The sequence below is a fragment of the Oryctolagus cuniculus genome, chromosome 16 (genome assembly GCF_051225735.1).
Source record: "Oryctolagus cuniculus isolate XC-2025 breed Fujian yellow rabbit chromosome 16, ASM5122573v1, whole genome shotgun sequence".
NCBI classification, from domain to species: Eukaryota; Metazoa; Chordata; class Mammalia; order Lagomorpha; family Leporidae; genus Oryctolagus; species Oryctolagus cuniculus.
Genome location: NC_142882.1, coordinates 72,417,129 through 72,556,614, shown reverse-complemented (window position 1 = coordinate 72,556,614; position 139,486 = coordinate 72,417,129). Strand labels below are relative to the sequence as shown.

The 139,486-nt window shown below is 38.3% G+C and overlaps 1 protein-coding gene and 2 pseudogenes across 1 annotated transcript; 1 reads left to right on the top strand and 2 right to left on the bottom strand.

Annotated features, from left to right (window-relative positions):
• The first annotated feature begins 34,368 nt into the window (after positions 1 to 34,368).
• Positions 34,369 to 117,030, top strand: LOC127492697 (ribonuclease MRP subunit p24 pseudogene; annotated as a pseudogene).
• Positions 59,182 to 59,318, bottom strand: LOC127492699 (U2 spliceosomal RNA; annotated as a pseudogene).
• Positions 117,031 to 136,380: 19,350 nt separating the features above from the next.
• On the bottom strand, positions 136,381 to 137,477 carry LOC149121813 (transducin-like enhancer protein 6). Its single transcript, XM_089315624.1, has one exon. It carries the CDS (start codon positions 137,475 to 137,477, stop codon positions 136,518 to 136,520), a length of 960 nt encoding a protein of 319 aa, XP_089171750.1. The 3' UTR covers positions 136,381 to 136,517.
• Positions 137,478 to 139,486: the final 2,009 nt, after the last annotated feature.

Below are 139,486 nucleotides of genomic sequence, written 5' to 3'. Positions count from 1 at the left end.
GAGTATATAATTTGACTAAAATATGACTAAAATTTTGTACTCTAAAAGTTCCCCATGAAACATCTTTACTCCCTAGAGACACAGTAGGCAATTCTGAATGAACTCTCTTCATCAGATCAAATGGGATAATGGTGTCGTTTGCCTTCTTCAGGTTCAGAGAATCCAGAGTAAACTTCCTGCTTTTCTTCAGCTTTTCTAACCCTGCATTCTTCCAATTATTGGAGTATCTTGTGCCATCTTTTCTTGTTCTATTCTTACTCAATGTCTTTCACAAATATAGTATAGGCAGTGGGACACCATTGGATTTTAAATCAGTCAAATGAATTGATAATAACGCTGAATTCAGATGGATCATTGTAGAATTATGCTATGTGGAAAGAATGGGAGAAAGACAGAGGTGGAGAAATGAGAGTTGGAGACCAGAGGGAGAACTAGCCAGGGTATCCATATATCAGAGCTACTTTGATGGCAGTGAGAATAGATAGGAACATTAAGAACACAGAAGAAAAAGTCTTGAGTGGTAAATTAAATACAGAAGTACAAGCACGAGGGAAAGTTAATTCAGAGAAGCAGAATGTCAGAAATCACCTCTCACACATTGATGTACCTCCAGAACAGGAGTTCCATATCCACCCTGGAACTGGCCTTCAATGTTTTAACAACTTGACTGCCAGAGAATTGTCTCAGAGTGTTCACCTTAATCACTCCAGTTATATTTCACCACTTTTATGATGATATTTCAGAAATTGTCAAGAAGATCAGGACCCTTCAGCAGCTTTTGTTAGCCTAATTTTTCATGCAAAATACAAGATGACTTAAACCATACTGAAAATAACTGGAACAAAAGCCTTAATTAATATTAGTAGGAGTGATGGCTAGCCTACATTTAGCAAATAAGGCTTTCAAGTGATTCTAGACTTAATAAACTAGGATCAAAGAGAATATATTGAGATTCACATGTATAAGACTTACTTTAAAATGCTTTCAACAGCTTTGAAAATATTTTATCTGATTCTGATAAATTAATATGACCTAGAGATGTGTGACTATATTTTATATTGATAGCAAGATATGATACAGAGGGAGTGGTTTAAAAGTCATTTGATGGCACAGGATTTCGATATTGTCTCTACTGCTCATTAGACATGTGGATTTAGACAAATTATTTCAAGGATCTGTATCCTTTTATAAAAAAAGCAATAATAATCATTTCAGTGATTATAGAAAGCAAGTACAGTGGCTGGGAGATAGCAGGCATACAGTCTATCAGAATACTCAAATCCCCAGCCTCTTTATTTCTCAATCTTTGAACAGCTGTGTTAACTGCAGTTTTAAACAGCCTCTAAAGTCTTTGTCATTAATTTTTACTTAAATCATTTTGTCACCTTTCATCTCTGTCCATTTTATGATAGTGATTCTTTTTGTAGCAATTTTCCCCCTACACATTAATACCAGGGTTTATAGATTTATCATTCTCATTCTCTTTATCAATGTCACCCTCGCCAAGGTACAGAAGCATGATTATTTCCAAAAGAGCTGATTCAGTGTGTAAGAAAATTTAGGATCAGATCTTTCCAAAAAAGTCTATTTGAAGTGTACTGTGTGGTTTTAGATGTAAATTTAGTACAATAGTCCTATAGACAAAATGAACATGCTCATTTTTTAACATATTTCCTGGAAGCATCAATCGCAAATTATAACTGGTTACAAGATAGCAATAGTGCTTTAGATCACCTTCTTCTTTAGCTCCACGTAAAAGTATTTTCTTATAACTAAGAAACTTCAATGATTACTTATTGAGTAAAATAATGATATAATATGACGGGTAGCAATTATAAGGAAAAATAAAGAGATTTAGGAACTAGGAGGTAAGTTATACAAGTTGTTGCTTTAGGCTTTTTTTCTACTTCTTGTAAGTGTTCTGCTTAAGTGTGTAGGCCATCCTGCTTTTGCACCCAGCCGGGACAATGATTGACAATATTCCGTGTCCCAACCCTTTTGCAAAAAACTCTTTTTGTCTTGGTTTCTTCCTCTATAAACCAGTCTGTGTCTGCATTTAAGCCAATTAGCTCCTTCCAGAGATAAAAAGACATTTTTATTAAGCTTTTCTTATGAAGTATTTGCTGTACTTTTAACTGACTCATAACACTTTTAACTTAAATATACTTTAAGAGATAAACACAGTGGTCTACTTCATTCCTTACTGTCTTTGCAAGACAACTACATTGCAAAAGTATTCCATGAAAAGTTTTAACTGTCCCCATTGAAGAGCTTCTAGGAAGCTTTTTTGAAGACTAAATGTATTATTGATGAGACTCTATAGGGAATTATGGCATTTTTGTCATTTTTGGTTTCAGAATGTCTTCTGTTATAAACTATTGTCACCCCAAAAACTAGCAATGCTTTCTAAGTTCTATATCTGGCAAACATAATGGTTAATAGTCCTAAATAACAACCTTGATTTGAGGAGGATGATAATCCTATATTCTAAAATTAAAATCACAGACAATCCTGTGTAAAAAAAAAGATTGCATGTCCACACACACACACTTACTTGTTAGTGATCTTTTTGGAATTGGAATAGAGGTGAACTATCTCTGTCCCCATAGGTGCGTGTGATATTATATATATATAATATATTATATATTATGTAATATAGTATTACATATAATATATTATATAATTATATTCATTATATACAATACTATATATCATATATTATTCTATTATATTGTGTATATAATTTATATGTATTATATATAATATATACAGTCTATCATATTTAATTATTATATTACAATACATTATACACATTATAATAAATATATAATATTAAAATATAATCATATATGATATATTAGTAATATAATAGTATTATGTATAATATTTAATATTATATGTATTATATAATATATAGTATATATATATATTATCACACACACATATGGGGAGAGAGATAGTTCACCTCTATTCCAATCTGTGTGATATATTGTCAGACAAAGAGAGATACAGTACCCTTTGCTAGGCTGCGTTTGTGGCCCCAAATACCCACACCCAACAGGTCTTTACCAGGCTGAAGCCAGGAACCATGAACTCAATCCAGGATTTCCATGTGGTGTCAGGAACCTAGACTCTTGAGCCATAACCTACTGCCTTCCAAGGTCTACTTTAGAAGCAAGACTGAATTAGGAACCAGAGCCAGTAGTCAAATCAAGGTGCTCTGACATGGAATGAGAGCATCTTAATTTCTAGGCCCAATGCCTCTCAAACTCTGTTTTTTACATATGAATTCCAAGTACTCAATAAATGAGCCTAGTATATACTTAAGAAAAGTTTATTTAATGAAAAACAAGTTCAGGTTATGACTTACAAAAAATATAAAAAAGGAATATGGACTAAGATTACATGCAGTGGATCTAAAAAATTCCTAGATTCCATAAGAGTGATGACCTGAACCTATGGGAGAGTAAACAAATATTAAAAACTTCAAAAAATAGATCTTTGAGTATGCATTACCAATAATGGATAAGGGAGAAGAAATAATGTATCCCTTAGTTTATTTCTCCTCTTCCAATGCCCATTCTCTGAACTAGGTGCAAGAGTAACTATACAGATTTTCTAAAACCTGATTTTAACATTGGAAATATTGCCCTGCATGGAAATAACAAATTAAGAACTTACATACTTTAGAAAATTTTATAATTCCAAATTGGAATATTGAAAATTATTTAATTGTACTCACCCTATCTTTGGCTTGATCACTCATTAACAATCATAGAGCTTATGTTGTATTTATTCTTTGGTTTTGTATGCTGTGGGTATTCCTCTTTACTTCTGCCATGGTTTAGACATAGTTGTTCCTCCAGCATTTATATGTTAGAAGGTCCCCAACGTAAGATAGGAAAAGATAGTGGGGCCATTAAGATGTAGTTAGGTCATAGGGCCCCATCCATTAATGAAGATATTAATATAGTTTCCAAGAGACTGAGTTTGTAATCAACAGAGGGGGATGTTATAAAATGAGCTTAGGCTTCTTTTGTTTTGTCTCTTGATATGTGATCTGTTCTTCTGTGCCTCTTTTCCTTCTGCTTTCTCACTATGACTGCAACAGCACGCAGTCTCTCCAAGAAGCTAAGCAGATGCAAACTCAGGCTGGTGGACTTCCAGAATCGTAAGCAGATAAATACCTTTTCTTTCAAAAATTACCCAGCTTCAGATGTTTTGTTATAGCAACTACAAATGGGCTAAGGCAATATCCTTGGTTCTTGGGACCATGCCCTATCCAATCATTGTTTCCATGGTTAGAGCCTTAATGTTGAATTTTAAGAAACATGGAAATGTTAATGAATATTCTCTGGTAGAATTTTAAACTGGAGGGAGGGAAGAAGGGAGAAGGCAGGAATAAAGAACTTAGTATGCTTGTATGCTTACATCTCTTAAAAGTAAATTTTTAAATCATCTGTCATTGAGGTTACCCCTATGTATCTGTCAGCTTCTCTTTGCATCAGCCACTTCAACACAAGGAAGTTGAAAAATAGAATCAAAGAAGCTGAAGACAGAAATAAGCTGAACAGGCACTAGTGTGTGCAAAATTAAGACAGGAAAAAAATCACCCTAACTTAAAAGCATCCCAAATGGTTTAGAGTGCAACTGAGATAATGATATGCCATTTCCCATAAATATCTAATGATGCCAACAGAAGAAACTAACTATAATGCACAGTCTTATTAAAATATAAAAATCTCTGTAGAAGCAATACAGTCTCAGCAGCACCACTCTATGGGCAGTTCTGGGTTTGAAGATCAGCGACGGTGCCACTGCTTCCAATTTACGTTAAGCCTGGTAATTTGTGATTCTCTGCATCTTTTCTCTCTAAGAGAGCAGAGATATCGAAATGAAATCAAAGCAACACAGTATTATTTCAAGGTGTTCCTATTGAAATTTAATTAAAACAAATCTCATAAACACTAAAAATAAGTTAAATATGAAGCTTCTAGACACACATAAATTAGATTTAAGTAGCAGACAGTGGTTCCAAACTTCACATGTGACTTGAAACATTGTAATTTGTTAAAGGTAAATCAGACAAAACATTTGATATTTACTTTTTCCACAACTCATATTGCTATCCCCGAATATACATACCTTACAATACTACTTCTACTACTACTACTACTACTAATTACTAATATTATTATTATTACTAAAAATTTCAGGCCAGAATTGCCAGACTTATCAAATTAAAGCACAAGATACCCAGTAAAAGGTGATTCAGGTAATCAGTGCTTTCTTTTTCATGTAAGTTGAGCATATGCAATGTTGGAAAATATTTATACTAAAAATATTTATTATTTACTTGAAATTCAAATGTAACTATGGATTATGTATTTTATCTGTTAAATCTAGGCTCAGGCAAATTCCAATGAATATACATTGTATGAATGCTTGCTTTAATGAGTTAAGTAAACAAAATAGGACTATTTTATATTATTTTTTCTTAACAGGAACAACCATTTAAATATATGTTAATTGAAAGGTACAATGCTATAGCTAATGAATATTTGCATTTCATTTATTCTTCCAGGAAACACCAATGAACATCACTGCAAACCCCTTGAAATTAAGTAAAACCCATCACTGTGTTCTAGACAAAGGAATGTGAGTAGAAGAGATGATTAGCTTCTCTCTCCTACTCCTTGACTTAGAATTTGTTTTGAGTCCTTGACAACACTAGTGGCATAACAGGAAGAGGGCCAACTCCCTATTTGCTCCTAACACTAAAAATGCCCATTTGGTAATATGGGTGAGAAAGACACAAGCTCCTGACCTTCTGAAGTTTTGATTAAAGAGTAAGTGTGACTTAGTTTACCTATTAAGGATATTAATAGTTTGACATAGGCTGTTTTTGCACCTGTAACTTTAAACGTGATTACTGGCTTACAAGGCAGGAGATAGGTGGTAAGGGACTAGATCTAATAGAAAAGAGGCCTTGTATCTACTCTGATGTATCTTTAGGGAATGAAATTTGTTTCAAAAAATGTTACTTGTTTCTGTAGAATATAGTTATTTACAATGCTGAGCAAAAAGATGCACATGGGGAAAAAATTGCCAAATTGACAGCATTAAATGAAAAGAAATAGAAACAAACACCCAGAAATTTTGGTCTAATAAGAGTGGAAAGTCCACTTGTGTATATGCTAAAGAATTTTTAAATCAGTTTTAAAAGCCTGTGACTTATAAAGACCCAGTGACTACTTCAACAAGGTAACTCAGATCTGGAATAGGTTTACATTAAGAAGGTGGCTATTATATCTAATATTATAGACAACCACTAGGTAGGCCATTAAGTTGAGAAAGAGGGACTTAGAATGTGAAAGCAAAAAATAAATGTCCACAAGAGTATCTTGGCTGTGGATACTTCAGGTCACATGGAGACGACATAGATTAAAAGCCTAATAATTCTTCAGAAATTTTATTGCCTTTTATCATTCAGTCTGTAACAGACTTTGACCCTACAAGCTTTCCTCTGCAGAAACCCAATTACAAAAGATATACAGCATCAAAATCTATGCCAATAAAATAGACAAGGAGTTAGAGACACAAAAGTCAAACTCCCAAGAACTAAGAACAGTGGACACTATGTTATATTGCCCAAATTCTTGGAGTTTGACGCAGTAACTAGATGTGACTTTGTGTTGTCTCCCTTGGAGAGAGTCTTGGTTATTTCATGGGTAGAGCAAATGGAACAAAAGGATGTCTGTGTATGAAAAGGACAGAAATATGCATTTCTCTTCTGATTTTAAATAGCTAGCCTAATTTCCAGTCTCTTTGAAGCAAAATCATGTGACCGATTCCAACCAATAGAGTTGGCAGATGAATCCATGACTGCCTGCCATAGCTGCTCAGGTTGCTATCCATGATTACTATGGGTCTTGTGACTTAACCAACAGAAACTTATAGTTCTGAAGGCTGGGAAGTCTAAGATCCGGAAACCAGCCAATAGCACCTGAGAAATGATGGCATTCTTTCCCACCATGCACACATTCTCCCCTTATCTCAGAGCTGGTAGCAGAGAGAAAGCTGCTGATGGGTCAGAGGAGTAACAGGATGTAAAGAAATGGGTCCAACTGACAGCACAGGACAACATGATGCTCCTCCCCCATCGACACACAACAAATAGGCACCGGTAAATAAACCTATATTTTGGTAAACCAGTGAGACTTTTTGCATTAGCATTTAATCTGGCTTGGTGAACACAATGATTCTAGATATACAGCCCTAAAATACTGTATAGTGAGGGTCACATAAGGTTTAAAAATTTATTTCAATACCTTGAGAGACATTTTAGGTTTGGTGACTTAGGAACATATCAGCTGAGTGAGTCCCTCATTTCTCAAAGTACAAAAAGAATTTAAGCTTTATCCTTGATTTTGGACTACATATTTTATGTTCCCTGGTATCCCAATCAGATCATTTTTATTCTCTCTTTATGAAGAATACTTTTGAAATGCTATGTTCTGAAAACTAGATTTTTATATAATATTCTAGCTGGAAACATGATGAAATCATCAAGTTGGTAATTTTAAGATTTCAAAGTTTCATAATTTTTTAAGCTTGGTGTTAGGTTCACTATATATTAAACAGACATATTTGCAGCAGAATGATCCAGTGGTTCCTATACTTTACTCCAAATCTCCCCCACCTGGGGATCTTTAAAATCATCAATGATACACTCCCAAGTTAATTGGTATTAAGTGTAACATTTACACCAGGAATTTCAAAATTCCTTATATGTATCCAATATTAATCCCCTGTCCATGTGCACCAGATTTATCATCAAGGAAATTATGAGTCTACTGTCAAAGTCTTTTGTAAAGACGTCTGAGGCATGCCTGACATAGGACTATAGCTTCAGGTCATCTTCAATATTTTATGTAAGTCAGATTTTTGATGAAAACACTTATGACTTTTTTAGTTACATGGCAACATAGAAAAAGATAGGGTCAAGATTGGTCAGAGTTAACTCATGCTCTGTGCTGGTCATCTCCCCCGGGTTTTTAATCTATGTGAGTCTTAATTTCAATTGGACCAGCTAAAGTATAATTTAAAATGCTATTTATTTAAATGATGGAGCATAATAATTCCTTATGGCACATGCAACAAACTTGGTTATTACTTCCTACTGGAGAAGACTAAAAGCACTTTAAATGCCAATTCAAATTTTTAGTGTAGGAAACTTCCTTAAAATAAAACTCAATGATTAGGATGGAAGAGGTTATTCTCTTCCTTTTAGAGCAGTAATGTGTAATATTTGGTTTTCCTTTTAATTTTAAAAATATTGGAACGCTTTCTTCAAATCTTAACATCTAGCACCAAAAGTTTAAACAAATACCTTTGGCAACAAAATTAAATTTAAAATTGGTATGCATTTTCTAATTTGCTCAGGCAAACTGCTAATTTGTAGATGAAACATCTAAAGAAATGTTGCTAGCATTTTGTCTTTTTGCTATAGTTTTCTCCTTTTCTAACAACTTTGTATTTATTTCTCTATCTGACCTTTCTTCACAAGAGGCAGTAACAATATATCAATCAAATTTTCTTGCTGTGCTTGAGTGATGATCTTGTTTTGTTTCAGGAATAACTTCCCAATGCTGTATTTAAGCAGCACACTTTATGTCAACAGGCAAAGAAATGTGACAGAAGGGGAACAGGACTGAATTAAAAGAAAACAAAATGATCTGGTATGTGACTCATAAATACGTTATCTTTCTGATATCCATCTAGGAGAGGTCACATTACTCCCTCCATGCTTCTGTTTATTTTGAATATTTCTTCATATGATAACCAAAAATACCAGACATTAAGTCATTCAACTCAAAACTTTTATTTTCATATATCATTTTTAAATACTTATTTGAAAGGCAGAATATCAGAGAATGAGAGAGAAAGAAAGAATCTTGCATCTGTTGGTTTACTCCCCAAATTACCACAAGAGCCAGGGCTGGGCCAGGCTGAAGCCAAGAACTCTATCCTGGTCTCCCAGATGGGTGACTTAGGACATTCCGTTGCCTTTCCAGGAACATTAGCAGGAAGCAGGATGGGACTCTGCTGGGCCACAATGCTGATCCCTACTCTCACATATTTTTTTAATTGGCTTTATTTTTTTATAAGTAACATTTTTAATTTCTGAGATAACAGGTTTTTAATTTGTATTATAGTCAAAGGTTTAATACCCCACTAAATAGTTCAACAAGTGAAAGCAAAAAGACTACAATTAAGCAGGAATATATATTTCCCAGTCACCAAATGAAAAGATGTCAATTTCACACTCATGATAAGTGGAAAAGGGACTCATATTGTCATCACAAAGATTACATCATAAGTGAGCTACTGAACTGAAATTATAGAAGAATTAAATATTATAGAAGTAGAAAATCATCCCTGATAATTTATGCCAACAATAATCCTGCACAGTTTTCTACTCAAATTTCTCTTGCTTTGAGATTAGAAAATTTTCTGTGCTTTATTGTTAGGAAGACAATTACAAAAGTTAAGGTGTTTAGTGAGGACAGCATTGTGGTACAGTATGGTACACTTAGGATGCCTGGTTCAAGTTCTAGCTGCTCTGCTTCTGATCCAGTTTCCTGCTATTGTGCCTGGGAAACAGCAGATGATGGTTCAGGTTCTTGAACCCTGGCCCTCATGAAGACCCAGATGGATATCCTGGCTCCTGGCTTCCAGACCCACTTGTTGCAGCATTTTGGGAGAGAAACAGCAAATGGAAGTTCTCCGTCTCTTCCACTCTGCCTTTCAAATGAATCTTAAAAAAAAAAAAAAAAAAAAAAAAAAAAAAAAAACTGTTCACTATTTTATGTTGCTTCAGAACAATGCCAAGATTATTTTGCAGTATAATGTGTGCTAATCTTGGAAAAAATGAATGGGAAACACAGGGAGGGAGAGGGGGCCTCTAGCTGGATATGCACAGGTTTTCTGGTTACTATTTTGCCTAATTATTCACTCAGAAACAGAAATTAATTCGTTAGATTAATGATTTTCATTTCCAAAAATGGCACACTCACTTTGTGATTGTCAAAAAATTACAGTTTCTGTTCAAAGATTTTAAGTTAACTGGATGATTGCTGATTCTTGTAACAGGTAAGAAATTTACTGTTTCAATTTGTTATCAAAAACTCGAATCTTACTGTAAGTTAAAGGCATTCATGAAGCATTGACAGCTGACCAAGAAACCCTTAACATTCCCCTCAGTTTGACTAAAATTTAAGTGGGTTCTTTCAATGTCTCTAGGCCCCTGACTTTCCTTTTCTTAGAACATTTACTGTAGACAATTAGCATTTATTTATTGTTTCCCTAGCTTTTGAGATGTAAATCATCCTGCCAGTTCTACAACCTAGGAACCCCTTTCTCAAAGACCTGGGGAACTTCCTAGTAGAAGGGTATCCACAGGGCTTCTGTCTTCCCCTGAAAAATAGACACAGGAGCCTATGTCATTTAGAGGACACTGGTAAGCATCCTGACCAGCCTTCCTCCAGTCCCTGTCCACTAGCTCACTCCCGGTTTCCAGGGAGCTCCACCTCATGCCACTGTTGGAAATTCTTCCTTGGACTTTAATCTGTTCTGTGTAATTTTGATGGAGGCAGTGTGATCTCCAGCAGCCTCACAGACTTTGCATGGGCTTATATAAGCTTATGTGACTTCTGTTTGTCATTGCTAAAAAATATTCATTTTAAGAAATTGCATATTTGAAAGAACTTCACGGGCTGGAGCTGTGGCGCAGTGGATAAAGCTGCGGCTTGCGACGCCGGCATGCCATATGTGTAGCAATTCGAGTCCTGGCTGCTCCAGAGGACCCAGCTCCTCTGCCTTTCAAATAAATCAATATTCTTTTTCTGAAACTTTGTTTTAAACATTTATTTATTTATTTGAAAGGTGGAGTTACAGAGAGGGATAGACAGAGACAGAATGAGAAAGATCTTCCATGGGCTGGTTCACTCCCCAAATGGCTACGACGGCTGAAGCTAGGTTGGTCTGAGGCCAGGAGTCAGGAGCTTCTTCCAGGTCTCCCACATGGGTGCAGGGACCCAAGCACTTGGGCCATCTTCTACTGCTTTCCCATGTACATTAGCAGGGAGCTGGATTGGAAGTGGAGCAGCCAGGACTGGTGCCCATATGGGAGGCCGGGGTTGCAGGTGATGGCTAAACCAGCTAAGCCACAGCACAGGCCCCATAGATAAGTCTTAAAAAAAAAAAAATAGAAAAGAAAAACTTCATGCACATGACATAGAAGCTAGTGCGGCCCTGGGGATGGCTGGAAATACAGGCAGGTAAAAAGTAAATGTAAGTATGACCTTGATGAATAAACAGATACGTGGATTTAAATGACTCAACAAATAAAAGTTTGCATTTATATATAGAAAATGAACTTCAGAATTTGTTAAGTGTGCCTATTTTGAAAACTTTCCTAAATATCTGAATAGCTCAGAGTTAAGAACAAGGGCAGTAAATGATCCAGATACCTGCTTCATTTCTCCACTTTCCACCTGCAAACACAAGTGAAACACCTTTCCACAAGATGATTTTTAATCCTTTCAGACTGGTAGTGGGGAGTAGCGTGAGCTAATTTATGTAAAACGCTCCAATTGCTGAGATAACTGGCTCTTTTAACATTTTGTCATTAATTATAATAGATTTTTAATTACCATTGGAAGGTTTTGTAATTAGTAACATCTAGTTATATAATCAGTGACCCTAAGCTTTCTAATTGACATAACACCTAAAAATTACCCAAAGCATGTTGTAGTCTTGCTTCATGTCAAGAAACTCAGTTGAATTATACGTGCTTTAGGAGGGTTGGACTTGTGAGATCTATCAAGGATGTGCTGTGGCTCAGTGCTTTTGGGCACACCTACAATTGTCCTTGAAGAGGCTAGAAAACAGGAAATTCACCAAGTGGTTGGAAAATGTGGATTTATAAATATTATAGGACCTGTCATTAGCTGTAGTGGACCATATATTTTTGTTTATCAAACCGTATCCATTAGAAATTATTAGCCATCTAAATTATAACAGTATGCTGTTTCAAACAAACAAAAAAAAAAGCTGAAGATTGTATTTAAGAATTTTAAATAGAAGAGTAATTTGTTAACAAGATAGATTATTTTCCCAATCCTTGTAGCCCTCATAATGATGCTAAATAACATGCTAAGGAACAAAAGTTAGTGAAAATGTAGAAATATTTTAAAGAGCACTGTTACTGTATGCAATGGTGGCTTATATCCTGTTTACATTTAAGCACAGCCCATCACACTTGCTTTTGAACTCCAAGATAAACAACATATTTTAAGCATAGCAAAGAAGGGCTACTTTAATAAAGTCATTTATTTGGAAAATTATTTCTCACAACACGTCACACTGAAATCATTAAAGGAAATGGTTTCATACCTTAAGTGGTGCTTATATTTTACTTTTCATTTTTATAAGGCAGTTTCTAGGATAATGTTTCAATATCGCTAATGACTATGAATAGGTAGGTTTTTGTAAGGATCTCTGTATACTTGGAATATATTCTTAATTCCATGGAGCTGACTTGATACTTAAAACATTGTTTTTTTCAAAGTATATGAAATAAAACTGACAAAACATTGCCTTTAATGAGAATGACAAATGACATTGTCTGAAAATATTCTTGAGGTAATTTTTTGATGAAATGCATTACAGATATTTTGCAAAAAAATACATATTGATTTATATACAGTTTTGTAAACAATGAGCTGCACCACTCCATTCCTGGCATGTTAAATTGGGAAATATTAATTAATAATGTAATTTACTTTTTAAATATTCTTTTATAGTTTCAGGAGCTTGCCAAAAAGCAAGGTGTCTGATTTACCAGACTAATGACTGTATTCTCAGCTCTAGGTTACTTTAACTACAAAACTAATTTCCAGCATCCAAAAGTATGTTAAACAGTTCACAGTATAAAAATTCTCCTTTATCCACCTGCTCCGGATAACCAGTGGGTTCTCATTGTTTGACTTGCTTTTCTCAGTTTCTCTTCTGGAGACAAATTCTCCAAATATATACTGTTCATTGCCAATTTGGCTTCTGTACATTTTTTAAAAAAATCAACTGTAAAAAATAATTTAGCACACTGAGTTTATATTTTCATAGTAACTCTTCTAGGAGATGTTTAAAGGGAAGAGATAGTAAGAGTAATTTTAATAACCTATATATCATATCTAAAATCCACAATAATAGAGAATTTAGGAATTTAATAATATGCTAGGGCACAATTGGTTGTTATGAATATAAACAGTTTCACAAGTTTTTGTTTCTTTAGAATGACTGGATTAATCAGGCTGCTATATAGTGTATTTATGCATAGCTATTATTCTTTATTAGCCAAAGTATATCATGTAATAAATGTAGGTTTCTGTTAGTGTGGGTCTGAGGGTAGGAGGTTCTCTTAGATTTTGTATGTTGTAAAATGTCTTTACTTGCCCTAATTCTTCATGAGTAATTTGTTGCATATAAAATTCTAGGATTTCAGACAATTTCCCTCAGCATCTTGACAGTATTGCTGTATAGCTTTCATTTGTTGCAGATGACAAACCTGGCCTTGCAGTTCCTTTGTTCCTTTTACAGTTTTTGTGTCATTTTTGTCTCTAAGATCTTTTTAGAGTTTTCTCTCTCATCGTCATAGTCTTTAGTTACTTTGGGGTTGGATCCACTATTGCTAACGTATTTTCAATCTAAGAATGGCAAAAAGTTTAGCCGTAGCTTGCTCAAATATTTCTTCTACACAATGCTTTTCATTGTTTTCTTAAGGAAATTGGAAATTCATTTTTTGTCTATTATTTAAACAAGAGTGCTGTTCAAAACAACTTTATATAATAAAACATATGTCCTCTATATGAATTGTTAAACATGATAGACAAGGTTTCTAAGTCACTGCTGAACATTAAAAAGTCCTAATATAACTAAGAAACTGAAATTTTATTTGTTTAATAAACTTGCATTTAAATAATCACATGTTGATAGCATTGTGTACTATGGAATACTTGTTCATCTTTTATTAATACTTATATATCTTTGTCTACTTATACAAAGTCGTTGGTGAGTCCCTATGTACATTCTGAGAGATTTCTTATTTGCATTTTTCCTCATAAGTGGTTCTCCCTTTCTGTCCAGTATGGGGTAAATCTCATTAGTCTCATGTTTTTGACTCCATTCTTACTCATGCTTTAATTGATTTACATGTTAGTTTTCTGCTTTCCTTTTATTGCCTTTACTAGAGGGAAATCTAGCACTTGATTTCTTTAAGCCATGGTAGATATAAGTTCTGATCACTATTTTTGGGAATACATTCACTCTCTGATAGTTGATTTTATTGACTTTGTGAACCTATTTATCTTGAGATTTTTGAAAAAGATATATTTACAGGATTATTTCCCTCTTCTATTCCTTTCGTTTGTTTTCATCCCTACTTTTTGTGTTTCTCTAACCAGTCCCCAAAATCCTGAACCAGAAACAAGTTTTAAAGCTGAATTTTGGGGCTCCTTTGTCAAGGTAAGTAAAGGATATCTCAGATCCAGATACTATATCTCCAGGCTATTTCATGTAGTTTGAGGCTGAATAGCTTTATCAATGTTTTGCTTCTTTTTTGAGTCCACATGGTTAAGGGTAGATGGAAGCAGTACTTTTTGTTTGTTTATTGATTGGATTACTTATTACCATCCTTTTTTATTTTTTATTTAGTAAACATAAATTTTCAAAGTACAGTTAATGGATTACAATGGCTTCCCCCCCATAATTTCCCTCCCACTCACACCCCTCCCATCTCCAGCTCCCTCTCCCATTCCATTCACATCAAGATTCATTTTCAATTATCTTTATATACAGAAGATCAATTCAGTATATATTAAGTAAAGATTTCATCAGTTCGCACCCACACAGAAACACAAAGTGTAAAATACTGTTTCAGTACTAGTTATAGCATTAATTCACATTGGACAACACACTAAGGACAGATCCCACATGAGAAGTAAGTGCACAGTGACTCCTGTTGTTGACTTAACAATTTGACACTCTTGTTTATGGCGTCAGTAATCTCCCTAGGCTCTAGTCATGAGTGCCAAGGCTATGGAAGCCTTTTGAGTTCGCCGACTTCGATCTTATTCCGACAGGGTCATAGTCAAAGTGGAAGTTTTCTCCTCCCTTCAGAGAAAGGTACCACCTTCTTTGATGGCCCCGTTCTTTCCACTGGGATCTCATTCGCAGAGATTTTCTCTCTTTTTTTTTTTTTTTTTTCCCCCAGGGTGTCGTGGCTATCCATGCCCAAAATACTCTCATGGGCTCTTCAGCCAGATCTGAATGCCTTAAGGGCTGATTCTGAGGCCAGAGTGGTGTTTAGGACATCTGCCATTCTATGAGTCTATTGTGTATCCCGCTACCCATGATGGATTGTTCTCTCCCTTTTTGATTCTATCAGCTAGTATTTGCAGACACTAGTCTTGTTTATGTGATCCCTTTGGTTCTTAGTCCAATCAGTGTGATCAATTGTGAACTGAAATTGATCACTTGGACTAGTGAGATGGCATTGGTACATGCCACCTTGATGGGATTGTATTGGGATCCCCTGGCATGATTCTAACTCCACCATTTGGGGCAAGTCCGATTGAGCATGTCCCAAATTGTACATCTCCTCCCTCTCTTATTCCCACTGTTATATTTAACAGGGATCACTTTTCAGTTAAAATTTAAACACCTAAGAATAATTGTGTGTTAATCACAGAGTTCAACCAATAGTACTAGAACAAAACAAAGAGAAAATACTAAAATGGATAAAGTATTACATTGTAGATCAACAGTCAGGACAAGAGCTTATCAGATCACTGTTTCTCTTAGTGTCCATTTCACTTCAACAGGTTTCCCCTTTGGTGCTCAGTTAGTTGTTGCCAATCAGGGAGAATATATGATATTTGTCCCTTTGGGACTGGCTTAATTCACTCAGCATAATGTTTTCCAGATTCCTCCATCTTGTTGCAAATGACCGGATTTCGTTGTTTTTGACTGCTGTATAGTATTCTATAGAGTATATGTCCCATAATTTCTTTATCCAGTCTACTGTTGATGGGCATTTGGGTTGGTTCCAGGTCTTAGCTATTGTGAATTGAGCTGCAATAAGCATTAATGTGCAGACAGCTTGTTTGTTTGCCAATTTCATTTCCTTTGGGTAAATTCCAAGGAGTGGGATGGCTGGGTTGAATGGTAGGGTTATCTTCAGGTTTCTGAGGAATCTCCAGACTGACTTCCATAGTGGCTTAACCAGTTTGCATTCCCACCAACAGTGGGTTAGTGTCCCTTTTTCCCCACATCCTCGCCAGCATCTGTTGTTGGTAGATTTCTGCATGTGAGCCATTCTAACCGGGGTGAGGTGAAACCTCATTGTGGTTTTGATTTGCATTTCTCTGATTGCTAATGACCTTGAACATTTTTTCATGTTTGTTGGCCATTTGGATTTCCTCTTTTGAAAAATGTCTGTTGAGGTCCTTGGCCCATCTCTTAAGTGGGTTGTTTGTTTTGATGTTGTGGAGTTTCTTGATTTCTTTGTAGATTCTGGTTATCAACCCTTTATCTGTTGCATAGTTTGTGAATATTTTTTTTCCATTCTGTTGGTTGCCTCTTCACTTTCCTGACTGTTTCTTTTGCAGTACAGAAACTTCTCAATTTGAAGCAATCCCAAATGTTAATTTGGGCTTTGACTGCCTGTGCTTCTGGGGTATTTTCCAAGAAGTCTTTGCCAGTACCTATATCTTGCAGCGTTTCTCCAACGCTCTCTAATAATTTAATAGTGTCGGGTCGTAGATTTAAGTCTTTAATCTTTGTTGAGTGAATTTTTGTGCAAGGTGAAAGGTACGTGTCTTGCTTCATGATTCTGCATGTGGAAATCCAGTTTTCCCAGCACCATTTATTGAATAGACTGTCCTTACTCCAGGGATTGGTTTTGGATCCTTGATAAAATATGAGTTGGCTGTAGATGTTTGGGTTGATTTCTGGTGTTTCTATTCTGTTCCATTGGTCTATCCATCTGTTTCTGTACCAGTACCATGCTGTTTTGATTACAACTGCCCTGTAGTATGTCCTGAAGTCTGGTATTGTGATGCCTCCGGCTTTGTTTTTTGTACAAGATTGCTTTAGCTATTCGAGGTCTCCTGTGTCTCCATATGAATTTCAGCATCATTTTTTCCAGGTATGAGAAGAATATCTTTGGTATTTTGATTGGTGTTGCACTGAATCTGTAAATTACTTTTGGGAGAATGGACATTTTGATGATATTGATTCTTCCAATCCATGAGCATGGAAGATTTTTCCATTTTTTGGTATCCTCTTCTATTTCTTTCTTTATGTTTGTAATTTTCATTGTAAAGATCTTTAACGTCCTTGGTTAAGTTTATTCCAAGGTATTTGATTGTTTTTGTAGCTACTGTGAATGGGATTGATCTTAGCAGTTCTTTCTCAGCCATGGCATTGCCTGTGTATACAAAGGCTGTTGATTTTTGTGCATTGATTCTATATCCTGCTACTTTGCCAAAATCTTCTATGAGTTCCAATAGTCTCTTAGTAGAGTTCTTTGGGTCCCTTAAATAAAGAATCATATCATCTGCAAAGAGGGATAGTTTGAGTTCTTACTTCCCAATTTGTATCCCTTTGATTTCTTTTTCTTGCCTAATAGCTCTGGCTAGAACTTCCAGAACTATATTGAATAGCAGTGGTGAGAGTGGGCATCCCTGTCTGGTACCAGATCTCAGTGGAAATGCTTCCAACTTTTCCCCATTCAATAGGATGTTGGCCGTGAGTTTTTCATAAATTGCTTTGATTGTATTGAGGAATGTTCCTTCCAAACCCAGTTTGCTTAGAGTTTTCATCATGAAAGGCTGTTGTATTTTATCAAATGCTTTCTCTGCGTCTATTGAGATAAGCATATGGTCTTTCTTCTGCAGTCTGTTAAGGTGGTGTATCACGTTGATTGTTTTGCACACATTGAACCATCCCTGCATACCAGGGATAAATCCCACTTGGTCTGGGTGGATGATCTTTCTGATGTATTGTTGCATTCTATTGGTGAGAATTTTATTGAGGATTTTTGCATCTATGTTCATCAGGGATATTGGTCTGTAATTCTCTTTCAATGCTGCATCTTTTTCCGGCTTAGGAATTAAGGTGATGCTGGCTTCATAGAAAGAATTTGGGAGGACTCCCTTTTTTTATTGTTCTGAATAGTTTGAGAAGAATTGGAGTCAGTTCTTCTTTACATGTCTGGTAGAATTCAGCAGTGAATCCATCTGGTCCTGGGCTTTTCTTTGTTGGGAGGGCCTTTATTACTGTTTCAATTTCTGTCTCAGTTATGGGTCTGTTTAGGTTTTCGATGTCTTCCTGGTTCAATTTAGGTAGGTTGCATGTGTCCAGGAATCTATCCATTTCTGATAGGTTTCCCTGTTTGCTGGCATACAAGTCCTTGTAGTAATTTCTGATGATTCTTTTATTTCTGTGGTGTCGTTACATTTCCTTTTTCATCTCTGATTTTATTGATTTGGGTCTTTTCTCTTCTTTTTTTAGTTAGTTGGGCCAATGGGGTTTCAATTTTGTTTATTTTTTCAAAAAACCAGCTCCTCGTTTGGCTGATTTTTTAAAAATTTTTTTTTGGATTCAATCCTGTTGATATCTTCTCTGGTTTTAATTATTTCTCTTCTCCTACTAGATTTGGGTCTGGTTTGCTGCAGATTTTCTAGATCCTTGAGATGCACTAAAAGCTCCTCTATTTGATGCCTTTCCAATTTCTTGATGTAGGCACCTATTGATATAAACTTTCCTCTTAACACTGCTTTTGCTGCGTCCCATAAGTTTTGGTATGTTGTGCTGTTATCCTCATTTACTTCCAGAAAATTTTTGATTTCTCTTTTAATTTCTTCTATGACCCATTGTTCATTCAGGAGCATGTTGTTCAATCTCCATGTGTTTGTGTATGCTCTAGGGATTCCTGAGTTGCTAATTTCCAACTTCATTCCTTTATGGTCTGAGAAGCTGCATGGTATGATTCTAATTCTTTTGAATTTGCTGAGACTTGCTTTATGGCCTAGTATGTGGTCAATCCTAGAGAAGGTTCCATGTACTGCTGAGAAGAATGTAAATGCTTTATGTGTAGGATGAAAAGTTCTGAAGATATCTGTTAGATCCATTTGGGCTATAGTGTGATTTAAATCTACTCTCTCCTTGTTCTGTCCTGTTGATGTGTCTATTTCTGAGAGTGGAGTATTGAAGTCCCCCAGTACTATTGAATTGGGGTCTAAGTCTCCCTTTAAGTCCCTTAACAAATCTTTTAAATAAACCAGTGCCCTGTAATTAGGTGCATATACATTGATAATTGTTATATCTTCCTGTTGAATTGATCCCTTAATCATTATATAGTGCCCCTCTTTGTCTCTCTTAACAGTTTTTGTGTTAAAGTTTATGATATCCAATTTTGTATGTTGTAAAATGCCTTTTTGCTCTAATTCTCAATCTACTTTTTTCCCCAGTTTTTCCTCATACGAGTACTTCCAAAACTTCATGGGAAGTGGAATTTAAAAATCAGTTTGTTTTGATGCAAAAAAATTTTTTGAAATCTGTGCATCTACTTGTCACATGATGCATATTTCAAGCACTTTGTGAAGAGTCTATGCATTATCTATCAGTGGAGCTAAAGGATGCCTCAGACATGTTCGTATGTTGTCATGAGAATGGAAATCTGAAATGCATGTTCATAGAACAAATTCCTTTATAATCTGTTACTAGAGAACTGATAATCACCAATTTTAACTCCTGTTGTACCTCATCATATCAAGAATGCAACTTTAAAAATTAGGAAATAATTTCCTCATCATTTGAAACATAACCTATAAGGTGACTTCCTTGACTTCAGTGTTTTTGTTTGTTTGCTTTTGTGAGGTTTATTTTATTTATTTGAATATCAGAGATACAGAGAGAGATCTTCCATCAACGAGTTTATTCCGCAAATGACTGCAATGGTCCAAGGACTTAGGCCATCTTCTGCTGCTTTCCTAATCTCATTAGCAGGGAGCTGGATCAGAAGTGGAGCAGCTGGGACTCAAACCTGTACCTGTATAGGATGCTGGCATTGCAGGCAGCAGGTTAAAACATTATGCAACAATGCAGGCCCCAACTCCAGTGTTTTAATATTATTTTTGATAGACTGCTTTTAGCCTCAATTCACATTTCCATGCCATTGTAATGACTAATATAAGAGATAATGTGATACTAAAATATGCTAATCTCAGAAGAGTGTCTGGCTTACATTAAACCCTTCTAGAAATGAAATATGTATTTAATAAGAATTCCACGGAGTAAATAGGATCATTTTAAATTACTAATGTCCCCAGTAGTATTCTAGGTAATGTGAACATGCTATGTTAATATTTGGCTAAATTTACATGAAAACTTTATTTGTATAACTTAACATCTTTTTATTAATTGTGACTTTCCATTTATAATGATCTTCTATAAATGATGAATATATTTTGCTTTGAAAAATAGCAAAACATCTGTGTATGTGTGTACCTGGAAGGTGGTAATAATACATTATTGTTAAAATTACCCATCTCTAATACTTCCTTGACCACTGGATTTTATATAAAGGATGATGAGTACTCTAGATTTAAAAATTATTGCTTTTAACGCACAAGAAGGAAGCTGTAAAAGTTGGCTTCCAGGTGGGAGAACTGCAACTCAAGTGTTTACCAACCTCCGCTTCCTAACCTCTGAAATTTTAAAGGACATTTGTGCTATTTAATGCATTTTTATCCTCCTCAGTGGGATATTGCAATTTGCTATTACCAAGCCCAAGATTTCCTGAAAAATTAATCTTTGTTCCCTCATAGGCCTGAAATATATACCTTTACAAAAGGATATATGAGGCAATAGACTGACCTGTGAATAAAGAATTGCTCCTTGTTTTGAAAAAGTATTTTTGAAAAATACACTACCAGACGTATACTATTATGCTGAATTCTTTTTTCATCATAGATGTTTTCCCTTTCATTCTTTAATAAAGACGACAGACATTAATCACTTCTAGACTGCCAACTCTATGTGAAGAACCTCCTTACACATTTGAGATGTGTTTGTTATGGATTACACAGAACTTGGCTCCCATACAGATGGCTGCACGCTGAAGGTAATGGTGGGAGTAGGCCAGAGACTTCATCTCACTATGGCTTGTGGTGGGAGCTCTCTAGGTTATTGAGAGCTTGCTCTCAGAAGTAGTTCTGGTGATGGAGTTGGCTCTATAAAGGCAGCACACTTCTGTCTCTCACTGTTTCCTGACTCCCTATGTGCTCATTCCTCCATCCATGCCCCGCCATTGCCATTCTCCACCAGACACTAAAATAATGGGGCAGCCCAACCTTGAACTATGAAGTTCCAAAGTTAAAGGCCAAGAAAAATGGTTTCTTCCTGATTATTTTAGTTAAAGAAACGAGAAGCTAATCCAGTCTTCTTTCACTAAACCTTTTGATGGGGCATCAGATGTCAGCTGCCATCGCCATGTTTAGGTGAGCAGAAATAAACGTAGCTATATCAGTTTGCTTTTCATCACTAAAATGAAATTTCCAAGGCAAGTAACTTGACAGAGAGAAAAGGATTATTTACTGTACAGTTCAGACATTAGAGTCCAGGATTTGGTGTCCCCACTGGATTGGCATCTGATGAGACCAGTGGAGGATATGTGGAGAAAGGATCACGTGGTGAACCAGGAAGCAGAGAGGTTGGGCCAAAGTTCAGCCTTTTAAAACAAGGCACTCATAGGAGAACTGCCTCTCAAGGGAGCGCTTCCAATGACCTAAGCCCCTCCTACTAGGCCCCACTTCTAATTGCCAACATCGTACATTTTCCATATGTTTGATATGCTATTTCCAACGGGTCTATTACACTCCTGATTCTCAATGTTTTTTCCTTGAGTGTTTTTAGCTCTCTGGAATATTTTTAAAAAGAAGAATTCCAGGCCTTAGCATAAACATGCAAATTAAATTTCTTTTTAATACATCTTTTAGGATGTATTATATTTATTTCATATCCTACCACTTTCTTCCTCCATGGAATGGACATTAATATTCATTGAAATTTGATAGGGTACATGCATGTGGAAAACTGATTAAATTTTGTGTTTCTTAACTTTTTAAATAAATATTTCATTTATTTATTTGAAAGACAGTGTTATAGGGAGACAGAGAGAGATCTTCCATCTGCTGGTTCATGCCCCACATGGCTGTAATGGCAGCCAGGACCTGAACTGGCACCCATACAGGAAGCTGGCGATGTAGATGGAAGCTTAATCCACTGCACCATAACTCCAGCCCCAATTTCTTAAATTTATTTAAGAATGAAAGTGACAATTCTTTTACCATAAGGAATTTAAACCTCTTATTAACTTATGACTTTGCAGCCTAACATCCTATGTGGTGTGTTCAGGAGACAAATCATAGAAATATCCAAACTTCAATCTTAGACTTTTGCCATGATAATGAACTTTCTGTCATAGCAACACATACATGTATTTGACTAAATATATTGATTGTTAATTAACCCTTTTTTAAAAAATCATAAAACTATCATCTTTAAAATAATTAAAGAGCATACAATCATTTTTTCAAGTTAATAATTGTAATGTGGTTGTAACACCTACTTTTGTCCAAAAAGATACTTAATAAAGAGAATATAATTCAACAAATTACAAAATTTGGGAAACATGGCAGCCATCCACATAGGGAATACAAAAATGAGCCAGGGCGACTAGAGGTTAGAAAAAGCATAATATATTACCATTGAAGTTTAAAAGAAAAATAAGCCATTATTTCTTTCTTATCTGAGACATTTTATAACATAAAACAGAGAAGGAAATATGTAAGCTAGTGATCTATGTTTTAATTAAAATATTTTATTGATAATATATTAATAAGAGAATTCGAGAAGGCCTTTGGTTATGAATTTGTTTCCTTTATAAAGGTTCTTCAGTTCACAAAATATATGAACTTCATTTTGGGCTTCATATCCTTATCTGTGAACCACTCTTGTTTCTATCTATTTACTACCACTATTTCCAGAATTTATAGTTTCACATTTATCACCACCTGCACAATGTGGCCGCTGTTCTGTTGAGACCTATATATCGCTGTAGCTATGAGTGAACAAGCTTCCACCGTCACTTTGGGTTGTTGTATCCCTTGCATGCAGACGGTGGCCATTTATCTCTGTGTTCATATGCAGAAACTGAATGTATTAAAGTAGAAATTACTAAATAAGCCCCAAACAGGATACCTACCCTACTTGAATGAAGACCCATTCAGGATGCCAGTTCAGCTACAGCATCTCAAATCCACCTAACAGTGAAGCCAGAATCACTAAATAAAAGGTAAGAAGGGGCAATTAGGGGGTGGCATAGTGACATAGCAGGTAAAGCTGTCACCCATATAGCCACTGGTTCAAGTCCCAGCTGCTCCACTTCCAACCGAGCTCTCTGCTAATGGCCTGGGAAAGCAGCAGAAGATGGTCCAAGGGCTTAGGCTGATGCAGCCACATGGGAGACTAGGAAGAAGCTCTTGGCTTCTTCCTGGCCCAGACATGGCCATTTGGATCATGAACCAGCAAATGGAAGATTTCTCTCTCTGTAGCTTTGCCTTTCAAACAAATAGATCTTAAAAACGGAAAGGCCAAAGACATGTGTTCTGATGGGAGTGGGAAATGGTGAGTGTCATCCTCAAATATATAGTTAGTTAAAACCATTATAATTTGCATGCTTTAAGTAAGGCCTAGGATTTTGCATTTTTTATTATCTCCAAAGAGCTAACAATACTCACAGAAGAAGCATTGAATATCAAGTGTCTGGTGGATGAGTTTGCAACATCATACCATGTTTTTCTTGGTTCACTTACAAGAGTGACAATGAAGGCCATGAGATTAAATTACATTCTCCTGACCTCTGGCCTGAAACCTTCTGTTATTACAATTGAATTTATCAAATTAATACTCAGGCTCAGCTTTCACTGAGTCAGAAACCACTACAGACTAAGCTATCATGCTGCTCTAAAGATGAGTGTCCTTTTCTTGACGTATACAGTAAAAAGTGGCAGAGATCACAAATGACAAGGAATTCAAGAAGCAGCTAGTAATAGAAAGCAAAGCATGTTATAAAATAATTCACTGTAAATATTTAAGCTATATATTGGATAGTTCATATTTTTATTACTCTACCATTAATATTTCCAAAAGTTAAACTATGGTTACCTTAACAATTTTAACATTTTAAAATTTACTTCATGACTCTAGAGAATAGACAAGTACAGGAACAGGTCGTGATAAGCAAGGCACTTCTGTGAATTTGAAATACATTATATTTTTCTGTGTGTTTTCTGGATAATACAAATATCCACAACTTCTTCAATTAAATAAGGAATGTGAGCTGTGAATTTGCACAGCTCTGTTTCAGGTCCTGATACTTCATCCATGGAATGAACATCAGTATTCACTGAAATATTGTAAGATACTTGTATGTGCAAAACTGATGTAACTTTGTTTCTGCTAAGTTGTTATCTTTATTAAATTTATTAGGAACAAAAGTCCCAATTCTTTTAACATAAAGACTTTAAACCCTCCCCCCTTCTATTTTCCAAGCTGTGAAGAGAAAATTGAAATCAATAGAAAAGTTAATGATATCTGTACAGTATTTAAGGAAGTGGAGGGATCCTGATGACAGAAAAAAGCCCAAGAAAATCTTAGTACCATGGGAAATCAGTGGAAACTTCTAAAGAGGAATAAAGATTAATAACTAAAGGACTAAAATGCCTTGGTTCAAGTTCTTACTCACCAGCCCCACTTGCTAAATCTGCAGCTGTGCATAAGCACTCCAAATTGGAGTTTCCTTACTAAACCACAATGAAGGTGAGGTCTTCCCTCTCTGGTGGAATTGTTCTTGAAGTTACAAGAGATGATACCTGTGAAAATGTTAATATATTGCCTCCCCTATGGAAATAACTCAATACATGTTTGGAAAAATCAACAATATTTCATGCTAGCAAAAAGGCATTGAGTAGGTGGAAACCAGGGATGCTGTGAAATATCCTACAATGCACAAGACCACCCCTGTACAACCCCTCTGCCACCAGAGAGGTTTCTGGTGTCAAATGTCAAAAGTGCTACCGTTGAGAAAGTCTGCCTTTATCTTGTGTTTCTACTATATATACATAAGCAAACTACAATGTCCTTTGTTCAGGAAAGGATTCATAATTTCATTATTCAATTTAAAAACTACCCATGTAAGTAAATTCTTCTATTAATGTATATAATAGTCAAAAGAATTTCAGCACTTTATTTCAAAATGTTTTCCCCCTTGTTCTTTTTCTGTGACAATCTTAATGCATTAGTATAAAACAATTATTTAACAAAGTGAGTTGAGATCGATTAGGGAAATATAAAATACCCATTTTCAGATGCCATCTATTCACTTGTCAATGAATCTCTCTGGGCACTGTTTAGTAATCAGAGGTATTTTTTAAAAATGTACCCAGGTAATTTTTATATGCTGCTTAGGTGAGACATACAGAGTGAGTTGCTCCTGTTATCCACTTTATACAGCAACCAACATTAAGTGTGAAAATAATATTTCTATTGGCTAAACACCCATTTTTAGAGTTATCAAAGGAAAAAAATGTGTTAGACAAAGTTAAACAGGGACTTTCTTCAATGCTACTCTAATAGGGAGATAGAGAAAAAAAAAAATCAAAACAGAGCCAGAACACAATTCCACTGAAACAAAAAGGGCAGATTTTAAGAGTTGGGATGTTCAAGTTTACTTTCCCCATGGGTAAGGTCTAAGATTCTATCTTATTTCCACAACCGGAGATAATTTTACAGCTTGGAACAAGGGATCTAACTTGGACTTCCAATGTGGCACTGAGAAGGAAAGATTGGGATGCTATCTCCTTCAGGGTTTCCATTTCAATGTGGCAAAGATGGGTGCGCTCCTGGGTCCTTGAAAAGGATAGGACTGGGCTATAAAACTGTTAAGAGGCTTTTAAAAAATTTATATCTCAACGGGGCAGAGAGAATTTATAAAGACACGTTTCTTAAAATAAATACTCTAAGGAACGTGAGGTCAGAGCACTGGGAAAAAAAGAAGCTTCAGCCAGGAGAATGCTTAAGCTGTGTTGGACAAAGATAATGAATTTTCCCAACATGGAACAGTTGTTCTTAAGTTTGGTTGTATCTTGAATTCTTTGGGGAGTTTTAGAAAATATTCATTCCTGGTCCATGCGTTGGTGCTTGTGTTCATATTCCTGATTTCTCCTTCTCCCAAGACTTATTTATTTACTTGGGAGACAGATCTTCTATCTGCTGCTTCACTCCCCAATGCCCTCAATGGCCACAGCTGGGCCAATATGTAGCCAGGAGCTTCTTCAGGGTCTCCTACATGGGTGCAGGGGCCCAAACACTTGGGCCGTCTTCCACTGCTTTCCCAGGCAGTTAGCTGGGAGATGGATTGGAAATATAGCAGCCAGGACTCAAACTGGCGCCACAGGCAGAGGCTTGACCTGCTTACGATGCAGGTCCCAATTTATTAATAATTAAGTCTCCCTTCTTTCTTATTCAGGTTATAATTGCCATCTATTTACCCAATATCTCTTCATTTTGATGTCATGAACATTAACTGTCTGAGCTGGGAAGCTAATCTGTGATAACGTGCTAATAAAATTAGGATAATACTTTTTCTATGGGAGATGTTCTTGCATCTTCACTTTGATTTCCTAGTATAAGCCTTTTCTGTCCAAATCAGTAGGATGACTCCATTTCAGCTATCAGCCTTGGCAAAAGCAGAAACAATATCGGTGAGGTCAGTGGATGATACTGATGTGGTTGGTGTGTTTGTGCTCATTTATTCTGTTAATTCCATTGTTATATGATGAAAATTCCAGTATTGGTCCCTAACTTATGAAGGTAACATGGTCCTTTCAGAAACTGATGAGTACTCGAAAATGTCTCAAATAAATGCAGAAATACTTATATCTACAATATTTGGCACATATTTTAACACCTTATTCATTGAAGCCCATTGACATACATGAGGGTTATAAGGTCCTATTATTCAATAATTATAATATTAAAAGGAAACCTATATGTAAGGAGCAGAAATTAAGCAGCTTCACCATAATATTAGCAAGAAATAAGCAAGAGCTAAGCTGACTGCAGCAGATCTGCATGAACTTGATAGGAACAACCCATAGCCCACACACCCTTCTCGGGACCTTATCAGCCCCACACTGACCACCAAAGTATATCTAAACTGCAGACTGAAGAGGCCTAGGGAGAGACTCTGCACAGATGCTCCTGAGAGCCACAGGGCAAAAGTCCCGGGTTGACTCACCATACTCAGACCTTCCCACCAGAGAGTCCTCCCAGCCAACGATGAGACATGCCTGCCAATGCCGAGGCCAGGCTCTGAGCTCACCTGATGTTGAACCCCTGCTCGCCTGAATCTAAAACTCTACTCGCCATTCAAGACCTGCATCCTTCAGCTCAGAGGCACGACCCATGCGGATGTTTTGAGAATCCACCCTCTCTGGCTAAGATCCATCATGAGGAGCCTCAGAGGTATTTTGGGAACCTTGGGTGGTTGGTTTGCCCAGTGTGTTTTGTGAGTTAAAATATGTGACTTCCTCACTGCGTAATCAAATCATTATTAAAACTAACACAGCCTCAGTTCCATTACTGTGCTTGCAATAATTGGCGTAGTTGGCAGAATTTTAAAATCCGCACACAAAATCTCTTCTGGGCGATTTCAGGCTTTGTGTGAGTATCTGGCAGGAGTCACCTCCAAAAGACACCCACAGCCTAGTGCTGTGATAAGATTGGCTCCGGTAGGGGCTCACTGATGCTTACCCAATTCAGTATTTGGACTTCATGTGTTATTTGGCAAGAGTCACCTACAAAAGTCACCTTTGGCTAAGGATGTAATAAGGCAGGCTGTGGTAGGGAGTTACCAATACCCACCTAAATTGGGACTTTGATGAAAGGAACCCAAAGTAGCAATATATAAATATTTATATAAGTAAAAATATATTATTTATAAATAGAATTATAGTCAAAATGAGTAATATATGATAAAAAATTAAAAATTGGAAGAAAAGAGGAAAAAGAATTCTTGGTTAAAAGCTTTTGGCATAAAGTAAAATTATTTACTCAGGAAAAACTTCCTAAAAGTAATAAAGTGACCAATGTTACAATCCATTTACAATCTCCAGGGACCAATCCTAACAAGGGACCAAAAGAGGTCCCTGCAATATTTTGTAAAACTATTGCAGATATTGATGTGGATCGGACAAAAGGAAAAGAGCTAGCTAGATAAATAATAGAGAAAAACAGAAACCCATTCATAGAGGCTGAGGAACCTAAATATAGTTTCCTGGTAATGACTAACAAGGAAATTAGGACAAGAATAAGGGATTCCCCAAGTTAGTTTAAAAACTAGAGAATTTACGCACACTGAACCTCAAAAATTGAGGCAAGATTTTGCACAAAAAGAAACTAGAGATGATGAATTCTTGTATAAGCTCTGGATTGAAGGAGCTAATGGTATTATAGTTAATGGTTGAGAAATGAATATTCTAGCAGAAATGGTAGAAAATCCAATACTAAACAACAAGCTTTGTCAAATGACAGATGAACAGTCAGTTTTTGACTGGGTAGCGGAAGCTTGGCAGCAAGCTTTCCCAGTGTTAGATTTAGCATCTTTCAATACCCAGATTAAATGCAATAACATTGAGCAAGCCACAAAGCTATGTAGAAAAACTGGGGTGTTATTGGTGGTATAGTCCCAAGAGGCAACTGCTCCCATGATGGTGTCCATAGAACAAGGGATTAAAAATTTAATTATAATAGGAAGAGCACAGCATTTATATATTACAATGACATCCTCCCCAACAGGAGCAAAAAAAAAAAAAAAAAGCAAGAAATTGTTGATTATTTCCACCAAGCCAGAGACCTAAAACAAAGATGAAACTTATCATTTACTGCAAAACTAACCCAGAAATCCACAGCCTTCTTTGCTAGGACCAGAGGAAAGAAATTTAAAAATATACAATGGAGACCAAAACCTAAAATGAAAATAACTATCGAAAGGGAAACATATCAAAAAACTCCACCAGGGGCCCATGGACTTACATGTGTTACAACAGAAATCCGTCAGGCTCCAAATTCCCCCCAAAATTCTAAGAGGCCACCAACTTTTCCCCTGTACTGCTAAAACTGGTGGGGATCAGGGGATGCTCCAAACAATCGGCTCGACAGCAGCACCCAATGGGGAAACAGGAACCTCAAGTTCCCAAAATGGAAACTGAAATCCAAAAGATGATGAAAATGCAACTATATAGATAACAGGCCATTTATAAATTTAGTAATTAACTTTAAAATATAGATTATAACTGAAAATTCCCAATAGATACAGGAAGCTAAGTAACCATAATTAGAGAGATAGATGCTAAAGGTAAAAATAAGGTAACTATTTAAGGTATTAGTGGAAGATTATAGAGGGGTATGAAATCCTGATTAAAATAAAAAATTATGATAGGGAAGATATTTTAGGTGAAGCAATTTTATCACAGGCACCATATAATATTTCAGTCAAATGAATTGGATTCCAATAATTTTAAAGACCGCATTCCCCTTAAAAAATCAGGAAAACGAGCCGGCGCCGTGGCTCAATAGGCTAATCCTCCACCTTGCGGCGCCGGCACACCGGGTTCTAGTCCCGGATGGGGCGCCAGATTCTGTCCCGGTTGCCCCTCTTCCAGGCCAGCTCTCTGCTATGGCCAGGGAGTGCAGTGGAGGATGGCCCAGGTGCTTGGGCCCTGCACCCCATGGGAGACCAGGAAAAGCACCTGGCTCCTGGCTCCTGCCATCGGATCAGCGCGGTGCGCCAGCTGCAGCGGCGGCCATTGGAGGGTGAACCAACGGCAAAGGAAGACCTTTCTCTCTGTCTCTCTCTCTCACTGTCCACTCTGCCTGTCAAAAAAAAAATAAATAAATAAAAAATAAAAAAAATTAAAAAAAAAATCAGGAAAACAATTTTTACTAGTAACTATTAATTACCAATACCAAAACCAAGCTTTACCAAACAATACCCCCTAAAAGGAAGACATAAGGAAATAATATCAAAAGTACAAGAACTTTTATAAGAAGGAATAATAGAACAAACTCAATCCTTTTCTTTAATAGCTTAGTATGGACAATTAAAAAGCCCAAGGGTGAATATAGATTCACAGATTTTAGAAATTTAAATAAAAACACACAAATGATGCCAGGAAATTATTAAAATCACTATGGACAACCCTAAATATTTTGCCACAATAGAGCTAATGAATATGTTCTTTAGCATTCCATTACTAAAAAGTTGAGAGTGTGCTGCCACCGCGGCTCAACAGACTAATCCTCCGCCTAGCGGCGCTGGCATTCTGGGTTCTGTGGGGAGCAACTTGGACTAGACTAAGTTACTGGAATTAAGACTTATTCTATGCATCTGCTCTCCCACAATATGGCGCTGAGAAGGGAGAAACAGCTTCTACACAGCTGCCTCCAGTTCAACCAATAAACTGTAGGACTGCTCCTGATTGGAGGAGGGCAGCGTACTCGGCGTGTGGGCAGCCGAGTTGGGATTGGTGGAAGAGGACTATAAAGGAGGAGAGAGACAACATGCACCGGGAACATCTATCCAAATAACACCTGTGCAGCCCCCGAGAGAGCCGGCCGGCCATATGCCGCTCCCCTGAGGAAGTGGGGAAAGTGGCCAGGGGGAACCGCCCTTCCACGGAGGTGGAAGGGACGGTAGCCAACCCAGGAAGAACCAGCAGCAAACCCGGGGAGGGCCAAGCAGACAAAAGAACAGCTCAGGGTCCTGTGTCGTTCCTCCACGAAGAGGGGGAGCGACATAATGGTGCCGTGACTCGGATAGGAAACTTAGGAGGGAAGAAACGGGAAGAAGTGGGAAAATACTGGAGAGAGAGATTAGCAAAGAGCCTAGGGGAAAGCCGGACGGAAAAGGTGCCGGAAGAAGCTATCAAAAGCCTAGGCATAGACTCAGATACGGACTACGGGGGGAAGCTGGGAGAAATCTCTAAGGTCAAAAGCGAAAGTGAAAGCTAGAACAAATAGACTCGGATACGGACTGTGGGGAGAAGCCAGGAGAAATGAGGGAGGAATATTGTTGGAAGAAAACTTAGGGAAACATACCAGGTAGAGAAAAATGTTAGGGAAATTAAAGCCGCGGGGGGCAGGCCAAGGCAGAGACGTAAGCCAGCTTGGAATTCTTTAAGTCAGCCCGGGGAGCAAAAGGTGAAAAGTTAAACCAGAGGCGGAAACGTGGGCCAGGTTGGAATCCGTCAGATTAGCCCGGGGAGCAAAAGACGGGAAGCCAAACCATAAGGCGGAGACGCGTAAGCTAGGTTGAATTTGCCAGGTTAGCCCGGGGAACTTAGATTGAATACCGGTGGTGGCGGAAACGTAAGCTACGCTGTGTGACTCGCGGAAGCTGCCGCGTGCAGAGAGAGCGCGCGGGGCGTGAATAGATAGGGAACGTGGGGCTAGTGCAAGGCTGTGGTGCGGGCGCAAAGAGGCGCGGAGACCGCGGAGTACGCGCGCGAAGCCGGGAAGCCGCGCAAATGAGAGAAGCGTGGGCTGAAGCGGCTCAGAGCCGGGAAGCCGCCGAGAAGCAGCCTCGGGGGGGGGGGGGGCGCCAGGAAGCCGCAGGGATAAGAGAAACAGAAGTTTTAGAAGTAAAATGAGAGAAATAGGAATGCTGGTAGATAGAAGTAAAATGGGAGAGATAGGAATGCCCGGAGATAGAGAAATAGAGAAAAACAAGGCCTCCCCTCAATATGGCAATGAGAGAGCTTGGATTCGGTCTGCCTGATTAGGGAGGTGGTGAGCACCTGCGGGTGGCTAGCAGCTTATGCACCGCAGGTCACCGAATTAACATCAATAAGTCTCCCCACAATACCGCAATGAGAAGGCTTGGATTCGGTCTGCCTGATTAGTAAGGCGATAAGCACCAGCAGGCACCTCGACCAGAGTATGAGCTGCAGGTCACCGAAGATAGGCACGAATCAACACCAATAAGTCTCCCCACAATACGGCAATGAGAAGGCTTGGGTTCGGTTTGCCTGATTGATAGGGCTTGTAAGCACCTGCAGGCAGTTCTAGCAGAGCAGAGCATGCGCTGCAGGGCACCGAACTCAGGCACACATCAGTGCCTAAAAACCTCCTCACAACATGGCGAAGAGAGGACCCGGATTCGGTTTGCCTGGTTGATAGGGCTTGTAAGCACCTGTGGGCAACTCTAGCAAGCAGAGCAGAGTGTGCGCCGCGGGGCACCGAAGACAGGCGCGTATCAACGCCAAAAATAAAAAGAAAGGGGGATCTGTGGGGAGCAACTTGGACTAGACTAAGTTACTGGAATTAAGACTTATTCTATGCATCTGCTCTCCCACAATATGGCGCTGAGAAGGGAGAAACAGCTTCTACACAGCTGCCTCCAGTTCAACCAATAAACTGTAGGACTGCTCCTGATTGGAGGAGAGCAGCGTACTCGGCGTGTGGGCAGCCGAGTTGGGATTGGTGGAAGAGGACTATAAAGGAGGAGAGAGACAACATGCACCGGGAACACCTATCCAAATAACACCTGTGCAGCCCCCGAGAGAGCCGGCCGGCCATATGCCGCTCCCCTGAGGAAGTGGGGAAAGTGGCCAGGGGGAACCGCCCTTCCACGGAGGTGGAAGGGACGGTAGCCAACCCAGGAAGAACCAGCAGCAAACCCGGGGAGGGCCAAGCAGACAAAAGAACAGCTCAGGGTCCTGTGTCGTTCCTCCACGAAGAGGGGGAGCGACAGGTTCTAGTCCCGGTCGGGGCGCCGGATTCTGAACCAGTTGCCCCTCTTCCAGGCCAGCTCTCTGCTATGGCCCGGGAGTGCAGTGGAGGATGGCCCAAGTGCTTGGGCCCTGCACCCCATGGGAGACCAGGAGAAGCACCTGGCTCCTGCCTTTGGATCAGTGCAGTGCGCCGGCCGCAGCGCTGGCCGCAGCAGCCATTGGAGGGTGAACTAACGGCAAAGGAAGACCTTTCTCTCTGTCTCTCTCTCCCTCACTGTCCACTCCGCCTATAAAAAAAAATAAAAATAAAAAAAAGTCGAGAGAACAAATCACATACACATAGAATAATACCCAGCATCAGTTTACCAGACTACCCCAAGGATATAAAAGCAGCCCAATAATAGCACATACCATGATAATGAGTTACCTTAAAGAAATCAAGGACAAGCATCCAATGTCCAAATCTTATGATATGTCAATGATATAATCATTTATGCAGAGGAAAAGGAAACAGTTTCTAAATCTTTAAGTTTATTGAACAATTTAGGGACAATGGGAAGACAATCAAACAATACAAAATACAAAGCCCAGCAGTGGTGTTGGTGATATAGTGGTTAGCATAGCTGCCTTCCAAAATATACAACCCAAGCCATCAGGTAAAATTCTCGGGCATAGAATGGAACAATGAGGGTAAAATAATCCCTAATACTATAATAGGGAAAACAGAAAGTTTACCCACACCATCAGATAAAAATGGAGGACAAAAATATTGGATTGTTTGGGTATTGGAGGAACCATATCCCACATTTACAAATTATACTTAAACCAATACATCCAATAACCAGAAAAGCCTCCAATTTCACATGAGGCCAGCAATAACAATAAGCCCTACAAACCTTAAATCAATATGTTAAAACATATCAAACATTACATAAATAATGGGAGGCAATATTAATATAGTTGTTATATTTCTGGAAGGGTATGGTATTGGGCACTTTATAAAACCACTGAAGAATGCAGTACACCAACTGGATTCTACTGCAAGTACTTTCCATACTCAGATTTCAAATATTCCCAATTCAAAAAGACAGTATGGACTCTATATGAAGTGTTAAGAAATGTCAGCCCTCTATGTTAGGACCAACCCATAAAAATTTGAACAACTCTACCTATGGTACCATGGGTCAATATGACTAGAGAGGCAATCCATGGGGGTACATCTGGAACCAAAGATATTAACTTGGAAATGATATATCCAAGAATTTCTGAAGGACCATGAGGCAAAGATGGGTAAAAACACCTCAAAAGTTACCAAACAGGTGGCTGAGATGACAGTGGCTCCACTTCCACAAAGAGACAAAAATCCACTGCCTAAACCCTTTGGCACATGAGGACCAAAGCAGAGCAACTCAGGAATGCCTGGTTTACAGATGCCTCAGCCTTGGTTGACAATGGGAAGCTGCACTGCAAAACTGCAGCCTACCGACCCTCAGATGGAATGATCCTGACAAACTCGGTGCAACATGCAGAGATCCTTGCAATTTGTCTATTATTAGCAAGAACAATCCAAGGACACAAGCTCATTTACATTTTCAGTGTTTCATGGTGCGCATGCGATGGAGTGGCAATTTGGTCTAGTAAATGGAAACAAAATAATTGGCAAATTCATGGTAGAGACATGTGGTCTGAAGAGACAAGGATTAAGATAACCGAGTCAACACTTAAAATAATGATTACTCATGTAGATGCTTATACTAATAAAACTAATCATGAAGCACAATATAATGAGATGGTAAATAAGCTTGGTAAAATAGCTCAAGGACCAACTATTAAAATTATCAAACACCCCAATAATTGCAAAATTGACATAATTGCAAGATTAACATACCTAAATTAAAAATCACTAAAGAAAATAGAAAATACAAAGTAAAAAGTACACTAAAATTAAAAAGAAAATCCAAGTGGAAAATAGTTAATACCAACTCATTAAAGATAACAGGAGAAATTATTCAATTACATCAATAGTTAGGACACAGAGGAACACATGGAATGTATAAATGGGTTATGGACAGAAACCTATCCATCAGGTAGCAACAGTGTAAAAATGCTATTAAAAATGTAAAGGCTGTCCAAATATAAAACTGAGATTTAGACGTAGAAAACCACCATCAAGTTATAAAATTAGAACATTTAACTATTTATACAAACAGGTTTAATAGGACCATTACCCAAGTTCAAAAATAATTATGCATGTATAATAGTCGACACTGGAATAGGAATTGCTAGAGAATACAAACACCCAATCCAGGTCACCACCATTAGTACGTTATGGACATGGATTTTACACTTTGGTGTCCCAATAGTGATCAATAGTGATCAAGATACTCACTTTACAGGATCTAAAGTTAAAAGATGGGCAGAAAATTTTGACATAATATGGAATTATCATATGTCGTATAATCCACAATCCAATAGCAACATAGAAAAGTTTAAGGGACTAATTATAAATAAAATAATCCAAGATGATAATAGTAAAAAATTACAAAATGCCCTAGACATTGCAGTTTATGATTTAAACTCCACACCAAGAATAAACAAGGAAAGTCCACATAGAGAAAGTATAATACAAAATGTCAATGACTTATTAGAATTATCACAACAAAATTCAAAACCCCAAATAAAACTATATAAAATAATTAACAAAGCTTTTAAGGATTAAACATTATCATCACAGTGAATTATAGCCAGTGGGCCAAGAAATACATGCTGGACCAAAAGCAGAAAAGGACAACTAGAAGTCTCAAGAAGGGGTCAATTAACATTTTTGTAAACTCAGATCAAAATTCACGTACTGGAGCAAGATCACCACTACATTGCAACCTGGATCCCTCAACAACAGGAACCATCATTAGCTCATAAAAACCATTACTATCCTCAGATGGATTACTGAGAACCAACTACTGGACACCCTTGTGAGTATCCTGGATGACAGTCCAAACTCAGATATTGATTATGACTAAATAATGCCTACCTTGATGACGGGATACCAATTTTCCTGTATAACCCTGTGAAACCAAACTCAATATTCATCAAAATAGTACTCCTTATGATATACATAACTTGCCTAATTTTTACCATCACTGTCCTGTTTGTTCACAAAAAGCATAATGTCCAGCATCTAAACACCAGTGATTGGCAGACAAAGCTCATCACTAACTACACCTTCTGTTTCATTGAAACCTGAGAATAACAATCAATGGATATTATTACCTGTACTATAATCTCAATCAACCCATATGCATATACAATAGACCTGCAGAGCCTAGATGGCATTATACAAAGATTCCATCCATCACCCTTTACACCAGATCAATTCCTGATCAGATACAGAATCCAAGAATGTAAAGACAAAACCCGAGTGTATGGAAACAGATGAAACAGATACAGATATAACCCTGAGTGATGACAAAACAGATATCAATGATATGAACAGATGGAATTGACTCTATAATCAATGATGAAATTGGCACTGAAGACTTAATCCAGAAAATTTCCATCTACTAATAACTTGCCTTGAGGACCCCCACAATTAAATATTCACCAACTCACTGATTTATACCAACTTCTGGCACAGTTAATGAAAAAAATATTTGGATGAAATCCACAATGTTCTCCAAGATAATGAAGAAACAGAGTAATGGAAGCCTAGTTAATCCCTTCACCCTTGTCCTTGCCCTTCACCTCATCTTTCAATTTAAATTTCTAAATTATGCTCAGACTGGTGCATCTCCAACCATAATACCTCAACCCACAGAAAAAGTAACAGAATGGACCTATTTAGACAACAACATTACTTAAGTAGCCAGATACTTTGTTTATAAACAGCTTGCCAAAAATATCTCCTACAACATAAATAACTTCTATGCCAAATATGCCTTCTGCTTTTATGTAAGCAAGAATGTTTATACAGGCCAGTGCAAAGAATACTACAAACAAATAAAAGATACAGTGTCTGGCACTATACACATTTGGATACAACAAAAGACCCACCAGCGATAACTACAACCAACCCACATAGATGTGAAGAATTAGAAATATGGAGACAAGTTACGGCATCCAAAGCAATATACCCATACTACTGGAAGATATTAGGATATGATACAATACAAATATTACAAGTAAATGAAACCCATGGAAACGCAACACAAATAGTTAAGCTATAACAACATCATGGAAACAGATCAAAAGGAAACATTGACACAACATGACCAGTTTAATTGCCAAAACACCATGAACTTTAAATTTTTCTCAGCCTGAAACTAATTCTGGTACCAGTTGGATATGGAGGATGATGAGGCCTATGAGGACTATGAAATAAAAAAACATAACCAAGAAGAGGAAGAAAAAGAAGAGGAAGAAGCAGAAAAAGAGAATACTACTTCTTCCACTTCAACTAAGAAAAAAAAAAAAAAAGAGATAAAGGTCCAAGGATGCCCATGATATACCCTAGATTCTCATCCCTGACCGAACCAATACTGTTCCTATATGGACTTCCATGTCCACAAGATATCAGAAGAACATACAACAATATAAATACCACAATATTATGTGTGATAGATTTTCCTAACCTACCAAATAATGGAACACTTAACACAAAAATTATAATAACCACTGGGGCCCAACAGTAAGAAACATCTCACAACCAAGTGTTGAAGACTCATGGAAAATTACTACAGTAGTGGGCCGGCGCTGTGGCTCACTTGGTTAACCCTCCGCCTGTGGTGCTGGCATCCCCTATGGGTGCTGGGTTCTAATCCCAGTCCCTCCTCTTCCATCCAGCTCTCTGCTGTAGCCCGGGAGGGCAGTGGAGGATGGCCCAAGTGTTTGGGCCCCTGCACCTGCATGGGAGATCAGGAAGAAGCACCTGGCTCCTGGCTTCAGATTGGCACAGCACCGGCCATCTGGGGAGTGAACCAAAAGAAGGAAGACCTTTCTCTCTGTCTCTCTCACTGTCTTTAACTCTATCTGTCAAATAAAAAAAAATGAAGACTTTAAAAAAAAAAGAAAATTACCACACTAGGAACTGATTGTCAGAAATACCCATAGAAGCTAAAATAAACCATCCCACAAATCTTCAAAAAAAGATCTATTATGGACTAGATGCTGAACAAATATCTCAATGTACACAGATCAGTAATGCCTACTTTTTTGGATCGAATATACCAGGAATCATTAATAATAATCAAAATGCCACAGATTGGACACCATCAATTGCTATTATTTGTTTCCCACAAACTAATATCCAATTAACAAAGATTCAAAGCTATAACATTCAATATGTTAAATGGACAAACTACTTTGGACAAAACGTAACAACAAAATGGATTAACAAAACACTGAACTTCAAGCAAACAACAATAACATAGCTATAAGTTACAAAATTGAACAAAACAACCTTAATTCAACTTTGGAGAGCCAACTCCTCTCACATAGAATGACTAGAAGTTAATAATAATAGTTTCACAGTCTTCTGGTTTCATAAAACAAAGGATCAATTAATCAATTCCAAGTTCTAAAATAGATGAGTTAAGTAGACTAGATATGTTTGGAAGAACATTCCCAATTATAGATTTACTGAGGGCCGGTGCTGTGGCTTAGTGGGTAATTCCACTGCCTGCAGTGCCGGCATCCCATGTGGTCACCTGTTTGAATCCTGGCTGCTCCATTTCAATCCAGCTCTCTGCTATGCCTGAGAAAGCAGTAGAAGACGGCCCAGATCCTTGGGCCCCTGCACCTGTGTGGGAGATCTGGAAGAAGCTCCTGGTTTCGGATCAGTGCAGCTCGGCAATTGCGGCCATCTGGGGAGTGAACCAGTGGATGGAAGACCTCTCTTTCTCTCTGCCTCTCCTTCTCTGTCTGTGTAACTCTTACTTTCAAAATAAATCTTTTTTTTTTCTTTTGACAGGCAGAGTGGACAGTGAGAGAGAGAGAAAGACAGAGAGAAAGGTCTTCCTTTGCCGTTGGTTCACCCTCCAATGGCCGCTGCGGCCGGTGCACCGCGCTGATCCGATGGCAGGAGCCAGGAGCCAGGTGCTTTTCCTGGTCTCCCATGTGGTGCAGGGCCCAAGCACTTGGGCCATCCTCCACTGCACTCCCTGGCCACAGCAGAGAGCTGGCCTGGAAGAGGGGCAACCGGGACAGAATCCGGCGCCCCGACTGGGACTAGAACCCAGTGTGCCGGTGCTGCAAGGCGGAGGATTAGCCTAGTGAGCCGCAGCGCCAGCCCAAAAGAAATCTTAAAAAAAAATTTACTGGCCTTCCATGGAGCAAGATCAAGTTACACATCAGACACAGAATGCATACTACAATATAACTCATTCTTACATTGAGACGATACACAAAATCAGAATTTACCTATCCTGGACCTTCACATACCAATAAAATATAAAGCTACGACCAGACAATACTACTGAGTGCAAAAGCAGATCATTTGTTGCAACACGTGAATCTAACATCATAGATTATAAAACCCTAAAAGTTCAGATGAAATACTTACAACTAACAAAATGTTCAACAGAAAACATACCTATATTCACAAATGTACAGTATCACTTAAAACAAGTGGGTAACAACGACTTGGACTTTTGGATAACATATGGACAGTGATTCCAAATTTCTTAAAAAATATTCAACACTACCATATTCCTTCCAACTCTTACTACCCCATTATGGAAAATGGACATTGATGGATGTGATGATTAAAGAACATCTTCTTAACTACTCATTATCAGTAGGACATTGGCAAAAACTTCATAATCAAAAGACATATCTTCCCAATCTCCTTTAAGAATTATGATATTAAAAAGGGATGAGAAACACCATGCATTATCAATCGAGGAAAGTCTAATTCAACATATAAATTAATATTAGCACATTTAAAGCAGGATTTGCCTGCAAAGGCCATATGAGTGAACTGATCATCAGAAAATCACCAGTGATATCCCCAACTTAAGGATTCCACTCCCACATTCATCGTAAATCCATAAATAACCAAAATAAAAATAACATTTTCACCAAAGACATTGATACTATAAGAAAATGTAAATTACTGTAAACACAAGGATTCATAACTATCCCAATTCTAAAAATTTAACAATCAACAAAGACAATTACTGGGAATCTTTCAATGGATCACCATAGCAGGCCTAGCTGTTGGAGAAATAGCAAACTCAGCAAAAACTTAAAAAAAAATCAAAACAGAAATAACAAAACTCACAATGGTATGGAACTACCAAATAGTAGTGATCAATGCATTATCTACTTCACTGAGAACAACATGAATCAGCAATTTGGAAATACAACATGAAATGCTCAAAGATACTGTTAAGACAATGCACTGGGCCAGCGCCGCGGCTCACTAGGCTAATCCTCCGCCTTGTGGCGCCGGCACACCAGGTTCTAGTCCCGGTCGGGGCACCGGATTCTGTCCCAGTTGCCCCTCTTCCAGGCCAGCTCTCTGCTGTGGCCCGGGAGTGCAGTGGAGGATGGCCCAAGTGCTTGGGCCCTGCACCCCATGGGAGACCAGGATAAGTACCTGGCTCCTGCCATCGAATCAGCGCGGTGTGCCGGCCGCAGCGCACTGGCGGCAGCGGCCATTGGAGGGTGAACCAATGGCAAAGGAAGTCCTTTCTCTCTGTCTTTCTCTCTTTCTCACTATCCACTCTGCCTGTCAAAAAAAAAAAAAAAAAAAAAGGACAATGTACAAAAACTAAGAAAAGATTAAGAAAATCAATCGACGACAATTAACCATTATGCACAAACAGCCTACATGCCTACAATTACAACACCTCATGGACCAAGCAACTGATGAAATGAGACAAATTTTCAGAACTGGAATAGCACGGCATACTCTAGTCTCACTAGCCTTCCTGGATCCCACAGAAGAATCAAAATGTCTACAAGAGACATGCAAGATGGATTTACTACAAATTTCTACAGAAAACAAAGTTACTGCACATAGGCTATGGTAATCCCCAGGAAAATCAGCAACATAGCAGTAATACCAGCTGAGGATACCATATGGTTAGATGAACAAATATTCAAAACAGATGACCTCAACCAAATATCCCCATTTGTATACATCATAATAGGAGACCCAGTACCAGAAACTGCATTGATCAAAACAGCACCAACAGGCATCCCAAGCAGAATAACAGATCAAGGAAACTTCAGATTCATTATATGCTCTCAGAAAAAGGCCAACATCACAATTTTTGGCAAAAATAATACCAATCAAATATTCAGCATTGACAACAAATTTATACAAGCCCTAACTGCATGAAAGTTACCATGAGTAATGAATCTGAAATTTCTACTATCATCAGGTAAAGAAAAATAAAAATACCAGCAGGCAGTCTAGGAGCGAAAGAACAACTATGGAAATCCATTCAAGAAGGACAAATAAAGTTAAATGAACATATTAAACATAACCTAAAAGCAGTAGAGACATTACAAGAAGATACCATCAAAGACATAAAAACAGCTCAACAAAATGATGTTTGACTACAGTAAGTAGTTCACATCCTTAATACAGAATAAATTGCCTAGGGCCATATGGTCCAGATTATCAACAAAAAATGGACCTTAGATGGCAAAATATGGAGAACAATTACCCTTTGACACATGTGCTTGGGCACATGGACCTTCTCAGGGATACTACAATGAGTTATCCAAGTTTCTTTCATTGATCTAGGTATTATAATTACTATATATGTTATACTCAATTGTTTAAGTGCTTGATTAATTCATTGTTCAATACAGTTGAAAACCAAGTCAAACAAACAATGTATGTTATGCTGCCTCATTTCAAGACCTGTGTATACAACACTTCCTAGAATGTGCAATGAACAATATATATATGAAGACATGCATCTGTATGTTTGATTTTATCAAATACAAAAACTGTAAGGAAGTAGGGTCAACACAGTTGAATTTACCAAACATAATATAAGGATATAAGTTCAACCCCTTTTTGTAATCAAAATCATTTGTTTGATTTACTCAGACAAAATCAGGATGAATTGTTAAATTAAGCTAAGTTAGATAATTATGTTAAGGAGGCCCAGAGTGAATTAATGGCTAGGCTAGCGTATATAAGACATGTGTACAAGGTGTAAGACTGTTAAAATAATTACAAGTGTGCTATAAAATGTGTTGTCATTCTAGACCATATATCCAAAAATAACTTGTGAAGTAGGTAATTTGCTAAATGGTTAAAATATTAATTGATGAGCCTAGCAAAAACAACTGTAAGGCAATATACTCATCAATATTTGCTGTATGTATCTTCTGAGTCTAGCGACTACAGAAACTGTAAGGCAATACGCTCAGACAAGATGGTACAATATTGTTATACTCTTCCTTCATATGCTAAAATGGGCATCCAGTTTCAGGGGGTGGACAGCTTCACCATAATATTAGCAAGAAATAAGCAAGAGCTAAGCTGACTGCAGCAGATCTGCGTGGACTTGATAAGAACTATCCATGACCCACACACCCTCCTTGGGACCCTACCAGTCCTACGCTGACCATCAAAGAGTATCTAAACTGCAGACTGAAGAGGCCAAGGGAGACTTTCTGAACAGACTCTCCCAAAAGCCCTGGGTTGAGCCACCACACTCAGACCTTCCCACCAGAGAGTTCTCCCAGCCAGCCCTGCACCTGCACAACGCAGAGGCTCTGGGCTCCCCCAATGATGAGGAGGAGGCCCGCCTGCCCAATGCCAAGGCCAGGCTATGAGCTCACCTGACGTTGAACCCCTGCTCACCTGAAGCCAGAACTCTACTTGCCCTTCAAGACCTGTGTTCCTTAGCTCAGAGGCACAACCCATGCAGATGTTGTGAGAATACACCCTCTGTGGCTAAGAGGCACTGTGAGGAGCACTGGAGGTACTTTGGGAACCTTGGGTGGTTGGTTTGTCCAGCATGCTGTGTGAATTACAATGTGTGACTTCCCCACTGCATAATAAAATCCTTATTGAAACTAACACAGCCTCCTTGTGTTACACAGCTCACAACACTATATCAAAGTCACTTAAAGAAAGTAATTTAAATCACAGAATACCCTCTATTGTGAATGATCTAAACAATAACTTTAGTTAACCAAATGTCATTATTTTTACTTTACTGTAGATACAGATGAACTTTTGTTAACTAATGTATCTCTTCAAAAGTCATGAATATAAGGAATTCAATGATCGCAAACATTCTGAAACGTTTTGAAGTATTAGTGATTGTAAATAAAACGGTAGTTATGAAATTGCTGTTGTACCTCTCAATTCACTTTGCTACTTCACTTCACATAAGAGGATATTACTTTTTGTAGTTTTTCTCTTCTTTTGGATATTTGATTTTAGCTACAGGCTTGAGAGGGCTGGAATTTTAGTCACCACACTGCACCGATTCTCTGGCTCTTGGAGAGGCAGGCGCAGCGTAGTGGATCATGACACACTGAAATGGAATTCCAGCCTTGTGACGGTAAATTTCCCAGCTGCACGAGCACAGATTGAAATAACTCACTCTTGACTGCTGCTGCAGAAAGTGTCAGTCTATATCTTAGACGGCAGCTATCAAACACTGGGCACTACTGCTCGCAGCAGACAGACTCCAAGTGAAAAGGGAAGGTAATGCACTTTGGTATAGTAACTTACAGTATTAACAGTTTCAGAGTCTATTTTCTCCACTAAATATCCAAATCCAAGAATATCTCTCCTTCTTAAGTGGGGCAGTGTATACTTGTTGCAGTGTAATAATTTATTCTTGTTTTATTCTGATGAAAATTAGATGAGTTTTTGCGGGTTCTCAGTATTTGAACACAGACCAATAAAATAGGGAAACTTCACAGAAAAATTAGGAACGCTTGTCAAATCTCATGATGAAAGTTCTAACAGTGAAAATATTTTGCAGGTTTTTTTTCAGTTTTAATTAAATTGCAGCAAAACTTTGTCTTTAGAACATAGTCAAGTTACTGACTTATCTCAAATAATAAGGAATTATTCTCCAAAAATGAAAAGTTTCACTCTTTATAATTGGCTTCTGAGAAAAAAAATTACAACATTAAACTGTGGTGTGCTGGAGCAACCTCTTATTGGAACTGGCATTTCCTGGCCCTTAAAAGCCAATTATACACAAATCTTCCCAACTTCTTGATCAGTGGTGTCATTTTATTAACTTGAAATAGGCCATAGTGGGAGTACTTACAGGACAGAAATTGTCAAGACACCAAATGCCCTTCCATCTTGCAGGCCAGGCGTTAATCATTCCCATCCTCCCCCTGAGATTATGAACTGATCTAAACCAGTGCAGCCACACATGTCAGTAGGCTCAGGTGCTCAGAGGTGGATGGTAACGTGCCCATCTCCTCTATCACTTTGCAGTCAACGGTCTGTTGTAATGAAAGCAAATGTTAGCCGTATCCTGGCAAATGTGATGCATTAAATAATAATATGAAGCATTCATCAGACAGCAAGTCTTCTAGGGTGAGTGAAGTCCCCACTCTGAATACAGACACGCAGCAGCAGCCTTGCTCCCAGAGGGACACAGAGATGGAAGACTTCATCAGAGGCCCTGTAAACCCTTTGAGTGGATAGAGTGAGGCCTCCTTGATAAAGTGATAGAAAGGCACAATCAGAAATTACTCACCTTGATGGGCCAATGCTGGGGTTCAACAGGATAAGCTGCAGCTTATGAGACAGCATTTCCCTATCAGCTGCTCACCCAGCTTCCTGCCATTGTGCCTGGCAAGGCAGCAGAAAACAGGCCGAGCGCTTGACCCTGACACCACTGTGAGAGGCCCGGAGGAGCTCCCGGCTGGGCTACCTGTGGCCAACTGGGGAGTGAAATATGGATGGGGTGTTCTGTCTCTCCTCTCTCTCTGCTGCTCTGCCTTTCAAATAAATGCATAAATGTTTAAGAAAATGCTCAAAGTCCTGTTCTGAAAATGTTAGTTTTTAGAATACATTAGATTCTTATAACTTCTTCAAGCAGGGAGAATGATGGTACTGTCTTTCTAGTCAATCAAATAGTTTAAATACATTAAAAAATTTCATTCCAATATATTCCTTATGCCAATAACTCTGTAATATAGATTTTAATATTGATATTTGAATTATTCAGGTAACTTCCTCTGGAGTATGGGTAACTGATTAGAGTACAACAAATGTGAACTATAAAGTTGTGCTATATATATAATTTTTCATAGTAAAATAATATTATAGTAAATTACCAAATGGACAATATGGCATGATGCAGAAACCAAATCCATAAAAAATGCAGTTCTGTGCTTGGAGACAATACTGTATGATGTTCTGTACACCACATCAGCATTTGTTGTTGTTAGATTGTGTTAAGGATGTCTGCACTACAGCTGTCTTGGGAGATAGAGATGGTATCTCCCTGCAGGGCAGATGATAGGGTTCCTTCCTAGCTAGGATAAAAAAGACAGAACTCCGTAGGGGCAAATATTTGCCCGCAGTTTCTTCTTAAGATTGAGCATCTGCTAAGATCAAGGGTTTTGGCCAGCGCCGCGGCTCACTAGGCTAATCCTCTGCCTTGCAGCGCCGGCACATTGGGTTCTAGTCCCGGTCAGGGCACCGGATTTTGTCCCGGTTGCCCCTCTTCCAGGCCAGCTCTCTGCTATGGCCCGGGAGTGCAGTGGAGGATGGCCCAAGTCCTTGGGCCCTGCACCCCATGGGAGACCAGGAGAAGCACCTGGCTCCTGCCTTCAGATAGGCGCGGTGCGCCGGCCGCAGCGCGCCGGCCGCAGCGGCCATTGGAGGGTGAACCAACGGCAAAGGAAGACCTTTCTCTCTGTCTCTCTCTCTCACTGTCCATTCTGCCTGTCAAAAAAAAAAAAAAAATCAAGGGTTTTTAGCTAAAATACAGACCTATTTAATATAAGATATCAACTGGTCTGGCCTCCTCATCACACCTCATGGGACTTGAAGGCCAAGAGAACAGGTGGGTACTTGAAGCTTATTCTACCAGTTATATTATGAGTTAAAAAGTCCTGTGTCTCTGGCGGTGGATTCTGGTGCCTCCTAGTAGTATTCATGAAACTACAGCAAGCTAAGTGATTAACTTGCAAGTAGTATAAAATCTCAGAGCTTTGGCAGATATTGATACAGTAAACATGCAGAAAGCCTGTTATTTCATCAGAAACCATGATAATAATAATAAAGCTTTAAAAATATCATGTTTAGAGTATGTCCAAGAGACAACCACCCTTGTGTTACTGAAACACTATTGACAATAAGCAAGATAAGAAATCACTATGAATGAATCAATAAATGAATGAATAAATTATAGCATATATACACAATGGAATTACTCATGGATGGAATATTATGAAATTCTGCCCTTTGCAGACATAAAAGATGTAACTGGAGGACACCACATTGAATGAAATAAATAATGGATACAAAGACAAGTGTCACATATTGTCACCTGGAAGAAGATACTAAAACATAGATCTCACAGAAATAGAAATAGAAGGCCAGCAGGGTAAGCCACTGCCTGTGATCCCAAATACTGTATAAGTTCAAATCCTGGCTGCTCCATTTCTGATCCAGCTCCCTGCTTATGTGCCTGGGAAGGCAGTAAAAGATGACCCAATGCTTGGGTGCTTGGCACTCTCATGGGAGTTCCAGGCTTCTGACTTCTGCCAGACCCAGCCCTGGCCATTGCAGCCATTTGGGAAATTAACCAGTAGATGGAAGATCTCTGTGTCTTGCTCTCTTTGTAACTCTACCTTTCAAATAATAATAAATCTTAAAAAAAAAGAAATAGAAACATTGAATAGTGCTTACCAGAATCTGAGAAGGGTGTGTGAGAGGGAGACATGGAGAAAGTTTTTAACAGGTGCAATGCAGTAGGATAGGAGGTATAACTTCCAAGTTCTAGCACAACAGAATAACTATGGCTGATAACAATTAACTTTATATTTCAAAACAGCTGTAGAGAGGATTTTTGATGTTCCCCAACACACAGAGTCATAACTGTTTTCAATAATGAACATGCCAGTTACCATAAGCTAATATTACACACTTTATACAGGTATTGAAATGTCATCCTGTACCCCATAATTATATATGATTACTATTATGTGTCAATTGAAAATAATAGTACATTAAAATATCACATTTACAAACAGCATACAAATAAATTCATCTTCTATGTCAATAATTTTATATATGGAGCTTTTATAAAAGTGCTAATTAATTACTTCTTTTAATCATATATATTAGAATAAAAATAATTTTAGAAAATGCTAACAGGTGGCTTCAATATTATTCATAGATTCTGTATTAGAAAATTCAAAGCTATTATAAAAATACAAGCAGATATTTTGATATTGAAATATTAATTTGAAAATATTCAGATATTTGAGGAGATATTTTCTAAGTAAATGAATTTCATACTTTGGTATTTGTAATTATTAGAACTGACCAAGATGGTGTTAGTATTACTCTAACTTGGTCAAACTTTGGATAGGCCTCTTCCTGACTGTAGTCTCCTGGCTTCTCTTTTCTTAAAACTTTTACTTTAGAAAATTCTAAATTCTTTCTCAGTCTATTTGAGTTGTAAATATTTTCCTAGTCTCTTGACAATTTTACAACTCAGGGATATCTCTCTCAAGGGATGGAGCATCATCCCTTGGAAATGAAAGCCAGGGCCCACATCTCTCAGTCTCTGTTAAGAGGGAAGGAGCCTAACTTCAGTTAAGTGTCAATTAACATAGTTGGCCTACTCACCTTGACCAGTCTTCCACCAATGTTCTCCAGTACTATTTTCTGATAGTTGCCCTGGTGCTTAAAATCACATTTTGTTTCAAGAGAGTTAAGGTCAATCTTTGTCACCTGTTGCAAATCTTTGTCACCTTGGACAGTCTTCCTTGTCAAATTTGTGCAGAATAATTTTTCTCTGATAGAACCCACTGAAAATTAATGTTTTGTAATAAAAATAATAAGAAATCATATTTTAAAGGATACAAAAATACTTTCTTAGATATAGAAAACTAATATTAATGTGGATAAATAAGTGAATTGTCACATCTATTATCTGAGTCTTTAAAAATCTAATGTGAGTTACTTTTTTGACAAGCTCATCATACAAAGAGAAAATGGTATAAAAGATGTTATTTGTCAAGAAAAAACAGGTTTAATTTGTTTAACTTGCAAAGGAAGATTTTGATTAAGTTTTTTATTCTATTCCATTACTGAAACCAAGAAAATCATAGGGAGAGAAGTTAAAGTCTGATTAAAAGATAGGAAACAAAGAAAAAGAATAATGAGGCAATTCTCAGGACACAAAGCATTTGCCAGCAGGGTGCCCAAGGGATCAGCACTACACACTCTGTTCAATATATCTCTAAAATGTCTGTAACTAGGAGGGAAATTTATGCTTTGGTTACTTGGGACTTTGTGAGATCTCTGGAAAGACTTAAAAAAAAACCTAAATAATTGGTTTCAGGGCGGCAAATGAAATTCAGCCCATGAGTAAAGTATGTCATATTAAAACGATCAGCTTAAGCTATTTATACTCACTTGTAAGTTTTAAATTAGTTGTAACCTCTCAGAAAATTGACCTGAGTCATCTCAAGCATTCTCAATCAAGACATCTCAAAGTGAAATAGAGCTCATTTATATTAACAGTCCAAGTACAAGAGAGTTCATCTTTCACCATGACAGCCATGGCCACATAGCAAGGGACAGGCTGAGTCTGATAGATGAAGGCACTTGACAGTCTCCCTTCCACTGCCAACCTGTGGGCTAACTTTGGGAAACCACTGGAACACTGAAAATTCTGTGAAATGAACCTCACCTACAAAACATTTCCTCGTTAGGAAAACAATAATATCACTACTGAAAGGGCTGTTAAGATATGCAAGACAATTTTTAAATATTATTTAAAATTGAATGCCTTAGCCTTAACAGACATAAAACACATAGCCTCTTATCTCGTCTTCTTCTTCAACATTTTCTGTTCACTAGAACACATTGTTTATACTGTAATGCAAATCTAAAATACTTAACAATTTCAAAAGTTCTGATAAAAATGCAAAGTCACATATTTTGTAGGAAAAGTACTGGAATGTTATGCGTATGTGAAAGAAGACTAGTACTGAGATGTAAGATGGCAGAATAGAAAGGGAGCTTACTGCTGTTGACTAAGGGAAGATAGTTAAAATGCGGAGAGAGTGCAGTCTCAGGTAAGAGTTAGGCAGAGGAAACTCCATGCAAATTAGAGGGACACTGTGCGTCTGTCTATGTGGAGAGTGTGGACACGCACAGCTCAGGACCCCAGCACCTGAGAGCCTCAGCACCAGCTTTGGAAAGTGAGGTGAGACCAGACTGAAGCAGTCCAAGCTACTGGTCTTAAAGCTGTGGGAAGAGCCTGGCATGAGTCTGGCTTGGAGCCCTGTAGGGGACAATGTACTTGCAAACCTAGAGGGGAAAACTGGGAGCATATTTCTCTCTCTCCGACCACCCAGCACCAGAATCCTGTAACCAGCTGAGAGGGAGCAGGTGCCACTTTGGACATATGCAACAGCTGTGCCAGCTGGTGTCCAAGTGCCCAGCAATCAGCCCAGCCAAGATGTCTGAGTCTGGGAGAATTGACAGGGGGCTGGGTGCTTGTGACTGTGGGAGGCTTGTGTGCCAGGACTGTGAACACAGTGGCTGTGTAGGAGGTTGCAAAATGTGGCTGGGACTTTGGGGAGTCACTGTGGGGGGCTCCACACACTCAGGGCTCCCTAATTCCCTGGTGAGGTACATTGCTGTGGGATCTGTGCTGACACTGAGGACTGCACGGATCCTTTTGTAGGGTTCTTGTGGCAGCACAGATGAATATTGTAACTAGTGCCAGGCCATTGGTCTCCTTGGAGGAAAGGAAGTAAGCCTGAGTTTGAGCTATGCCAAGAGAACAGATTAAATTTCCCCACTGATTAAAAAAAAAGAGATTTATCACACCCAATTTGGGTGTCACCTTGGACACTCCCCTCACCTTAGAGCATTAAGTAGAGCTCCCTAGACACACCCAGCACATTCCTCATTCCTCTTGGGTATTCACTGAAAGAGAAGACACTCCACTAATCCACAGAGGCATAGTCCAAAGATAAAAGCCATCATAGGAGAAAAACCAACAATAACAAGTATCTTCACAAATGCCTAAAACTAAATGCAGCAATTCAAGAAACAAGAATAAGGAAAATAGCATGACACCCCCAAAGGAACACAACAACACTAAAATACTATAATCTGAAAAGAGATTGAAGAAATGCTGGACACAGAATTCACAGAATTAAAGAAAATTGATGGTAGGGTTAATTCAAAGCAATCAGAAGCAAAACCACAAATTAAAGAAATCCATACATGACATGAATGAAAATTTTCCCATGAAATTGAGATTTTAAAAAGAAATCAAAATGAAATATTGGAAATTAAGAATTCAATTGATCACATAAAAATGCAGGGGAAAGCCTTAACATTCACTGTGGCAGAAGAAAGAATATCTGAGTTCGTTCGAAGAATATACATTCTTCTCACCAGTACGTGGAACTTTCTCTAGGATAGACCACAGGCCAGGCCATAAAGCAAGTCTCAGCAAATTCAAAAAAATCAAAGCCATACCATTCATCTTCTCTGGTCACAATGGAATAAAGCTGGGAATCAACAACTCAAGCATCTCTAGAAAAAATGCAAACAAATAGATAATGAACAACATGCTCCTGAAAGAACAGTGGGTCATAGGAAAAAGAAGAAATCAAAACACTGTTGAGCAAGTTTTTTTTTATACTATCTGTTGACCTCTTTACTTAGTTACTGAGTTAATTTTATGTGTATAAAATGAATTGAAAATAGATTTTAGTAAAAAAATAAGAATGGGAATAGGAGAGGGAGTAGGAAGGGAGGGAGTGTGGATACTATGAGAATAATCACTATGTTCCTGAAGTTGTATATATAAAATGTATGAAGTTTGTATACCTTAAATAAAAAATTCTAGGGAGAAAAAAGAAAAAAGAAGTGGACTAGCTGGGACTTGAACCAGCATTACAATATAGGCTACTGGCATTGAAAGTGGTAGCTTAGCCTGCTGTGCCACAATTATGGTGCCTGTATATGTATTTTATGTATGTGGTTATTGGATCCATATAATCAATTGTTCCATGACCATTTATTGACAGCCTTCTGTTTCTCCTGTCATCTGCATTTTCATTTCCATCATCGTTTTTGGTAATAAGAATTCATAAATCTGTTTATATTGATATGTTATCTTTCATAATTATTTTGTCACTAATGTATTTAAAAAGTCAAATTTAAAGTTTAAATATGCTTCTATTAAATTTTATTTATTGGATTGCTCAGAATAATCTTTTTTTAAAATATTTATTTATTTGAAAGTCAGAGTTACACAGAGAGAAAAGAGGCAGAGAGAGAGAGACAGAGAGACAGAGAGAGAGAGAAGTCTTCCATCTGATGATTCACTCCTCAGTTGGCCGCAACGGCCAGAGCTGCGCCAATCTGAAGCCAGGAGCCAGGTGCTTCTTCTAGGTTTCCCGCGCGGGTGCAGGAGCCCAAGGACTTGGGCCATCCTGTACTGCTTTCCCAGGCCATCAGAGAGCTGAATCAGAAGTAGAGCAGCTGGGTCTCGAACTGGCATCCATATGGGATACCAGCACTTCAGGCCAAGGTTTTAACCTGCTGCGCCATAGCATCAGCCCCAGAATAATCTTTCTTTAAAACATTATTTATGTGTATTTGTTTAAATTACATAATGTTACACCTCTACAGTCAGAAATATTGTGAATCTTTTCGTTGACTTTTTTCTGATAGGGCTATATTTTAAAGCAAGTAAATTTCCTTTCCTTTTTTTTTTTTTTTTTAAGAAGACTAGTAGCCTTCTAAACTCTATGATGATTGAACAGAGCACATGTAATATGTTACATACAAGTTTTTCTATTGGTGAAAGTTATCTGAGTTCTGTCCTGAGACCTTAACTTTTTTTGTCAACACAGTAACAGTATTTTTGTCAAAGTGGCATGTTGCCTTGTGATATGTTACTTAGCCATGATGAAACTGTTTTCACATAAAACAGAAGGTCTTAAGTAAAGGGAATGATTACATGCCACCCTAATGGGAAAATAACCCTAACTATATAGGCTTTGGAGCCGTCTTCTTCTTACCCCACATAAATAACATCTTGTCTGAGGGAAAAGAAAAGAAATCAAAAGAAGCCGCTTGACTGGCAAGAGAGCATCAGCAGCTCTAGTGATGGCCTTGAACATTGCAGGCACTGACTGAGGATACCAGTTAGCTATGGTCTAAGTTTGTGTTGGCCCAAATTCACACTGTGAAATTTCAGCCATAAAGGTGATAGTTTTAGGAGATAAGGATATTGGAAAGTGATGGCCAGAGGGTAAGGGTCACCTTAATTGTTCTGCTACTCTTGTATGTGAGGCCCAAGAGAGTTTCATTGCCTCCATTGCCATTTAAGGACACAATGAGCAGGTGCACTGTGTGATCCTGAGTCCTGAAAGTGATATTAGAATTCCCGGCCGGTGCCGTGGCTCACTAGGCTAATCCTCCGCCTTGCGGCGCTGGCACACCAGGTTCTAGTCCTGGTCGGGCGCCGGATTCAGTCCCGGTTGCCCCTCTTCCAGGCCAGCTCTCTGCTGTGGCCAGGGAGTGCAGTGGAGGATGGCCCAAGTCCTTGGGCCCTGCACCCCATGGGAGACCAGGAGAAGTACCTGGCTCCTGCCATTGGATCAGCGCGGTGTGCCGGCCACAGCGCGCCGTCCGCAGCGGCCATTGGAGGGTGAACCAACGGCAAAGGAAGACCTTTCTCTCTGTCTCTCTCTCACTGTCCACTCTGCCTGTCAAAAAAAAAAAAAAAAAAAAAAAAAAAAAAAAAGAATTCCCACCACCAGAACTGTGGGAAATAAATGTCTGTTGCTTATCATTCATCCAGGTGATGGCAGGTTGTTCCAGCAAAATAGTACACATAATAGCATAGAAAATAGTAAGAGACGAAATGATATAAACGTTCTGGGATCTTGCCCAGAGAAAGAAAACTTGCGACATTCCCAAGGATGGCAGGGTGGGAATCCAGACTAAATGCGAAATTCCTTGATTCCAGCCCCAAAATTCTATATAGAGTTAAATACTTCTTGTTGAAAGCAGATTGCTTAAAAATAATTTTCCCCTAAAATGTTGTTTCTATTACAAAAAAGCTGGGTGACTAGAAATGTTCTTGATCAAATGTTTGAGTGTAAATTTCCATTTGGACACTCTGGATATTAAGTTTTCAACAACTCAAATTTTGGTTGTTTGGTATCCCTTCTATACCAACAGAAATAAATGCTTCCTCATAGTTTGATTTGTTGGCTCCATGTGGCCCTCAGCTCTCATGGTAATTGCTGATCCTGTGTTCCCAGGCATCTTGATGAACTCTCAAGAAATCAAGTTGTTATCCTAATATCTGGTATTAAACAGAATTTTTTATCTGGAAAAACCTGCCATTGAGAAAAATGAAAGTGGACAGGACATTTTGTTACTGAAGTTCGAATAAAAATGAAATGTGAACTAATCCATTTCATTTTTATTTCTTTCTACCAAAGGAAAGTGTCAATAGTGAGATAACCATGCTGATAATATGGATAAAAATTCTCCTCCTAAAAGGTTCACAAACTAAAGCTTTATTTTCTTTAAAATATCTGGACAATTTTTTGCTAACAAAATATATGTAGAAGGGTCACTCCTGGGATAATTAGCCTGATCATTGGAATAACTATATTTTCTCCTGAAATACCTTTAAAGAGAGGATTCATTAATTTTGCTTGAATGTAGTGAGTTTTTTACTTACCAAGATTAGACTGCCTGTGTAAATCAGATATAGTATAAACAAAAACTGCATAAAACTAATGGCATTGGAACTTGGCTTTTAAAAGGTACAAAGAAATGACAAGTAAATATCTCTTCTATCAACTGAGATTAGAATAAAAAGGAAGCACCATGAGAAAAGTGGATTGAGGACGTAGAAAACCAGAGCCAGGAGGCCCAGGGCATTCTGGGCCAATAGTAGGGAGAAAATGAAGTAAAACTGGAAAGGATTGGTTCTTGAATCCATGTGCGGCTGTTTCTTCAAATAATGAATATTTGATATAATTTAATCTATGCATAATTAGCCTTAATACTATAAACAAGCAGAAGGACCAAACTGAAAGGCAATTATATTTCAGATGTTTGCCATTATTTAAAATGCTAAATAATTCTATAATCTTTTAAAACTTTCCTATTTTCAGTTTTATAGTTTTCTATCTTCCCCCTCACCAGCAAGTTGTCATATGTCAGTTCTTTTGGCTGCTAATGTCCTTGCCTAAAACCATGTTCTTTCTCAAATGTAACATAAGCTGAGCCATCAGATAAGTTTTAACTACATTAGCTCTGTATTTCCTTGCAGTATATATAAAAGTTTTATACTTTTACACATACGCTATTACTTTATTTTTATCCCATCTAATTGGTTTGGGGTTGACTTAGTGAATAATAAATATTCAGAAGTTATTATGACATGCATAATCATGTAGAAAAAAGATTAAATAAAGAATAAAATATGTTTTCTTTGAGTTATATGCATGGAGTTTAGTACATGAGTTTTATAACATCCTTTGGCTAATGTATGACTTTTTTTGTATTGATTTTTCAAGTTCTTAGTCACATCTGTTTGTTGAAGTTATTTCACTATTTATTACTGGAGCTAAGGATTTAAAACGTATGTAGAATAAAGAGACGGAATATTGTGTGCTGTTCAACCACAATAATAAGAGGAAAATGCAGTAGGATTAAAAACCAGCATGACTACCGGCACCACGGCTCACTGGGCTAATCCTCCGCCTTGCGGCGCCGGCACACCAGGTTCTAGTCCCGGTCGGGTCACCGGATTCTGTCCCGGTTGCCCCTCTTCCAGGCCAGCTCTCTGCTGTGGTCAGGGAGTGCAGTGGAGGATGGCCCAGATGCTTGGGCCCTGCACCCCATGGGAGACCAGGATAAGTACCTGGCTCCTGCCATCGGATCAGTGTGGTGCGCCGGCCACAGCGCACTAGCCGCGGTGGCCATTGGAGGGTGAACCAACAGCAAAGGAAGACCTTTCTCTCTGTCTCTCTCTCTCACTGTCCACTCTGCCTGTAAAAAAAAAAAAAGGCATCATTTGCTTTAAAATGTTCTATTTCCTGTTTTTGAAAGATTGATTTAGGGACTGGGGCATAGCAGGTTAATCCTCCACCTGTGTTGCAAGCATCCCATAAGGATTCTAGTTCAAGATCTGGCTGCTCCGCTCCAGACCAGGCTCTACACTGGTGCACCTGGGAGGGTGATGGAGGACGGCCCTAGTGCTTGGGTCCCTGTATCCACATGGGAGGCCTGGAGGAAGTTTCAGGCTTCAATCTGGCCCAGCCTTGGCTGTTGCAGCCATTTGTGGGGGGTGAATCAGCAGATCTAAGATTCTCTCTCTCTCTCTCTCTCTCTCACTCTCCCTCTCCCTCCCCCTCCCCCTCCCCCTTCTGTCTCTCCTCCTCTCTCTGTAACTCTTTCGAATACATTTTAAAAATAAATTAAAAATAAAGATTTATTTATTTATTTATTTATTTGAAAAGCAGGTGACAGAGGAAGAGAGAGAGAGAGGGAGAACACGAGCCCTGCCATTGGCTGGTCCACTCCTAAATTGGCCACAACAGCCACTCTGGGCCAGGTTAAAGTTGGGATCTGGAAACTCCATTCTGGCCTTTTGTGTGAGAGGTAGGTGTCTTTTGCTTCCTTCCCAAGTGCACGAAATTTCTGGGCTCAGTGTCAAAAGTTTGGCATTCTCTAAGAACTGCACTAGGAATGGCACTTCTTAGAAGTCTGACAGAGGGCCATGTGACTTTCAGTGTTCTAGGAAAGCAGATGCACACCTGGCAGCAGCTCTGAGAGGACAGCAGAGGGTGAGTCACCAGCAGGCTCAGCACCAGAGAGGGGGCAGCCACCAAGTATCACACGTCCTGGTATCATCCCAGCACTTGGTTTTCCTGCAGTATCGAAGTAAATGTGCACTTTTCACTTTCCATTTTGTCCTGATGGCAAAGGATTCAGATACTTAAATCTTTAGCTTCAAAAACCCTGCCAGAATAAATCCAAAAATATTAAAGTGATTCTTCCATTTTTCTAAAAGACTATGTGGAAGGGGGTTATTGGACTTCATTGTCTCATGGACTGTTAAACATGTCTATATTTAGGACTGAATTTTGATTTTTAACATTACATCTACTTGCTAGAGTAATGGAACCCCATCAGGAGAATATTACTGGCCCTGATTCTTACAATAATATCAGTACATCATGAACTTAGTATTTTCCATCCAAAGTTTACTTATAGGTGGGAATGAGGGTTAGAATTAGCAAATGTTCAGACTAGGGGTCCAGGGCTATGTGTTGCAGATGCCCTGGCACATTGAGTCCCCATTTTATACAGTATGTATGCAGGAGTGGGAGGGACTGGGGTTGTGGGGGATACTGAAGACCTGCTGTTGCTAGTTGGGGGTGAGGGGCGGTGGGGGAAGGGTAAGATTACACTCACTTATCTCAAACCTTTCCTTGACACTTCATTGTCTCAAACATTCCTGAAATCTCAATTCTTCACTCTTGTTAATGGTGCCAATGATTTTACATCCCCAGCACTAGAATTGGAGCATTTTTAAATTCTTTCTTTATTCCCTTTATCTAAACAGCTTTTTTTCCCCACCATGAATAATCCTTTGAATTGACCTTGGGATCATAGTAACTTCTTAGGTGGCATCTGATGTTAGCTCTTCAGTTGAAATATCTGTACCTATGACCATAAACAGGAAGGAGAGAGAGAAGGAGAGGAGACACAGGAGAACAGAAGAAGACAAGATTATTAGCAACACAGAACAGAGGAGGAAGAGAGGGGAACATTTTTTTCTGCATTGGTCTTACCTCTTCATCCCTTCTTTTAGGAATATAAGGATGTTAAGATACTATTGATGTTTAATTTTAATGCTCAAGTAGGTGAGTGAGCTTGAAAACACCTCACCAAAGAATCAAGTTCTGTGAAAATTATTAATCAAATTCTATTTTTAATTAGAGTAATTTTTATAGGTTTCTGTTCCTTTGACCAATTGGTAAGTTTATTTAGGCAGAAGTTCTCTTCTGTTAGTTTTATGTACTACCCCTCCTCCAGAGAAGGCACCTGAAATAATCACCCAATCACAAATGCCATTCGTGGGAGGGAATTCTCCCAAACACCATCTAAGAAGCCAGCATCACTTTAATTCCTAAACCAGAAAAAGATACAACAGAGAAGGAGAAATACAGACCAATGAACACAGATGAACATAGATGCAAAAATACCCAACGTAATACTAGCTAGCTGAATCTAACAACACATCAGAAAGATCATTCACCCAGACCAAATGGGATTTCTCCCTAGTATGTAGGGATGTCTCAGCATTCACAAATCAATAGATAAAATACATCAGATTAACAAACTGAAGAACAAAATCCACATGATTGTTTCAATAGATACAGAGACAGCATTTGATAAAATGCTTAAGGATGAAAACCTTAAGCAAACTGGGTACAGACCAAACATTCCTCAACATAATCAAGGAAATGTATGAGAAACCTACAACCAGCATCTTATTGAATGGAGAAAAGTTGGAAGCATTTCCACCAAGATCTGTAACTACACAGGATGCCCACTTGCAGCACTGCTATTTAATACAGTCTTGGAAGTTTTAGCTAGAGCCATTGGATGAGAAAAATAAATCAAATGGATACAAATAAAAAAGGAGGAATTCAAACTATCCTTATTTGCAGATGACATGAGTGTATGTATAGGGGAAACAAAAGATTCCACTATGAGATTATTGGAACTCACAAAAGAGTTTGATAAAGTGGCAGGATATAAAATTCACACACAAAAATCAATAGCATTTGTATGCAAAGACAATTCCATGGATGAGGAATAATTTCTAAGTTTAATCCCATTCACAATAGCTACAAAAAATTAAAGACCTTGGAATAAATTTAATCAATGATGTCAAAGATCTCTATAATGAAAATAACAAAACATTAAAGAAAGAAATAGAAGACACAAAGATGTGAAAAAATGCTCCATGTTTGTGGATTGGAAGAATTGATATCATCAAAATGCCCATGCTACCAAAAGTAGTTTATGGATTCAATGCAATTTCAATAAAAATACCCATGTCATTCTTCTAAGATCTAGAAAAAATGATGCTAAAATTTATATGGAAACACAAAAGACCTCAAATTGCTAAAGCAAACTTATACAAGAAAAACAAAGCCAGAGGCATCACAATATCAGATTTTGAGACATACTACAAGGCAGTTATAATCAAAACAGCCTAGTACTGGCCAAAAAAAGTATAGACCAATGGAACAGAATAAACACCCCAGAAATCAATCCAGGCAACTAAAACCAAGTTATCTTCGACTAAGGAGCTAAAACCATTCCCTGGAGTAAGAACATTATCTTCAACGAATGGTTCTGGGAAAATTGGTTGTCTACATGAAACAAGACCCCTACCATACACCTTACACAATAATCTACTCAAAATTCACTATGGACCTAAATCTATGACCCAATACCAACAAATTAATACAGAACATTGTGGAAAATTTGCAAGACATTGGCATAGGCAAAGATGTCTTGGAAAAAACTCCAGAAGCACAGGAAATCAAAGCCAAAATTTTCAAATGGAATTACATCAAGCTAAGAAGCTTCTGCACTACAAAAGAAACACTCAGCAAAGTGTAAAGGCACTGACAGAACAGAAAAAACTTACAAACTAGGCAACTGATAAAGAATTAAAATCCAGAATCTATAAAGAGCTCAAGAAACTCATCTATAATGAAACAAACAACCCAGTTAGGAAACGGACCAAAGACTTGAAGAGGCATTTTTCAAAAGATGAATTCAAATGGCCTACAGACATGAAAAAGTACTCGGGGTCACTGGACATCAGGGAAATGCAAATCAAAACTACAATGAATATTCATCTCACTCCAGTTAGAATGGCTTTCACACAGAAACCAACAAACAGCAATGCTGTTGAGGATGTGGGTGAAAAGGTACTCTAATCCACTGTTGGTGGTAATGTAAACTGGTGTAGCCATTGCAGAATACACTAAGAGATACCTCAGATATTAAACTGATAAGAACAGATAACAAACTTGATCTTAGCCAGAAGGCCAAGAAGCGATAAGAGATACTTCAGAAAGCTGAAAATATACCTACCATATGACCCAGCATTCCCACTCTGGGGAAATTACCCAAACAAAATGAAATCAGAAGAAAGAGTTATCTGTACACTCATGTTCATTGCACCTCAATTCACAATAGCTGAGATATGGAATCAACCCAAACGTCCACTGAGTGATTACTGCATAAAGAAATTGTGGTAAATATACACTATGGAATACTACTCAGAGGTTAAAAAAATGAAATCCTGTCTTTTACAACAAAATGGATATAACTGGAAACCGTTATAATTAGTGAAGTAAGCCAGTCTCAACAAGACAAATACCATATGTTTTTCCCCAACTGTGGTAACTAATAGAGTACCTAATAGATAATGTATAAGAGTGAAAGTGACATTCTGAGATTCAATGGTTGTTTATATCCCTTGTCTTGACTTTTGAGGAAGTATAGAGTTAATCCTATGAGTAGAAAGTAAACCGAAAATAAATCTTTATAGAAATTAAGAGTGGGGATAGGAGAGAGAAGAGGAAGAAGGGTAGGATCATGGGTGGGAGGGAGGATAGAGTGGGAAGAATCACTATGCTCCTAAATCTGTATATATGAAATGCATTAAATTTGAATACCTTTAATTAAAATTTAAAAAATAATAATAAAATATTAAGTTAAATAACAGAAAAACAATGCCTTTCTTTTTGCACTGTCAAGGTCAGGTGACATAAAGCAGTAAACTCCAAGAAGTGATATTTGGAGATTGTGCATTCATTTCATTAACATACTCTCCACAAACCATTAAACTTTCTCCACAGGAATTTTTTAATCTATGAAGTAAAAAAAATCATTCTACTAATTTTGATTTCCTCTTGGTGATATTGTGTATGGCGAAAGAGACTGTTTAGGGGAAGAATATTTTGGGACTCTTTAGGGAAGAATATGTTCCTATTGTCTTCAATGTTGTCATTTGTGTACTGGACTACTGGACAACTTACTTCATTACATGTATTCTAAGTGCTGTATATCACATTTTGTTTGATTCTATGTAAGTGAAACTGCAAACATGACTGAAAATGTTTTTTTTTAATTTTCTACAACAAAACCATTTGTTGGAATATTTTACAGTTACCAAATAATATGTCACAAAGGATCTTTGTTCCTTTACTTAATTAATACACTAAGAAATATTTCCAGAGCTGATTTTTAGTCTACTGTTCTAAAGAAATAAAAAAAGGAAAGCTCAACGTTCTTTACAACTGTCCACACAACAAATGGATCTGACCCGTCCTGTAGCCTTTTCCATTTGTTGTTCATTTATCTTGGATGTCAGGATTCTGTATTTCTAGGCAATGCTGTTAAATGTAGAATCACATCTAGTGCTTTCTGTTTAAAAAAAATTAAAGACAGATTAGGCATAGTGAAAAAAGATAAATTTCTTGAAATTTTCTGTGGAATTTTCTATTATGAATTATTTTTGGCTGCTATAAAGTAAAATGTTAGCCTAATAACAGAATTAACAATAACCCAGATGAAGCTTCTGGCTCCTGTTCTCAGCCTGGCCCTGTTCTGTTTGTTACAGCCATCTAGAGAGTAAACCAGCAGATTTAGAATCTCTCCTCTCCCCCTCCGTAACCCTTTAAAATAAATAAATCTTTTAAAAAATAAAATTGATAGTGTTTATATAGTAATTTTTAAAAAAATTGATTTGCTCTCAAAAATCTAAATGATATTAAGATAGGTTAAGTCCTCAGACTAATAATATCAACAGCCATCTGCATGTACTGTTCTGCACTGGCAGTAGGTAAGCATCAGTCTCTTAGTGTAGATCCAACTGAACGATATGACTTCCCTTTCTTTTATGTCCAGGGAATTCCTTGCGGACCACAGAAGATACTCTGCTGTCAAGGACAGATGCACAGTATCCACTCGAAGGATGAGTGCATTACTTTTTTTTAAATTTATTCGACAGGTAGAGTTATAGATAGTGAGAGAGAGAGACAGAGAGAAAGGTCTTCCTTCTGTTGGTTCAACCCCCAAATGGCCACTACGGTGGGCGTTGCGCCAATCCGAAGCCAGGAGCCAGGTTCTTCTTCCTGGTCTCCCATGCAGGTGCACGTGGGCCATCCTCCACAGCAGAGAGCTGGCCTGGAAGAGGAGCAACTGGAACTAGAACCTGGAGCCCACATGGGATGCCGGCACCACGGGTGGAGGATTAACCAAGTGAGCCACGGCACCAGCTCAAGAGCATTACTGATAAAGGGACAAAATCACTGCTGACCAAGTGACGTGGACACTTGCTGATCAAGGATGGATGAACTGCTGACCAGAAGATAGGTGCTTTATTGACTATGGGGGATGGGCACATTGCTGATCAGGGGTGAGTGTGTGCTGACATTCTAGAAAGTCTGTGAGAACCACCTGGAGTGGAAAGCAGCACCCATAGAGTACCTACAACAATGCAACTCACATGGGCTTCACATAGCCACACACTGTTGGTGGTAGATCTGTGATTAGAAGCTAGCTCTTCTATGTCTTCATGCACTCCAGTTAAAGAACCAAGCTATAAAAGCAAAATAAAAGCTACATTATCAAGCAAGGATGGAAACCATTTTTTATGATTGACTACCAAAGTAAATGCATTATATGGTGATAGCAAGGAAAATGGAGGCAATGTTCCAAGAGACTCACCCGGGTATTATTTATGGAAATAGTCATATAGCAAAAGCCTTTATTTACTTCATTTAATGACCACTAATTGCTCTAATGGCCTCTGGTTGTGTGAAATTCATTCCCTCCAAAAACACTAGTGGAATTCCTAATTTATGTCAGACATTAGGGTATAATATGGAAAGAAACTGCTTCTGAGCTGGCGCTGGGGCTCACTAGGCTAATCCTCTGCCTTGCGGCACCGGCACACCGGGTTCTGGTCCCGGTCGGGGCGCTGGATTCTGTGCCATTTGCCCCTCTTCCAGGCCAGCTCTCTGCTGTGGCCAGGGAATGCAATGGGGGATGGCCCAGGTGCTTGGGACCTGCACCACATGGGAGACCAGGAAAAGCACCTGGCTCCTGGCTCCTGCCATCGGATCAGCGCGGTGCACAGGTTGCAGCACGCCGGCCGCGGCGGCCATTGGAGGGTGAACCAACGGCAAAGGAAGACCTTTCTCTCTGTCTGTCTCTCTCTCTCACTGTCCACTCTGCCTGTCAAAAAAAAAAAAAAAAAAAAAAAAAAAAAAAAAAAAACTGCTTCTGAGCACTTGAATCACCTGTAGTCTCGTCTACACTCCTCTATTTAGAGGAAAAAGATTTAAAAATGTCCAATGTTAATTCAGCTTGTGTATCAGAATTCTGTCTGCTGGAAACTATCTTCTATGATGGAAAATGTAATTTCCTAAGAATGTTCACATAGATATGCAATGTAAAGTATATGATGCATGATATTTGGATTTTCCAACTTTAATCTTGCACATGTAACATTCAGAGACTAGGTACTGAGTAAACATGCTAAAAACAGTGCACTCATTACTTCATGTTCTGTGAACTACTTTCTATTCTCTTGGTTTGCCTCCCGTCTCAGCCGGGACTGGAGAGTGGTTCCACAAGAGCTGTGATGCTCTTTTCCCTGACAGCACCCCAAAGCAATGACTGGCCATGTCTGTCATTTCCATGATGAAGTGCCATGGTGTGCCAGTGGAAGCCGGTTCAGCACAGGGATATGCAATCTAAATTCTGTGTCTGTGTGTGGGCAAGGGTGTGGCACGGAAAGCCGTATCCAACAATGGAGGATATGAGTCAGCAGAGAATGCTTCTACTCTTCCTCCTTTGGACAGAAATTTACAGTGCAATCTGTTTGCTCCATAGAAGGGTGCCAAGTTGGCATCAGTTAACCAAATAGGTAACGGACTTTTCTTAAGCTGGCATCAGTTAACCAACTAGATAACAAACTTTTATTAGCTCTTTGTCTTTCCCTATTTCACCCTCTAGGTCCCTGAGTATTACACTCCGGTATCATTTCCCCACATATACTACCTGCATACAGGTCCTTGTCTCAGGCTCTGCCTTTAAGGAGAGCCAAGAGTAAAATGTGTATGTAATAAATACTGAAAAAATAAAACTCTGGAAGTTAGAAATGCTTTTACTAAAAGTCTGTATTCACTAAGTAAATGTAGTTTGAAATTGTGACACAGTTTAACAAAATGAAGCAAATATCCACTTCTAGTAATTGGAAAAATACTTAATGAAATATAAATTTAAATATGAATACATTATTAAGTATGCCATGAAAGTTTGGAAAATAAATACTAGTTTGATGATTTTTTTTTTGACAGGCAGAGTTAGACAGTGAGAGAGAGACAGAGACAGAGAGAAAGGTCTTTCTTCCGTTAGTTCACTCTGCTAATGGCTGCTACGGCCAATGCGCTGTGCCGATCCGAAGCCAGGAGCCAGGTGCCTCCCCCTGGTCTCCCATGTGGGTGTAGGTCCCAAGGACTTGGGCCATCCTCCACTGCATTCCTGGGCCACAGCAGAGAGCTGGACTGGAAGAGGAGCAACCGCGACAGAACCGGCGCCCCAGCTGGGACTAGAACCCAGGGTACCAGTGCCGCAGGTGGAGGATTAGCCTAGTCAGCCGCAGCGCCAGCCTAGTTTGACAATTTAAAAAATATATACTTGCTGATATTTATCTGTATTTCCCTACTTCAAAATATAATTTTGGAGAATTAGCAATATTTAAATGAGGTAAATATTCTAAATTAAAACTAAGAACCATCCAATTTTTTTCTTAAAGATGGAGGGGGAAAACATAAATAAACTGTTCAGGTAAGAAGACACAGATTATTAATCAGCATGTGAAAACTATAAAAAAACAATGAAAGACATGTAAATTAAAGGAATGAGAGAGTTTCTATCTACGAATTAACAGAATTTTGGAAGCATACTGTGTGTTAGTGCTGTTTAGGTTAGAATGAAACTACCTTCTATGGCTGATATGAGGTTTATATATTTTGCCTCAACTATTACACTTCTAAAATATGTCATAGTAAAATAATACAAAATATAAAAGAGTTAGCTTTCCTTGCAAAAACATTTTCTCCAACTTTATAAATAGTGGTAGAAAAAGTAGAAACAATCTGAGCACACATCAGTAGGCCATCCATTTACCTCTTGCTACTCCGACTATCAAAAAAACTTAGGGGGTGGGCATCTCTTCAGTGGTTAAGTATCTACTGCGTCTCATGTTGGAGTGCCTTAGTTTGAGTCCTAGCTGCACTCCTGATTATAGCTCTCTGCTATAGTGTACCCTGGAACACAGCATGTGTGGTCTCAGGCACTTGAGTTCCAGCCACCCCCATGGAAGAACTTGATGGAGGCCCTGGGTCCTGGCTTTAGTGTAGTCCAGCCCCAGCTGTTGCAGGTATTTGGGTAGTGAATCAGTGCATGGGTTATCTGTTGTCTGTGGGCCTGTCTCCTTACCTTTTACGTAACTAAATTAGTAACAAAAATAAATGTTAAAATGAAGTATTTTAGTAATACAAATACATAACCTCATACTTTTGTAAGCCATTGCAAATTCTGGCAGGCCCAGAAGATTACAACACATACATGTTATAATGGTTCTCCAGCATTTCCCCAAAGGCACTGAGAGCCATTTACTCAGCTGAGTGTACTGAGGAAAGGAAACCGCTTAAAGAACAACTGGACATAAGTCTGAATTGGCACTGATATGTGGTGAGCCAGAACATAACTGGGCTCTCCAAATTCTACAAATAGAGAAGGAAGCACCTGGCTCCTGGCTTCAGATCGGCGTAGCTCCGGCCGTGGCAGCCATTTAGGGGCGTGAACCAACGGAAGGAAGACTTTTCTCTCTGTCTCTCCTCTCACTGTCTGTAACTCTACCTGTCAAATAAATAAAATAAAAAACCTTTAAAAAAATAGAGAGGGAGAGTTCAAGTAATCATCAAAGTTAAGTAAAACAAAACTACTTGCAGTATGCATATTTTCATATCGATAGGATTATTTCCCCAGAAAAGCAAGCCTTTTCAGAGAAATCTAGGGTATTAGACAAAGCACTACAACTATGAAATCCTTTCTGATGCTTCTACTTACAAACTGTTTGATTTGGGTCAATTTACTTGCTATCTGAACCTAAGCTTCCAAAATTTAAAAATAAGGATCAGTGTAGTTAACAGAATGAATATTTATTGGGAACACTTGTAGGGTATAACAGTAATTTAAGGTCAACATCAATGATAAAATACATTAAGTTTTTACAACAGCCCCTATATAAGACTGGTGAGAGAATATGATAAGATAAAGATACAACTTTTTAAGCATAATAACTACTAAGAACAACCACTGAGTAGTGAAGTCAATTTTCCCTTCCCATGTAACCTGGCTAGCTTGAGACAGCTTTGGTGAATAGCGCTTGGCAGAAATAACAATCTTCTAGTTCAGAACCTAACTTCAAGACTATAGTCAGCTTATACCTCAGGCTTTTTGAGGCCACTTTGTATGAAGTTTGAAGTCATCAAGGTCATTACTTTTGAGGATCCACCACGCAGGATGCTGGGAAAGAAGCACTGAGGTTCCGGGTATGAGAGAGAAGTCATTTGAAAGTGCATCCTGCAGCTCTGAACGTTCTAGCAGCCATCCCATGGGGCAGGCAGTAACCCTTCCTGAACACAAAATCATGAGAAAAAAAGGTTTTAGATCATTCGAGTGTGTGGTGGTTTGTTTTCCTGCGTTAGGTAACTGTAACAGTTAAAACTTCTCAAAACTGAGTATGTCCAGGGAGGTTAAAGAGCTGTGGATTGGAATTAAAACCAATAAGACTATTGGAGGATGATTCCTTGAACTTTAATTTGATATCAAAGAAAATAGCATACTTTTCCACAACACCTGTTACCAAATAAGCCAGACTGAAACGAGTTTAAACCTCAGCTCTGTCAATAGCTGAATGACTGATTATATTAAGTAAATCTCTGAGGCACAGCTTATTTATTGTAAAATAGAAAGTGATGACTTGTTAGGCTATCATGAATTTTGGATTGTAATTGTGTGCATTTTGAGGTACATTTTCTGGTATACAGCTTATTGGATGGTCTCTATTAGCACCTGTAGATTATGTAGCAATTTACTTCCCCTATATTAGAGTTTTTTATTGGAGCTCAGACTCACAATTCCTACTTTATACAATTCTCAATTTCTATTTATAGAGATTCCAAATCCTTCCTGAGATATTAATTTGGTAAGGTAAATACTCCAAAGACATTATGTATCCAAAGAACATTGTCAAATTCAAAGGCAAAAATTGTAGGTGCTCTGATGTTCCTTAATAATAATTCAAATTTGGATACCATGGACATATAGCATATAATGTTGATTTTTAAAGCCTTGAGAAACAATGGCTTCATTTTGGAAAGATATGTTGTTGTTTTCTTTGAAATCAGTCACAAAGTAGCTCCATCAATGATAAGTGTGAAGAAGAAATACATTCCTTTTCAGATTTAGGCCCTCATCACAAATACAATTCTACCAAATGTGTTTCAGGAAATATGTCCTGACTGCCTATGTCAAGTAGAGTCCAGCAGGAAATTGATGGAACTTAGAGTAGTGTTTAGATAAAACTTAATGGAAGGATGGCTTACAGAGTTTGAGGCAGGTTTCAGTGGTCCACCAAGGCTGGTAAAATGCACAGATAACTTAGCAACTACAAATTGTTACCATTGCTAGGGCTGAAGGGGTACAAGGAATAGACTTTGTTTCTAGTCCCCTGGGAATTTCTTTGACAAAACTAAATAGAACCAAAGAAGGATCAGTTGAAGTGAAACATTATTGTTCACATGATAGACATAGAGAAAAGCAAAAAAGAGAAAATGACAGACTTCAAGATCCAAGCAGACAATAACCAGTGCACTGCCTAACTGTTGTTTGCAATAGCACTATTGACTTGGCTGAGCTGAGTTATACAGATCTTGGCCTGATGTTGAATAGCTGTCAAAAACATGTGCCTCAATTATATTTCCTTTGCATGTCAGCATTCACCAGAAAAAGGGTGAAGGAAAGTTGAAATACGCAGATTTTAGAGAAAACAATTCAAAAAGAAACTCTCCAGTAATGAGAAAAATGCAAATTGTTTTATGTATATATATACACATATATACATATATGTTATATGTTTTATATATATATATATAAAACTCTAATGATACATGATTCATATCAGATCAGCCAAATTATCAAATTTCCTATTACCATGGGTTTTTGTGGGTGTGATCCCCAGGCAGTCTTCTACAGTGTAATTGGGAGTGCAAATACATTTATATTAAAAGAAGTAGGAGAAATCTCATTAAGCATAGCAACCCATCCCAGTTCTACTAGAATCAGCGAATTGGACAGCCTGTCTAAACCTAGAGCATCAGTCATTCATGACAGGCTCCAGCAGGCTTTGCTTTCTCAGGGAACTCTGACCTATGAGCTCTGCCCTTGACTTCCAGGAGAAGCAAGCCCTCCCTTCTATGGTGATTTCATAGTTGTGATCTCCCTACAGCAGAGCAAAGGAAGCTCCAACATGGGAATAAATCATACCCTCAAACACCTCTGCAGGCTTACCAGGCAACTGTCTTTGCAACTGTCATTTCTGAGAGAAGATTTAGAGAGAGAGAGATCAACATGGGTCATGTCTGCCCACAACACACTTTTCTATTCACAAATCTTATTTTAGGGTAAAAAGACTTTCAGGGACTTCTCATTTTACTCTTTGTAGTTTTCTGTACTGCTTATCTGATTTAGAATGAACAGGAGGTATCATTCTCAAGCCTACAAACCAACCATGATTAAAAGTAATAAACACAGTCTTGTCTTGTGGCACAGCAGGTTGAACTGCTTCCTGTGATGCTGTCATCCCACATTACAGCATTAGTTCTAGTCCCTGTGCCAGGGAAAACAGAGGAAAACGAATCAAGTACTTGGATCCCTGCAAGCCACGTAGGAGACCAGATGGAGCTCTTGGACCCTGGCTTTGGCCTAATCCATCCCTAGCCAATAAAGCCGTCCTGTAGAGAGCGAACCAGCAGTATGGAAGCACCACCCCACCCCGTCTCTACCACAGCCTGTCACTCTGCCTTTCAAATCAATACAATAGATCTTTAATAAGAGTTTTACAAATAAACCAGTTTTCTCTCAAACATGGGAGGTAAGTGACAACAAAGAATTTTAAAATATTATTAATTTGAAAATAAATTGTCTTTATTTACAGATATAGGGATGATTTATGAACAATTTCTTTTTTTACTTCTTAGGAGAACATGGAGATTCCGAGTTGGAATACAGATCATCCTACTCATGACAATCAAAATGTTAAAATCTCAGCTTTTAATTTGATGTTGTAATAAGACAGACAAAGCTCATTTGTATAATTTAGCTCATGGAAGAAAAAACAAGAAAAGGATCTCTCAAAATAACATATTGAGTCTCAGAAGACATATGTATTTTTTAAAGATTTTTTTGAAAGAATTACAGGGAGAGAGGGAGAAACAGAACTATTTTCCATCCACTGGTTCACTGCCCAGATGGCTTCAGTGGTCACCACTGGGCCAGGATGAAGCCAAGACTCAGGAGCTTCATCAGGTTCACTCATGCAGGTGGTAGGGACCAAAACAATTGGGCCATTTTCCCCTGCTTTTCCCATGCCAATAGCAGGAAACTGAATTGACATGGATAAGCGGAGACACCAATGGCATCCGTATGAGATGCCAGTGTTGCAGGCAGCATTAACTGCTATGTCACTCTCTACCCCCACAATGCCAGGAACTAAATATTCGCCCTGCTGATCTTTATCTCTCGAGCAACCTGAATGACATTTTGTATTGCTGAATACTGATTATTTCTTAATGTGGGGAGCAACTCGGACTAGACTAAGTTACTGGAATTAAGACTTATTCTATGCATCTGCTCTCCCACAATATGGCGCTGGGAGAGGAGTAAACAGCTTCTACGCAGCTGCCTCCAGTTCGGCCAATAAACTGCAGGAACTGCTCCTGATTGGAGGAGAGCAGCGTGCTCGGCGTGTGGGTAGCAGAGTTGGGATTGGTGGAAGAGGACTATAAAGGAGGAGAGAGACAACATGCACCAGGAACATCCGGATAACATTTGAGCAGCCCCCGAGAGAGCCTGCCGGCGGTGTGCCGTTCCTCCGCGGAAGTGGGGAAAGTGGCAGGGGGAGCCGCCCTTCCACAGAGGTGGAAGCGACACTTAAGCCTAAAATAATGACATGGATACTTTTCTCACAAAAAATTTAAACAATATTCCTTTCAAACATCAAGCAAATAAAGCTTCAAACACCTTAGGTATGAATGAGTGAGTGGCCAACAATGATTTAATCCCTTAAAATGAGTTTGGAGCAAAATTTTGGTTCAAAGGTCTCTATGTACTTATCTAAAAGCAAATAATTATCAGAGAATATGAAAGTATTATAACATAATTTCATAATTTCTTTTAAAAATATGACATAATTGCTCATTGATTCTATATGGCTTTCAGGGAAATTAATATTGTCTGCTCAATAGAACAGTGGTACTCAGATATGAGTGATAATAATTAAGTGAAGTACCTATTTAAAAAGGATATTCTTATACTTCACAGCCAAAGAACGTAAAACCCAGGTAGGCTGTTGGAAAACTGTATTTCAAGGAATGAATGGACTATAAGCAACTCTAATACATGGTCCCCAAGAAGGTATGCTATATAAAATACAATATAGTTGTATTTTATTCTCTTGTTATCTCAGAAAAAGAAGCAAGTTCTAAAAAGCTTTTCTATCATGGTCATTTTTCAATTCATTTCATGAAATAAAAAATATTGTACATGCACTATGGAGTACTAGTAGCCTTATAAATACGTTCTACATTTATGTTCATACAGAATTCAAGAGAAGGTAAGTAGGTTTTCTACTCTGTGGTTTTAGAGCTTCATTGGAATACTTTGTACTAAAGTACACATGAGGAAGCTTGAGGGGAAGAAATATGAGTTTAATACTGAAAAGTCATCATATACACATCAGGAGGTTCAATGGATGCTCTAAAATGGTCATGTTAATAAATCACCAGTGGCTGCCTCCGCTTTGGATCTTGATAAGGTTAAACTCTGCTGTTAGGCCTTCAGGATAAATTAGTGTTTGTTAATCTCCAGGAATCATATTGGAAACATTTTAAAACATACAGATTATCAGTTTCCAGCCATTTTTCTAATTAGATGTGTCAAAGATAGAACCTGATGCTACCTAGTTTTTGAAAATGCCCCTGATTCTTTCTACATATAAAAGCCAGCACCCTGGGCTTTTTTTGCTCCTCTTCCAGTCTAGCTCTCTGCTGTGGTCCGGGAAGGCAGTGGAGGGTGGCCCAAGTGCTTGGGTCCTGTACCCGCATGGGAGAGCAGGAGGAAGCACCTGGCTCCTGGCTTCGTATTGGCACAGGATGCCGGCCATAGCAGCCATTGGAGGGTGAAACAATGGAAGGAAGACCTTTCTCTCTGTCTCTCTCTCTCTCTAACTCTGCCTGTCCCCCCCACCAAAAAAAAAAAAAAAAAAAAACCACAACACTGTAGGTCTTTAAACTTAGTACTCAGCAGACCATATTTTATTTACAATTTATTCTATTAACTGAACCATGGATGAATAATACTGAAAAGATTCCCCATCAGAGATTTGGGAATTGTTACCATGAAAATAACGTGACATCTTTCTAGATTAAAATCTGATGGAAGCTATACACATTATCCTACAAGTAGTTCAGGTTTGTCACGTTTGCTTCCCAGTAGTGTATGAACCATAATCAAGAATTCTGAGGGCCATCTGAAGCTCACTCACATTCATCCTAATGGCTATTGGTTCCTGGGAAGGATAATTGGCATTGCTGAATACCAGAAGACCATGCCTTTTAGATAATCTTCCATAATTTTTTAAAAAAAATTTTGTTTATTTTGAAAGAGTTACAGAGATAGAGAGAGATAGAGATCTTCCATCCACAGGTTCACTCCCCAGATGACCGCAACAGCCAGGGTTGGGCCAGGCCAAAGCCAGGAGCCAGGAACTCCATCTGAGTCTCCCAAGTGGGTGCATGGGTGGGGCTGTTGCTGTGGCGTAGGTTAAGCCTCTGCCTGCAGTGCTGGCATCCTATGTGTGCATTGCTCTGAGTGCTGGCTGCTCTGCTTCCAATGAAGCTCCCTGATACTGCACCTGGGAAATCAGCAGAAGATATCCCAATTGCTTGGGCCCTGGGAGACCCAGAAAAAGCTCTTGGCTGTGGCCCGGCCCAGCCCTGGCCATTGTGGCAGGAGCCGAAGTACTTGAGCCATCTTCTGCTGCTTTCCCAGGCACATCAGCAGGGAACTGGATTGGAAGTGGAGCAGCTGGGATTCAACCACCCATATGGGATGCTAGTGCTGTAGGCTATAGCTGTACCCACTACACCACACAAGGCCAGCCCCTTTCCATAAATCTTAATTTTCACCCTCAGGTTTTATGATGCCTAGATGAAGAGTGTAAGATGGCAAATCTCAACAAGTAACTCAAGAATAGATATTCTGTACTTCTTGAATCATAAAAATATTCATATACTTTTTAAAAAGTAGCTGGACAAAGAGATCAAGAGACTCCACAACAATAAAGCAAACTTAAGAGATAGGCTAAGGACTTAAATAGATATTTTTCAAAAGAGAAAATCCAAATGGCCAACAGACACATGAACAAATGTTCAGGATCACTAGCCATCAGGGGAATACTAATCAAAACCACAATGAGGTTTCACCTGAGATTAGAATGGCTTTTGTACATAAATCAATAAACAACAGATGCTGATGAGGATGTGCAGAAAAAGGCACACTAATCCACTGCTGGTGGGAATGTATACTGGTAAAGCCACTATGGAAGATATTTGGAGATACCTTAGAAATCCGAATATAGTCCTACCATATGACCAAGCCATCTCACTTCTAGGAATTTAGTCAAGGGAAATTCAATCAGCAAATAAAAGAGCTATCTGCACCTCAATGTTTATTGCAGCTCAATTCACAATAGCTAAGACATGGAATCAGCCTAAATGCCCGTCAACAGAAGACTGGATAAAGAATTATGGGATATGTACTCTATGGAATACTACACAGCAGCAAAAAAAAAAAAAAATGAAATCCAGTCATTTGCAACAAAATGGAGGAATCTGGAAAACATGATGCTGAGTGTAATAATCCAGTCCCAAAGGGACAAGTCTCACATGTTCTCCCTGATCTGTGACAACTAACTGAGCACCTAAAAGGAAACCTGTAGAAGTGAAACTGACACTATGAGAAGCAATGACTTGATCAGCCCTATTGAGGAACAATTCCTATTGAGGAACAGCTTGCTATCTTATTCTTTTTAGTATTTTCTTTTTCTGTTTAATATCATTGGTTGAACTCTTTAATTAACACACAATTATTCTTAGGTGTTTAAATTTAACTGGAAAGTGATCCCTGTTAAAAATAAGAGTGGGAATAAGAGAGAGTGTGAATAAGAGAGGGAGGAGATGTACAGTCTGATACACATTCCCTCAGACTTACCCCTAAGAGTAAGCTAAAAACTTGCCATGGGACTCCAAATCCCATTAAGTTGGCAGATACCAATGCCATCTTACTAGTTAAAGTGAACAGTTTAAGTTCATAACTGATAATAAAGATAGGAATAAGTGTCAAAGGCATCACATAAATAAGACAAAGTGTCTGATAATAATAGAGAGAATTAAAAAGGAGAGAATGAGCCAACATGGAAAGCAGGCCACGTAGCAGACTCATGGAATGACAAATGCCCTAAACAGCATTCTGGCCTCAGAATCAGCCCTTAAGACATTTGGATCCTGCTAAAAAGCCCATGAGAGCATTTCAGGCATGGAAAGCCAAGACACTGTGCCAAAAAATGGCTACATTAATGATCTCTGTGAGTGAGATCCCAATGGAAAGAATGGGCCATCAAAGAAGGAAGTACCTTTCTCTGAAAGGAGGAGAGAACCTCCACTTTGTTTATGGCCCTGTCTAAATAATGTCAGTGATTTGATTCAAAAGGCTTCCAAAGCCTTGGCAGCTCATCACAAGAGCCTCAGGTGATCACTGACATCATAAATAAGCATGTCAATTGTTAAATCAACAACAGGAGTAACTGTATACCTGCTCCCCATGGAAGACCTTTGTCCTTAATGAATTGTACTATGAGAATTAACAGTAAAACTATTGTCTCAAACAGCACTTTATACTTTGTGTGACTGTGTGGGTGCAAACTGTTGTTAGTTTAGAGTTGACCTTCTGTATACAAAGATAGTTAAAAATGAATCTTAATGAAGAATAGGATAGGAGAGGAAGTAGGAGGTGGGATGTTTTGGGGGTGGGAGGGCAGGTATGAACGGAAGAACTGCTATAATCCAAAGGTATACTTATGAAATTTATATTTATTAAATAAAAGCTTTATATAAAAGAAGTAGCTGGGTAGAGGGTAGCTTAAAACTAAGCCACATAGTTAACTTCATGTTTAGGAAGTTGGCAATCCAACTTCTGCTCCCAGTTCTCAGGAAGGGTTTAGTCAGGCAGAGACCAAACTTCTATAAGATAGTTCTGGCACTAATCCAACTCTTACAGAAAATGACACATATAAAATTTATTTTTTAATTTACAGACCAAAGTACATGCATTTACTCTGTATAATATGATGTTTTGAAGTATATGTACACTGCAGAATGGCTAAATGGCAAATTAATTACCTCAGTTATTTTTCTTTTGAGAACACTTTGCATCCACTCAACATTTTTCAAGAATATATTATTAACTGTCATCATAATTTTGTAGTATAGACCTCCTGAAATTATTTCTCCTATTCTGTTTATTTTTTACATTAAAAGTTAGTTTTTAACAGATTCAATGTAGTTTATAGATAAAATTCTAAGAATATAATGATATTTCCTTCCTCCCTGGCTCCCTCTCCCCTTTTTTATTTTTGAGATAGTATATTTTTAATTTCTGTTATAGTCAAAGGCTTAATGTTTAACCTATTTTAAATTTTGTATTCTCGGAATAACATGTCCACAACCCTTTATCAGCCCTCTTACCCCCACCCCCGTCCCCAGTACCTATTCATTTATTCTGTATTTCTATCAACATTTTAGATCTCACATATAATGAGATCATGCAGTATTTGTCTTTCTGTGCCTGTTTTATTTTACATGCAGTCTTCCAGGTTCCTGTATTTTGTTGCAAATGATAAGAGTTTCTTTCATGTGTGAAAGCCCCACTTCTCAAAATAGCTACTACTAATTGCCAAATGATCAACATAGAAACAGCTAAATAGTCATAGAAAAGTAATTGCTATTAATTTTAAATGTCATAAAATATTGTACATTGTGGGAATACTGTTGTGTCTAACAACTAAAGTGAATTAAAATAATAGGCATGTGATGTAACAATGACCTTTTCAAACTGCACAAGTACTAAAATATTCTCTTCTGCCAAATGTGGTCAGTTAAGAGGCTGTAAGCAACATTTGCAGGTGTTAGGTATGAGATGTAAAGATAATGATATTTTAGTAACCACTAAGAAGATTCTGTGTCCCTTTATTGTAATTATGAATCCCATATGTAATATTTATCTTTTGCTAAGACACACAGTTAAATGGGGAGCTTGCTTTTACTAAAAGCTCAATTATTGTTTAATATATCCATATGAATGTGTTTACAAGCCACAATGTAAAGTATAGGAAGTATATTCAGTATGATCTAGTAAGCATTTACTGAGATTAGAAAGGGCTGATACAATTAATGTTCCTTGGAGAATGGAGGAAAGCTTTGTTTTCCACCTTCAATAAATATAAAATCCCTTGTTCTCAGATATGCCTGAATAAAAGCAAATCTACCAAAAATTTTTGGTCATTACTTGGTATTATTACATAAGATCATTAATAGGATACTAAACATAAAACTGAATAGCAAACAATGCAATTCTAATGATTTTGATTTCCAGCCAGGAAAAGTGAAAGCTATTTTACAATAACTAGAAATTAGTCCCTTTAGTATTATATCATTGCTATCATTTGCAAGAGACATAGCCATTTAATGAATATACATTATTCTAAATATTAATTTCCTATTATTATAAAATGTCAGGCCAGTACAATGGTTGGCCTAATCTTCCTGCAAAGTTCCATGATATGACAGAAATTTGTCTCTAAAAACAATTATTGAAGAACTAAAACTACTTCAACATGCTTCTTAAAAAAGTTCTGTCCATACAGAACAAATTCATACAAATTATTATGAGAACTTTTCAGATTTATGCCTTATTTCCAAAATGATGTAACCAAAATAACACTGACGTGGGGAAAATGTGTTTATATTTTCCATCCTAATTAAACAAAATTGATTAGTACTGAGATTTATCACAGTATAATTAAAATAATGGCATAAAATGTATGAAAGATATCATTCTAATAGCATTTTAAAAGTTACTTAATCATTGAAAACTTTCCATCCTCACATTGAAATACGCATGGGACACTCAAAATATTATACTGCTCAAAATTGGAAATTAAAGATTCACAAACATCCCAAGATCTTGAGATAAATTTCCACTTATAACAATACACGTTTCTCAAATAAGCCAGGATAGCATAGTTAAGAAGGGAAAATCTTGAGCCATCTCTTGCACACAACTCTGGCTTGGTGACACAACACCACTCACCTGAAATGGAAATAGCTCTTGCTTAGAGTATCATTTTCTGAGGTGGATGAAGCTAACTGTGACTCTCTCCTACAAATATGTTATTTCCTATTTTACTTTATCCATATTGATACACCAGATTTCAGTGTGAAGCTGCCTTAGTGTATATTATGTGAATTCCAAGTTTGCTACAAAATCAGATACAGGTTATATGCATTTTAGAAAATTCTCAGGTGCAGTAACAAATATTAATGAAAACGACAAGGAACAGACAAGAAATCAAAAAGGAAGAAAAGTGGAAAAATTCCTGAATAATAAAATCCAATGGCATAATTAAAAATTATATAGTTTAATGTCAACACAACTATTAATATTTGACATTACTATTTCTGTGTTGAATTTATTACAAATATTTCTTACATGCTTATTCCATACAGAAACTAGGAATTCCATGTTGTAGGAATACTCTTATATGAAAAAATTTCACAAAATTTCTCTCATGAAGCTGACAATATATAGTTAGAAGAATTGAGAAAAATCAAATTATAATCTTGTATTGTCAGCTTAATAGTTGCTGGAAAATTATTAAATAAACCACAAAGCTGTACATATATGTTTATGTTGGAGGGATAGAAACAGAGAAAGATTAAGTATGGAGAGCTACTACCACCATTATCATTTAATATTGTTTTGTAAATTCTAAATTTTTTTTAAGAATTAAGAATTGAAACTGAATAAGGTAAAACTGAAAAAGTGATAAATTTATGATTATAGTATTCTGTACAATTACATATACTACTGTTATTGTGTAACTACAATAAACTCTTCATATCAGGAATGAATGTTTGTACACTAAATATATACAAGATAAATATTTATCAGGGAAATGTCTAAACATTTATTAAGGAAATAAAATTGAAACAAATAGAAACAAAACAAATGAAAGGAAAATATTAAAGAAATTTAAAAATCATAATGTCTCTACGAAGAAAAATGAAAATTTCTACAATAATGCATGGGGTTGTATAGTATTCCTCCAAAATTTTTGTCTATCTGGAATCTTGGATTTTCAGCTCAGAATCTGATCTTTGGAAATAGCATCTTTGCAGATGTAGTAAACTAAGTTGAAGTCATACTGGGTTTGGGCAGACTGAATTCGATGACTAGTATATTTATAAGAAGGCCATATTCTTATGAAGACATCCTGGGAGAAGAATGTCATGCAATGACAAAGGTAGGGATTGGAATGATGAAGTTAGAAGACAAGGAATGCTAAGGAGTTCCTGGAAGTGCCAGAAGGTAACAAAAACAGGAAATATTACTCCCTAAAATTTTTGTAAGCAACATAATCCCACTGATACCTTGATATCAGGTTTCTAGCCTCCACAATATGAGAGAATAAATTTCTGTTGTTCTAAGCCACTCAGTTACTAATTCTTTGTTATAGCATCCCTATAGACTAATACAATGAAAATACAGGAAAATATTTTATAATTTCCAAGAGTTAGCTTTCTTGGAGTAGACATGATGTAGGTATATTTCTGAGATGATATGAACCTTGATTATGAAATTTTGAGGAAACAACATCCAGTCTAGAGTTTAAAGCAATTACTATCAATACATTTTTTCATATTTTGTTATTAATACTTGGCTTTGAATACACTGCACAACCAAGGTCACAGAGCAAGTGTTTTGGCTGTGAGATGTGGGTTCTGCGTTCTGCCCTCTATTACAGCTTCTACATGTGATCAGAAAACATTTTGACTGATAGAATTATTTTAAATTGGAGAGCTTTAGAAGAAAGGGAATAATAATTGCTCCTAGGGGAGCAATCTCTATTCAAAGACTTTCTTAAGTATTCTTTTATTAATCAGTGTAATGCTGTCAAACCATTATCAAAAATGCAAACTTGACTCCTATTCATTCTGTCAAGTCCAAAAGTGATGCTTATTGAGCTGGGAGGGGAGCTCACATATATTTTTCATTTGTGTTTATATTCATAACCTCAAGGTAACTATATGTTTCTTGAACAGGATTCTTGCCTTATAGCTGCCTTTAATAAATGGCTGATGTATAATATTTAAGTACCTGTTAATGAAAAAAAAACTCACTTAAATACATTTCAAACATAGTATACCTTCAACTTTTCTTCTTTTAATTTTTACTTAGTTTTAACTGTTATTTGAGAGAGAGAGAGAAACAGACAGACAGACACAGAGCACAGGGGAGGATTGATTCTATCCACTGCTTCACTCCTCAAATGCCCACAACAGCTGGGACTGAGCCAGGATGAAGCCAGGAGCCTGGAGATCAATCCAGATCTCCCACCTGAGTGTCAAGGACCCAGGTACTTCTCCCTGTGAGGGTGCACCTTACCAGGGAGCTGGAACTGGAAGCAGATTCAGTGACAGAACTCAGCCGGTTCACTCCCCAGATGGCCTTAACAGCCGGAGCTGCGAAGATCCGAAGCCAGGAGCCAGGAGCTTCTTCCGGGTCTCCCATGTGGGTGCAGAGGCCCAAGGACTTGGCCCATCTTCTACTGCTTTCCCAGGCCATAGCAGAGAGCTGGATCGGAAGAGGAGCAGCCGGGACTAGAACCGGTGCCCATATGGGATGCCAGCGCTTCAGGCCAGGGCGTTAACCTGCTGTGGCCCCTATAAAAATATTTTCTTAACCTGTACTCATTTATCTCTTCTTTCTTGTCACATCATCACTGTCCTCATTCAGCATCTGTTACTTAAGTTCATTGGGTTGGGTGTCAAGGATGGATAGAATTTTAGGTCATGACAAAATATCGTGAACTGAACAATTTATAAACAATACAAATTTATTTCACATAATTCTGGAATCTAAAATTCAAAATCAAGGCACCAGCTAGATCAGTGGCTTTATCTTTCTGCTTCCAAGATGGTGCCTCAAATGACTGAAGAGCAAAAAACCAAAAATCGGCCCAAGTTCAGCTTTATTCCTTTGACGAGGGCAAAGCTGCCATGACTTAATTACTTTCTACAGGATTACTTCTTGATACAACACAATGGAAACCACCTCAATACAGGAAATTTGGGAGATATTCAGATCACAGAATACCTGAAGTTACTTAAATTTCATGGAAAATTGGAATTAAGAGACAAATTCACTTTGATGAAAACAAATTTTGAAATCCAAGCATAATTTTTTCATAACACATTTTCCATGAAGTTTTTCAAAACTCCCCTATGAATGTATTTCAAAAATGCTTTACACTAAAATAAACTCATCTTTTACTTACATTTCCCATGACGTTTTTGCTGTTCCCTTGTTGTTTCTTTGAATACAGAGCCTACATTTGCTTGAACAAGGCAAATTGTACTGTTGTAATATGGCATGGCATGTGATGGATGGTGCATGGCATTAGTGTGTTACCATAAGACAGAACAAGGATCTATATTGAGAGTTTCATCATTTCACCCTTGGTAACTCCTATTATCTCAGTTTAGTTATTCTGCAACAGAGTCATACAGAAACTGTGGGGTGAGGAATAGCATGATGCTTTAAAAGAAGAACTAGGCCCGGTGCCATGGCTCACTTGGTTAATGTTTCTGCCTGTGGTGCTGGCATCCCATATGGGTGCCATATTCTGGTCCCGGTTGCTCCTCTTCCAGTCCAGCTCTCTGCTGTGGCCTGGGAAGGCAATGGAAGATGGCCCAAGTGCTTGGGCCCCTGCACCCTCACAGGACACCAGGAGGAAGCACCTGGCTCCTGGCTTCACATCGGTGTAACTCCAGCTGTAGCGGTCATTTGGGGGGGGGGGTGTCAACCAATGGAAGGAAGACCTTTCTCTCTGTCTATCTCTCTTTTCTCCATCACTGTCTAACTCTGTCAAAAAAAAAAAAAAAAAGGAAGAAGAACTAAGGAAGTTAATACAACTAAACTACAGTAAAGAGAATAATGGAATTTGGCATAATTTAAGTACAGAGTTCAAACCTTCAAGACAAATGATACAGTATGGTGTTAGATCATGCATCATCTTGTGAACTCTTTTACAACATGTGAATTATTTTTTTTCCAAAGCTCAGCTGGGCTTTTCCAGATTTCTTTGATGGTCTTTTGTCTCTCTTACTTCTATTACTGACTCCTCAGATTACAATAAATTCACTTCCACTCATTGCCTGCCCAGATCCAACCCATCCTTCTGGTCTCAAAATGCCCATCACCCTCTCAGGGAAGTGTTATTGTGAATATGTAGAACTTGAAGATGACTCACAATGACCCATATCCTGTATTATCTCCATGCCATTATGGTGAGAAATACCTGTGAATATGACAGAATTTTGCTCCCTAATTAGGTTCTTAATCAGTTGACCTTGAGGTAATCTTAAAAAGTTAAATAAGTGGGCCGGCGCTGTGGCTCAATAGGCTAATCCTCCGCTTGCTGCATCTGCACCCTGGGTTCTAGTCCCAGTTGGGGCGCCAGATTCTGTCCTGGTTGCGCCTCCTCCAGTCCAGCTCTCTGCTGTGGCCTGGGAGTGCAGTGGAGGATGGCCTAGGTCCTTGGGCCCTGCACCCACATGGGAGACCAGGAGAAGCACCTGGCTCCTGGCTTCGGATCAGCGTGGTGCGCCGGCCACAGCGCGCCGGCCACAGCAGCCATTGGGGGGGGTGAACCAAAGGAAAAGGAAGACCTTTCTCTCTGCCTCTCTCTCTCTCTCACTGTCCACTCTGCCTGTCAAAAAAAAAAAAAAGTTAAATAAGTGGACCTGACCTAGCCACATGAGACCTTAACAGAGGTTAAGGTGTCAGAGAAATCCCTGCGCTAGCCTGAAAGAAAGTAAATGATAACCTTGTGAACTGCTTGGAAACTTCAATCTTGCCACTAAATTCTGCCAGCAATTTGACTGAGCCTGGACAAGAACCTTGAGCTCCAAATATGACTGCAGCCTCAGCTGAGATTCTGTCTTACAAGACACTGAGCAGAGGACCCAGGTAAGCCATGCCCTAACTCCTGGCCTATGGAAACTGAAATGAAAAATGTTTGTTGCTTTAGCTGCTAAATTTATGGTGATTTCTATGAAACAATAGAAAACTAATAGATTTCTCAAATCCTCATGAGGATTTCTCACTTTATCTTTCCAAACTACTTCGTTCTGTTTGTTCAACATAGCATTAACCTGGCACATGGTACATATGCCTTGACACACGACAGATATTTACAAACAAATTGAGACACAGGGAGCCACTAGAAGATTTTACACATTGCGATGAAGTGAAAAATCATGAACACTAATTATAACTACAGGTCATTTTCTACATTACCTGTTCTTAATATATTTGTTGACTCCATCTCTTACTGTTGACCAAGTATCTGACAAGCCACACGTCCTTTATATATTAGTCTGACAAGTGTATTACTTTTTGCATGAAATTTCTCTGATGTGTTCTTTTCTCTCTGTCCTAGTCCCACTAGACTGTTTTCCCCATTTGCTTGTGTTTACCTAAATATCACTCACTCCTAAATCCTGCCCACCACTCATTGAGCCATACAGTTATAACCAGTAAAGTTTTTCTCTTAGGCTCTGCTTCCCATAAATGTCACGTTGGGTACTCAGAGGACAGCAAAGCTCTCTGTTTCTGCAGTCCAGAATGATCCACAGTGATACCTAGTTCTGCATTTTGGCAGAGTGAAATGTCACCTGCTTTTTGCTCTTATGCTTAGAGTTCTCCACTATGAGAGACTTCTGACAAATCATGTTCCTTGCTCAAGGATGTAAATGCAATGGAAATACGTATACTTTACTGAACTTCCCTGTTCCTCAGTTCACTTTACTCTTTCTTCACTAACCATTGCCCTCCTATTATGCTGTCCCAAATAGGACTGTAAAAAACATTACATAGCAAGTAACCCATTGGGTGAGGGCTATTTATGGCCCATCGTTTCCAAAGAAGTGGTGGGTTATGAGGTCTTTTCAAGAAAGGCACTTGAAAATGCACACAAACGAGCATATGTTAATAGTGAGTAGAGCCCTCAGAGAGCCACAGTGATGGCTAAACTCCTCCTCTGTGATTTGATTCCAGAGCAGTTGTTGGGACTAGGAATCTCAAAAGGGAAAATGGTTTTCCTTTCAAGTCTCTCTCTCTCTCTCTCTCTCTCTCTCTCCCTCTCTCCCTCTCTCCCTCTCTCCCTCTCTCCCTCTCTCCCTCACTCTTTCTCTCCCTCACTCCCTCCCCACACCCCCGTGGAAACAAAGAAGCCACAAGGTACTAGGAACAAATACTGAGCTGCTTCTGTATATTGGACACTGGCACATATGTTGCTCGTCTTCTCAAGAAGGAGGATGTATGGAGCAGAAGGGATTGAGATAATCTAACTCTGGAGAAAGAGTGCCCTCTACTACAGAGGTCAGAGGTCACGTTTGACTGGGCACAAGGTTAGCATTCAAATAGTCAAAGAGGATAGGATTGCATATATTTAAACTATTATAGTGAAAGGATACACATTCATGCATCATATCATAGTGTTTCAGACATCAGCAGATTGGACATATAATGGAGTTGAAAAATTCCTGTCTCCCGGAGACATTGTGGCTATCATAATACTATAGTTGAAGACATTACTCGTGTGCTTGAGGTGAGGCTGGTGCAAACAAGCTATGCTGAAAGTCTTATGAAAATATGGTAAAAAAAAATTATGTATAGCACATAATGCTTGATGATGATAGTGAGTGATTATGCTTCTGGCTTCTGTGCTTAGGATACTATACTTTTTAGTTATTATTTTAGACTGACCATCCAATTATATATATAAAAACTTACTATTAAAAGTATGCCATGTGACACTGACAGATGCCTTAACATCTCATGTTTACTGAGTTTCTTGATTGGTTCAAAAGGACAGATCAAATGCTTGATCTAAATCATCAACAAAATTAAACAATAAAACACAATACAACATGTACTTATATGTCCCATCCTGATAAATTCCTCTGGTATCTTTGTTACTGGTAATACAATCTTTGCTGTAGAAAATAGTTTACTTAGCAATAATTTACATTAGTCTTAGTATATTTACTTATACATATAAAAAGTACAGAAAGTAATTGATATATCCTGATAAATAGTAAGAGCATGGAGAAACACAGCTTTCTACTCAAACTTCTGTATGTAAAATATTGGATAAAATTTTAAATTATTACAGAAATAAACAAGGTGTGTAAATACAAATGAGATTAATTAAAGGAATAATTTTAGACACTCAAAATGAAAGAGCTAATCTTTCCAAGATTGAAAACATTTTCTAGTTCACAGCAATTACAGTCAAAGCTAATAAAAACAATTTTGATTTGCACTAAGATCAGCTAGCTAATTTATAAGCACAGCAGAATCCCACATCTGTACTTTGCATCAGCTACAAGAAATCAAGATCAAAATGTTTTGGGTAAATGCCACAGAGTTCTTGTGTTCCATGTCCAAGCAGGCTCCATGGACAGAGTGGGTGTTGTGTTCCTTGTGTACCTTCAACACATACGGCTAATTATCAGGAGGCTGAAATTTTGTAATTTACTTTTAAAAGAAATTTGTCTCCTTGGATGTATGATGAAGGATAAACAAACTGGCTGGAATTCATAGTCCATTTTTTCTAGAGACTGCTGGCTGAAGTCTGCCCACTACATTTTCATTTTCTTTTATACTTTTACTAGTTGATGCAAAACTGAAATATCTTTGAAGCTAATGGGTTTAGATCCACTCAACAGGTGATTCAGAGCAAAGTAAAAGAAAATTTGTTATACTCAGTAAGACAGTCTTAAGACAAACTAATTTTTGAAAAATTTTACTTCTATCTGAATCAAACTGCCATGTAGCTTATGTAGATGATATTTTCAATTCTAATTTCTAAGAAAGAAATTAATGTGGAGGAAAGATGTATCATTGTTAATTTCTTTCAGAATATTTTTGAGATACGAAGAATATTGTCTCCTCCTTTCTATTCAACAGTGACAATATTTCAAGGAGAGTTGTCTTTAAAAAAATGGAAGAAAATCATGAGTATTTGTTGAGTTTAGTAGATATGAAGGAAGACTTTAACAAGAGCTGCCTGTTATAGACTAGTAATGTCCGTACCTAGAAATTACAAGCTTGTGATACATGGGTTAAGCTCCCACTTTGAGTGTCCACATCCCATAAACTGAGTGTCTAATTTGAGTCCTGACTACTCTGCTGTTCTGAATCAGCTTTCTGTTAAAGCACATCCTTGGAGACAGCAGGTGATGGCCTAAGCACTTGGGTACCTGCCACCCAGGTGGGAAACCCATGTGGAGTTCCTGTTTCAGGCTTCTGGTTGGCCTAGCAATGGCTGCTGAAGGCATTTTGGAAGTGAACCAGCTAATGGAAGCTCTCTTTCTCTTTCCCTCTTTGTCACTCTGTTTTTCAAATAAATAAAAATAAATGCATCTTTAAAATAATGGAAGTACAAGCTTGAACTAAAACTAGTCTCTTAGATGTTACAAGTGTATTTGTATTTTTTGCTACTCATATAAATTTTTTTATTTTTACTTATTATTTTACTTTTTGTATTTAACATTTCTATGCAAGCTTATGTATTCTTATCAATATATAAACCACAAACCAAACAATTTGTCCAGTTAAAATTCCAGGTCAGTATATTTTACTATATTCATCTCTTCAAATTTCAACGGCTCTCATTACCCCTAAAAGAAACCTTATGCACATTGGCCATCACTCTTCATTTCTCCCCAGTCCCCAGCACTAGGAAACCAGTAATCTTTCCATCACTTGCTTATTCTTGACATTACTTTATGAAAAAAATTATTTCTTTCCTCCCTTCTTCCCTTCCTCCTTCATTGCCTCCTTCCTTCCTTTTCTTTCCATTTATTTGAAGTCATAGCAACAGAGGACGAAAGAGAGAGTGAGAGAAACAGAAAGGTCAGTCCATCTGCTGGTTTACTCCTCAGATGCCTACAATAGCCAGGGCTGGATCAAGCAGAAGCTAGGAGAAACTCCATCCAGGTCTCCCACAGGAGTGTCACAGGCTCAAGTATTTGAGTTATCACCTACTAGCACCTAGGGTAGGGCATCGACAGGAAGTTGGATCAGAAGCAGAGAAAGAATTCAAACCTTGGCAGTTGGACTTGCTATGCAGATATCCCAAGCAACAGCTTATTCACTGAGCCACAACTCTCTCCTCAAATCTTGACATATTCAAAAGTTGTTTTTATAGCAAGTAGAATCACTCTTTTTTATTGCTGAATAACACTTCATTATGTGAATACCCTGTTCTTGTTTATCTGTCCTTCAGTTAATGGGTATTAGAGTCATTTTCTCCTTTCGGCATGTATGAATCATGCCATCATCCACAGTCATGTACAAATTTTCAATGTGGGCAGGCGCCACGGCTCATTAGGCTAATCCTCCCCTTAGGCGCCGGCACCTCGGGTTCTAGTCCCGGTTGGGGTGCTGGATTCTGTCCTGGTTGCTCCTCTTCCAGTCCAGCTCTCTGCTCTGGCCCGGGAAGACAGTGGAGGATGGCCCAAGTGCTTTGGCCCCTGCACCCACGTGGGAGATCAGGAGGAAGCACCTGGCTCCTGGCTTCGGATCAGCACAGCGTGCTGGCTGTAGCGGCCATTTGGGGGGGTGAACCAATGGAAGGAAGACCTTTCTCTCTGTCTCTCTCACTGTCTAACTCTGCCTGTCAAAAAAATTTTTTTTTTCAATGTGGACATGAGTTTTCAATTTTGTAAAGTGTGTACCTAAAGTGGAATTGCTTAGTTGAATGGTAACGCTATGCCTAATTTTTTGAGGAACTGTCATAGTTTTGCAAAGCTGCATTCCAAAACAGAATAACCCATTTTCTTTTACAACCAGCATTATGAGAGTTCCAATTTTTCTACATCCTTGTCAGCACTTGTTATCTGTCTCTTCAATTATAGTCATCCTTTTGAGTGTGAAGTGGTATCTCATTATGGTGCTGATTTGCATTTCCCTAATGACTCTTGACACATTATTTTTAAATTACAAAATAATTAATTTTTGGAACGAATTACATATTGAGATTTTGAAATCCTGAATATATTTGCGTCACGTGCTCAAAAGTTGCAGAGCCTAGACTCAAACTAAGTCTCTCTATAGCTAATGCCTGAACTTTATTCCTGCTTTCTTAGAAAAGAATTTATGGTAAAACAATATTCCAAACTCTTCTTGATGCTTCTTTTTGAATAGGAATCCTGGGTAGGATGATACCCTGCTTAAACTAAATGATTTACTTCGCATCAGCTATTAGAATCTCAACTGTGTAAAGAACATTTTGGTCTCCTTAGTGTTTTCTTAAATATATTTTAAAGATATTTTAAGATTTATGGGGACCCATGCTGCTTATGGCACCAACATCATATATGGGCATGGCTTCGAGTCCAGGCTGCTTCACTTCGGATCCAGCTCCTTGCTGATGGCCTGGGAAAGTAGTGGAGGATGGCCCAAGTGCTTGTGCCCCTGAATGCACATGGGAAACCCAAAGGAAGCTCCTGGCTCCTGGCTTTGGATCAGCCCTGTTTTGGCTGCTGTGGCCATTTGGAGAGTGAATCAACAGATGGAAGATCTCTCAGTCTCTGTCTTTCCCTCTATGTAATTCTGCCTTTCCTTTCAAATAAAATAAAACATTTATGTATTTGAAATGCAGAGCTACAGAGAGAGTGGGAGAGACAGAGAGATATCTTCTGTCTGCTAGTTTACTCTCCAAACAGCCCCAATGGCTAGGGCTGGGCCAGGGCAAAGTCAGGGAACTGGAACTCCATCCAGGTCTGTCACGTAGGTAGCAGGGACCAAGTACATAGGCCATATTCCACTGCTTTTACAGGCGTATTAGCATGTATGGGAAGTGTTCCACTGCTTTTACAGGCGTATTAGCATGTATGGGAAGTGGCTCCCACATGGGATGCTGGCCCTTCAGGCAGTGGCTTAACCTGCTATGTCACCTTGCTGGCCCCTCAAATATACATTTTTAACTCCAGCCAACAATCCTAAAACTTGTATGGCACTTAAAAAGGCCCTGAATAGTCATAGCAGTCTTGAGCAAAAATAACAAAGCTGGAGATCTCACACTTACTGACTTTCAAATATATTATCAAGAAAGGCAATCAAATCAGTATGGTGTTGGCATAAAATTAGACACATAGACGAACAAAACAGAATAGAGGCCCAGAAATAAGCTAACTCATGTGAAGTAAAGTAATTCTGCTCAGTGACCAAGAAGACATAATTGGGAAAGAATAGTGTCTCTCTTTATTTTTAAACTTTTATATATGTGTTTCATTTGACAGGCAGAGACAGAGAGCTCTTCCATCCACTGGTATATTATTGAAATGCTTACAATGACAGGGACTGGTCCTAGCATCAAATCCAAGATCTGGAACTCAATCCAGCTCTCCCACATGAGTGGCAAGAATCCAAGAAATTGTACAATCACTGCTGCCTCCCAGGGACTGTATCAACAACAATCTGGAGCGAATAGCCAGAGTCAGATGTCTAACCCAGATACTCTCATATGGGATATGGGCAACATAACTAGTTAGTGTCTCACCACCAGGCCAAATGCCTGACACAGAAATATTTTGTCATGCAGCTCTACCTATGTGGCAATTGTAATTCCAACTGACTACAAAAAATTTTTTCAATATGTTATAATTTACTCAGCTCTTTTTCTGTTGCTAGAGATTTAAAATATTTAGTGCTTTAATCAAAAATTAAACAAAATCCAACAACACCTGGATTGTATTTCCATACTCAGTTTTGCAAACAAAAACTAGTTAGCAGGACAAGGCTAAATGCAGTGGTCAGATGGATAACTCAAGACCTAAATAATTAAAACAGTAATCCACAGAAAATAATTCATAGTTATTGAAGGACAACCCAAGGACCTTTGTGAGATATTTATATGATTTTATGCATGTTAATAGCTGTTCTCTAGCTCATTAATTCCTTATTTCTTTCTCTTTGCATTCTACATAACTAATTGAAATTCAAATTTTAGCAACAAACATCCTCTTTGCATTATAATTTTCTTCTCATGTCAATACATCTTTTTTCTAATGATTACCAAACAGCATTTTCTCATAGACATTTATGTGCTTTAGGACTGCTAAAGGAAATTTTAGGCCAGCTAGTCCACCCTGGAAGCCAGGAATGCATTGACTTTCCAGTTAGGACAGTCATTATAGTCCTGGTGCTACCTCCTTACACTGGATGATAGCAATGGGGATGGAAGTAACCACAGTGGTAGTGCACTTCATTTTTCTTTTTTTAAAGTTTTATTTAACAAATGCATTTTTTCATAGATACAACTTTAGGAATATAGTGGTTCTCTCCCCCATACCCACCTTCCCACCCCGATTCTCATCCCACCTCCCTCTCCCTCTCCCATCTCCTTCTTCATTATGGTTCATGGACTGACTGCTCCACTTCCAAATCAGCTCCCTGATAATGGCTTGGGAAAAGCAGCAGCAGAACTTGGGCCAAGTATCTGAGCCTCTGCCACTCACGTGGGAGACCTGGATGAAGTCCTGGCTCCAGGCTTTGGCATTGCCCAGCACTGACCAAAACTGCAGCCATCTGGAGACTGAACCAGCAGATAGAAAATTTCTCTGTGTCTCTGTGTAACTTTAACTTTCAAATATATAAATCAGTCTTAAAAATACACACACATAGTCAATTTATACATATTGTATTAAACATAGTGTTACATACAGGACTATATGAAGATACTTCAAAATGCTTATGGGAGAATAGAACTAAGTTTATTTTGATGCAAAAATTTGAAACCATGCATAGTTTTTTCCTAATACATATTTTAATAAAACTGCTTAAAGATCCCTCATATAGATCTGAAAAAATTTTGCACCAAAATAAACATCTTTTAACTCCATTTTCCTTGAACTTCTTGAAATATAATTGTATGTATGATCATGAATCATTTTCAACTATAACATAGGAATCTGATGAAGTGTTTTATTTCATAAAATTCAGATTTAAAAAATTTTAAGGCTGGCGCCGTGGCTCACTAGGCTAATCCTCCGCCTGCAGTGCCTGCACACCGGGTTCTAGTCCCGGTCGGGGCACCGGATTCTGTCCCGGTTGCCCCTCTTCCAGGCCAGCTCTCTGCTGTGGCCAGGGAGTGCAGTGGAGGGGGTGGATATTTAGCCTAGTAGTTAAAATACTAGCCCTTGCATCCCATATCAGTGTGCCAGGCTTTCATACCCAGCTCTGGCTCCTGACTTTGACCTCCCCGCAATACATACAAACCTACAATGAAGGCTCATGTAATTGGTTTTCTGCCCCCAACAAAGGAGATCTAGACAGAGTTCACAGCTCCTAGTTTCAGCCTGACCCAGCCCCAGCCATTGCAGGCATCTCTTCCCCTCCCCCTTCCTTCTCTCAAAATATAGGAAAAGAAAATAGCAGAAAAACCTAGATGATCTTGAGTATGGTTGTTATAGGAAAATGGTGCAGAGAAGATATTATTACCTTGGTTGGTTGTCTCACATGGAAGGAGAATTTAAGTGGACAAGCAGAGAGATTTAAAAAGCAAGATTTATTAGAGTTAGAGACCTCCAGCAAGAGCAGCATGGAGAGGGGTTCCAAGAGAGGGAAAAACTGAAGTGGTTCCTGGTGGAGTTTTAAGGCACAATTTTGATTGACATTCAGTTAGAAGGCAGGGACAAAACCCATCAAAATGTTACCAGAGAAGCAAAGGGTCCTTGTCTTTGTGCAAGAAAGAATTCAGGCATGAGACAGAGAGTAGTGGAAAGCAACATAGCAAGGTTTATTAGGGTAGGGACATCTGTAAGAATAGATGGGCACCTCTCCAGACAGGACCTGAGAGAGAGTGCCCAGTCACTTAGACTGGGGGAGAGTGAGGTTACATGGTTGAGTGCAGAGGATACACCTGGGTAGGCTGAGAGCACAGTTTACATTTAGGCTGGGGTTTTTAAGGGAATTGATCTTGCCTTCCCACCTCTTCTTCTTCTCCTCCTGGAAAAAAGGACTTTTTGGATTTAAATACGAAAAATTCCTTTGAGTTTTCCCCCTGAAATTATCAGACAGGGGGAAGCCTGGCTGCCATTGCCCTGGTTAGAGGAAGGATGGTTATGGGATAGAAGGGGCAGGACCCCCTAGAAGGTTAGGATCCAGGCAGGATGTTTGAAGTGCAGATATTGGGTTGCACCTGGAAGGTTATCTGGATGTCTCTGAGATGTGGATGCTGGACCTGGATGTGAATGCCTTAGGCCTTTGTCACACACACATAAGCTCATTTCTGACTTCCTACCTAACAAAAAGACCTGATTTGCAATCCTTTATCCTATCTGGCTTACTCTGGAAAAAACAAAACAGCCATCACAAAGGTGGGATCCCTAATTTGTTTACAGTAAACTGGGGGCTCATAAGGGTGGAGTCACCACTCCCTTGCTGTTCTCATAAGATTAGAAGCTTCCAAGGAGTGGGCAGGCAGGCACTTCCTACCTTGCTAAGGATAACTTTTTTTGGGTGGAGGGGGTGCATTTTCCACCCTCAGTTTCCAGACTGCCTATTCAACCATCTGATTCCTCACATAGTAATAATATTTTACATACACCAATGGAAGACTAAAATGATGACATAGGCTTCATTTAAATTTAAAATTTCTGCTCTAAAAGACAGAAGAGAATGAAAAAGACAAGAAAGAGATTGGAAGGAAATACCTACAGAAGATCAACCTGTTACAAGACTGTTATCCCAAATATATAAAGAACTCTTAAAATTCAACAGTGAGGAATCAAGCAACCTAATGAAAAGATAAGCAGACATCTGGCCAGAGAAGATATATCGATGCCAAGAAAGCACATGAGAAAAAAATGTTTAACACTATATGTCATTAGGGAGTTGCAATTAAAGCCCTACACACCTATTACCTAGACCAAAATCCAGAACACTGATGGTACCAAAGCCTGTAAGAGTGAGGAGCAACAAGAATTCTCATTTATTACTGGTGTGAATACAAAATGGTACACTTTGGAAGACAGCTTGGAGCTTTCTTCAAAACCAAACATAGTCTTAGCCTACTGTCCAGTCATCATGCTCCTTGATATTTACCAGAGGAGTTCTAAGCTAATGTCCACACAAATGTGCACATAGATGTTTATAGTAGATGTGGGGAGCAACTGAGACTAGACTAAGTTACTGGAATTAAGACTTATTCTATGCATCTGCTTTCCCACAATATGGCGCTGAGAGAGAGCCCAAATAACCTCTACGCAGCTGCCTCTCGCCAGTTTGACTGATAAGCTGCAGGAGCTGATCCTGCTCCTGATTGGAGGAGAGCAGCATGCTCGGCGTGTGGGTAGCAGAGTTGGGATTGGTGGAAGAGGACTATAAAGGAGGAGAGAGACAACATGCACCAAGGAACATCTGAAGGAACACCTGAGCAGCCCCCGAGAGAGCCGGCCGGCGGTGTGCCGCTCCCCCGTGGAAGTGGGGAAAGTGGCTAGGGGGAACCACCCTTCCACGGAGGTGGAAGGGTCGGTAGCCAACCCGGGAACAACCAGCAGCAAACCCGGGAAGGGCCGAGCAGACAAAAGAACAGCTCAGGGTCCAGCGTCGTTCCTCCGCGAATGGGGGAGCGACAGTAGCCATATTGATAAATTGCCAAGATGTAGAAGCAACTAAGATACTTCCGTAAGTGGTGGATAAACAAACTGTATTATATTTAGACAACAGAATATTATTTAGAGATAAAAAAGCAATGAGATGTTAAGCCATGAAAAGACATGGAGGAAACTTAAATTCACATTACGATGTGTAAGAAGCATTCTAAAAAGCCTCCATATTGTACAACTGCAAATGTATGACATTCTTGAAGAGCCAGTGCTGTGGTTATAGCAAAAAATCCATGATTGTCAGAGGTTAGAATGGAGAAAGGAATTGATAGGCAGTGTACAGAATGTTTTTGGTGCAATGAAAATAATCTACATAACACTATTATTGTGGATATATGTCATTATACATTCGTCCAAACCCATAGAATGTACAATGCCAAGAATGAACCCTCAGATCAACTACTAGCTTTGAGTGATAACAATAAGTTAATGTAGGTTCATTGATTGTAACAAATGCTACTATGGTTAAGGATGTTGATAATGGGGTAGATATTATGGATATTTAGAGACATGAATATATTGGATAACTGTATCTTACACTCAATTTTGTTGTATATCAAAAATTTCTCTTAAGATGGGTGTTTGATCTAAAAAAATAATTATTTGAAACTCAGAGAACAAGAGAGAAAAAGAAAGTAAGAGAGAATGATTCCATCCACCTGTTTATTCTCCCAACACCCAGAGCTGGGCAGGGACATAGCTGGGAGCTGGAGAATCAATTGGATCTTTTCTGTGGGTGTCAGAGACACAAGTATTGGGGTCGCCGCCTGCTGCCCTAGTTTCCTCCCCCAGCAAAGGAGATCTAGATCGAGGCCCTGGCATGCCTGCATTAACAAGAAACTTGGACTCAAACCCAAGCACCCCAAAATTAATGCAGACAACCCAATTTATGTCTTCACTGCTACGTTAAATGCTTGCTCCAAATCTCAGTGTTTTTTTTTAAATGAAAATTAAGATTAGAAAGTATCTTCAAATAGATCATTGTCATAGAGAACATACGTCCCCTTAAAGTTCTTAGAAAAATATTGCAACTCTAGAATGCAAACAGTGCTCAGAATATATGAATGTAAGTGCATAAACACTTGCAGTCGAGTTACTGCCAGGAAGTTTTGCTCTCCTTTAGTAATACTGAAGAGGTAACTATGTGTAATTGTCCACTAGCAAATGGTAAGGCTTGCACACTAAATTCCTGATTCGCCAGTTTCTGGGAGTATAACTATCATATTTGATTTCACATCAAGTAGCAACCTAAAAATAGCATGTTCAGTTTTATTTCTCACACTGTAGGTTTTACTGCTCCCCTCAAATACTTAGCTCTTTCCAGGCTTTTCAGTTTTCTGTGACTCTAGAAGAGGCTCTTAATTCTTGGCTAATCTTGCCTGTATGTCTCACAGGTGCTGTCGTCTCATTTATCTTCTTTCTCACTGGAGTTGTACAACCAAGAACTGTCACGCCCAACAATAAATCTAGCTATAATTGTGTTAAGAGCTGGAACTCAGCTTCAACTTCCCACAAAGTCCATTTTATTCTCATTGTCCCTTGGGGGTAAGATGGAGAGGGATGTAGTCAGGAATTCACAGAACAAGAAGCATGTCAATTTTCCTTCCAAGGCCGCAAGATGTGAAATGTGGTTTCCAAACCCCTTATGCCTATGATTAGAAATTAGAGATTAATCAGGATTGACATTGAAATTTTGCAAAGAATCTGTAATTACATTCGAACAAATGAACAGGGGCAAGAAATAAAAAGGAAGCCAATTGACTATGATGCCAGTCAGACCTTTCTTAAAATTACACAGAAATGTTTCCCATTTCATTTTCCAAAGCGAATAAAACATATTCTCTGCAGGAAAGAAACCAAACGACAGTACATAAGCAGGTTCCCAATCTATATTTGCATGTGACTCCCACAGACTCTCCACTCTGATCATGTTTTCATATTTTTGATTGGAATGAACTGTTATTAAATGTGAAAAGGCTGAAATGCATGAATAATAGCTATTAATTATCACAATTTATTAAATGGATAAAGGCAGCTGGGACCTCACTTTGTCCCTGACACGACACAGATGAAGTTGTAGATACACAATACACACAGAAAGGTCCTTTCTGGTTGTTTTTCAGTAATTCATGTAAGCCTCAAGCTTTTCCTTGTAGTCATATGGAGATTTTATCAGAACTCTCCAACCCCAGCGATCTTAAGGGTGTCCTATGTACTAACAAACACACAAAGCTTGACCAGACTTTCACTTTCACTGTTCTCCAGTTGAACACCTCTCTCAGAAGACTTTCTATGTTTCATATGGCAGTATGCAGAAAGCTAGAAAGAGAAACTAAAAGCTATGCAAATCTCTCATCAAGTTTTCTATTCTTTAAAAGACAGTAATGTAAATGGTGAGGTAGCAAGTGATGATAAATGGTGACTAAAATACTTGAGGGACTACAAGTGTTCAGTTCTCGTGTCTTAGCTCTGACATTATAATCCTCTGTAAGCTTCATAGCACCTCTGCTAAGCTGGCAGGTATTTTACTACTCTATGTAGTTAGCTACTATCCCTGACTATAAGTAAAAATAGACATTCTGACTCCAATGTTTATCATAATATGACTCATCCTACTACAATGAGTGAAAAATAATTTTAGGTACATACAGTTCTATTTCTTTGAAGACAAGTCTACCTGGATTGCCTGATTTAAAGTTCGAATGGTGTTTTTGTTTTGTTTTGTTTTAAAAGATTTATTTATTTATTTGAAAGACAGAGTTACAGAGAGAGGGAGAGAGAGGTCTTCCATCTGCTGGTTCACTCCTCAAATGGCCACAATGGACAGAGCTGGGCTGATCCAAAGCCAGGTGCCAGGAGCTTCTTGTAGGTTTTCCATGTGATTGCAGGGGCCCAAGTGCGTGGGCCGTCTTCCACTGCTTTCCCAGGCTGATAGCAGAGAGATGGATCAGAAGAGAAGCAGCAGAGCACCCATATGGGATGCTGGCACTGCAGGCGGAAGCTTAACTTACTATGCCACAGGGCCAGCCCAGCTGGAGTGGGTTTTACTGAGAACTCTGTCACCATCATTTGTATAAATATAGCCTGAAGTAAATTCTCTCACACCTCTCGCTTTCATGGTGCCATTCAATTCTCTTGTAAGTCTACCAATTCGCAAATTATTTGATGGCAGTGTCTCACCCCATATTTTCTCCTAAATTTTGTTGTTACTTTAGTTTCTAGCTCAATAGTGATTCCTTTCCTTATCACTTTTCTTCTTATTCCTTTTGTTCTCTCCTTTATTCTTCTCACTAAATGTATAATAGAAAATTCAGGAAAAATGGAGGCAGTTATAATGGAAAATTGATGATTTGATATGCAGGCATTTGAATTTGAATAGCTGTACATTAAATCTTAACAAATGCTTATTGGGAGTGGTAGAAAGTGAGGGTTGAGACTTAACAAATATTTGGGAACAGTATAGAACTGATGGCTAAAGTTCTGAGGTATTTGTGAATTTTTTTTTTTTTTTGTGAATTTTGATAGAGAGAGGCCGGAGGGGTACCTCATTAATGAAATTAGGAGGGAAGATGAACCTAAATAAGGACCAGGACTTTAAACGTTCTTTCTGTGACTTCATCAATTTTATTCTCATTTTCCAGGCTGTATCAGTGCGACTTACAGTAAAGGTCTGGGTTTTGTGTAAGGTGAAAGTTTAAGTTAGTCAGTTAATGTAATTATCAAACAATGAATCAACAAGCTATATCCTAGCCTAAGAGCCTCAGCAACTGTTATCAAAAGCTCCGAAGCCACCACCACCCCATGATGTCAACTGATATTAAAACAAGTGAGAGGCCGGCGCTGCGGCTCAATGGGCTAATCCTCCACCTTGCAGTGCCGGCACACTGGGGCGCTGGATTCTGTCCTGGTTGCCCCTCTTCCAGGCCAGCTCTCTGCTATGGCCGGGGAGTGCAGTGGAGGATGGCCCAAGTGCTTGGGCCCTGCACCCCATGGGAGACCAGGAGAAGCATCTGGCTCCTGCCTTCGGATCAGCGCGGTGCACCAGAGTGGACAGTGAGAGAGAGAGAGAAAGGTCTTCCTTTTTGCCATTGGTTCACCCTCCAATGGCCGCCGCGGCCAGCACGCTGCAGCCGGCGCACCACGCTGATCCGAAGGTAGGAGCCAGGTGCTTCTCTTAGTCTCCCATGGGGTGCAGGGCCCAAGCACTTGGGCCATCCTCCACTGCCTTCCCGGGCCACAGCAGAGAGCTGGCCTGGAAGAGGGGCAACCGGGACAGAATTCGGCGCCCTGACCAGGATAGAACCCGGTGTGCCGGCACCACTAGGTGTAGGATTTGCCTAGTGAGCCGCGATGCCGGCCATAAGTTACAATTTTCAAAATGGTTGCTAAAAATATGCTGAGTTTAACTCACTTTACCCACATTTTTCTAGTTGGAAGCAATCAAGAAATGCATTGACTTTATCAGTATGTTCAGTTGAAGAGTGGAATTTCACAATTTATTATTCTGATACAAAATATTAAAATACGATGGGAGGGTACTTATTGCAGCAGTTAAGATGTGGCTTGGGTTGCCTGCATCTCATGTAGGAATGCTTGAGTCTTGATTCTTGTTCCTAATGACAGCTTCCTGCTAATATGCATCCTGGGAGGTAGCAAATCATAGCTCAAGGACTTGGGTCCCTCTCACCCATGTGAGAAACCTGAATTGAATTTTGGACTCTTAGCTTCAGAGTGGTGCAGCCTCAGCTGTTGCAGGCTATTGGGGGAGAGAACCAGTAGGTGGAAGGTCTCCCTCTTCTTTTTGTAACTCGTTCAAATGAAATAATTTTAATGCATTTCAGTTTTTTTAAACCATATGTATGTATGCATGTGTGTTTTTGACACTTCAGATTTTAGCTTTCCTTGGTATTAGTGAAGGTGATTAATGAGAAGCAGAAATGAAGCCCTCACATGTTGAAGATGCTTATTTGATGAAACTTCCCTTTATAGCAATGTACATGCCAAGTTCTTCACTCACATATGCTGTTAGTTTCTTCCTAATGCATTTAGTAGCATAATGCATTTAGAAACATACAGTATTAAACTTCATAAACATTTACGAGAAGTCAGAAATAATTTGAAAAATCTGACTTTGATCAGAAAGCTGAAATACCTTTTGGATTCAAAATAAGCCAAAATGAGTCCTAAAATAAATGGAATTTGCTTTAGCTGACTGGGATCTAGCAAGATAATTTAAAGGTTGTTGAGACACTTTTGAGATAGAAATAAAAGTCATTTTCCTGAGCCCATCTCTGGCCTTCATCCTGTTTCCAGCCTGCACTTAGAATTCCTAGACCTCCTCACAAATACAGTGACAGGAACTCCAAGGATTTCTTCAGTGTTAGGAATGGTGTCCATTGGTTTTCATGTTTGTGTCTTACTGCTAGTTGTTTACTTTAGTCTCTGCTCTGATTGTTGGCTGGCTATAAGACAAGGGAACTTAGACTTGGCTAAGTGATACCAATTGTGTGATATCAAATAGAAAAAAACATGAGTGATTTATTGAATTTTCCACATTTTATCACTTAGTTAAGGCACTGTAGATACAAACCTTTCAGGCAACAGATCCATACAAGAGAATTTTAAAAGTCTGCATGTTTGACTCTTGGTTAGTGGTGAACAAATGTTGGAAATTCTCTTATCTTTTCTTCTGCACTAAAAATCAAACTTCTTTAAGGCAAGTTTTTGTCATTATCACAAAAACTATCAACTCTACTGTTCAAGAGCAGAAGTAAATCAAAGTGCTCAGTGGCTGCTGGGAGATGACATCATCTGTCACCAATTAAACTGCAGCCTCCTGGTGGGAAGACTTTGGAGCACAGCTTCACAAAGTTGCTGAGATGTGGAAGCAGAACATAGAGGCAGATGGCAGGTGCACCCTCATCCTAAACTTTGATTATGGTTCCATACAAACAATATGGCTACAGGAGAACTTCTCCACGTTACAAGGAAGATTATTTTACTTGTGCTGATATCTTACCATTTATGTGTTTATAGTCCTAATTTTATTAATTATATATTTATTTGAAATGTATGAAACTGTGTTTGAAGGCATTCCTAATAAAGGAATGAAACGTAATAATCAGATACCATTATTTATTAAACAGATCAGTGGAGTGTAAAATGATTTATAATGTGCTACGTGGCTGGCCATGCAGGGAATCCTTTCATGTTACTAGTAAGAATATAAATTGGCCAAACAGATAAACGCTTTTATGTTACTTTCAAATTTCTCCTATCCTATATGCATGTTCTTATATGAGTGTAATTATACAGATATAATGCATAAAAGTCACAGTATGCACACTACTATAAAAATTTCTAAATAATATTTTAAGTGAATAAAGATGTCAAAGATTATATACAGTATGCTCCAAATTATGTTAAATAAAAGCTAAATGCACTGAAATATATATTTGCTCATTTGTTTATTCTCAACATATGTAAATACATATTTTCTAAATACACATATACATGCAAAAGAGAATACCTTTTGGTTCAGATAACTCCAAGTTTAGGAAACAAGAAATATTTAATGTTATATTTTTTGAATTTCATATGACATACTGGGACTGATTATTAAAAATAATTTTCAAATTGAAAAAATATTATTTATTCCCTTGTTATAGAGCAAAGATCTGGGAATTATAAGAAACAATTTCAGACACTGTGCTATTTTCCTTCCTTGTCTTAATTATTCATGTGTTCAAAATGGACAGAAAATGAAGACTCATGTCAAGCATTTCATATTGGTGAGGATCTCTGGGGTTCTGCAAAGTAAAAAAAAAAAATTACCTTCAACTTGATTTGGGGCTTTAAAATGAAATCCACACTTTCCTTAAATGTTTCCTGCAAGTCCTACACTAAAAATGGCATGAAACTTGGGTAATCAATGCTTCTGGGGATTCTGTGTTCTACTCTCATTTCTCTAAGGAAGTTGCCAGCAGCTTGCAAACACAGGGTTTGCTTCTTTGTTTAATATCGTGTCAGTGTTTGTTATCACGTTATATATGTGTGTGTATACTTTTAAATGCTATTACAGAATTTGGCAGCAAAGTGGTTTCCTTCTGTACAAAGGCAACTTATTTACATTCTATTGAGTCTTTTCACTGCCACATGTCTTGGTTATTAAAAACAACAAAAAATAAGCTTTAAGCAACTCATGCTTGACACAGATGCAGCAAAGTGAATTTTAAAAGTGCAATAAAGTAAAAGAAGGTAACATTTTCTTTTTCAACTGGTGGTAAGAGTAATACTATCATCTTTTTGTTATTAAGGAAGATAATTAATGCCTAAGTGTAAGCATCTCTGAAATAAGAGATAGATTATTAAGATAACAGAGTAACTGATGCTATGTTTTTGGAGAGAGAGAGAGAGAGAGGGAGAGAGAGGGAGGGAGAGAGAGAAAGAGAAATACTGACTTCTATTGATTTGTTAAATATAATTTAAACAGTTTACATGTCATTCTCAATATTTTTCTTTTATCTATTAATATATATTTGTATGTAAGTTTTGTATGAATCCTAAAAGTAGAATTATACATGGTTGAGAATTTACTTATATATAAATTGAATATGATTTCCCTCTAATATCTATTTCCTTGTGCCCATTGCCTGCTTTGAATTACAAAGCTGTCCAAAGTAATTGTACCTCTATGAAAGAAATTCCTGCCTTTCTCCTTTGTCCTCCAAAGACAAGAGACTGAGTAAAAGAATGATCAAGTACAAAAAAGCTTAATGAAATCAACAAATGAATTAAAATTTTACTACATTTTTTTGTATATTTCCTCTGATTGATTGTTTCTAATGTTAGCTAAGGGAGCAGGCATTAAGATATATATGGCCTGCATGGGTGCTTGGCACAACTGTTAAGACATCTGTGACGCCTGCATCTCAGGTCAGATTGCCTGGGTTTGAGTTACAGCCTCACTTTCAATTCCAGCCTCCTTCTAGTGCACATCTTGGAAGGCAGCAGGTGATGGCCCAAGTATTTGGGTACCTGTCACCTATGCAGGACACCTAGATTGAGTTCCAGGTTCCTGGCTGTTGTGGACACTTGGGGAGTGAACCCATAGACTGAAGCTCTCTCACTCTTTCTCTGGCTCTGTCTCTCTCTGTCTCTGCCTTTCAAATAAAAATAATTGTTCTTTATGAATTAATTTTCCTTAGTTCCTGGATGTGCACAAATATATTTTAAGAAGTAGCACATAATACATATTTTGCATTAATTTGTTGAAGATCCTTGCATGCGCGGATTTCAAATTATTTTTCATATAATAAAAACCTAGTAATTCCTTTTCTGTGACCTTTTTGAAGTATCCTCATTCTTAGATGCATGAAATCATGTGAAACCATTGTGGCTGGGGACTGAACATTTTTCTAAATTGAATGTGTTCTACCTAATGAATGGGCTAGTTTGTGAAGAGATAGGGACTTGGTGCTAATTGAGCGTCTGTGGGGAAGAAGGAAACCGACAGATTCTCAGTGTGGTTTTGAAGAAGGTTGACCTTGGGACAGGGAGTAAGCGATAGGACTAGGCACATTTAGAGGAGGTTCTTTGAAAGTAAGTTGTAGAAATATGAGTAATACGATTCTGAATGTTATTTTATGACAATGAGGATTTTCTTTTTTTTCCCTTGATTGTTCCATACACAGATATGACATATCACAAAAAAGGCTTTACGTTCTATAAATTTATAAAGGCTTTATATATACTTGGAATTTCATAACTCCTTTATCTTAATATAAGACATAAGAAGGAGAAAGCTAATGCATGAGAAAGAGAAAACAAGTCCTACATAAAGTAGGTAAATATAGACCAATATAATTAAATTCAAAGTAAACACTTGTAACTGCACTACCTAGATATTTAAGAAAAAAAAAATTTACTTTGTGATTTATTAGACAATTCACATTTCTCACTTCTTCAGTCATCCTATTAGGGAATGTTCTTTCTAAAAGTCTACACCTATTATATATAACTGCTAAATGGATGGATAAATTTTCCTTCAGGTTCCTTGGAAGTTATTTGATAGATCATATTTAAAGGATGATTTACAAAGGAATTCATATACATAGTTTGTGAGTTGGACATACCACCAGACAAATATATGATTATTTTGACTACTTAGTAGTCAATGATATCTATTCACACAAATGTAAATAAGGAATTAGGGAAATCAGATGCATTCCTTACCAAAATGGCACTTTTGTCCCAAAAATAATTTTCTTAGATGAAAAAACCTGGTGTTAGAGAACTCTTTTTGAAAGTTTTCTTATTGGGGTGGGCTTTGGGTGCAGCAGTCAAGCTGCCATTTGGGATGCACATATTCCATGCCAGAGCGTTGTTTGGGTCCTGGTACATCGATTCTCATCAAGCTTCCTACTAATGCACACCCTAAGATAAAGCTGGTGATGACTCAAGCACTTGGGTCCCTGCCACCCACGTGAGAGCTCCAGATGGGATTCTGGGCTCCTGGCTTCAGCCTGGCCCAGACATGCCTAATGCAGACATCTGAGGAGTAAACCAGCAGATGGACAATCTCCCTGTGTTGTTCTAGCTCTTTCACACTTTGCCTTTCAAATTAATGGAAATAAACAGCAAATGAAAATAAAATTTCTTCCCAACTGAATAGTGTTGTGGATGTGTCCAGCACACTGCTGTTATCGTCCCCATCACAGGTCTGGTCACAAGATGCAAGCGAAGCCTACCTGAGTTGTGCTCCCAAACTTTCCAAATTACAGCTACAAGAGAGAGTATCCCCTTGTGCTGTGGATTACAAACTCAAAGGGTTTGGACCTGAGATGATGACTCTGTTTTCTGCTACATGCTGGGAATCTATATACACGAAGAATCAGGGCTAGGAAAAGCTTGAGTTAGACAAGAACATCACTTGAATGCTTTTTCAGTCTCTGACACCCTGATTTCCCCATTTCTTTCATTCTCTGAGGATATTTCTCAACTAAATAGTCCAATAAATATTCTTCCAGCTTATCAACTACTATCTATGTATTTATCTATCTTTCTCAATATATATACATATATGTATGCACCAAGAAACTGGATAGTGAAAAATAAAGCATTCCAATTCTAGACAGGAGTTACTACTCAAAAAGGCAACAGCATGACTGTTATTCATTTTTAAAACTTTTAGCCATAAGCATTCTTAAGGTATCACTATGCAGCTAAAATTGTGATGGAAGGCTCACAGACGATTTCTGGCTTAAAGAACTAGAGGACGTACTTCAAGACAATCAGAACTATTGCAAACTAAAAGAAGAGTAGCCCCAAATGATAACTGCTCAAATGTCTGACTGACTTAAGAAACATGTGAGATAAATTGAAGCCAAGGAAAAAATAACTTATCTGAGAGTTAAACTGCTGCCTAATAAATGGGTTTTGCAGTGAGTCTTACTAAATTATCTGCTCAATAACATGAGAGGTCTTTAGAAGATCATATAAAGATCAAAATGTCTGCAGTATAATATTTACAATGCCTGAGATTAAATCCCAAAGTTAATACACATACAAAGAATCAGGAAAATGCAACCTCTTCAAAAGAGAAAAGATAATCAAGAGAGACGCACCACAGATGAATAATTACAAGATGACTCAGATTTTGGAATAGGTGGGCAGTAGTTTTATAGGAATTATTATGCTATATTTGGTCATATAAAGGAAAGCATGCTCATTATGAATGAAAAAAATTGGAAATGCCACAAAAATAAATAATACTAAAGTAAGCAAATTCCTTTTATTGCAAAGCATATATCCAAATAAAATCTTTTAAAAGGACATATGGGTTTCAGAAGCAATAAATGCAGTTATCACTTGGATCTTGGTTTCTTTCTTTTTTTTTTTTTTTATTTGACAGGTAGAGTTATAGACAGTGAGAGAGAGAGACAGGTTTTCCTTCCGTTGGTTCACCCCCCAAATGGCCGCTACGGCTGGAGCTGTGCCGATCTGAAGCCAGGAGCCAGGTGCTTCTTCTTGGTCTCCCATGCGGGTGCAGGGGCCCAAGCACTTAGGCCATCCTCCACTGCCCTCCAGGGCCACAGCAGGGAGCTGGACTGGAAGAGGAGCAACCGGAACTAGAACCCGGCACCCATATGTGATGATGGTGCCACAGGCGGAGGATTAACCAAGTGAGCCAAGGTGCCAGACCCCCTGGATCTTGGTTTACAAAGCTCTTTATAAAAATGGCTAAAGTAAGACCTGGAACATATTTAGTATTAGAAATAAAATGTCTAGAAAAACGTTGATAGGGCATGTCAAATGGACACAGAAGTTAATTAAAAGACCTCTTAGGGACTACAGCAAATTGATCTAAACATATGATATGTAAAGCAGTATTAGATTATAACCCTAAGTATAAAATAAATATCCATGAGTTCATTAAGACATGAATGAATAATTTTACCAACAGATAAATGGAGGCAATAAAGATGAAGCTCCCAAGAAGAATTTAAACTAATTTATCAGGAGACCCAATTCTCAAGGAAAGTGAGCACAACACTCCCCCTCCTTAGTGTGGGTAGCTTGTAGTATCTTCTTTCCAAAGAATATAGAGTGTAGAAAGGAAAAAAGAATAGCTTTACATGAAAGTAAACATGACAAATAATACTCGACAAAATGATTAAGGTCAACATTAATAGTAATAAGTCGGGCCGGCGCCGTGGCTCAATAGGCTAATCCTCCACCTTGCGGCGCCGGCACACCGGGTTCTAGTCCCGGTTGGGGCGCCGGATTCTGTCCCGGTTGCCCCTCTTCCAGGCCAGCTCTCTGCTATGGCCAGGGAGTGCAGTGGAGGATGGCCCAGGTGCTTGGGCCCTGCACCCCATGGGAGACCAGGAAAAAGCACCTGGCTCCTGGCTCCTGCCAGGATCAGCGCGGTGCGCCGGCTGCAGCGGCGGCCATTGGAGGGTGAACCAACGGCAAAAGGAAGACCTTTCTCTCTGTCTCTCTCTCTCACTGTCCACTCTGCCTGTCAAAAAAAAAAAAAAAAAAATAGTAATAAGTCATACTGGTAGTGTATACTTCGGATATGACGTAATCAGAGTGTGCTCTTCCTCCCCAAAAAATCCATTATTCCATTCTAATCAGAAGAAAACCATAAAACAATTCCCAACAGAAGGAAACCCTACAAAATACCTAGCCAATACTCCAAAAAATTGTCAGTCAATGAAAGAAAAATCTGAGAAACAGCCATAGTTACAATGAGCCTAAGCCATGAACATTAAATATCATATGGAATTCAGGATGAGATTCCGGAACAGATGGTGCTGTACACAGAAATGAGAAAATGAATTCAAGGTTCCCATCTCTGTGAGATGTTCCACAACCAATGCCCTAACGAGGAAGGCCATTCTCTGATATCAGGAGTTCCTCTTTTCATTTAGCAATGAACATAGGCCATGTTCTTTCAGTCACCTATCAATTGTTCTTTCCTGCAATTATATATTTGTTAGAGAAATACAGATGGGTTACACAGCTCTTTATGTACTTGTTGGTGCTTAGCAGTTTTTTCATTAAGGGGAAGAGTTGAAGTGTTGTCAGTGATGATTCATTCAATGCATACATGTATTGTTTCATTAGCTAACATATAGCCCTGTTGTTAGACTACAAGAACACCTCTCTTGAACTCACATTTTCTTTAGAAATACTAGGGCAATAGTTTTCAACAGGAGCTAAAGTTTCATATTACCTTGTTAGTATTCCCCATTAATTCATAGCATTTCCTCAAATGGATAGATTCAAAACTTAATTACCAGCTGTCTGAATGTGGATTAGTCTCTGTAAATAAACTGACAAATCAACATTAAACAAAAAGAAGAGCTAACAATTTGTATAGGAAAAAAGCCTATGGGCCCCAGGGATATGAGGAGGAAGAATCCATGGGAAAACAAAATGCAAATGAAATAAAAATCACCCAGAGGAATAACTGGACTTTGTCAAGGTAGGTGATATTTACCTATTGTTCTTATGCTATGATGAATAATTTTTCAGCACTTCTGCATATATTCCTGCCTACTTCTGTACATAAAACTGAGTCCACTGATCTAAAACAAGATCACTTTCTCCCTGGACAAACTAACAAAACTGATATATTTTCAATTTCATCTCTATTTATTCTATTGCCACTACAGTTTTTGTATTTTTCCACACAGCTGGGCAGAATACATATCATTCCTACATTAAATTTTTTATGCTTCATTCTTCTGGGTGTTTATAAGAGTGAGACCACTCCTTTCCTTCTTTAACTGCATTGGATTTACATTCTAAAAACAATATTTCTTTACTCTCTGACTGACTTGGTGACACTCAAGCTTCTCTCCGAGGAGAGGACCATAGTTTTAAAATCAGGGCAGAATGTAGAAAGACTCTCAGTTTCAGATCCCTGTAAACAGCACTTATGTACATCAAGACTGGTACCTTCTCAAGTGCAAATTCTTCCTGACACTACCACTAGGCACTCCGGAAGAGAACGTAGCGCAAGAACTTACCAGAAAACTAAAATATAATTTGAGCAACATCAAGACTGTAGTTGCTCAGGAAATGAGAGGCAGAGAAGAATCTGGAGTAAGTTAAACCACACATTTGTAAATCACCTAATCTGCAATCTGAATTTCACGATCATAAGAGGTGATAGGATTCCTACTGAACAAAGGCCCAATGCGGCTGGCGCCACAGCTCACTAGGCTAATCCTCCACCTTGCGGCGCCGGCACACCGGGTTCTAGTCCCGGTCGGGGCACCGGATTCTGTCCCAGTTGCCCCTCTTCCAGGCCAGCTCTCTGCTGTGGCCAGGGAGTGCAGTGGAGGATGGCTCAAGTGCTTGGGCCCTGCACCCCATGGGAGACCAGGAGAAGCACCTGGCTCCTGCCATCAGATCAGCGCAATGCACTGGCCTTAGCGTGGTGGCCATTGGAGGGTGAACCAATGGCAAAAAGGAAGACCTTTCTCTCTGTCTCTCTCTCTCACTGTCCACTCTGCCTGTCAAAAACAAACAAACAAACAAACAAAAAAACCACAAAGGCCTAATGCACAGGGCTAAGAATCTGCGCTGCAGGATGTGCCTTGAGCACTTTTGGTGGACCGGAACCTCTCTTTGATTAGTTTGTTGAGGACAAATTAGTTAAGTTTCAGTTTGTAATATGAAATTAATGCCCTTTTCTATAATTTACAAAGGACAATGAAGTAGAATTAAAAGTTTATATTCCTTAAAAATACAGTCCTGCAAAAACAGTTCTTAAGAAGAAACAATGAATTTGGCAAGACAGAACATAGGTAACCTATTGATATGAAAGGAAGTTTTCTAAAACCTCTCACTTCATCAAAGTAGCAGAGGCTCCAAAATGATGTGACTCATTAAAAAATTAAGTCTTTTAAATGAAAGCGCAAGACTAATCAAATACTTTTTTCTTTGTGTCTTTATTTCATTCATCTGGCATAAAATTAAGAACAAAAGGAATTTCTTTGATTAATGACCTCTGCTAATCATTGCAGTAGAACACATGAAGACATTTTTAAAATTTTATTTCGCTAACAAATTAAGTTTGTGTTAATCATAAATGTCACTCACATGCAAATTATGCATAAATATTCAGGGTAATCTATATTTTATCAGTAGTAACAGAAAGCTTGCCAGTCAGTGTGGGTTTAAACAAGCAATTAGTGCATAAGTTATTAAAGATTTTAAACAAATGGGCTGTATCAAGCCCAAATTAGGGGAGTTCAAAGAAATTGCACAGCACCTTGATTGCACAGGTGTCTGAACCACTGAGAATTTCTGCATTCATAAAAGATAAAATATGTTAGTTTTACATATGTTATAATCCTCTTTTCAAATCTAGTTGCCTTATTATCATTTCTGAAAACTGGTATCCTAACCTCAGTCTTTGCTGCCATCATTTTCTGATGTTTATGGCTTCTGGGAAATTCAGGTAAATAATGAAAGCCCAAAGGGGATCAACTTCTGAAGTAGGAGCTATAAATCAGGATTCTTCAGACCTTCAATTAAACCAGGGTTATTTCTCTTAGCTGAACCCATAGGACTCAACAGAAATGGCTGTGATGACTGTAAGCACTGTAACAGCATCTCAAAATTAGAGGCTTTATTTACATAGCTTCTTTTCTTAAAAAAAAAGCTTAATTTGAGGTACAAACTTCTTGTTATTCCTAGATAAATTTTATTTTCCAGAAATTGCTCATCCCTGAAAGACGGTACAGCCCAAGCAATGGTAATTCAGTTTTGGAAATAGCTGACAATCATTTCCCAAATAGCTAGGTTGATCGCATAATTTCTTATCCCAAAGTAGGACAGTTTTGAGAATGAAAGAGTGTGATCATTTTCAGGATGTGAAATTTTTAAAGCATTTCTTAGTTGTAGCAATATTTATTGATAGACAAAACCTCAATTTTATTGTGGAACCCCAAAGATGTGTATAATCAAAACTATTTACAAAAATAATAATGATATATAACAATTTACCTATATGCCAAAAAATATACGTCTTAATGTGTGTTTGGATTTATGTGCACATATAAAATTAAAATATCGTGTCCTGTTTTAACATTAGTAATGCTAACATGAGCTGCAAATATAATTACCAAAGTAAAATTATCAGAACTATGATATATAGGTACAATTATCACTTTATTTAGTAAACATATAATACTTGGGTCTGGTGCAATAGTGCAGTGGGTTAAGCTGCCACCTGCAGTGCCAGTACCCATATGGGTACCATTTTAAGTCCCTGCTGCTCCACTTCTGATCCAGCTCCCTGCTAATGCTCCTGGGAAAGTGGCAGAAGATGACCCAAGTGCTTGGGGCCTTGTACCCATGTGGGAAACCTGGATGAAGCTCCTGGCTCCTGGTTTCAGCCTGGCCCAGCCTCAGCCATTGCAGCCATTTGGGGAGTGAACCATGTCCTGATTCCAAGGATGTACCTGGCAAAGGATTTTAAAGCAGCAGATAAAATTATTTTCTAATTATATGACTTTAGAATAACAGAGTGTAGCCTGGATCACGGAGGAGGTCAAAGTGCTATCAAGTGAGAAGGTCTCAGTCTGATTTGCTGACAATAAAGATAGAGGAATGGGTCATGAGCCAAGGAAAGTGGTCATTCTCTGGAAGGTGGAGAAGTCAAGGAAATGGATTCTCTACTAGTACTTCGAGAAGAACTAGCCAAGCTAACAACCTGACATCAAGGAGCCCATTTGCATTTCTGCCCTCCAGAACTGTGACATAATGTGTTTGTATTGTTTTTATACATATAATTTGTGATAACTTATACCAGTAGCAATAGAAAACTAACATGGGGAAGAGCAGCATGAATGAGTGCTCAAGAGAACCAAACATAGACAAGATATGTGAATGAAGTCTGACAGTGTCACAGGAGTTGACTAGTAACACATCAGTCATGATTTAAGACAAGATGGTAGGAAAAGAATCAACACCATAATAATTATTAATAACATTTTCTTGGCTTTTTAATATTCCCGGGAAAAAGTTAGATTTGAAGATTAGCTTTAGTTCTTAAAATAATATTGCCAGATAGGTTTATCAATTTTACATATGAAACAACTGAAACTCACAGAAAAGTTTAACTTGGTCATGTCTAGAACTGAGAGTTCTGAGATTTAAACAAAAACGTATCTGAAGCCACCACCTGTGTTCTTTCTACTGCACTCCCTAAGCTTGGCAGAAATCAGATTGCAAAGCTTTAGAGAGGGAGAAGGTAACAATAAGAATGGACTAGGTTTAAAATATTGACTTCAAGGTGTTTATTCTTTTTTTTTAAAAGATAACATATGATGTTTCCTTAAATCTGGGTTTATCAAACTAGGCCTTATTGACATTTTATGTTTGAAAAGGTTTTTAATGGAAGGATATCTTGGAGTCATACAATATTTAGCAACATCCTTGGTCTCTACCCACTTGACCCTGGCAGTACTTCCTCCATCCTGGGTTATTACATTCCAAAATTTCTTCACACATTGTCAACGGCCCCTGGGAATCAAAGTCACCCCTCAGTTTAGAGTCACTGCCTTAAATATACTACAAGTTCAAGGAAAGGATATTTGTTTCTTTTTCCTGTCCATTCTTTAATGCTTTGGAAGTGAAAGTGAAGGTGTAAAGGAAGAGTAGGCTTACTGATGAGAAAGGCTCTCTGGAGAAGTGACTGAAATGTGGGTAATACAAGCAAGATTAATGAGGCTTGACAGAGTGATACCCCATGATAAGTTGCAAGGACATGAAGGCAAACTTGTCAGGGAAAACTCCTAGCTGAGAGTCAGAAGCCAACATTCTTAGTTTGAATGTAGCAATGAGAAGTATTTTCGAAATGTGTTTTGTAGAAGATGTTCCCAAGAGCTTTCCTCAAAAGCAGCCTTGACATCGAATCATGGTAGAAAATATTACTTGTTAAAACTCTGAATCTTGATGTGAATGGAATGGGAGAGGGAGTGGGAGATGGGAGGGGTGCGGGTGGGAGGGAAGTTATGGGGGGGCAATGTAATCCATAAACTGTACTTTGTAAAATTATATTTAATAAATAAAAGTTAAAAAAACTCTGAGATAATCATAATGCAAAGTAGTATTTTAAAGATGGAAACTTATTTGACATGTGCAAATGTTTTTGTCATGGTATTTTGCTTGTGTGTAATGCCTATTAATATTCCAAAGAACGTACAAGAAAAACAATTGAGGCAAACCTATGTGACATTGGTAAGTTCTCTTTGATCCATCCAAATTTAGAGAAATACATAAAAGAAAATAAGTCGGAGTCTCTTGGCCACTTGTTTCTATTCTCAACAAAGTATGAAAGCTAACTTTCTATCTGATCCAAAACCTGTTGTTCTCACACAGCCCCAGATCCTTGTCTTTCAGGACTTAGAATTTTGAAACTGCTTTTTTTCCCCCACCAGTTTATCAACTGAAACCTCCATCGATCTATTTAATAGTTAAAAAATGTAAGAAATAAGCCATTTTCTACCATTTAAAATGGAAACGTAGATATTATATTATCTAATCAAGGTTAAGAACAGGAAATAGATCCTGGATGCTTGCAAAGCTGGACCAATCTAGTCACATGAGTCGTCTCAGTTTTAGCAGAGGACTGCACTATGCAATCTAACACAATTTTAAGTGTATAATTCTTTCCTTGTTTCACTTGATTTCTATAAGCAGCACTGAGATTATTTTGGAAAATCTCTAATCTATCTCAGCTGAGCTAAGGAACAAGCAGCCTGAGTTCATGGCTCATCCATGAAACCAGGAGGGCTGGTGAAAGCTGTGCTCCCCAGAGGTCCAAGCCTATGAGATGAGCTACTAACACTCAGCTAGTGGAGGGAACAGGAACAGGAAATATCAAAGACCCAGACAGACCCTATGCATGTCCTCACGGGAGCCCAGACCAGAACTGATTCCCATTTGAACTTTTTTTTTTCTTATGTGGATCTGAATTATTCTTGGAACATAAGTGCATTAAAGGAAAATTCTAACCCAAAAATAAGACATTGAACATTATTCTGAATGAAGCCTGAGGTTTGAGAAATTACAAACATAAATACAAGAACTCACTGCAGTGTGTGAATTAGCACTGACAGAATGAAATCAAGGTAATAGGAATCAGAAACAAACAAAAAATTCAAAAGGAAAAGCAAGAGTGATGAAGGAGAAAAGGATCTAGGAGTAGGAACAAAAAACTGCACCAGTCAGCACTGGCTTATCACTTGAATATCAGCTCAGTGATGGGCTGACAAAAAGCACTTGTGCATTACATAACAGTTATGTCCGTATGTCATGTGGAATTTCCTTCTCCTTCATCTAAATAATCACTACCATTTACCTTGGACTTGATTTCAGTTCACTGGTTTCTAACTTAATCCTTAAAGCCACTCTGTGGAATACATATTGACAGTCCTATAGCTTACAGAATTTAACTAACTTTTTCAGTCCAATGTGGATGCTGATCCAAGTCCAAGTCTCTGTATTTGTCTCCTAATGTCATTATCGTCTTTATAAACCAGAAGCCATTAAGGAGAAGCACCAAAACAAGGTGGATTCATCTTTACCACTTTTTTCAGTAACCAAATGAAGCCAAGGTTTGAGTTACCAAGTTAGTTAACTAGGCCTGTGCCCCTTGTCCCAGCAAAATTATCATTTTCAAATAACTAAACCACCTAAATCACAATGCTTTCACTTTAAATGGTGGAAATGATTTAATTTTATATATTGTTGTGAAAATGAGGTAAAACAGATACAATTAAACCTAACATAGATGTCTGACATATTATACATGCTTAATACCAGGTTGAATCTTAGTTCAGAATTGGGTGGGGGGTGTGGTGCAACAGGTTAAGCTGTCATTGGGACACTCCCATCCCATATTGGAGTGCCTTGGATTGTGTCACACTTCTGTCTCCACTTTAAATTCAGCTTCCTGCTAATGTTCCTGGGATGCAGCAAATGATGGCTCAAGAACTGAATTCTTGCTACCTAGGTAGCAGAACCAGAGGGAGTTCCTGGCTCCTGGCTTCACCTTGGCCAAGCCCCAGCTAGTGCGGGGATTTGGGGAATGAACCAGCAGAGGGAAGATATTTTCTCTCTCTCTCTCTCTCCTTCTCTCCCTCCCTCCCTTCCTCACTCCATCTCAAATAAATAAAAATGAATATTTCTGATGCATATTGTTAGTGCAAATGTTTTCCTGGGAAGCCATATCTTCCTAGAGAAGCTGACTTGCTAAAGGGCTAGAAGAGGAGCCTTGACACTAACTTGTCTGTCCAGAGCTAAATGGACCAGCTACGACATCCGACCCAAATTAGATTACTCAGATGGGCTTTTCAGAATTGGAGATAAAACATGAGAATAAGTCACTTACCTCTGGGATGTTGAACTAGAAGTTCATTTAATCTTGGAGCATCATCTCACCACTTCAGATGGGCTGTAGTAGAGCATCTAAAGACAGGGGAGAAAGCAGAAACCGGGATGTGAAGACATCAAGGAAGGGAGTATACAGATTAGAGGTACAAAGATGTTGGCAGCAAGAGAAGAAGGGTGTGTGTGTATGTGTGTGCACGCACGCACAAAAGAAAGAGGGGATGGGGGAGACATGTGGGGTGAGACAGAGAGAATGAGAATATATTACTTTTCTAATATCCAGTTATAAAGGCTAGCTATATTTCCTTCATTTAGATTCTTCAAGATCCTGTTATATTTACATAGTAACTTCCCTTTTTATTGAGTTTCTCCTAGTGTGTTTCATTTCTTAACAATGAAATTATCCCTGACTCAGACAGGTTAGGGCCTTAAAATTAAATAAAACCATTTAAACTAACAATAAGTTTCCAGATGCTACTCTCCTTATTCTCTTTGCAGATTTTCTTTACCTCTGATATAATAATGTTTTGTGAAGATGTCTAAATCTTGATATGTAGGAAAAGGAACAGAATTACACAAGTTAGCAACAAATAACCTCACTTCAGCTTGAGAAAGGAAAAAGTGAGCGATGGGAAACTGATCCCAAGCCTCTGTGTGTGTAACTCCAGTGTCTGGGTGGTCTTTATTTGTGAAGGAGAACTCTGATGACCAAACGTTGAATTCTTTCTCATAAGCTTTAAACTGCAAAAGAGATGGGGATTGGGCTAATTATCTAGACATGTACCGAGTGCGAGGAACTCCTACTTGTTTAGGCTGTAACCTAGAATATCAAAATGTGTTTCGTTTAGTTTAAGAGTAATTAAAATAGAACACAATGGGATCACTCCTAATTATAGACTGTATTGAGGTAGCAAATAAAGGCACCACGGGGAAAGCCACATCGATTTATGGAATGCCCTAAAGTTTATTTCCAACAGTGGACACTAGGCTTTGAATTGCCAAAAAAGATGCCCTGATATTTAGCACCCATAGGCTTTTTTGTAATCCTATTATACTGTTTTTCACTTACATACTTAGTGAGATGATTTCCCTTCTCAGAGACAGCATCTCTTATCTTAGAAACACAGAAGCTTTTGCTAATTTCAGCAGTTGCTGCTTAAAAAAAAAAAAAAAAGGCACTTCATGAGAGTGAGTATTTTAACTGCCATCTCAACTAAATCATGGTCAGAGTGTATGATTTAAACAGTTCAGAAAGAAATAATTATATTTTCTGAGTCTGATGACCCATGACTAATGCACCCTTACCATCCAAAGGACAGGAAATGATAACACTACAGAAGAGCTAATCTGCCCCTACACCCAGCGCTGGCTTGTAGGCCACTAGCCTGGGATACGTTTCCTGATCTAAACTGTAGGCATTACATTGTCCTTCCCCAGAATTAGGATTGAGAACATAGACTAGATTATCAATATTGAGCCACGAGCATCAGAGAACATAAGATGCTCTTTAGAAAGAAAGAGACTAAAGATTAAATTAAACCAGGTTTGCGGAAAGAGAGCAAGAGAGACAGGGAGAAAGGATAAAGTCTTTGAAAACAGGAAAATATTGAATTAGCTTTTTCTAATTCATGGTTTCAGTTCTAGTTTATTCTAGGGCCATGTAGTGCTTCCTGAATTTGAGTTCCTAAAATTTTATGGAAAGTGTAGTCTTTACTATTATTTAAATCTAGCACAAGGAGTGGGTGTTTGGCCCAGTAGTTAAGCCTTAAGATGTCTGTACATACTGGAGTGCCAGACTTTGATTCCTGGCTCCAGCTCTCTGTTCCAGTTTTCTGCTATTCACATCCTGGGAGGCAGCAACAGCTGAGTCCTTGACATCCATGTAGAAGACCTGGGCTGAGTTCCCAGCCAGGGCAGTTGCAGGAATTTGAGGAGTGAAGGGGATGGAAACTTTCTGTTTCTCTTCCTCTCTTTCTTATCATCTCTCTAACTCTCAAAAAAGGAGAAAGAAAAGGAAGAAGAGGAGGAACAGTGGCAGAACCACAAGAACAAATTAAAAGTAACACATATAGTATTCTAATTTCTTTGATTCAAATAGTCCATAATTAAGAAACTAAGGGATTATGTAATCTCATACTTCTTGTCTGTTATATAGGCTGAAATCCTAAACACAATCTAAATTATAATAGGAATCAAATATATATCAATTAACTGATATTTACCTTTTCGTTGCCTTTAAAATCTCAATACTGTTGTTTTTCATTGCCACATGGTCAAACAAGTTAGAGATAAACTTCTTCCATTATACCAAGGGTTTTGTGCCTCCACTGAAGCACTGCTATCAACCATTTTATTGACCTTTCAGTTCTTTAAGGTCACAGCAGAAAGCCTCATGCAAGACTCATACAGAAAATACACTATATGAATATTTATTTAACTTAAAGGTCAATGAGGTAAAGCAATGAGAATTAATCTATTTAGGATAATAATGACAGCACAAAGTAGCTTAACTCTCATGAAATATATTAAAAACCTCTACTACCTATAAGTATGATATCAGCATTTTTTAAAAGATTTACTTCATTTATTTGAAAGAGAGAGTTACAGAGAGATGTAGAGCCAGAGAGAGTGAGAGAGAGGTCTTCCATTCCGCTGGTTCACTCCCCAAATGACCGCAATGGCTAGAGCTGAGCTGATCTGAAGCCAGGAGCTTCTTCCAGGTCCCCCACATGGATGCAGGAGCCCAAGGAGTTGGGCCATCTTCGACTGCTTTCCCAGACCATAGCAGAGAGCTGGATCAGAAGTGGAGCAGCTGGGATTCGAACCGGTGCCTATATGGGATGCCGGCACTAGAGGCAGAGGCTTTACCCGCTATGCCACAGCGCCAGCCCCGTCAACATCATTCTTAGCCTAACTTACATTAATGTTAAATAACCAGCCTAACCAATCAAATTGTTAAATTGGTTAATTCTCAAAACAGACAAGAGCAAGTTTTGTTGAGAACTGGTTTTTTTTTTTAATCACTTAAATTTTTTACATTAGGTATTAAAAGTATCTCTGGAATCAAGAGGAGAAGGAACAGAAGGAGGAGAGGGGGGATGGCTGGACTTGGAGGACGACCCTACCTCCACACTAACTGTATGCAACATTGTGTGTCACTTAATTTTTTAAAATACAATAACACCTACCACATACAGCCCTTCTGAGGGAATACCCAGTATAATGCATGCCTAACAGGAAACATAACACTAAAAATAGAAGTTTCTTACAATGCTTCATGTAAGATCATTATCCCTAAATAATTTTACATAATTTTAAAATTGACTTATTTATTTGAAAGAGTGATGGAGGTTGAGGGGCGGGAGTGGGGGGATGGAGGGTGCAGAGATAGATCTCCCAAATGGTCAAAACAGCCAGGTCTGGGCCTTTCCCGGCCAGGAGCCAGAAACTCCATCTGGGCCTCCCCCATGGTGCCAGTGGCCCACACACTTGGGCCATCATTCCTTGCTTTCCCCAAGTACATTAGCAGGAAGCTGCAGAACGTAGAGCTCATTTGGGATTCAAATGAGCACTTTGATATGGGATATTGGCATGGCAAGCAGTCCTTAACACACTGTGCCACTCCCCCTAAATAATTTTAAATAGTATATTTGGTTGTTATTCTGTCCTCTCTACTCCCAAATAACATAATTTTTCTTAGCATTTTCTCTACAATAATATATCACTTGGAGGATATGATTCGAAGGTCAATTGAGAATTTATTTTTACTATTTATTGCAAAAGGAGCCCCTATTATCACTTCCCTCTCTCTCCCTGTCTACACACACTCCCCCTCTCTACCTATTTACACACACAAACACACACACACACTCTTGGAAAATTGCAGTGATAACAGAGTCAGTGAAGTGTCTAACTTCACCGAAAGTGTTGGTTACAGTGGGGGCCAAATATAACGTTCAGTGTTTTTCTAATTTTCAAATATTTATCATATTTAAAATGTTTTTTTAAATTTTGATTGAAATATATTCACAAATTTATGGGGTATATTGTGACACTGAAATGCATGCTTTTTTTTTTTTTTTTTTTTTTTGGACAGGCAGAGTGGACAGTGAGAGAGAGAGACAGAGAGAAAGGTCTTCCTTTGCCGTTGGTTCACTCTCTAATGGCCGCCGCAGCCAGCACGCTGCAGCCGGCGCACCGCGCTGATTTGAAGGTAGGAGTCAGGTGCTTCTCCTGGTCTCCCATGGGGTGCAGGGCCCAAGCACTTGGGCCATCCTCCACTGCACTCCCTGGCCACAGCAGAGAGCTGGCCTGGAAGGGAGGCAACCGGGACAGAATCCGGCACCCCGACCAGGATTAGAACCTGGTGTGCCGGCGCCGCAGGCGGAGGATTAGCCTAGTGAGCTGCGGTGCCGGCCATGCATAGAGTTCTTATTAAGGAAATGACAGTACTTAACGCTTCACTGTCCCTGTGGTGACATCATGGTTGGAGGCTGGCAGCTCCTGAGTGTACTCAAAGTATATAATTAACAGGTTACTATGAATTACCGTCACCCACTCTGCTGTGCAACACTCAAAGCTGTTCCATTTTTGTACCTGTGATTTAGTTCTGTCAGCTTTCAGAAAGACTCATGATGATTCTGACTGCATCATTTTTGAAGTTTACAGGCTACTCATGGTCACTGTAAAAGGAAAAATCTGACTTTTCTCACCGGGAAATATTTCTTGTGGAAATAAGCAGATAGACCAACTTGTTGCTGTGGTGTGGAAACTACCTGACAGCTTCCCGGGCCAGGCCTGCTGTCTGCCCTGGGCCTCAGTTCATCACATGAAGATAGAAATTTTGAAGAAACACTTCCATACTGTTTCCTTTTGTTGGTTCTGGCTAATTCTTGAGTGTACCTTAAACCCAAGGCCAAACTGACACTCAAAATACAAACCTCTCTTAATTGAGAAGAAATTCTACATTCAATTTTAAAGAAGCACATTGTGAAAAAGCATGAAGACAATGGAAGTGTGTTGTTAATGACTTGTAACACCTGCAACAGGACAGGGAAACGTGGAGAAAGCAGCTTTCCATCAGCAATGAAGAACAACCCCACCGTGCAATGAGCAACCTAACCAGAAAATAAGAGAGAAAGACTCCAAATGCAGTGAACCCAGATCTGTCTGGCTCTGAAGGCAAGAGCACATCACTGATCTTCGGAATACCTACCTCTACACAGTCAGCACCCATCTGCTCCCCAAAGAATGTGAGCAAAACAAAAAAACCTCTCTCTCAACTGAAAACATTGCTCAGCAAGAATGAATCCCAAGAGAATCCAAAGTGCATTTCAGAAATTTCTTATCTTCTCTTCGAAGGGTGAACTTTAAGAATATGTCTACTGCAACTTCTGAAACTAGTTAATAAAACAAACTTCTTTATTGTTAAAAAAAGAAAGAAAGGGAAAACTGGGTTTAACAATCCCTCTTAGTCCAACATGATGTCTAGCACATACTAACTAGCATTTGATTACGTGAATAAAGATTTTAAATGTTTATGAACAAATTTTTGAAGAAGTGAATGACTCTGAGTAATGAATGACTAAATTTATGAAGGAATGCATTAACTCAGGCACCCACTTTATGATACAGTCTGTACTGACCTGTCTCAGACTGAAGACAGTTGTGCATGGGTGGTCACGGCCCATTGGTTTGAACTAAATAAGTGAAACTTTAAAAACAAATTTGTGAGAGGGCCAATATTTAATGGGAATTCAAAAATTAAAGCATTCTAAGTGAGATTCTAGACTTCACAAAATTGATTCTGTGTAGAGTTTTTCTAAGTTGTTATTAAGCAGATGTGATTTACTGAATTTGTTTTCTGTATACTCAATATGTTGCATTTTCATATTCTCAGACATTTAAGAATATTGGCAGGCTTATTTCAAGTTATTAAGTGTCAGAAACGTGTCCATGACCAACATGAGAAAACAGTCTGTTCATGCTTTTCAATGCTCAAAACATATTCAAATGTAAAAATCCAATAATTTAATTGCAATAACAAACTCAGTGATGTGTGTTTATCTTGCTTTTACACACAGGGATTTACTAGAAATCACCTTATGGAAAAGTAGTTCTATGTGCTAAAGCCCAGACTCAATGGAGCACTACACATAAAAGTTATTAAAATCCAATGGTTCTTTTAAACTTTAAATTTAAACTCCGAGAGCCAGATAAACCATAGGATATTAAGGGAAATGTCCTCCTGTAAATAGCTGAACTACTACACTTGAGGGGGAAAATGTTAAGTGATAGGACAACTCTCCCAAACAATAGGGAATCTCATGATTTAATGTGAAAAATTATATTCATACATATGCATTGAATACAAAAATAAATTCATTTCTTAAAGTGTTTTTATAATGCATTTAATAAAAATGAGAAATTTATCTTTCTGATGTCCTACATTGGTATCATAAATAATATTTACTTAAAGAGAAAATAATTCTCAATATTAACAAACCTTATAAAAGATTAATTTTCTCACAATAAAGGGGAGAATCAAAAACTGCTCCTTTCACAAAGAACTAATTCTCAAATGGTTTGTAGATTTAGAATTTCCATTATGTATTTTTATAAGCATAATTTTGGTAATTATTCATGAATAGAGTACAAAAATATAATATTTTATCATATATTAAATTGCAGTTTTGCATATACAATGTAAGTTCAAAATGTGTGGAAATAGAATTGTTTATTTTGGCACAAAATTTTTGAAGTATTGGCATATATTTCATAGCATTTTTCATTTACCTTCTGAAGACCCTTTATATAAATGAAATTCATAGTTTTTTACTAAAATATATTTATTTTTAATTTTCCATATTTGAAATATGCATATTTACACATATGCATACATATGCAGTATATACAACACTTAAAGAAGAGTTGAAATATTTTATTTTGAAAACATAATATACTGAGCTACTAAAGAAATTACCTCCAATTATTGAAAAAGAAAAAAATCCAAAACCACAAAGTATTAGCATTAGAAAATAATAAAACACTAACTGGATATTAAAAGAAATTCTCAAGTAATTATAGTGTAAAAAAAGTCATGCACTTCAAAATATTTTTAAAATCCTTGGAATTATAGTAAATTCAGTTCACACATTATGACGTTTATCTAAAAAATACTCTGAGATAAACCTTTAGTCTCCTTTCAACTTAATAAATTAAAATATCTAATATTGATTGTTGAGAAGATGTTTGCTTTATATTTTATTATGTTAATATTTTCAATAAAATTATAATTTTATAATTAATTCATAAAATACCATTTATAATAAAATATTAGGTGCACAGTTTAACAAATTAGAAAAATATATAATTATATATTTTACATATTTGTATTTAATACAGAGTTATAAATGATACATTTATAAACTATTTGTGAATAAAATATTAAATATTATGGAGCCAGTGCTATGGTGCAGTGGGTTAACGTCCTGGCCTGAAGGCCTGGCATCCCATATAGGCACCGGTTCAAGACCTGGCTACTCCACTTCCAATTCAGCTCTCTTCTATGGCCTGGGAAAGCAGTAGAAGATGGCCCAAGTCCTTGGGCCCCTGTAACCGCCTGGGAGACCTGAAAGAAGCTCCTGGCTCCTGGCTTCGGATTGGCGCAGCTCCAGCCTTTGCGCCATCTGGGGAATAAACCATAGGAAGGAAGACCTCTCTCTCTCTCTCTCTCTGCCTCTCCTCTTTATGTATAACTCTGACTTTCAAATAAATAAATAAATCTTTAAAAAATAAAAATTAAATATTAAATATTAAAATTAATCAGTAAAGAGGTATAGTAGAGCAACTCACAATAATTAGATCTGATAAATGAAATCAAACTGGTTCTGAATAAATGAAAAAACAGGCAAGTCTTTAAAAATGTAAGTAATTTAAAAAGGAATTCTTAAAGTCAAAAATAAATTTGAGAATGAGGAGTATATGAAAATATTCTAGAAAGTACTATATCAACTTCACCAAGATGGACTTAAAATAAGTGAAATAATAAGTTTATGGATAATTTAACAACTTCCTAAAATACTCAAGTAAAATAAACATTTGGAATATGTATAAAGACTTAAAAATTTATCAGAATTATTATTTTTTCTTGTCCTGGGTGGTCAAGATTCATGAAGTTTTAATAAATGATTTTTTTCTTACATAGGCAATTCATTTTCAAACTGAGCACGCTCTATAAAATTCTTGTGCATGTAAACACTAAAAACGGAAATTCATGTTACAAAGCTTGTCTAGCCTTCTTAAAACATTTATACAAGTAAGAATTTTTAAAACAAATTTGAAAAATAAGGATTTGGGCAAGAGATAGCAGGACAACTGCTAACAGGTATCCAATGTATGTTTCTAGAAGAATCACAAAAACACACTGTTAGTTAAAATACCTCCTAATTACCTCTTTTAATCTTAAATATCTCCTAAAAACCCTACCTCAAGTATAGTCCTATTGGGGATTAGAGCTTAAACTTGTCAATCTTGGCAGGGGGACACAGTTTCATCTGTAGCAGCACCTCTGTCAGCCTGCATGCTTCAATGGATTGTGATAGCAGATTTTCCTTCAAATCCACGTTAAACTGGAAGTTGGGAAAAATCATGTTAACATTCAACTTTTTCTAAACATCCAGCACTCCAGACAATTAAGATAGTTGCTGATAAAGAATCTGAATGTTTTTCTTCATTTTTCTTCTGAATGTTTTATGGTATGATACCATAAATATGAGCATGGTACAGCCTAGCAAAAGAATAAAAAGTAGTAACAAAATTGTAAAGAAAATGAAAATTACTTGTTAATAACAAAGTAAAAACCAGAAATAAACTAGTAATGAAAGAGGTAGACACATGAACACTGACGAAAAAATTGAGAAGGAAGATAGGAAGGAGGGCTGGCACTTTGCCATCGACTGGGACAGGTGAAGTTTGGGATTTAACTCCAGACAAATCATGAGAGTCATAGGAAGTGACTGATAACAGGGATGTCTGTGAAGACCATTCAAAAAGCAGGTTCTGCTAAATCACCAGGAAACTGATCAGAACTTTTAGATCATTCCTTTGATTATATTCATAAATTTCCTTGTCTCATGATAAAGCAAGATCGAGTCACTTGTTAAAAGAAAGTTCATGGCCAGACACACCCACAATATACCTGAGCTTTGTTGATATTTAGGATGCTTTGCAAAATGTGTAACCATAGCAATGATGCCACTGGACACAGCATGATTTACTTCAAATATTCTTTTGTTTAAAAATATTGCTCTAGAACTACAAATATGAAATCCCTCTCTATATTGAATGACTGAAAATATTATAAGAAATAGAAAGTACATTATATGAAGTTTAGATATTGTAAACCAGGAGACCTTCTGAGAAAAAATTAACTGGGAGGAGATTCATGGGGTGTGCTTTTATTCTCTTATTGGTGGACACTCAACTTTTTCCTATACTAATTATTGTCAGTAATATTTCAATGGATATATTGGAGAGTAGTTTTATCCTGGATTTTGGATTATTTGTTGGTATTTATGAAAGTGAGATTACCATGTCCTTATAAAAAAAAAGCACTCTTTGGCTTTTTTTTTAAAGTCTAAATTTCTTTCCTGGGGGTTGTATAATGAGACGTCCTGTGGAGCTTGGCAGGAAAAACTGCCAATTTCAAAGTCGTAAGCATTTTTCTACCATCTAAAAGAACACTGAAATTTACCTTTTGGAGTTAACAGCTTCTTTATATTGAGAAAATCACTTTATCAGGTCATTTAATCAAGCAGATTTCAAGTACATAACCTCTACTGTCCTTGAGAAAGTTTGAATTATTTGAAGATAAACTAAGTGGAAAACTTGAAAATATGTTAAATGTCCTTAATAAAGAAAATAAGTAAAAACATATCACATATGCAGACTTCAGATGATACTAATGTTGTTATTATGCATCTGGATTTGAGCTCTGCCTGACTACTACTATTTGTTTTAATGATGTATGTTAAATAAAAAAGGAGATTGTAAAGAGACTGGCCTATTGCAAGCAGGGCGGGATCAGGGTGAGTCTTCTCTTTTTATATAGAAGAATTAATTGGAGACACAGGGATGGCATTGTGACTAGACATGTGGTGTGATTTAACACTGCAGTATCATAATATTGAGAATTGCATTCTCTAGCTATATTAACTGTCTACTGTAGTTTAAGGGGCCAAAGATTATTTTTGAGTAGAGGAAATATTTATGCTGAACATAATGAATATATTTCCTGCTTACGAGCTGTGGGCAGAGATTACATGGGTCATGAATTGAGCATGGTAGTATTGGTGCACATTGGAGGGGAATAAAAGTAACTTCTTTGACTGGGACCATAGGGTAATATTTTCTGGAATGCAACATCTTGTGATATTTTAGAATGATAATTAATGAAGTTAAGTGGGTATCAGAATTATCAAAAAGAAAAAGCCTGCAAAACTCAAGTTTCTTACACATCACAAAGATTTTGTAAAAGGCTATGTTTGTGTCATTTTACACAAGCAGTGAAAGTGATCATTCCATTTTCCAGATTGATTATTTTCATTAAAAAATAATTCAATCTTATAGTCTATACTTAGTACTCAATAATCAGCAAAACATTCATACAATATTTTTCATGTTAGTGTACATGATACTTGATCACAGTTAAATATTAGGATATGGCTGATAAACTATAACTCTCAAACTGGATAGACTAATTCAATACAAAGATTCTAGAACTCCTTATTTTTGAATTATACTATTTTAAAGACTGTACGGATCTTGGTTAATAGTCATTGTAAATGTACCTCCAGAGTCACATTATTCCAGTATTGCTATTATAGAGTAGGAAAAATGATGATTAATATTGATGATAAAAATATCTGTGTTATATGGTTTGACATAGTATAGCTAAGAGATATAGAAAATGAATATTCAATAAAAGTCCCAAATGTCATGTTAGTGCATTTCTTGATGAAATAAGAGAGTAATTTCCACTCTACATATGATATACTTCTTCAAATACGTGCTTTTATGAACAAATAGAGTGAAAGTCTTATAACAAGATACTTAATCATGGATTAAAACTTAGCCAAAAGGTAGTGAATATTTTTTTTGTTTAATGAAGCTCCTTCCAGAGCAAGCACGCTATGCAGCAACTAAAAGTCTCATGCTTTCTGTCCCACACAGCACCATCTCGGGAGGAACAGATCATCCAATCACCTTTTTCTGATCATGTATACCTCTAATTCACCACCAGCCAGATCAGTGGTTCTAATGATTTATAAGTCAATTAAATCATCCAGGGTGAGGCTCAGCAATGACATAGTATCCAAGGATGATTCCAGATGGACAAGAATAGTTCAGGAACAACTTTTAGAATTTGCAGCTCAAAATGAGGCAAAACAGGAAAAAATATGCTAAATATTAGTACCCTGACTTTTAAGAAATATATATTATCTTTAACTGTTTAGTGCCAACAGCATTGCAATAATTTCTGGCTAATATGTTCTTTGTTTCCAACACTGTTTCCTTTTAGTCAGTAATTAAAGGCTAATGCTTTAAGGAATTATTTGAAATGATTAACAATAAATCTGACTCTGTTATTTTATAACTATGTTAAAATCCTATATATGAACAGACATGTCCAATGTCCAACGCTTTGAGTCCTTCAAAAATGTTCATTATGAGCAGTCTTAGAAGACACAAATGATTGGCTTTTATTGTAGCATTGCTTGTACAATGAGGGAAAAAATGAGGTGTTTTTTAGATTAGTTAACTTTTGAAAATTCAATTTTTCTAATTCAAAATTTTCATTTATTTTATTTATGAGAGTAAAGGAGAGAAAGAGAGTAGTGAGAGAGAAGAGAGAGAGATCCTGTTTGCTACTACAGTGCTTCACTCATCAAGTGTCTGCAACAGCCAGGCAGAAACCAGGAGGCATGAAGTCAAAATAGGCCTCCTACTTGGGCGGCAGGGACCCAAGTACTTGAGCCATCACCTGCTGACTCCCAGGGTGCGCGTTAGCAGAAAGCTAGAACTGGAAGTGCAGCCAGGACTCAAACCCAGGCACTCTGATTTTTCAATGGATGTCCCAAATAGCAGCTTAACTATTGTGCCAGATGCCCATCCCTAATTTTTCTGCTTTTGGAGAGACTTATACAATCAGTATATGCTAGCAGTAAAGCAAAACTCAGAAAATATAGAAATGTGCAGACAACTAAATCTTCTTTCTACCCTCAATTGCATTTATATATTTAAACTAATCCCAATACACAGTTTTGTGTGTATCTTTGCTTCTTCTTGTGTCTTTATTTTCACATATGCAATTATTATGTTATATGTCATTCACATGATATGCTTTAAATATATAAAGTATTTGTGGGAGGTGATATAATTCTAATAAGCAGAATAACATGGATTGACTTTATGAAACCAAATACATCACTTATTCCTATAAAATGCTATTGTCACAAGAGATAAAAAATATTTCATATGAAATATGTCACATTTTGGGGCCCAGAAATATGAGCTCTTTTTCCTTCATTCTTTGTCTTTCTCTTTTCCTTTTTTGCCAAAAATATTGATGCCTCATCTATGAATAATAAATCTAGAGATCCAGGAAATCAGCTCCATTGTATCAAAATTATCAATCACATGCTTTTTACCTACTAAATGAGGCTCCTCTCTGGGAATATTCATGATTATTGGATATAAACGCTATTCTACTTTACTTGAATTCACGTGTGTGTTAGATGGAGAAAAAAGATGGGAATGAGCAACTTTGATTCTTGAGTCCACAAACTCTTCAGCAATTCCAGTTTATAGAATTTATTCTGGGTCACAGAGCTGGTAAAGGACAACGTCCAATTCAACACTGGAACCATCCAACTCCAAAGACCCTTGGGCATGGAATCACAGTGCAGAAGCAGTGGATACACAGTGGTTCCTCACTACCCAAAGGTATTTCCATGCCACCAAGAAGGGACAGGCAGCAAGGGTCGCTGTGGCTGTGAACTTGGCTAAAGGATTTCACAGAGCTTCCCCCAAAACTCTTGGCAGATTACAATGTTCAATCTACAAAGGTATAAAAACTACTTTTTGTTTTCAATTTTCTTGTCTCCCTACTAATTGGTGTCATGAAATAGAGTCTAAAAGTTGCCATAATTTGAATATAGTTCAATTCGGGTTATATGGCAACTAACAGAATGAAATTTCAAGTCACAGTGGTCTGGCTCTAAAAGCCTTTTCTCCCCAAACTGAACTACAGAGTCATGAGCTTTTATAGAAGATCTGGATAGTGCTCCAGAAATTGATTGATTAAACAATTTAACTGATCAACCTTGATATGTATAAACAAGAGTGTCAATTGTTAAATCAACAACAGGAGTCACGGTGCACTTGCTCCCATTGGAAGACCTCTGTCCTTAATGTGTTGTACTATGAAAAATTAATGGTAAAACTAGTCTTCAAACAGTACTTTATACTTTGTGTGTCTGTGTGGGTGCAAACTGTTGAAATCTGCTTAGTATAGAATTGACCTTCTGTATATGAAGATAATTAAAAATGAATCTTAATGAAGAATGGGATGGGAGATGGAATAGAAGGTGAGATAGTTACCGGTGGGAGGGCGGGTATTGGGGAAGAACCACTATAAACCAAAATTTGTACTTACCAAATTTATATTTATTAAATAAAAGCTTTATATAAAAAATCTTGAGATGTTTGTTGACTTTTGTAATTTTGAATATGCATTATTTCTAAAAGTAGATAAACATCAGGAAAAAAAGAGCAGATTGGTTTTAAAAATTTTTTTTTTTAAATCTTAACAGCATTTGGTTTGTGAAAACACATCTTAGTACATCTTGCAGAGAATGATAGTTTTTGACAAATTTTATTTTATTTTTGAAAAGAGTCAAATGATATACTCTAGAGGGGGCAAAGAAGAGAAAACGGAAATAGTATATATGACCTGGGACATTTGGAAAACCTTTTAGGGTAAATCATAAATTTAAGTACTGGAGAGACATTTGAGATACAGACACGCAGGAAGTACACAGACAGGCAAAAATTGGAATGATGCATCTACAGGCCAAGGATCACCAAGAATTGGTAGCCATTACCAGAAGCTAGAAGAAAGATATGAAATGGATTCCCCCTGAATCTTTACGAAGAACCAAACCTGTTGAAATCTTCATTTTAGACAGCTGGTCTCCATAAATATGAGAGAATAAACTTCTGGAGCTTTATGCCTCATACTAGCCGTAGGAAACTAATACACAAAGAAAGCAGTTATCATTTTCAGCAATGTTATGTACTGATGCCATGTACTCTCTGTTGGCATAAATGAGAAGCAAGCAACACTTCTGTGGTATTCTTTCCATAATGCATAACCTCAGGGGAAGAAAGAGAAGATAATAAACTCAAACTGAGGGAAACTTCACAAATTAAATTCATCCATAATATAGAAAAATTGTCAAGGACATGAAAGTCAAGCAAAGACTGATATGGAATGGAGGAGATGATGGAGACATAACAAGAAAAATGCAATATGATATCCTGGTTTGCATCTTGGAAAAGAAAAGAGAATTAGTAGGAAAACTCACAAACTCTCAATAAAATACATAGATTAATTAACAGTATTATGTCAATGCTACTTTCTTTATCCTGATAATTCTTCTATGACTATGAAGATGTCAACATCAGGGGACCTGAATGAGAAGAGAAGTGAGTACTGTTTTTCCAATTTTTTATAAAAAAGTAATATTTTTTTAAACAAAAATGATTCGTTTTACTGATGAAACTCAATGAGTGGTTTAAGAGTTGTAATTAGAAGCAAAACAATTGCTTTCTTTCAACTGAGGGATAGGGCAGGGGACTATTATGAATGGGATTGTCATCATGTTGACATTGATAGGTGATAGCACTAACCCTTGTGCCGTATTTTGGGTATTTTGGAGATAAGACCTTTAAAATGTGATTATGTTAACACGAGGGCATTAAGGTGGACCAAATCCAATCTGAATGCTGTCATAAGAAGAGGAGTTTAGGCTACTAGAGCCAGCAGTGTATACGTGCCCACCGAGAAAAGACCACTGAGAGCACACCATGAAAACAGCCAAAGGTAAGCACAGGAGAAAGACTTCGAAAGAAATTGAGGGACTGGTGCTGTGGAATAGTAGGTTAAAGCCTCTGCTTGCGGTGCCAGCACCCCATATGGGCACGAGTTTGAGTCACTGCTGCTCCACTTCCAGTCCAACTCCCTGCTAATGGCCTGGGAAAGCAGTGGATGATGGCCAAAGTGCTTGGGCCCCTGCACACCTGTGGGAGACCTAGAGGAAACTCCTGGCTCCAGGGTTCAGATCAGCCTAGCTTCAGCCCTTGCAGCCATTTGGGGAGTGAATCAGTGGATAGAAGACCTCTTTCTCTGTATGTCTGCCGCCCAAATAAATAAACACAGTAAGCAAACATACACAAGAAATAAACAAATAAACAGGGGGAAGAAGGGAGGAAGGGAGGGAGAAAGGGAGGGAGAGAGGGAGGGGGGAAGGGAGGGATGGAGGGAGAGAGGGAGGGGGGAAGGAAGGAGAAATAAATTGAACCTGCTGACACCTGAATCTTGAACTCTCATTCTCCAGAAATATTAGAACATAAATGTCTGCTATTTAAGCCATGCAGTCTGTAATATTCTGTTAAGGCTGCTCTAGAAAATGATATATGTAGGAGCACTACCTTTTGCCTATCATGGCTGAGGTGTAATATAAGTTAATATTTACAAATACCTAATTATTTATCAAAACTGAAGAACAATATCTATATTTGAGGCTGTTACAGTTGTTATGAACAAGCACTGGTTGTCTTTGTGAAGAGGGAATGAATTTTTGGCTGAGTCTAGAGTTCAGGGCCTCGGGAAAGGGATAACCTTTTGGATGAGATATTGTGGGAAGTGGGAGAGCAAAATACAGACATGAAATAAACAATATACCCAGTGAACTCTATGTTTGAATGACATCTTCAAGTAGCTAATTTGCTTGAATTAATACCTGATTGTGAATGCCCTTTCTGTCATTTTTAGTTCAAATTTATTTTTGTTCTTCTATGAAACTGAAATAAAATATGCAATATAGCATTTATGATGGCTTGGCCTCTAAAAGTTAGGCTAAAAAAGCTTTCAGATATTTGACACTGAGTTATCTAATTAGTGTCAGTAAAACTGAAAATATACAAAATTCATAGTAGACAGTATGCAAGAGACAATTTTCAGAATAAATCAAAATTAGAACTCTCACATAAGAAAGAGAACACATGTTAAAGATTGTATTTAACTCATGAGGGAACCAGGCAGATCTTAGAACCAGTTCAAAACAGAATCAGAAACCAGAAATAATTATGCATCAGGAATATTGAAATGTATATTCAAATTAGGGCAAAAATTGTGTTTTCCACAGCATGGAAGGAAGACTACTGGACCTCTATCAGACAGGATACAATTTTTATGTCTATCAAAGAAACACAACTTTAAAAGGGTATGAAAGTCTCTTAAAGACAACAGAGGGGCTGGTACTGTGGCACAGTGGATTAAAGCCCTGGCCTGAAGTTCCTGCAACCCATATGGGTGCCGGTTTTAGTCCCGGCTGCTCCTCTTCCTATCCAGCTCCTTGCTATGGCCTGGTTAAACAGTAGAAGATGGCCCAAGTCCTTGGGCCCCTGCACCCATGGGAGACCTGGAAGAAGCTTCTGGCTCCTGGCTTTGGATCAGCACAGCTCCAGCAGTTGTGGCCATCTGAGGAGTGAACCAGCAGATGGAAGACTTCTGTGTGTGTGTGTGTGTGTGTGTGTGTCTGCCTCTCCTCTTTCTGAGTAACTCTGACTTGCAAATAAATAAATAAATCTTTAAAAAAAAAAAGACAACGAAAATTAGAATTACATAAACTAAAACAATGTTCTCCTGTTGTGTCCAGTATGAGACCCTCCCCAAAACAACTCACAAAAGGCAGGCTGGATGCAACCGCAAGAGGATTTATTTCCAGTTAGCTGGGGCTCCCATCGGCACATACAATAAAGCTCAGTGCTGGGGCGAGAAGCCCAGTTCCGCTCCCTCCCAGCATTTTTATGCACTCGAGTAAACAAGTACATAGGTCATTACACATGTAGGCGAGTTCCTTATTCCTTATACGGCAATTACCTAAATTTACGCATTTTATTGGTGCATTTGAGCAACTTAGGGGCTAGGCATCACACAGGAAGGCAGAAGAATCTAAGTTCCAGGAATAGTTTCACTCCCATACCCTTAGGCCTGTCTTTTCTGGCTTAAAATAAGGCCTGTCATGGAAGAATGGCGGTTCTCACAACATGTCCTAAAAGCTTCTAAGACCAAAATCTAGCATAACTTTAATATGTTGCCCCATAATTCATATCATTTAATCTTAACATATTACACATTATTAAGTCTTAATTCCAAATGTACTTAATGTAAGCTAATTTAGGGTTTGAATTAATTACTTATAACTGAACTCCACACTCCAAATACTGCATACAACTCTGGGGTGTGAGTTTGGCACAGTGGCTAAGACATCACTTGGGATGAAGTTGCGACTACGCTTTGGATTCCAGCTCCCTGCTAATGTGCGCTCAGTGAGGCAGCTGATGATGTCTCAAGGAGCTGGGTCTTTGCCACCTGTGTGGGAGATGAGGACAGAGTATCTGGCTTTTAGTTTCAGCCTGCACACTCCCAGCTGTTGCAGGCCTTTGGGAACTGAATCAGTAGATGGAAGATTTGTTTCTCCCTCTCTATCTCAAATAAAATGAAAACAAATAAAAACAAAAAAATGCAAACTTCTTTTTACATATCTAAGTAGAGAATCCAATATGCATCTTCCTAAATCATATGTTGGCAGTACTTTAAAGTCAGGGAACTTCAGAATTTACACAGGAGGGGCCTGCTCTGTGGCATAGCAGGTAAAGCCACCACCTGCAGTGCTGGCATCCCTTATGGGCGCCAGTTCCAGTCCCAGCTGCTATACTGCCAACTCAGCTCTCTGCTATGGCCTGGGAAAGAGTAGAAGATGGCCCAAGTCCTTGGGCCATTGCACCTGCGTGGGAGACCCGGAAGAAACTTCTGGCTCCTGCCTTCAGATCAGCTCAGCTCTGGCCATTGCAGCCATCTGGGGAGAGAACCAGCAGATGCAAAACCTTTCTCTCTTTCTACCTCTGTCTCTGCCTCTCTGTAACTCTGCCTTTCAAATAAATAAATAAATCTTTTTTTAAAAAAGAATTTACATAGAATAAAAAAGTTTAAAGTATTTCAATATGGTGTATTCCAATGACTTTCAAAAAACCCTAAGTAGTTTTTACTTTTCTTGGAGTCAATATTATTTTTCTTCCTATAAAATACACAGTAATAGTTTAGATATTGTTAGTTTAATTTCTAAATAGCCCTGTTATGAATTTTATTAACAGATGTAAAATAAGCCTTAATTGAAACATCTAACCATAAAACTGTACGGGAAAACTTTAATTACTCAACTGGAGAATCAATATGAGCTACTGTTCTATGAGTAACATTCTAAAGTGAGTAAAAATTATGTATCAGAAAAAAAACCTAATAGAATAGAAGGATTTTTTTCTCCTTGGACTGGAAAAATGTAGACCTAAATTATGTCTTTGAATGACGTGAAAAAACCCATTGTAGTAAATCATTTCCTATAGATAAAAATATGAGAAAAGACAAGTCATTTCACATTCTTTATGAAAAACACACAAAAATATTTTAAATATATATCTATGTGTATGTATATATACTCATAGTATATACATATATATACACATATATACTCATAGTGTATACATTATCTATCTATCTATCTAACTACCTATCTATCTATCCACCATTGTATCCATACCAATGTTAATATTGCTTACTGTGATGGGCATTTGGCCCGGTGGTGAAGATGCACGCTCACATTCCTTATCAGAATGCCTGAATTTGGGTCCATCTCCACTTCCAAAACCACCTTTCTGCTAATGCTTACTCTGGGAGTCTGTAGGTGATAGCTGAAGTACTTGGGTTCCTACCACCCAGGCAAGAGTTCCAGGCTGGATTCGCATGGTCCAACCCTGGCTGTAGTGGGCGAGTAGGAAGTAAACCAGCAGATGGAAGATCTGTCTCTGTCTCTACCTCTCAAATAAACTTACATTTTTTAAAATGTAAAAATGCTTCCTGAATGGAGTTATTGGTATCCTTTCCTTATTTTGGAATCTGAAAGAGAACAGGTTCTCATTTATTGAGGTGGACTAAAAGTAAACAAAAAATGATCTGAAAACAAGAATCACTTGGGGAATTGTATAACTATTACAAGGACACACTGCAAACTATTCAGACCCAGCAGGTCCGGAGTAAATTGTAAGGACTAGAATATTTATAACAGTTTTTTTCTTTTTTTTTGAGATTTTCATCTATCTCTAGGTGTGGAATCTACTTCATACAATGTCCTCAGCTCCTTCTTCCTGACATATCACACACAATGTCCTCAGCTCCTTCTTCCTGACATATCATCCTCATCCTCTTGCATCATTTTGGTTAAACAGTCTGTGCTCTATAGCTTCATGTGAATAGTGAAGTGGAAGAGGCAGAGATGTATTAGTAATCCCTGGATTTCCAAGTTTCAGAAAATGCTTCCAACCCAAAATGCAAAATTTATGTCCCAGGAGTAGATGAAAAAGGTGTCTTTCACCAGATGCTTTCTCAGGCTTTGCGTATACATTACACAATAACCTATCTGTAAGCTCCCAAGACCCTGACAATTGGCTTGGAATACTGGCAGTATTTCTGCTATGTTGTATTTTACAAGATTCTTATTTCATTCTTTAGCTTCCTAGGTCACAATGATTTGTTTGGCTACTTGTAGCTTCTCAAGGTTCATTCACCTTCTCTACTGGTAATGAAGTGGTTTGTTCCTGTTTTACCAATAGCTATCAGCCTTTCTGCAGAATGTTTGTCAGTATTCCCCTTTAGTACTTTTATCATCTGCTCTAAAAGTGATCAATTATTTTTCTTCTTAAAGAAAAGGACAAATGTCCACTGTCACAGGTCCATGTTATAAACAAGTAACTGTGACATAAAAATTGTCTATCTGTGATTTTATTAGATGGTAGTTATTTTTAAAACAAAAAATGAATTATTGACATGTAAAGTAAAGGCAAAACTCAATATTTTTTTTCATTTTATGTATCCAGGACAACATAATTATTAAAAGGAACGAACCAATTTTCTTTAAACAGTGAATTTAGAAGGGTTTTCCTGCACCATTGTTTGTCATTCTTAAGCAATGGAAAACAAAATAGGGCCAGAAGGCAATCAAAATTGGAACAGAATGAGTAGCTCTGACAATAACAGATAAAAGTTTTGTCAAAATAGGTTATATGTTTATTATTAATAATAAAGTTGCAATTCAAAGTAAATGGGCACAATCTGCAATAATCATTTGCCATAATTACATATAATAGAAAACGTTGTCATTTCCAATAATCTCAGACTGGAGAGTGCTGAAGTTAACATTTAAATGAGAACAAACTTCAAGCAGGGCCACACTGCAGCTGTGAGTGTCTGGACCACATCTGATTCAACATAGTGGCCTTTTCTCTTTCTAAAACACAGATTTCACCTCAAATTCTCCCTGGAAATGCAAGAATTCTTAAAAATCTGTTAAACTATCAGTTAAAAACTGATTCATATAGATAGAACCATTACTCTCCCAATGACATTCCCAGCTCTGAATTTAGTTTCTTCTAAATTTGGAAGCAAAATAGATGCCTAAAGGGGCTGAGTTCTGGGTACTAATTTTTGAAGTAGGGGAAAGTATTTAATCTAAAAAGACCTTATATTCTTCCTATATAAAATGGAGTTACTAATACCTACCTCAAACTGCATGCGGTTTATGTATTTTATATTTAAAAGTTAGCACTTCTCCCAAAATATAAGTAGATTTTGATGGAAAACACATTTTACATGAAAATATAAAAATGCGTAGGCAATGACAAAAAATTACATACATATATGAAAATAGAGTGAACGTATACAGGATCAATCTGATTTGAATGTTTCCTTCAGTTAAGTTTTCTAGTAAAGTTGCTTTCTATGCTTCCAGAAAAATCACAACAAACTAAGGGCTTTATACAACAAATTCATTATTTCTCAAATCAAAAGATCAAAATCTGGTATCAGTGGGACTTGCTGGACTAAAATCCAGGTACGGTAAAGAGGCTGTGCCTTTTGGAGTCTGTAAGGGAGAATCCCTTCACTGCTGGTTCAAGTCCTTGGGATGGGGAGAGGGGGCAATGTAGGTTAGAGGTCACACAGGAGCAGATAAACAGATTGAGCGAGTCTAGAGATCTAATGTACGATTTAGGACTATAGCTAACAAAATTGTGTTATATTTGGAATTATTGCTAAGTGAGTAAACTTGAGCTGTTCTTGCTACAAAAAAAAAAGAAATAAGTGGATAACTATGTTATACGGTTGTGAGTTATATACATGGTCCTGTAGTAGCAATTTTAATTATCTATGTCTCTCATAGCATCATGCGTCTTAACTGTATTGGTTGTTTTGCTGAAGTTTTTGAGTTGCTGAGGAACACATTGTATCAAAGAGAAATGTGCACTACCATTTTTATAGCAGAATTGTTCATAATAGCCTAAATAAGAAATCAATCAAGGTATCCATCATTGGATGGACACACACACACACACGATGGAAAATTATTCAGCTATAAAAAAGAATGAAAGTCTCAATTGCCTCAAATGGTTGCAACTAGAAGACATTGTGTTTAGTAAGATAAGCTAGACACAGAAAGACAAATAGTACATGTTCAACCTTAAATGTGCAACTTTAAATTAAAAATAAAAATATAAACAAAAAGAAATGTCTGTGTATATTAGTTTTGCTGCAAATACAGTGTTTTGCCAAGCTTCGTTTTAAATCTTTGTCAATGTTAATATTTATATAACTACTATAGCTTTAATAATCTATTTTAAATTTTACTTTAATAAGTAAAAAATTAGCAAAAAAGGCAAAGCATGAGAAAATTATATATAAAATGAATGCTACACACATTTGAAGTTTGATGTTTTAAAACTTACTAAAGAGTTAAATTGAGGGGCTGGCACCGTGGCTCACTGGTTAATCCTCTGCCTGCGGCACCGGCATCCCATATGGGCACTGGGTTCTAGTCCTGGTTGCTCCTCTTTCAGTCCAGCTCTCTGCTGTGGCGTGGGAGGGCAATGTAATTGGGCCCCTGCATCTGCTTGGGAGACCAGGAAGAAGCACCTGGCTCCTGGCTTTGGATCGGCGCAGTGCCAACCGCAGCGGCCATTTGGGGGGTGAACAAACGGAAGGAAGACCTTTCTCTCTATCTCTCCTTCTCACTGTCTAACTCTGTCATACAAATAAATAAAAAAAGAGTTAAATTGAAGGAATGAATTTCCAGTGTTACACAGCTTAGTGAGGATACTATAATTTATATGACCAAGTATATACTATATGGGGGCTGGCGCCATGGCTCACTAGGTTAATCCTCTGCCTGCAGCACTGGCATCCCATATGGGCACCGGGTTCTAGTCCCGGTTGCTCCTCTTCCAGTCCAGCTCTCTGCTGTGGCCCATGAAGGCAGTGGAGGATAGCCCAAGCACTTGGGCCCCTGCACCCTCATAGGAGACCAGGAGGAAGCACCTGGCTCCTGGCTTCAGATCAGCGGAGTGCCAACCGTAGCAGCCATTTGGGGGGTGAACCAATGGAAGGAAGACTTTTCTCTCTGTCTCTGTCTCTCACGGTCTGTAACTCTACCTGTCAAATAAATAAATTAAATTTTTTTTAAAAAAAAGTATATACTGTGTGAACAAATAGGGAAGTTCTAAGCACCTAATCATAAAGTAATGTCAAAGAAGAAGAAATGTTGACTGTCCTGTTTTGATCAGTACACACTATATCCATATATTGAAATATCACACTCTAGCCCATAAATTTGTATAATTACTGTTAATAAAAATTTATAAAACAGTTTATACTGTAATCATGTTTTGGCAGTCAGTTCTTTCTGGTATATATATACTTCCCTGAAAATTGAAGATTTTAAGAGTTATTTTTAGAAACTCCTTACTAGTCAAATCTTTGTGCATTATCTGATACTATTAAATCTCAAAGAAGAAAGGGAGATCTGCCATGGTTAACCTACTTTCTCATCTATTCTGGGTCACAAGCCTTCTTCAATATGAAAGCATAGACCATGCAGTAGGAATCCTGACATGCTGACAACTCATCCCTATTAATTTAATAGTTGAATGAACACGAGTGTAGAAATCAATGGATACGTCTTCCTGTGTATTTTAAACAACTGCTTCTCTATGTTGGACATGGGGTTAAAATCGAATTAGAGTATCAATACAAATGGCATAGACACCTCTCTTATTTAATCCTTGCTCAAAGCTAAAGAAAGACTTGACTTGAATAATAATCTGATTACATCTGAACACCAAGTAGGCAGCACAAAGTTACTATTTTAACTAATTTATGGATTTCTTGAGTCTTTCCATCAAGTCCCGTTCAGACTGAAGGAAAGGTGACATGAAGACCATCCCTTCAAATGTACAGCAGTTGTTTCCAACATACTAACAACTAAGTTGAAAACACAATGAAAATCTCACCTTCATTAGAAATAAAAACATACATTTCCTAAAAATAAACAGGAGAAAATTTTAATACTTTCCTAAAACATATTTAGTAATACTTTTATAAGTGGACAGATATACGATACTGATACACAAATAATTTTCAAATTATTTGGATACTAATCATCTGTAAAGTAAATTACAATTTTCATTGCTAGGGGTGGGCATTTGGTGTAGCCTTTGAGATGCTACTGGAAAGGCCTGCGTCCGCTATCAGAGGGCGTGGCTTGAATCCCAGTTCTCTGCTTCCCATCCAATTTCCTGCTAATGTGCACCCTGGGAGCAGGTGATGGCTCAAGTACTTGCACCCCTGCCACATGTGTGGAAGACCTGGACTGAAGACCGGAACAGTCTCCTGGCTTCAGCTTAGCCTAGCCCCAGTTATTGCAGGCATTGGAAAAAAGAAACACTGGATGGAAGAACTCTTTCAGATAAAATGAAGATAAATAAACAAATCTTTTTCAAGAAAATGAGTTTTACCCCTAGTTTTATTTCTAAGTGTATTTATAATTTTATTTGGAAAGATGAATAGACAATGGTAATACAGTGAAATTTTATAAAATAATAGCAATGAGAATGTTTCCATAGTATCAGATATTAAAGTATACAATAATTTTCCCCAAATTAAGATAATGCTGGTAGTAGAAAAGGAATGTCAATTAGTAGAACTGAATATAAAATTCTAAAACTGACATGAGGATATAAAATTGAATTTTATCATTAATAAGTTTCAAAGCACTGGTGGAGAAAGGATGAAACAATGGGTGCCAGAACGTTGTGAGGGGAAAAGTAAGTTTCGGTCATCATCTCATGACACATACATGAAACCTAGCTAAAATGAGATACGGAAATGAATGAAGGCAGGAAGGAAGGAAGAAAAAAGAAAGGAAGAAAGGAGGGAGAAAGGAAGGAAGGAGAGAAAGTAGGAAGGTTGTAAATATTTTTTTTTTTTTTTTTTTTTTTTTTTTTTTTTTTTTTTTTTTTTTTTTTTTTTTGCTTTGCCGAGTGCTTTATTCCACGGACAGAGCCCAGAGGCTGTGAACCCCACGCAGTGCCGACGAGACCCCTCCACTACCTCCCCCACCCCCCACCCCCGGCCCGTCTCAGGAGATGATGGACGGACGCGGGGCCTCAGTAGGTGACCTGGTACACGGAGGCACAGTCCCCGGCGCCCGTGACGACCAGGCGGCTGTCGCTGGACACGTCGCAGCACAAGATGGCGGTGGCCTCGGGCACCTGGAACACCTTGGCGCCCAGGGGCATCGTGTAGATGCTGACCAGGTCGTCCGTGCCCACGCTCACCCACCAGCGGCCAAAGGCTGAGAACCTGAGCGCTAGGATGGCGCTGTCCTTGTGCCCGGCCATGCGCGCCTGGCTGCCGTCGGGCCGCCGCAGCCACTGCTGCCCGTTTGCCAGGCCCAGCAGCAGCCAGTCTTCCTGGGGGCAGTGGGCCAGGCTCATGATCTGGGACTCCAGCGGGTACTGCAGGGGTGGCCCCGCGGCACGCAGGTCCCAGCAGCGCAGGCACGCGTCCAGGCCGCCCGCCCACACCTGCTGGTCTCTGACCACGATGCTCTTGGCGCAGTTTGGGGGGCCGGGGAGGTCCCTGACCACGCTCCCACTGCGCAGGTCCCACGTCCTGACCATGCCGTCAGTGAAGCTGGCGAAAGCCAAGTTCTCGGCCGGGTTGGCGGCCAGGGCCTGGCAGGTGCCGCCCGCGCACGGCAGCTGGGCCGAGGGGCGCAGGGCCGGCGCCGCCAGGTCCCACACGCTCACGCTCGCCAGCTTGTGGCCGCCCACGAGCAGGGTCCGGTTGTCGGCGGTGAGCAGGCAGGCGCGCAGGTAGGCGCCGGGGGTCTGCGCCCCCGGGAACAGGTGGCTCTCGGGGAGCTGGGCCTCGGCCACCTGGCCCGTCAGGCTCCAGACCTTGACACCACCCCTGCTGCAGGTGAAGGCGTGCCGAGTGAAGCTGCTCACGGCCGCGGCCAGCACCAGCTCCCCGTGCCGCAGCGTGCGGGCCTTGTCCAGCTTGTGCGGCACGGCCAGCCGCCCGTGGGCCGCGGCGTCTTCGAAATCCTTCAAAATGCACATGAGTATGTATACAACACAAAAGTACAGAGGAAGTAAAATCTTCATTGAAAGATGAAAATGAAGTCATAGTTCTCTGATAACCACTTTAGGATTTTTTTTTTTCAAGCATAAATCTCTCAGTTATTCCCTAAGGGATTAGTTTAGTTATAGATCAGAAGTTAAACAAAACAGAAAAGAGCCAGATTATCTTACTATGTAACAAAGAATACAGATGTCAAATTGAAGGGGCTTCTAATGGTTACAGATTGGTTGAATATAAGCAACAACAAGAATTACAATGGTAATGAATTTCAACAAACCATATGTATTTAAATCTATAATATAATTATAATATAGAACAAAATGAAATAAAAGTGTTTTGTCACTTTTAGAGAATTCTAAAGAAGTAACTCATTATTTTGGAAATGGGTAAAAACTTAAAAAAATTTATCATACCTTTTCTATACAAATTCTGATTTGGCATAGCCAAATATCTGTTTAGGAGAAGTTTTTCTAAATAGAAATATTCCGAAAATAAAGGAAGAAGAGATGATGGAATCAGAATATCACCATTTTGCAGTGCATAATGAATAAATGAAACTAATAACTTGATTATCAATGATAAATAACATACAAAAAAGATGCAAACAGATAATGAGGAAAACAGATATTGGGGGTGGAGCCAAGATGGCGGAATAGTGAGGGCATGCACCGATAGTCCGGGAAAAGATAGTTTAATAAAAGTGGAGTTACGGTAGCCTCAGGAAAAAGATCAGGAAAAAATTGCAGAGGAAACTCTTCCGGATGTAGCGGCTGTGACTTGGAGGACCTAAGAGGAGAGCAAGGTCACCCACCACGTGGAAGCCGAGCTGCGGGAGCTGCCGGAGCCGCCGGAGCCGCCGGAGCCGCGGGAGCCACAGAGTCTGTACACCAGTGCTGGAAGGGGAGGTGAGACAAAAACCTCTCGGTAACCCGAGACATTGGCAGGGAAAGGCAGAAAGAGTCTGCAGAGAACAAGGCCTGAAACCCCACCGGGGAAAGTTCACCAGGCTGGCTGGAGGAGAGAAAAAATCGAATAAGGGGAACTGGCATGGACCTTAGCCTCTCTCTCCACTCACCTTACAAAGCTGAGCAAGACAAAGGGCAGGCACCATTTTATTTAAGTAAAGCCAGGATACGCCATTTTGCATATGTATAGCGGGTGCCCCTCATTAGCCATGCAGAAAATCCTGACTCTGGTGGGGAGAAATAACAGGAGGTTAACACCTAATGAAAGTGTGGAGCTAACCAACTGAGAATGTGAAAAACTGAGGGGGGGGGGAGAGAACTCTGTAACATGGGCAACCTGGTGAGAGACTGTGGTGAAATCTGAGACCATACTGAGGGCTGCATAAACTCTTTGTGTGGTCCCAGCAGTAAGCAGACGAATACCCAAAGGGGCCAGATTTCATACATCAACTACTCTCAATTCCACTCAGCTGTGTGGAATTACTTCCCAACTGAGTCAAAAAAAAAAAAAAAAAGAGAGAGAGAGAGAGCAAGAGTGGGAGCAAGCAAGAGAACAATCAGGGTGAATCACCTTTGGCACACCCTTAACCCTGAAGAATCAAACAGAGCTCTCTGGCCACACCCATCACAGCCTCTAAGGATCCATCAAAAGCAGACAATCCTCTTAATCTAGAGTCACACACTGCTGAATTCTACCAGACATTTAAAGAAGAACTAACTCCAATTCTTCTCAAACTATTCAGAACAATCGAAAAAGAGGGAATCCTCCCAAAATCTTTCTATGAAGCCAGCATCACCTTAATTCCTAAGTCGGGAAAAGATGCAGCATTGAAAGAGAATTACAGACCAATATCCCTGATGAACATAGATGCAAAAATCCTCAATAAAATTCTGGCCAATAGAATGCAACAACACATCAGAAAGATCATCCACCCAGACCAAGTGGGATTTATCCCTGGTGTGCAGTGATGGTTCAATGTTCGCAAAACAATCAATGTGATACACCACATTAACAGACTGCA

Bases quoted from the DNA above. Each gene is read 5' to 3' on its own strand.
- LOC149121813 (XM_089315624.1), bottom strand. From the start codon at position 137,477: ATGTGCATTTTGAAGGATTTCGAAGACGCCGCGGCCCACGGGCGGCTG.